General features: G+C 38.6%; 1 protein-coding gene across 1 annotated transcript; it reads left to right on the plus strand.

Moving 5' to 3' along the window:
• Nucleotides 1-49,225: 49,225 nt before the first annotated feature.
• CUNH1orf87 (chromosome unknown C1orf87 homolog) lies at nt 49,226-108,885 on the plus strand. Its single transcript, XM_021161116.3, has 12 exons — nt 49,226-49,285; nt 50,801-50,933; nt 65,062-65,296; nt 72,038-72,178; nt 72,789-73,052; nt 76,664-76,785; nt 78,844-79,009; nt 83,771-83,868; nt 93,991-94,055; nt 100,356-100,429; nt 103,799-104,003; nt 108,072-108,885. The coding sequence occupies exons 2-12, from the start codon at nt 50,827-50,829 to the stop codon at nt 108,230-108,232; spliced, it is 1,638 nt and encodes a 545-aa protein (XP_021016775.1). The 5' UTR covers nt 49,226-49,285; nt 50,801-50,826; the 3' UTR covers nt 108,233-108,885.
• Nucleotides 108,886-122,857: the final 13,972 nt, after the last annotated feature.

Consider the following 122,857-nt stretch of genomic DNA (forward strand, 5'->3'; position numbering starts at 1 on the left):
AGTGTTGTAGTGAAATGAAATTTAATTTTCCTTGTCATCCAGCAGTTAGTTGGCTGGAAGACATTGAGGTTTATGCTGGAGTTTTAATTCAGGGGTAAAGTATATAGTTGGTAAGCATGAGGCCAGAGTTCAGTCCTCAGAACCTAAACAAAATACACCAACATTAAAAATCCTATCTAACTCCAAAGCCTGTTCTTTATCATGGATCCTTGGTTTATAAATCAGTCCTACTGGTTCTAGATTGTGGTAGTGAAGGACTCCTCACCATCCAGCCCCGAAGGGTTAATCTGCATGCTTACTCCTGTCCCAGCATCCAGGAGAAGGTGCTGGGCCTTACCTAGCACACTGATGATGACACTCACTGTAAAACCCTTCCACCAGAGCATTTGATCTCCTGTCTGACTTCTTTCCTGAGGAATAAAAGTAGGAAAACAGGAATGATTTAGTCACAGTTGTTAGGCATTTATGGTATCAGTCAGAAAAGATGTTTACCTTAAATTAAGAATTAGAACTGCACATTCCGTGAAAGAACTTAGTTCAATCACTACAAAACCAGCAGCCATGAAGAGGCTTCTCGTTGCCACAGGAGACAAGATGCATATGTAGCCGCTAAATGACATGTTTCATCTGGCTTTTCAAGTTAGGGGCCACTCCAGAGTGGTATGATTTTGTCTGTTCGTATGGTTCTCATGAGAGACTGGGGCAGTCCAACAATTTGTATAGTTTCCAAAATATAAGAAATAGGCAGTGGTGTTAAAGGAACAGAACATGTAGGCAGCCTACAGATATTGATGAGTTCTGTTGGTTTTGGCACTATGTGGCTAGAAAGTCAAGTCAGGTAAATGGCAGAATCAGACAGTTTCACTTAACAAGCTTGCTTTTGCAATACTTTCTTTTATATATTACAGGAAAACAGTTTTTCTGTCTCCCAAATATAATCCATCTTAGTCCACCCCATCAGCCATTAATCTGATTGCTTTTTTGATGGACTTGTCCATCCTAGAACTTGGTTATAAACACAATACAGCATTACTTCTTGCATGACTTTCACTTCAGATAATGTTTTCAGGATTCATCATGGTAGACAATACCCAACTGGAATATCTTTGATGGCTCCTACTTAAATATGGTGAAGGGATCAAAAACTTGTGCCTTAATTACTTGCTTAATTAAGTAATTAATTGTGCTACAAAGAGGCTGGTCCCAATACTATACCACTTCATCAGGAAGCAGGTCCCTGGAACTGGGATGAGGCTGCTGCTGATTTGGGTAGTGCAGGAGGCAGATCCTAAAGAGCCTTTCAAGTCAATCCCTCCATCTTGGAATGTCTGCTCCATATCCACTTATGTGAATCAGTCTTCCATCTTCATTGAGTCTTTTTTTTCCCTTTGATTAGTCTTTTTTTAAATCTTTAAAATATTTTTATTAAACATTTTCTTCATTTACATTTAAAATGCTCTTCCCTTTCCTGGTTTCCTCTTCGAAAATCCCCCTATACCCTCCCCCTCCCCCTGTTCCCCAACCCACCCACTCTTGCTTTCTGGCCCTGGCATTCATTGAGTCTTTACTTCCACACCTCTCTTATTTCAGATTATCGGCATAGGTAGTATACTGTGGTTCTTATTATTCCATATAGAATAATTTTTCTCTCTTTGCAATAGATGGTTTGCTAACTAGCCATAGCCAATGATAAAACTCTAACTTATGCTGTGTATAATTTTGTGTGTGAAGAAGCTAGACCAGGATTTTCCTAAGCCATCCAGGCTGTCCTGAAACTTGCAAACTTCCAGCTTCAGTTTGTCTACTAATCAGATTACAAACCTCTGCCACCAAATCCAGATATATGTCCTACAGTTGACACTGAAATGTGAATCAACTCTATAATTTATTGGACATCTCTGGTGACTTCCAGTTGCAAGTCCACACCAATTCCAACTTGTAATGCATATTTGGAAAGTTGTTCCATCTGTAATCAAAGCCAAAGGCAGCTTGGTACCACTAACATGCCACAGACTTCCCAAGAAGTTACAAGAAAACATTTTCTAGACAAAACTGTGTCAGACACTCTGTGTCTTTGTGCCACTCCTATCTGTGACCCTAGATGTCTTGACTTGCACTGTGGTTCCATCTAGAGTACTATCTGTTTCCATAATGCTCACTGAACTATTTCTCTCCAAGAATATGTCACAGTGGCTTCTAGGGATGTTTCTTGTACAATGTCTACAAATTACAATTTCTATCATGGGAAACTACTCTCTTTTCTGACGGGTTTGATGTAATTATCTGTCTGTGGATTAAGAAATGGCATTTACCATGACACTGATATGTTATCATCTGTATTTCAGTTAATTGCAACAATAATTTTAGGAGTCTAATATATTCATTTAAATATATATATATATTATATACCAATATATATTCCAAGTATATGCATATTATTCCTAATATATTTCCTAAATCCTAATATATATAACAACATATTAATATATGTGTGTGCATATATATATATATATATATATATATATATATATATATATATACAATAATATAATATAAACTCCTCATCCTTACTACATAATGGATTCATAGGATAGAATTTGACACTTCACACCTGTGCTTTCCATTAAATTGTGCTGAAATTAAAACCAGCATAATTTCAACTGGAGCTGAGGGACTTCTTAGATTATTGCTATTATCAACAATGTCTACTTCTTAAAGCTGTAAGAGCGAATCTCTGTTTAGTTTTCAGCATTTAGAATTTCCCTAATTTTCTCTCACAGGATCCTTTTGAACTTTAAGCCAGCAATGATGTCTCAAATCTTTTTTTAAAATTTTTTTTATTTTTTATTTTTTTTTGGGGGGTGGTGGTTCAAGACAGGGTTTCTCTGCATAGCCCTTGCTGTCCTGGAACAAGAGCCAGGAAAGACTACATCTGCAAATATTCATGCAATTATATTGCACTCATTCAAGTAAGATAATATCTGGATTACATTAGCTTTATACTGCAAGTAGAGAAGCTCTATAATGTTTGAAACTGGAAACAGTCTGAAATATATACTGGCAATTTATGCTGTGAGTTAAACCGTAAGGGATACAGCCACTTCAATCGAGAAGAAGTAATGTTGCTCTCCAGAGAACCAATGGGTTTACCTCTCCACTCTCCACCATTCACACAACCTAGGAGATACGATGTGTGTCTCAGATTTTGATCATTGTCCCTGTGGGAGCCTGCAAAAGGCATCTATTGTTATTTGAAATAAACAGGTGGTCATATAATATTGCAGTGTTCAACATCATGTCCTAGCCTGGAACACTAGCCAGTAGGACCCCTTGGTCTATCCTAAGACTGCCTCATCATCTCTCATGGAAGAAGTTAAAGGAGAATTTACAGCTGCTGTAACAATTTTTCCTGAGGACCCAAGTTTGACTCTTAGTACCAATGTGAGGTAGGTAAAAACCACCTTTAACACAAGCCCCAAGGGACTTGATGCTTTCTCTGTCTGCTTCTACATCTGCAAATGTATATGTAACATGTACACATTCACATAAGCAAGAGATATTAAATCTTGATTGAAAAGTAAGACTTGAGAGTGTAGGGAAAACTTTTGGGGAAGAAGAGTGGATCAGTTGGGGGACAAAGTAGGACAACAGAAACGGAGTGGTTGATTAAAACACTCAAGTGTATAATATACACAGATGAAAATGTCATATTGAAATCATTATTTCATGTAATGAATATATGACAACAAAATAAATATTTATTCGATGAACTATTTCTAAAGGTGAATTTAGTACAGATTTTATGAAGCAAAATTGGTCACCATTTTAAAGTTATAAACATGTATACATTTTGCTAATTGAGGGACTTCATTATGATGTTTTTTACCTAATTCACTTTTATCTCATTCATCGTTCATTATATCTGGCTGTCCCCCCTTCCCCTACCACTGGTCCTTTATTTTCATTCTAATAGTTCCCAATTCTAAGGACTACTTTTTAAAATCATTTAGTTAGTTTTATTTTATGTTTATGATTGTTTTCCTTGCATGTATGTCTATGCATCATAGGAATGCTTAGTGCTTGTGGCCTGGAGTGGTGGCACACACCTTTAATCCCAGAATTTGAGAGGCAGAGGCAGGCAGATTTCTGAGTTCGAGGCCAGCCTGGTCTACAAAGTGAGTTCCAGGACAGCCAGGGCTATACAGAGAAACCCTGTTTCAGGAAGAAAAAAAAAAAAAAAGGAATGGTTAGTGCTTGCAAGACCAGAAGGGTCACCAGACACCCTTGAACTGGAGTTACTGCCAATGGTAAGTGGCTATGTGGATACTGGAAACCCAATCTACATCCTCGGGAAGAGCAACAAATGTTCTTAACTTAATCCATCATCTATCCAGCCCATCTAAAGGCCATTTTAAGAAAAGAATTGTATAGGTATATTCCTGAAGCAGGCTTGGCAGAAATGCATGGGTTTTGTTTCAAAGGACTCCCTCCTCAGATCCTGAAAGTACCCTATATAAATGAAGATCTAAAAACTAAAGCTGCTCAAATTTGAACATATTTCCTCTTAAATCTTAAATGAAACCATCAAGGAGTCTGTTGGTTTTATGCTCAGAAATGTAAAGAAAACAGCATCCTACAGTATAAAACAACTAGCAGTTGAGACACATGATTGAAAATTCCACTCCTTTGTAATAAGCTAGGAATTTTGAGCTTTGAAAGAAGACTTAGATTTAAAGAGCCCAATCTAAGTTACTTCACAAAAATGAATAATTTCTTTCTTCACTATGCTGTTGCTTAAGTTAGGGTTTCATTGTTGTGAAAAGACACCATATAAAGGGCAATTCTTATAAAGAAAACCATTTCTGGGTCCTTTCAGCAAGATCTTGCTAGTGTATGCAATGGTGTCAGCTTTTGGAGACTGATTATGGGATGGATCCCCGTGTATGGCAGTCTCTAGATGGTCCATCCTTTTGTCTCAGCTCCAAATTTTGTCTCTGTAAATCCTTCAATGGGTGTTTTGTTCCCAATTCTAAGAAAGGGCAAAGTGTCCACATTTTGGTCTTCGTTCTTCTTGAGTTTCATGTGTTTTGCAGGTCGTATCTTGTATCTTGGGTATTCTAAGTTTCTGGGCAATATTCACTTATCAGTGAGTTCATATCATGTGAGTTCTTTTGTGACTGAGTTACCTCACTCAGGTGATCCAGTTCCATCCATTTGCTTAGGAATTTCATAAATTCATTATTTTTAATAGCTGAGTAGTACTCCATTGTGTAAATGTATCACATTTTCTGTATCCATTCCTCTGTTGAGGGGCATATGGGTTCTTTCCAGCTTCTGGTTATTATAAATAAGGCAGAGTGGAGCATGTGTCCTTCTTACCAGTTGGAACATCTTCTGGATATATGCCCAGGGGAGATATTGCTGGATCCTCCAGTAGTACTATGTCCAATTTTCTGAGGAACCACCAGACTGATTTCCAGAGTGGTTGTACAAGCTTGCAATCCCACCAACAATGGAGGAGTGTTCCTCTTTCTCCACATCTTCGCCAGCATCTGCTGTCAACTGAGTTTTTGATCTTAGCCATTCTGACTGGTGTGAGGTGGAATCTCAGGGTTGTTTTGATTTGCATTTCCCTGATGATTAAGGATGCTGAACATTTTTTTTTTCAGGTGCTTCTCAGCCATTTGGAATTCCTCAGGTGAGAATTCTTTTTTTAGCTCTCATCCCCATTTTTTAGTGGGGTTATTTGATTTTCCAGGGTCCAGCTTATTGAGCTCTTTGTATATATTGGATATTAGTCCCTTATCTGAATTAGGATAGGTAAAGATCCTTTCCCAATCTGTTGGTGGCCTTTTTGACTTATTGACGGTGTCTTTTGCCTTACAGAAGCTTTGCAATTTTACGAGGTCCCATTTGTCTATTCTCGATCTTACAGCACAAACCATTGCTGTTCTATTCAGGAATTTTTCCTCTGTGCCTATATCTTCAAGGCTTTTCCCCACTTTCTCCTCTATAAGTTTCACTGTCTCTGGTTTTATGTGGAGATCCTTGATCCACTTAGATTTGACCAGATATAGCTGTCTCTTGTGAGGCTATGCCAAGGCCTAGCAAACACAGAAGTGTATGCTCACAGTCAGCTATTGGATGGATCACAGGGCCCCCAATGGAGGAGCTAGAGAAAGTACCCAAGGAGCTAAAGGGGTCTGCAACCCTATAGGTGGAACAACAATATGAACTAACCAGTACCCCACTCCCCCCAGAGCTCATGTTTCTAGCTGCATATGTATCAGAAGATGGCCTAGTTGGCCATCGTAGGAAAGAGAGGCCCATCGGTTTTGCAAACTTTATAAGCCTCAGTACAGGGGAACACCAGAACCAAGAAGTGGGAGGGGAAGAGGAGTGAGGGGGGAGGGAATTGGGGACTTTTGGGATAGCATTTGAAATGTAAATGAAAATACCTAATTAAAAAAAGAGAGAGCAAACAATGTAAAAAAAACCAAAAAACAAAAATAAACAAACAAACAAAAAGAAAACCATTTCATTGTTCCTGGCTTACAGTTTCAGAGTTTAGTGTACTATCATCAGGGTGAAAAGCATGGCAGTGTCCAAGCAGACATGGTACTGGAAGAGGTAAGAGTACTACAGTTTGATTTGCAGGCAGCAGAAGGTGATTGTGTGTCACACCAGGTATACTTTGAGCATAGGAAATCCAAAAGCCTGTCCCCGAAGTGACATATTTCCTCAAACAAGGCCATACTGACTCCAACAAGGCCACACATAATTGTGCTACTTCCTATTGGTCAGACATTCAAACCCATGAGTCAATGGGGCCATACCTATTTCAACAACCATAGCTCTTAATAAATTATTGGAGATAACTAGGGAAAGGGCCTGACATACAGTAGATACTGCTCATTGTTCAATCTTGCCATGGGGAAGACATTTCTGTTAGGAAGTCTGAAGAGATGCTGCCTCACAGCATCAGTCTGGGGTGTATCATTTGCATAGTGGTAGCTCTCATCTCTCACACATTTTACCTGAAGCAAACCAGCCAGGCCCTTTAATTGGGACTGCTCTATGTCATTTGCCATAGCTCAGCCAGATCTTTGAGGAAACTTTTCAAGGCTCCAACCAAGGATTTTGGGTGCTTTCATACAAAGGCTTCTGCCCATATACCATCTAAGAGATTCTCAGCGGCATATCTATGGCCTTCTATATAAACATCTTATTGTACAGTTTTGCAAACCATATTTTAAAGTACAGGCTGTCTTTTCTAAGCTTCTTTATGTTCTGATAATCATCTTCTCTATTCCAGTTATTAATATAGAGTTATATCCAAGTCCTTGGTGTAAACAATATAAACTATATGAATATAGCAATGTGCTGGGGAGACAGCCCAGTGAGTAAAGAACATGAATCTATACTTTCAATATTCCTATGGTGACAAGGGGAGAAAACCAGGAAAGGCCCAGAAAATTTGTAGCCAGTTAAATTGGCATATGGAGTGGCAAAAACAAAGAGACTCTGTCTCCCAGATGATGGGAAAAGGGCAAAGACAAACACCATCTGTTGTTCTTCAACTTTTACATGTATACAACCACAATAGCATGCATGCATGCATGCACATTCACGTATATACACATACTCATGAACACACACAAAAGAAGATATTTTTTAATAGTATCTTATTCTCAGGAGGGTGTAGTGCCTAATATTTAGTCTATACAGTTCAGTACTCCTTTGGATTAGCAAATAAATGATTAAGTGTGAAACACATAACGGAAAGAACTAGAGAATATGTATTATAAGTATAGAGTAATGAATCACAAATGAGAAATATTCATATATCATATGTAGAAGAGATTTTTATCTTGTAAGGGATAAAGTTCTTTGTGCCTATAGTTACTTAAGTAGAAACTCATGAATATTGGTCAGGGATTCTGCAGAGGAAATTCTGGCATTGGACTAAAGATACAATTTGATTTACCTTAATTTCTACTTCAATCACAAATAGACACTCCCTTGAACCCATCCTGTAGAATGTCAACTAGCCAATGACAATTGGACATTGTGGACAAGGAGCTGGTTCTAGTGTCACTGTCCTAGCCTTTGGTTGCTTAAACAAGTTAACTTTTCTGGACTATAGCTTCTGTACCTATAGATTGAAATTTACACAAACATATTGGACTGTTGTGGATTAATTTAGTAATAACTTTAAAGTACTGCTTTAAGTAGCCACTAACTGTGCACAAACACTAGGTTTCTCCTCCATTCACACTTCTCAAACTCTTGCTCTCATTAATAACACAGTGTTCAGCAACTAAGGCACTGTTAGAAGGAGGCCACTTGTGAGTCTGAACTCATGATTTCAAATCATGCCTATGGCTCTGATACCCTTCACAACTTTGAACAATTCACACAATATTCAACCTATTGTGCTTCCATTTAAAAGGAAGGACCTGAATTAAGAATTTACTTGATTTTTCTATGTCTTAAAAAATAGGTGTTTGTTTCATCCACCTTTTGGAAATACCTAAATACTCAGAGAAATATTATCTAGATAAACTTTCATAGGCTTGTCAGGTTTTCCGACTATTGTGTGCAGGATCTGAGCATGTGGCTGCCTCTGACTTGGTCTCATGAGAATTTTACTGTGTATTTTGGACTTTATGAAATGCAATAAGGCAAATGTAATTCATCTGCTATAATCAACCCACCTCATCAGCCATTCTTTTCAAGGGGAATATCTTCCATAATAACTTCATTTCTTCCTAGAATGAGAACAAAAAATGAACATAGTACAGCTATTAGGGTGATATTGCAATTTTTCAAAAGGGAATGATCCTAACATGAGCCTGGTTTCTTCCCTGCTGCTACACAGTAGGGTCCTCTGCTTCCTTCTTTGATCACTCCCTCTAAAGTCCTGAAACTCATTCTTCACTAACCATGAGCCTGAACCACAGGGGAGGACAGCTTATTTTAACCTCCTGCCTTGAAACTCTACAGTACATCGGTGTGTCTTCCTAAAATTTGATTAGCTCTTCCCATAAAAATCCTGATACTTATTGTTGTGTCTCCCATCCCCAACCCATGCTGCCCCTGAACAATTTTCAATACTAGTGATGTGAATGATGGAACTCAGCATTAAAATGGGGTGAGCTGCTCGATGAAGGTGAAGAGCAAGGCCGACTGAAAAGACTCCTTTGCCTCTAACTGGGAAATTAAATGATTTTCTACATTTGAGTTATAAAAGGAAGAAAAATTTCACTCAACTGTAAAGGCACAAGATTTGATTGATGGTGCTGTTATCCTTGGTTAGCTTTATAATGACTTCATTTGGGTGAGTTGATTTTAAGAAAAATTGGTTTCAGAAATCTGGCTCTGACTCTGAGACCTCAGTGAAGTCCATGCCTCCCACCCCACACATACTGTCCCTTCCTCAGCACTGTCAGCATTAATGGACATTGTTCAGGTTCTGATGAGTTTGATTCTACAACTGGAGATGTGCTGGTAGATACTGGCCGTTCTAAATTTGAAATGTACAAAATGTAGTTTTTAATGGGAAAATACGTGCTCCTGCCACACACTCTAACTCCAGAAACTCACAAGTTTGCTTCTCTCAGGCAGTTTCAGCACTGAGTTCCCATGGGGAGCACTAAATCTTGGAACCAAAAGGCAGGAAAAAATGGTGGAGTGCATGGAGTCATTGCAGAGAGATAGCTATAGTTTGGGCACCACCTTTCCAAAATGTCCTCTGGAGAAAATGAGAAAACATTAATGGAGTTTCAGAATCCAATACTACCTACCCTCCACTTGGAAGGGCATTTGTAAGCAAGGGGTCTTCCATATTTTTTGAGTATGTCAATTGAAGCAGTCATCAGTAGTTGTTTTATATCATGATGGGACCTAAGGTAAAACAGTTTGCATATGTTTCTCAAAATAACAAAATTGTCTTAGAGTTAAAATCTGAACTCAGCTAACAGTTCCCACCATTTCTATAGTGTTTCTCTGGGAGAGCAGAATGTCCAACCTGTTGTTCAGTCAGCTCCCATTTGTGAGTCTCTTTTCTCTAGTGATGAGGAATGTCCCAATGGTTGCTCTGGTCCAGTGATGCATTAAAGGAAGAAAATTATTTGCCTATCAGACATGAGAGAAATAGTCAACAATGACTCTCACAACAGAAGAAGCATGGTTAAAGAAATCTGTTCTTTAGGTCAGGCATGGTGATTCCACCAGAGGTTCTTTTATCCTTGAGAAGAGTTTTTGCTATCCTAGGTTTATTGTTATTACAGATGAATTTGCAGATTGCTCTTTCTAATTCGTTGAAGAATTGAGTTGGAATTTTGATGGGGATTGCATTGAATCTGTAGATTGCTTTTGGCAAGATAGCCATTTTTACAATGTTGATCCTGCCAATCCATGAGCATGGGAGATCTTTCCATCTTCTGAGATCTTCTTTAATTTCTTTCTTCAGAGACTTGAAGTTCTTATCATAGAGATCTTTCACATCCTTAGTTAGAGTCACGCCAAGATATTTTATATTATTTGTGACTATTGAGAAGGGTGTTGTTTCCCTAATTTCTTTCTCAGCCTGTTTATTCTTTGTGTAGAGAAAGGCCACTGACTTGTTTGAGTTAATTTTATATCCAGCTACTTCACTGAAGCTGTTTATCAGGTTTAGGAGTTCTCTGGTGGAATTTTTAGGGTCACTTATATATACTATCATATCATCTGCAAAAAGTGATATTTTGACTTCATCTTTTCCAATTTGTATCCCCTTGATCTCCTTTTGTTGTCTAATTGCTCTGGCTAGGACTTCAAGTACAATGTTGAATAGGTATGGGGAGAGTGGACAGCCTTGTCTAGTCCCTGATTTTAGTGGGATTGCTTCAAGCTTCTCACCATTTATTTTGATGTTGGCTACTGGTTTGCTGTAGATTGCTTTTATCATGTTTAGGTATGGGCCTTGAATTCCTGACCTTTCCAAGACTTTTATCATGAATGGGTGTTGGATCTTGTCGAATGCTTTTTCTGCATCTAACGAGATGATCATGTGGTTTTTGTCTTAAAGCTTTACTACAGAGCAATTGTGATAAAAACTGCATAGTACTGGTACAGTGACAGACAAGTAGACCAATGGAATAGAATTGAAGACCCAGAAATGAACCCACACACCTATGGTCACTTGATCTTTGACAAGGGAGCTAAAACCATCCAGTGGTAGAAAGACAGCATTTTCAACAAATGGTGCTGGCACAACTGGTTGTTATCATGTAGAAGAATGCAAATCGATTCATTCCTATCTCCTTGTACTAAGGTCAAATCTAAGTGGATCAAGGAACTTCACAAAAAACCGGAGACTCTGAAACTTATAGAGGAGAAAGTGGGGAAAAGCCTTGAAGATATGGGCACAGGGAAAAGATTCCTTAATAGAACAGCAATGGCTTGTGCTGTAAGATCGAGAATTGACAAATGGGACCTCATGAAACTGCAAAGCTTCTGCAAGGCAAAAGACACCGTCAATAAGACAAAAAGACAACCAACAGATTGGGAAAGGATCTTTACCTATCGTAAATCAGATAGGGGACTAATATCCAATATATATAAAGAACTCAAGAAGGTGGACTCCAGAAAATCAAATAACCCCGTTAAAAAATGGGGCTCAGAACTGAACAAAGAATTCTCACCTGAGGAATACCGAATGGCAGAGAAGCACCTGAAAAAAAAATGTTCAACATCCTTAATCATCAGGGAAATGCAAATCAAAACAACCCTGAGATTCCACCTCACACCAGTCAGAATGGCTAAGATCAAAAATTCAGGTGACAGCAGATGCTGGCAAGGATGTGGAGAAATAGGAACACTCCTCCATTTTTGGTGGGATTGCAAGCTTGTACAACCACTCTGGAAATCAGTCTGGCAGTTCCTTAGAAAATTGGACATAGTACTACCGGAAGATCCAGCAATACCTCTCCTGGGCATATATCCAGAAGATGTCCCAACCGGTAAGAAGGACACATGCTCCACTATGTTCATAGCAGCCTTATTTATAATAGCCAGAAGCTGGAAAGAACCCAGATGCCCCTCAACAGAGGAATGGATACAGAAAAGGTGGTACATTTACACAATGGAGTACCACTCAGCTCTTAAAAAGAATGAATTTATGAAATTCATAGCCAAATGGATGGACCTGGAGGGTATCATCCTGAGTGAGGTAACACAATCACAAAGGAACTCACACAATATGTACTCACTGATAAGTGGATATTAGCCCAAAACTTAGGATACCCAAGATATAAGATACAGTTTGCTAAACACATGAAACTCAAGAAGAATGAAGACTGAAGTGTAGACACTATGCCCCTCCTTAGAATTGGGAACAGAACACCCATGGAAGGAGTTACAGAGACAAAGTTTGGAGCTGTGACAAAAGGATGGACCATCTAGAGACTGCCACATCCAGAGATCCATCCCATGATTAGCATCCAAACGCTGACACCATTGCATTCACTACCAAGATTTTGCTGAAAGGACCCAGATATAGCTGTCTCTTGTGAGACTTATCCGGGGCCTGGCAAACACAGAAGTGGATGCTCACAGTCAGCTAGTGAATGGATCACAGGGCCCCCAATGGAGGAGCTGGAGAAAGTACCGAAGGAGCTGAAGGGATCCGCAGCCCTATGGGTCGAACAACATTATGAACTAACCAGTACCCCGGAGCTCTTGACTCTAGCTGCATATGTATCAAAAGATGGCCTAGTCGGCCATCACTGGAAAGAGAGGCCCATTGGACATGCAAACTTTATATGCCCCAGTACAGGGGAATGCCAGGGCCAAAAAAATGGGAAAGGGTGGGTAGGGAAGTAGGAGGGAGGGTATGGGGGACTTTTGGGATAGCATTGTAAATGTAATTGAGGAACAGATGTAATAAAAAAATAGTTTTATATGTAAAAAAAATTGGCAAAAAAAAAGAGTTGTTATAAATTAAAAAAAAAAAAAAAAGAAAGAAAAAAAAAGAAATCTGTTCTTCAGCCAGGATAGCAGAGCTGCATAGGGTCACTATGAGTCTACTTTGCTGTTGGCTGAGGCTACTCACAGTTTCCAGGATAGAGTTGGCACTTCTTGATTCTCCCACTGAGCCTTTCGTTGCTTTGTTGTTTCCACTCTGCATTCCTCTCTTGGTGGCTTAGTCTTCTACACACTGTCTACTAAGCCAGGAATTTCAGTACCTCACTCAGACTTGACTTCCTTCTCATCCTTGTTCTTTAGTCAACTGAGACATTACTTAAAATCCTACTCCATAGCCTTCTCTTCTGGAAAGCACACCCTCACTCAAGCTTATTGGGCTTCATTCTGTGTGCCCTAGAGGCCATGAGGTCCTTTCTTAGAGCATTACTGTAATTGGTGACTGAGTTTTCTTGCCTCACAGGTTTCGTGTTCACTAAGGACAGGGCTAAAATGAATTCATTTGTATCCTCTACATCTATCATTCTAACCAAAGTAAAATGGTTTGCACTTTATTTTGATTATGAAATGATTAAGAAAATGGCAAAAAAAATGGGATATGATTTTTGGTTTTGAGAAGTCATGAGGGGTTTTCCTAGAAGGGTTTTCCTATGTGTATAATTATATTCTTTGCATATTTATATTATTGTTTTGTTTTGTATCTACTTATGTTCAAACAATATTTAGTACTGAAACTTTTATGGCATATATCAAAACATTCTACAGACTTGGTATACATCAGCTTACAAAGAGCAATTAAAGGCTCCCCTCCCCCTATAGAACTTATCCAACTTGAAGGTTGTTCAAGTTTGCTTGCTGTTGTTGTGATACATACCATGACCAATGAATATTTGGGAAGGAAATAGTTTATTTCATATTTAAAGGGTCATAATCCATGGTCACAGGAAACCAAACAATAAACTCAAAGCAGGAACATAGAGGCAGGGACTGAATCAGAGTGTATGGAAGAATGCTACTTATTGGCTTGCTCCATGGCTTTCTCAGCCTGCTTTTGTATAGAACCCACAACAACTTGCTCAGGAGTGAAACCACCCACAGTGGGCTGGACCTTCTAACTTCAATCATTTAATCAAGAAAATGCCCTCAAAGACTTGCCCTCACAAATATTTTATTTTATTTTATTTTATTTTATTTTATTTTATTTTATTTTATTGGTTTTTTGAGACAAGATTTCTCTGTATAGCCCTGGCTGTCCTGGAACTCACTTTGTAGGCCAGGCTGACCTCAAACTCAGAAATCTGCCTGCCTCTGCCTCTCAAGTGCTGGGATTAAAGGAGTGCGCCACCACACCCAGCTTTGCCCTCACAAGACTTATGGAGACAATTCCTCAACTGAGGTTCCTTCCTCCCAGGTGACTCTATGTGTTGTCAAGTTGACAAAAACTAACCAGAACAGAGGAATAACTTTAATTATGCATATGATAGAAATCACTTTCAAGTAAGTATAATCCATATGAACAAAGTTGATGCTTATACTAATTTCAAAAAATTTTCTTTAATAATATATTCAGTGTAAGTACATCTTCCATCTAAATATAAATGCTGACTTTCTCAGATTTGAAATCTATAATACAAACATGAAATGCTGGTAGAATTAGAATCAAGTCACTTCTGATGTGCTTAAATAATGGTAACATAAAGTTTACAGGCAGCTTCCATAATCCCTAATCAACGTTCTCTAACACATTAGCAGTTGGTGTCTAGAGTCTGACATTTACTGTGAATGAGTGCCTGACAGTTTTTGTTGTAAGTTTCAACTGCTTCTGCCTAGCAGTTTGCTCTCTGCTGCCTTTTGGTAGAGAACTTTATTTTCACTGTTTCTCTAGAATTGGCACTCCAACATCAATGAGACTGAACGAGGGGTGTATCTACAGGTGGGAAGAAGCAAGGTAGTTCCTAAAAGTCTTCAGTTCCATTCCAAATTCTCAATCTTATTCTATATTGTAAAACTACAAGTTAGAGTGAACAAGCAAGCAACCAGAACTTTCCAGCAGGTAGTTTCTGGGCTTTGCTTTCATTTTTTAAAAAGGCATATGTTATAGTTGAAAGGTGTAAGCTTTTGTTGTCAGGTTGCTAAGGGCAACAAACACCTTGGGGTTGGGGCTTTTCACTTTCTTTGGTCCTGACAAGCTAATTTTGTTTATGGTGGCAAGGTAAAGTCACATATGACAAAAAGCAGTATATGCCATGCCTTCATTAAATAAATCAATAAACCAATATTTAATATTTGGTCTTTTCTACCATATTTTACTTCAATTTGCCCTTCAGAGTGTCAATACCAGTTTTCCAAAATACCCCAGAGCTTCTCCTCAGGGTTCAAGGATAAGGATTCTGTGACTGTAGAAAACTTCTTTTCAGATATACCTATCAGTATTCAAACCCATATAGGGAACTGTTTCTTTTCTTTGGGGCCTTAGGACCACTAAGGCATGAGCTGGCTATCCCATATGGACTAATAACATACAGTTTGTGGTATGCAAACCAATATAATGTATATTCAACTACAATACCACAGATAGGAGCATGAAATTTATCTTATACATTCCCAAAGGGTTAGTGAAAACCTTGAGAATAATTATGGATAAGAAAATGAGACTATTTGCATCTCTCCTCTCTCCTATCATAATACGTTTTTAAATTTTGTTTTGTTTTGCTTTTTTGTCTTTGTTTTGTTTGTTTGTTTGTTTGTTTGTTTTGTCTTCTGGATCTTCTGCATCTGGCTCCACTCCTGGTTTGGTGTGTCTGTTTGGTCAGAGTATCTGAACTTAAAATTACCCTCACTGTGGAGAAAAGCAATAATTATTTTCTAAATTTCAGTCTACTGACTGCATTTCTGCATAACTACTTCAGTCTTGCTCTTATTGTATATAAGCCACACAGTGCTGCTCTATACTTCAACCATATCGCACTAAGCAACAATTTAATGAAACACTCCTGAACTTACAAAAGATACACAAAGTGACAAGAGGATATGTTCGTCTTAGATTTTTTTTAAACCTACTTTTAATAAAGGTTCTCAAATTGTTACCCCCCTCATACAATCACTTCTAGCCCATGTCCAAAGGTAGGGGAGAAAAGGTGTTAAATAGGAAAAAGGATGTGAATCTGTTCAGAAGTAGTTCTTTGGGGTGATGCCAATCTCTGTCAGGAAACCAGGATACAAATCCAGTTCAGTAGTGTCAGGATACGAAATAGCTATCATCAGAGTTCGCACAATCCAACTGAAACAGCCTGGACTCCACAGAATCAGCATGAATCAGCAGGAGTGACCAGAACAAGCTGAGATTCCAGGAGAAGTTCTCTGCCATGTGAAGATGCTGGGCCAATGAAGCAGTGCAAGGCTAACTATGCCAGTGCCCCTTCCCTGTCTATTGAGTCCTATTTATACTCTCTCCACAACTCACCTGTCCTCCTCCAGGCTAAGCCTCTGCAAAGTGTGTTTGTATCAACAGCACACCAAATGAGTCTGTGTCACGTGACACAACCAAAAACTTCTACTTCAGGACATGGATAGAGACAACAAATATGTGGCCCTGGAAAATGTAAAATGTGTAAAATATGATCACCTGTTGGAGCACAGTTGACACTCTGTCCTTTTTACAAGTCGATGGCATGGCATGCATGTACCTATAATCCTAGCATAGCTAGATACTCTACATGGCCATGCACACCTATAATCCTAGCACAAAGGAGGTAGAGGCAGGAGGATGTGAAGCTCATGGTCATAGGCAGATATACATAGGACAGTGTGGGCTACATAAAACTGTTTTAAATTAATTATCTAACTAATTAAAATAAAACGTAATCTATTAAGAGCAATGTAAACAAAGTATGTATATCATGTAATAGGAAATCTATAGTCTCAACACTATTTTTCTAAAATTCAGAATATTTAACTCTGATTTTGTTTTTATGAAAAGTAGAAGGGATATCCTCAGTCAGATGAAAAGTACCTGCAAACACACCCCAGTTGGCAGAACTTAATGAGTAGTAAGAGACTGAATTATTTCTCCTAAGATGAGAACAATATCAAGGACATTAGTTTCTCCAACTCTCTTGAGCTTTCCTCCCAAGGTTGTATTGAGAACACAAGAGAACTTTAGAAACTGACAAGGTAATGATGGTTTTGTTATAAATATATTTATATATCAAAACTTACCTAGTTGTATACTTTAAAATAGTGAGGTATATTATGTCTAACATTCGTCAACAAAGCACAATTGCTCCGTATGCTTATGCAAAGCACTGTGTGATCCACAGTCCGATAATGCTTTATGTGGGGAAGTAACCTGCAAGTTGCCGAGTAGAGACAAGCCTGCTGTTCAGAGGTGTTTGAACATAGGCATAGACTCACAAGAGAGAACTATGTCAAGGTCCTTTCAGCAAAATCTTTCTGGCATATGCAATAGTGTCTGGGTTTGGTAGTTGTGATGGATCCCCAGGTGAGGCAGTCTCTGGATGGTCTTCCTTCCATTTCAGGTCAGAACTTTGTCTCTGTAACTCCTTCCATGGCTATTTTGTTTCCCATTCTCAGAAGGAGTGAAGTATCCACACTTTGGTCTTCCTTCTTCTTGAGTTTCATGTGTTTTACAAATTGTATCTTGGATATTCTAAGTTTCTGGGCTAATATCTGCTTATGAATGAGTGCATATCATATGTATTCTTTTGTGATTGGGTTACCTCACGCAGGATGATATCATCCAGATGCATCCATTTGCCTAAGAATTTTATGAATTCATTGTTTTTAATTGCTGAGTAGTACTCCATTGTCTAAATGTACCACATTTTCTGTATCCACTCCTCTGTTGAGGGACATCGTGGTTCTTTGCAGCTTCTGGCTATTATAAATAAGGCTGCTATGAATGTAGTGGAGCATGTGTCCTTATTACAAGTTGAAACATCTTTGCTGGATCTTCTGGTAGTACTATTTCCAATTTTCTGAGGAACCGCCAGACTTATTTCAAGCATTAAATAAAGATAGAATATTAAAAGCAGTAAGGGAAAAAGGTCAAGTAACTTATAAAGGCAGACCTATTAGAATTACCTCAGACTTCTCACCAGAGACTATGAAAGCGAGAAGATCCTGGACAGATGTTATACAGACACTAAGGGAACACAAATGCCAGTCCAGGCTACTATACCCAGCAATATTCTCAATTACCATAGATGGAAAAATCAAAGTATTTCACGACAAAACCAAATTCACACATTATTTTTCCATGAATCCAACCTTTTAAAGGATAATAAAGGGAAAACACCAATACAAGGATGGAAACTACGCCCTAGAAAAAGCAAGAAAGTAATCCTGCAACAAACCTAAAAGAAGACAGCCACAAGAACAGAATCCCAACTCTAACAACAAAAATAACAGGAGGCAACAATTACTTTTCCTTAATATCTATTAATATCAAAGGACTCAATTCCCCAATAAAAAGACATAGACTAACAGACTGGCTACATAAACAGGACCCAACTTTTTGCTGCTTACAGGAAACCCACCTCAGGAAAAAAGACAGACACTACCTCAGGGCAAAAGGCTAAAAAACAAATTTCCAAGCAAATGGTCCAAAGAAACATGCTGGATTAGTCATTCTAATATCGAATAAAATCGACTTCCAACCCAAAGTTATCAAAAAAGACAAGGAGGGGCACTTCATACTCATCAAAGGTAAAATCTTCCAAGATGAACTCTCAATTCTGAATATCTATGCTCTAAATGCAAGGGCATCCACATTCATTAAAGAAACTATAGTCAAGCTCAAAGCACATATTGCACCTCACACAATAATAGTGGGAGACTTCAACTCCCCACTCTCATCAATGGACAGATTCTGCAAACAGAAACTAAACAGAGACACATGAAAACTAACAGAAGTTATGAAAGAAATGGATTTAACAGATATCTACAGAACATTTTATCCTAAAACAAAGGGATATACCTTCTTCTCAGCACCTCATGGCAGGCACCGTCTCCAAAATCGACCACATAACTGGTCACAAAACAGGCTTCAATAAATACCAAAATATTGAAATTATTCCATGCATCCTGTCAGATCACAATGGACTAAGGCTGATCTTCAATAACAACATAAATATTAGAAAGCCAACATCCACATGGAAGCTGAAGAACACTCTATTCAATGATAACCTTGGTCAAGGAAGGAATAAAGAAAGAAATTAAAGACTTTATAGAGTTTAATGAAAATGAAGCCACAACATACCCAAATTTACGTGACACAATGAAAGCATTCCTAAGAGGAAAATGCAAAGCTCCAAATGCCTCCAAAAGAAAAAAAGAGAGAGAGATCATACACTAGCAGCTTGACAACACACCTAAAAGCACTAGAACAAAAGGAAGCAAATTCACCCAAGAGGAGTAGATGGTAGGAAATAATCAAACTTGGGGCTGAAATCAACCAAGTGAAAACAAGAAGAACTATTCAAAGAATCAACCAATCCAGGAGCTGGTTCTTTGAAAAAAATCAACAAGATAGATAAACCCTTAGCCAGACTCATTAGAGGATACAGGGATACGATCCTAATTAACAAAATCAGAAATGAAAAGGGAGACATAACAACAGAGCCTGAGGAAATTCAAAACACCATCTGATCCTACTACAAAAGGCTATACTCAACAAAACTGGAAAACCTGGATCAAGTGATTATATCTTTAACTGGAAGCTAGGTGGAAGCTGTGAAAGGGCATCCTGAAGGCTTTGTATTAATCTCTCAGTAACTGACATCAGTCTCAAATGTTCAATCAGGAAACCCTTAAACCTCTGGAATACTGTAATTTTGAAATAAACATAAAACTCAAATATTGAATAGATCAAGGAGTATCCTTCTTCTGCACTCTAAGTTAATTTGATTTAGAGCTGCGGGCAGTAACCTCCATTTTCATTGCTGCCTCATACATTCCTTTCTTGAAGACTTAAGTACTTTACTGGCTTGATTTCCCATGCTTCCTTGATGGAGATGCAGCTATGATATGATATCTAAATTCACTGCACTCTAATTTTAAGGCATTTCATTTCAGCATGCTGAGCCTCAGAGAAAGAACATGCTAGTTTCCACAGATAGTAACTGTTAAGCAGGGGTCCTAGCTTCACAAATCTGGTATTCTTATTTTTTGATGGGAAATTGAGAAAAACCTGTGATTAGACACATGAGTCCAGGATCTGCAATGACATACCCTCCTTCAAAGAACTTAACAATCATAAAGAATTAAAAACAAAGGAAAATGAGCTCCTTATGAGTTTGACACTAATGACTTTCTCAAAGTCAGTAATTATTATTAATATCTCTACTATAGAGATAAAGAAACTGGGAATAGGGACAGTCCTTGGTGCAGACTCATGACTAGTCAAGATGCTGAGAACAAGTGATGAGCTCTGCAATAAGAAGGAAACCTGTAACCTCTAAGATTCAGAGGATATTGCAGTAGATCGGACTAAAAAAAAAAAAAAAAGACCTCAATGACAAGCAGAGGGCTTCATTCAAAACGTGTTTTTCTTTTTCTTTTTCTTTTTGACATGGCATGGTCTAGACAACTATGAACACACTATATCTGCAGTAAACTACATAGGGCCTACACAGATTGAGCCAATAAATATTCATTGTTAGATTCTGGCCGGTATTATGAGGTCCTGTCCTGCACAACATATAGGAGTGAATGGGAGTTCGGAACTATCAGCGACAAGGGAGTCTATGTCTTTATTGATGCTACAGCTGAGGATTCACTCATGCTCTGACACATAGCTTTTCACCCATGCCCATGTAAATGGCCTTGGTTAAACTTAGCAGGTCTGAAGGCAAAATCAGAGCAAAACACCATGACAGTGAATGGGGACTTGCTGGAAAGAATACAGGCAGAATTCAGGGTGGGAGAAGGATAACAGAGAGTAAAGGAAAGAGAATAGACAGGATGGATTACAGGCATGTATACAGTTGTCAAAGAATAAACTTAAAGAATGAAAGATTGTCCCAGAGCTACAAGCCTTCTATAATTCAAAATAATCTTAGCTAGATATCATATGATACATGTGGTTCAATTAGTTTCTTCTTTTCTTTCCTCCACTTTTAACAGTGTAAAGAGGGCAGGGTGCATATTATTCTGTGGTTCAAACCCATCACAAACCCATACAAGGAGAACATAAGCTTATTCCTTCCAACTGTGATTTTTAATCGGGACTTTTACCCCAAATTTCATTGCCCTGATAGCTTCTTTGAGGAGCCACAAATATTTGTAGGTCTAGGGCACTAAGGTCCATGAGGAAAAAGGTTAGAAGGAAACAGTAGCAAATGTGAAATCACAGACTCAGCGGTAGATCACACATTGATGGTCAGTTGTGTTGAACTACTATGGAAGGCTGGTCATCCAGATTTGTATGTGAACTCTCCCAGTTTTCAGTTGTTGGTAATGTGTCAAATGTTATTTTAATTAATTTATCCTCTTATATATTATATCCTTACCACAGTTCCCCCTCCCTCATTTCCTTCCACCCCCCCCTCCTTGTCCATCCATTGAGCCTCCATTTCCCTTCAGAAAATGCAGGCCTCATTAGGATATCATCCAAACTTGTCATATTGAGTTACAATAATACTAGACACCTCCCCTCATATTAAAACTGGACAAGACAACCCAGTAGAAGTACAGGGTCCCCAAAGCAGAGAAGAGCATCAGAAATAGCTCCCAGTCCCTCTGTTAAGAATCTCATAAAAACATCAAGTTACTTAACTATAACATATATGCAGACTTCCAAGGCTATACCCATGTAGGCTCACTGACTGTATATTCAGGCTCTGTGAGCCACTATATGTCCAGATGTGCTGATTGTGTGGGTTTTCTTGCATTCCTGAGCCTTGTGGATTCTATAATCCTTCCTTCCCTTCCTCTGTATTATTGAGTTCTACTTAATGTTTGGCTATAGTTCTTTGCATCTGGTTCCATCAGTTGCTGCATGCAGCCCTTCTGATGGTGATTATGATAGGCTCATGTCTAGGAGTATTGTGGAATATTAGTAATTACCTCATTCACTTTTTTTTTTTTTGCCGGGTATGTTTGGTTTTTATACTAGGTCTCTGGATCATTTGGCTTCTGGTTTCCGGTCCTCCAGACAGTGTCAAGGGTAGGCTTCCTCTTATGGCATAGGTGTCAAACTGGAGCAGTCATTGATTGGCCACTCTAACAATTTTGTGCCACCTTTACCCCAGCACATGTTGCTGGCAGAACAAATTATAGGTCCAAGGTTTTATGGCTGGGTTAGTGTCCCAATCCCTCCATTGGAGGACTTTCCTGGTTATTGAAGATGGCTGGTTCGTGCTCCATGACTAGGAGTTTTTGCTCGGGTTACTATTGTAGGTTATATGGGTTTCAATTGTGCAATGTTTCCACGTTGCCCTAAAAAATCCTCCCCCAATTTCATTAGTTTCTCCCAGTATTTTCTTCTCTCCTGCAATCTTATCCCTCCAATTCCCAACGTACCCATCTGCATTCCACCTAAAAACAGTATTCAATTTTCCCTTCCCAGGGAGATCTTTTCATTCCTCCTTAAGTCCTCTTTGTTACTTCACCTCTCTGAGTCTGTGGACCATAGCACAATTGTCTTTTACTTTACAGCTGATATACATTTATAAATGAATACATACCATTTTGTCTTTCTGGATTTTTTTCTTTCTAGTCCCATCTGTATACCTCCAAGTTTTATGTCATTGCGCTCTCTCTCTCTCTCTCTCTCTCTCTCTCTCTCTCTCTCTCTCTCTCTCTCTCTCTCTCTGTGTGTGTGTGTGTGTGTGTGTGTGTGTGTCTCTCTCTCTCATTTTTAAATTTTATTTTATATTTTTCTTATTAATTTTACATCCTGCTCACTGCCCCCTCCCTGTCAACCTCTCCCACAATTCTTCCCTTATCCTCCCTCCCCTTCTCCTCTGAGCTGATGGAGGTGCTCCTAGATATCCCCCTACCCTGGCACTTCGAGACTGAGTGCTTCCCCTCCCACTGAGACCAGACGAGACAGCCCAGCTAGAAGAACATATCCCATATACAGGCAAAAGCTTTTGCATTAGCCACCATTCCAGTTGTCCAGGACCCACATGACGACCAAGCTAATCATCTACTACATATGTGTAGGGAGGCCTAGGTCCAGTCCATGTCCGTTGTTTGGTTGGTGGTTCAGAATCTGAGAATCCCAAGGGTCCAGTTTAGTGGAATCTGTCTTTGGTCTTCCTGTGAAGTTCCTATGCCCTTTGAGGACTTCAGTTCTTCTTTCTATTCTCTCATAAGGGTACCCACGCTCCAACCACAGTTTGCATGTGGGTGTCTGCATCTGTCTGAGTCAGGTGCTTGGTGAGTCTCTCAGAGAACAACATGCTCCTGTCTGCAAGCAAAGCAGAGCATCACTAATATGTCAGAGACTGGTGTTTGCTCATGGGATGGGTCTCCAGTTGGGATGGTTATTAGTTGCCTATTCCCTCAGTCCTCGAAGTCCTAGCCAGAGCAATTAGACAACAAAAGGAAGTCAAGGGGATACAAATTGGAAAGGAAGAAGTCAAAATATCACTATTTGCAGATGATATGATACTATATATACGTGATCCTAAAAATTCCACCAGAGAACTCCTAAACCTGATAAACAGCTTCAGTGCAGTAGCTAGATATAAAATTAACTCAAACAAATCAGTGGCCTTTCTCTACACAAAGGACAAACGGGCTGAGAAAGAAATTTGGGAAACAACACCCTTCACAATAGTCACAAATAATATAAAATACCTTGGTGTGACTCTAACTAAGGAAGTGAAAGATCTGTATGATAAGAACTTCAAGTCACTGAAGAAAGAAATCCATCTGCTTCTTACGACTATTTTATTTCCCCTTTCGAAGTGAGATTTGGGCATCCTTGCTTGTGCCTTCTTTCTTCTTTAGGTTCTTTGGGTCTGAGGAGCATAGCATGGTACCTGTACTTCCTAGTTAAAATCTAAATATGAGTGAATACATATTATGCATGTCCTTTGGGGACTGAGTTACCTTAGTCAGAATGATATTCTCAAGTTATATCCACTTGCCTCCAAAATTCATGAAGTCTTTGTTTTTAATAGCTAAAAAGTATTCCATTATGTAAATGTACCATATAATCTTTACCAATTCTTCAGTTGAGGGACACCTAGATTGTTTCCAGTTTCTGGCTATTATGAATAAATCTGCTATGAACATCAACAAAAAATACAAATCCTGGCCAGGCATGGTGGCATATGCCTTTAATCCCAGCACTTGAGAGTCAGAGGCAGGTGGATTTCTGAGTTCGAGGCCTGCCTGGTCTACAAAGTGAATTCCAGGACAGCCAGGGCTATACAGAGAAACCCTGTCTTGAAAAAACCAAAACAAACAAACAACAACAAAAAAAAAAACAAACAAACGAAAGAAATACAAATCCTTAGCCAAACTAACCCAAAGACAGAGAGACAGTATCCAAATAAACAAAATCAGAAATGAAAAGGAAGACATAACATCAGACACTGAAAAATTGAAAGAATCATTATGTTTTACTTCAGAAGCCTATACTCCACAAAATTGGAAAATATTAATGAAATGGATGATTTTCTAGACAGATACCACTTACAAAATTAAATAAATATCAGGTAAACTATTTAAACAGCCTTATTGCCCCTAAAGAAATAGAAGCAGTCATTAAAAGTCTCCCAACCAATAAAAGACTAGGGTCAAATTGTTTTAGTGCAGAATTTTACCAAAGTTTCAAATAAGACCTAATACCAATAAATTCTCAAACTACTCTACAAAATCAAAACAGAAAGAATACTGACAAACTCATACTATGATGCTGTTCAGTCACCCTGATACCTAAACTACACAAAGACTCAAAAAAGAAGAATTTCAGACTGATTTCTCTTAAGAACATTGATGTGAAAATACTCAATAAAATACTTGCAAACCGAATTTAGGAAAACATCTGAAGATAAGATCAAGTAGGCTTCATCCCAGAGATGCAGGAATGGTTCAACATATTAAAATACATCAACACAATCCACCATATTAACAAAACTGAAAGAAAAATCACATGATTATCTCACTAGACTCTGAAAAGGATAAACAACTCCAGTGAATTATCTTGATATAAAATTAAGTCAAACAAATCAGTGGCCTTTCTCTACACAAAGGATAAACAGGCCGAGAAAGAAATTAGGGAAACAACACCCTTCACAATAGTCACAAATAATGTAAAATATTTTGGTGTGACTCTATTTAAGCAAGTGAAAGATCTGTATGATAAAATTCTTCAAGTTTCTGAAGAAAGAAATTGAAAAAGATCTCAGAAGATGGAATGATCCATGTTCATGGATTGATAGGATTAAGATAGTAAAAATGGCTATCATACCAAAAGCAATCTACAGATTAAATGCAATCCCCTATTGCATATGCCAGCAAGATTTTGCTGACAGGACCCTGACATAGCTCCCTCTTGTGAGCCTATGCTAATGCCTTGCAAATACAGAAGTGGATGCTCACAGTCATCTATTGCATGGAACACAGGGCCCCTAATGAAGGAGCTAGAGATAGTACCCAAGGAGTTAAAGGGGTCTGCAACCCTATAGGAGGAACAACAATATGAACTAACCAGTACCCCCCAGAGCTGTGTCTCTAGTTGCGTATGTAGCATAGGATGGCCTAGTCAGCCATCAATGGGAGGAGAGGCCCTTGGTATTGCGAAGATCATATGCCTCAGTACAGGGGAATGCCAGGGCAAGGAAGCGCCAGTGGGTGGGTTGGGAAGCAGGGTGGGAGGAGGGTATAGAGGGCTTTGGAGATAGCATTTGAAATGTAAATGAAGAAAATAGCTAATAAAAAACATTTAAAAATCCAACTCAATTCTTCATAGAGTTAGAAATGAAAATTTGCAAATTCATCTGGAATAACAAAAAAATCTAGGATAACAAAAACTATTCTCAAGAATTGAAGAACCTCTGGTGGTATCACCATCCCTGGCCTCAAGCTGACAGAACAATTGTGATAAAAACCGTATGGTACTAGTTCAAAGACAGGCAGGTAGATCAATGGAATAGAATTGAAAACCCAGAAATGAACCCACACATCTTTGGTCACTTGATCTTTGACAAAGGAGCTAAAACCATCCAGTGGAAAGAAGACAGCCTTTCCAACAAATGGTGCTGGCACAACTGGTGGTTATCATGGAGAAGAATTCAAATTGATCCATTCTTATCTCCCTGTACAAAGCTCAAGTCTAAGTGGATCAAGGAACTCCACATAAAACCAGAGACACTGAAACTTATAGAGGATAAAGTGGGGAAGAACCCTGAAGATATGAGCACAGGGGGAAAATTCGTGAACAGAACACCAATGGCTTGTGCTGTAAGATCAAGAATGGTGTTCTGTTCAGGAAATTGTCTCCTGTGGCAATAAGCTCAAAACTATTCCCCACTTTCTCTATTAGGTTCAGTATTTCTCGTTTTATGTTGAAGTCTTTGATTGACTTGGAGTTTGTTTAGGATGATGACTATGGATCTATTTGCATTCTTATACATGATGACATCCAGCTAGACCAGCATCATTTGTTGAAAATGCCTTAGTTTTCTATTGAATAATTCTGGTTTCCTTATCAAAATAAGGTATCTGTACATGGGTAGATTTACATCTGAGTCTCTGATTGGATTTCATTGGTTTGCCTGTTTTTAATGCCAATATCATGCAGTTATTTACAGCTCTGTAGTAGAGCTTAAAATTATGGATGATGATAATGATGGAAATTCTTTTATTACATAAAAATTTTTAGCATTTTAGATATTTTTGCTTTTCAATATGACATTAAACATTGTTCTTTCAAGGTCTATAAATAATTGTGTGGGGAGTCTCTATCATGCAATTTAAACTTTTCTATTTTGTTTTTACATCTAGATGGAAAGTGAGGTAGCTATTTGCCATGGTTAAAGCAATCATTGACTGGTACAAATTGAGGTTCACTTCACGAGAGTGAGCCCATGCCTGACACTGCCTGGATAGCTACTGAACAAAGGCTAGATAGTCTAGAGACATAAGATAAAACCAAACATGGCTGGGAAAAATAAGAAGTCAATGTAATAATTCCTAGTGATGTTCTGCTATATTCATAGATTGGTGCCTAGCCCAATCACCATCAGAGTGGCTTTGTCCAGCAACTGATTGGAACAGACATTAGATGAAGGTTGTGGAAAGTGGGGGTTAGGGTTAGGGTTTTAGAGGAGTTAAAAGCACAGCAAGTTCCCAGACCACAGAATCAACTAACCAGAGCTCATAAGGGCTCACAGAGATCGAAGGGACAATCACTGAGCCAATATACGTCTGAGCTAGGTCAGAAGCATATATTCTACAGTAGATTTTGTTCTTGTGGAACTCTTAAGAGTGGAAATGAGTGTACCTCTGACTCTTTTGTCCACTCTTGGAACCCCTTTCTTCTTACTGGGTTGCCTTATCCAGCCTTGATATGAGGATTTGTGCCTAGTCTTACTGTAACTGGCTATGCTGTGTTCAGTTGATATTCCTGGTAGGCTTTTTTTGAACAGAAACGAAGGAGTAGTGGATCTGGGGGAGGAAGTAGAGATGATGGGAGAAATGAAATTGAGGGAAGGAAAATTGTGATTGGGATGTAATGTATGATAGAAGAATTAAAACAAACATGTAGTCAGTATAGAATGTAAGCTCAAGTTGAGAATCAGGCCCAGATTTTAATACTAATTTTGTCACTGTGCCTGCTGCTTAAGTCACTTGAGATCTCTGAGGCTGATCATAATCCAGACACTAAGGATCACAGTGAGAAGCAACCTGATAAGATAGTTAGGACAAAATTGTTAAAGGGATATAAGGTGCCTTGAAAAAAAAAATCATGGAACTTGATAGATATTCAGGCATCTGTGCTTACTGTGGTAATCAGCCAGGCTCATTAAGGTAGAATTTGTAACAGCAGCACAACCTACACCAGAAAAGGACTGAGCCCTTCAATGCTGGGGAGATCAACCAACTTTATGAATAAAAGAGCTTCAAAAACTTCTGCCAGCATTTAAGGCACACGCTATTATGAACTATTAGGCATTCTGCTTCACCATCATAGTCAGAACATGAAAAGCAAAGTCACATCTACAGGGAAGCTAGGCTGTCAGGAAGTAGAGTGGCAAAAAGGCAATGTCCCTTCCAAAGCTCTCTGCTTCGAGCTGTGAAATGAATAACTCGCATGTAAACAGAGTCATGATCTGTGTCATGGCTAAAGGCCAGAGTAGTGACTCCTGACTGGAGCATGTCGTTGCTTAGATGATCTTAGGACTCCCATTTAAAATTTTCTTGAATTTCTCTTGCATAACAATTAACTCAGTCCCCTCTTTCAAAGTTTGGGTAGAGCAACAGCACAACTTTGTATAAATCATCCGACAATGCTGACACACACCTTTAAAGCATATGATGCTGTGCTATGCTAAAGCCAAGCAAACCACTGAAGATTATTCTTCAAATTCAGGGATAGGGCAGAAATAGAGTGTAATGCTTTCCTTTCATTCACAAATCCCAGAATTTGCTCCCTAGAACCACTATACCACCAGAAATGACAGCGTACAGCAGATAAAGTTGAGAAGGTCAGAATTTCAAGATCTCAGCTACACACAAGCCTTGAACTGAGTATGTGACACATGAGACTGTCTCAAAGACAAGCCCACACACATGCAAGGGTGCACACACACACACACATACACACACACACACACACTGATAAAAACCTGGCCTAACTCCATAGATTGTAACAATGCTCCTTTATTATTGGCATGTTTTAGTATAGTTATTCAAGAAGTAGAAATCGGAAAGATAAAAGCAGAATCTCTACCTATCACTGGGGTGGAAATGGGGATTTTTCACTTGACTTTTAAAGACTCTAAACTATACTTGCTTCAAAATGAAAAATTTTAAAAAGAAAATCAGAGAAATGCTGAATGTTAATTAGGGAAGATACAAAGTTCAGCAAGACACTAGATCAGAAACCAAACCAAAGAGAGAGTCAAAACACAAGTCAGAGATACAAGAGGAAACCCACAGGCATCCAAAGACAGTGAAATGAAGCACATGTAAAATCACCCCTTACAGCCTAAACATATCTCGACTGGTTTCTACTCTATTGAGAACAAATATAACAGAGCCAAGCCAGGCCAATGATTACAGGAGAAGCAAGCACAGAGGAGCATGTAAAAAGAAAGAGATGGGGCACTATATAATGAATGGGGGAGAAGACAGAACAGCATCCAGGGAAACCATACCAAACATGGATCAGTCATTGCAATGTGTGTGGTTTTACATTTGTCCTGGGGCTTGCCCCGAGCAAGCTTGAATAGCATATTTAGCTTTCTTGCAGAGTAGAGATCATTTTCTTATTTATTCAATCTACAGAAAGGTTAATTATGCTTATGACTGTGGTTGGAAAACAATTCTTAGAAAATGCTTGGGTAACAACAGGTTGGCAGTGTATGGAAACCATCTGCTTCCCACAAATGTTAAGGTAAACTTTCAAACTTGTGGGGTTAGCAGTTACAGATTGTAGAGTAGTTTAGTGGAGTGCAAATACATGCTGTGTTGATGTCGACTTTCTGACTTTTGACATCAAGCCTAAAAGATGAACCATGTTATAAGAGTGGTCTCTGGGCATATCAAAACTTTAAGTCATCTTTGCTTGCACATATTAAGGGTAACAGAACAAGAACATTACACAAGGGAATAGAGTATTTATACTGAATGTCTTCTAAGTAAATTAAGCTGCTCTGGTTTGCTCTTACCCTGACCTACTAATGGGAACAGGATCATAGAGGGAGGATTTGTTTCTTATAAAAATATTCAGTTTATTCTACAAAAGAACATAAAATGCTGCTCCCCTGACCCCATGGTGTGAGCTGCTCTCAAGGGCTGCAATTGCCTTGGTACCAGCTGCTTCATCATAGATCTGTCCTCTCCTCCTCCCTGAACTGCAAGGATTCTTATCTCCCCACCTCCACTTGGGAGGGTGGAGAGAAATGGAAATGGCTAATGTTCTCCAGGCTTAGCAAATGCTGCAAGGGAAGCTAATCCATCATTTTAGGGTGCTTCTCAAGGAGACAAATTTCTGTGAAAATCACCAGCTGAAACTTAGAGGGAGCAGTTTAAGTATAGAGAAATTCAGAATTATGAATGTCAGTGAGGAGTGGACAGAAGTCATATTTGCTAATGAAAGTGAAAATAGAATTAGTCCCTTGTATTTCCAGCTTGCATAGCAACATCTTATTTTGCATAGACTCTGGATGCTTATGGCATGTACATACTGAAGAATGCCTGTTAAGATATCTGTGCTACATCAGCACAAACCCAGGAACTGAGTTTATTGGGGCAGTGAGGAAAGAAAAAAGACAGACAGAGGAACACAAAGACAAAACCTGGAGTTGGGTGCACTGGTCCCTCTGATGGAAAAACCACAGCACCCCAGGTGTTCAGCATGTTTATTATATAAGGGTTACTGTGTAGAGGTGAATGAGGAGGCAGGATTTAGGGTATACAGATGAACAAGGAAGCAGCGTTTATGATAAACAGCTGGATCAAGGAGAGCTATTTAGCTAGTCTTAGTAGGAGCAGTTTCTGCAGGAGAGAAGTTTTCAGGTTGTAAATATTTTGGGGAAGAAAGTAATGGTGTACATTTTCTTCACACATTATCAACATCCACACCTGGACCAGAAGGGAAGACTTTGACATTTCTGTCTGGGCGTAAGGCTAGGGTCCTTGTCATGGCCAAGGCAATGTCAGAAGCACACATACACTCCCTCTGGATGCATTTTACATCCACATTGGTTAAAGTTTTAGGTAATCCTAGATCTGTATGTGATTAACTCTTTCTACACAGCATCCTCATCATACCTGAGTAGTTTTGATTCTTGTAGTAAAGGCTGGACATATAGGAAAACAACCATGCTACTCATCTTAGTTTATATAGATGAAGATTATATAGGGATGGTTATAAATAATGGCTCAAAGAGGAAATTATATTCAAATTAGAATGTAATAGGTTAAAAGCCCAGAACACATAATCATAAATTTATTTGAGTAAAGACTACAGATAAGATTCTATATACACAAAATTGTGCCAGGCACTTAAACTCTTCAAATATTAAGTTCCTATAATTTAAAATTCAAAAGATCACTGGACTATGATTCACAGAGAATTTCTATAAAGGAGAGATGGCTATCAACCTAGAAGGCAACCTAGTATTCCTGTCTTTTGTCAAGTAGAATTTTGGTTATTCATTTTCACTGTGACCATGTGATCCTTCTTCCCAGTCTAAGAGGTTTTGCCTGACAAGTGTGCAAACCAAATATTTCTTCTGGCAGAATGGAGTTTGGACATGGATATGTGACTAATTTCTGGGAAGAGGCTAGTATATGTTGGAACCTTTGGAGAAAAGAGGCCTCTAGAGAAGTAGATATTTCACTCTTAATAGAGCTTCATTAGATAAACTTCCATCCCACAGTATTGTGTCAGCAAAATGCAATACCTAACATACCACAGTCATGTAAGCATTTCAAAGATGTGATGAACAATGTTCTCGGGAAGATGAAATCATTTAAAAATACCATAAGTTATCATAAATGTTATCTGACAAATTATGACCCACACCAGGTACATCAAGACCTAGAGGTAGATGACTCTTTTATAGTTGTCAGACATGAACTCTAAGAAACTGTGGTTATGATGCTTTAAACAAGCCAAGAGTAAAATAAATAAGGAATGTTATCAGAGTACTAGAACATGAAAAAAATTAAAAGGAATATCTACAACTCAATATGCAAAATCTACATTAAAAGTTTGAAATCTAACATCATGTACCATTGATCTCAACACTTGGGAAATTAAGCCAGCAGTCCTGCTCTCAATTCAAGGCCAAGGTTGTCTAACAGTGATTTCTAGGCAAAATGTTGAAACTAAATTTGATATGGGACAACATTCTGTACCTATAATACTTTCTGTTGACCTATTTCAAAGTTATACAAACTAGACACAAAAGAAAATATTTACATCTGCTTCTGGTCCATTGCACTCTTCTGATGGTGTCAAATGGTTTATATTAATAAATGCAAAAATAACTTCTTTTACACGACTAAATATTCTTTTTAGAATTATTTATTATTTATTTGTATACTCTTGCGTTCTTTCTATTTTACTGTTTATGTCAAGCAATATAAGACATTCATATTATATTCCACAAAATGTTTTTTTAAGATAACATCTTACAAGATAATATTCAAGTTTATCTACTTATGAATCTTCTACTCTCTTCAATTTTACTATGTTTTCCCCTCTTTTTCTTAGTTGAGGAAAGATTTATTTGACTCAGTTAAAAGTGGAAGAGGCATTACATGGACTATTGTTCTCTGTATTTGACCTTTTCTTGATTTCTCTCTCAATTTGTTGCAGAAAGAAGCTTCACTCACTTATCTGTAAATGGATGGATACATTTTTAGAAACAAGGTTCTAAAAATATGCTGTTTTTAGAAAAGTGGAAGTTGTAGGCTCTCCTCTAGGGTTGAGGAATTTGCCAACAGTAGTTGGCTAGATTTATAGTACCAGGCATGAACACCCTCGTACTGAGTAAAACTTAAGTCCAAGAGGGAGGAATGATTGTAAGAGCCAGAGGCCCCAGTCCTCTATTTAAAACTAGTGTGTTCTATATATGTCAGGGAAGCTAGAACCATGAAATCATAAAAATATGATTGCCTAAACAAAACTTGAACACTAACACTAATTACTATGAAAGTCTAGTTTAATGAGTTGTTGGCTATAAGAATACATCATGTATGCTTAGTCCTGCTGCAACTGGATCCCTGGGCTAGAGGTACCTGAGGGGAATTCCCTTTGTCTGAGGAGAAGTGGAAGGAGGAATGGGGAGGGATTTGTAAGAGTAGTACCAGGAGGAGAGGAGGGAATGGGCCTCAATCAGGATGTAAAATTAATTAATTAATTAACTAACTAATTAATGAAGCAAAAGAACACCTTATAGTGGCTTTCATCTCTTGCTTTTGCTCTTTTGTTGACTTCGTTCTTCTCTTCTATAAACCATCTTCTTAAAACCTACCATTCTGACTGTTCCATACCCCATTCCTCCTCCCCCATCTCCTCAAGGGTCTCCCCATGCCCCCTACCCCTACCCCACCTGACATCCCCACTCCCTGGGGCCTCAAGTCTCTTGAGGGTTAGGTGCATCTTCTCTGACTGAGTACAGACCCTGCAGTCCTCTACTGTATATGTGTTGAGGGCCTCATATCAGCTGGTACATGCTGCCTGGTTGGTGGCTCAGTGTCTGAGAGATCTTGGGGGGTTCAGGCTAGTTGAGACTGCTTATAGGGTTGCCATCCTTCTCAGCTGCTTCCAGTGTTTTACAAATTTAACCACCAAGGTCAGCAGCTTCTGACTATTGGTTGGGTGTAAATATCTCCATCTGACTATTTCAACTAGGGTGATAAAGTCTGGACTGTAAAAAAAGATTAAAAAATAAAATAAAAACTTACCATTCTGGCCAATATCCCTTCAGACCCCAAAGTCCCTCCTTTCTTGGTTCATTTAAATGCCACTGAATTTAGTGGTAAGTCTTTCATCCTGCACCTATCACAGAGTCATTTAATAAGACTGGAATGAAAGGATTACTGTTCCTGGTTGGGCCTGGCTATGCTCCTTATCATGACACATGAAGATACATGATATACCTTTGTAGCTCCATCAGAAACTATGACTTGTGTTCTAGGGAGAGGCAATTCTCAAGAGCAGACATTTTAGATAAAAGCATGATGGACACCTGAAATTTGATTATGGAATTCAGTATACTTTAGGTCAAGATTCATGGATTTCTACAGACAATTCACTGAATCTAGCGGTCAACTGGTCTAAATATTCCTATATTCTGTTCTTCATTTTCTTCAATATTAAATAAGGTACTCATTTGGCTCTTGTAACCAAATAGATGAGAACTTCCAAGATGCTTAGAACTGCTCTGTACGCACTGGAAAGTGTTAATTATACTAGCCCTCATCTCTAAGCTTTGAGAATCTAAAGACAAAGAAGCTATGGTTTACCCTTGGCCACATATTTTAACTCACCAACTTAGAGATTCTAATAAGCACAAGGGCCTAGAGTCCCAGTAACATCCTATAAACTCTGGGAATTATGCATGTGACTTATCAAGGATGACGTTGGGTCCTCAGAGAGATGAAGGCTCACTTTTCTTTGTGCTTAGGGACAATGGAATGATAATCAGAATATTTTGTACTGCATGGTGCTTTTGGTTTTCAAAATGTTTCCCATCAATTACATCATTTTACTTTTAAATATCCCTATGAGTCAGGGAAGACATTATCACCATTAGTTGTTGTTCTTATTATTGATTTTTTTTTCAAAAAGGTTCTCCTTGTTATGAGGAAATATAGTCATTCCCATTTTTAAACTGTTTCAATACATTTCTCAATAAATCCTGGTGGCTAGATTTCTCTGACAAAAGGGCTTTATCCAAATTAGAAATGACAATATTCTTTGACAAATGCACAGCAATATGGCTTAGGCAAAAAGCCACTTGAGCAAGAAAGCTGGAAAATAATTTTTTGCATGCAAACAAATGAATTACAAAAAAAATTCATTACAAAATCCTCACTTCCTAGTTCTAAACTTTTGCAGTAGTTAAAGTCACAAGGACGAAGGCTCTGTGAACTAGCTAACTCCACAAGTTAGCATCTGTTCTCATAGATCCTAGGCAGCTGCCAAATAAATATGCTTGTCAGTATAAACAGAGCCAATAGAGCGCACAGGCCTCATGGAATCTGGAAATCTGTGGCACTGCTCTGGCTGCATGAAAACAAGGTCTTATACAGATGGTCTCTGTGGGCCCAAAGGGAGAGAACTGGGTAAACTCTGAAGTCTCAGACTCTACCACTAGCTCACCACCATCTCCATTTAGAAAGTCACATGCCCTCACATGCCCAATAGCTCTGCAGAGTCAAAAGACAATGGATTCTAAGAGGAAGATGCATGGGAGTGAACTGTATGGAAATGCACAGTTAATTTTTCTACATTATTAGAATAGCTTGTATTAAAGATTTTTAAGTCATGCCAAATATGTAAAAAGACCTTATATATCACCTGGTACATAGCAGCACGTTTGTAATTATTATTAATGCAAAATAAACAATTATGTGTATATATCTTACAGATAAAAATGCATAGCTAATATACATAATTATAATATATGCATGCATATGTTAAGAGGATAGTTCTTAAAAATAAGTACAAGTATATAATATATAATGTGCCTCAAATATTATATACTGCATGTTATTTATGCTTCTTGAATAAATTTACCCTATTTAAAATGAGAAGCACTCTGTGAAGGGAAGAGATAGGATCATTCTCTCCTATCACACAGGTTAATTAAGGGTCATTTGTGTAACACCCAGTAATATAGCAGGTGTATTTTCTGGCCTGAGCATAATGAAAAGCAAAGGACTGATCCTTCATTGGGAAAGTACCTAGACAAGGCATTATGGTAACATGCAGGAGGCTCCATTCAACCTAGACTCAACCAACTTTTGCCAGGTTATGAAGTCAGAGGACCACATAAAGACAACAGATCTATTGAAGGTAAAAGACAAGCCTGGGCCAAATCTAGGGAACTGACTGCAGGGCACAAAATCCTCAGCTGCCAGGATAATGTAAGTAGCCCCCATGTGCTGAAGGTACGAATGGAACACAAGCAGCTCACAAGGTGTGGATAGAGCTTTCTCTGAAGCGTAGTCTTTTTCGAAGATGACCACTGTGCACAAGCCTAAAATAAGAGCAGAGCAGGCTTGGCCACTCACCAGCTTCAGAGGCAATGAGTGGTGAATGGGTCCAAATGAATAGATTCCACAGCCGAACACCGTTTTGTGGGAAGTCTGACTTCACCAGCTGGCAGCCCACTCAACAGTGGTATTTCTTGGCAGGTCACTAAATCCCCAGGTCTCTGTCGCAGCATTGATGTATTGGGGCAGTCATAAACCAACACAGTCTTTTTGTTTTCTTTTCTTCTTAATTTTTAATTGCCTAAAACATAGTTTCATCATGATACTTTCATAGATGGACATTATATCCTTTGTTCATACCCTTCTCATTACCCCTTCCCTCCCACCGGTATCCTTCCATTTCCCATGTGGTCTCTTTTCTTCTTTCATGTCATTTTTGTTTGTTTGTTTGTTTGTTTGTTTTGTTTTGTTTTGTTTTTCGAGACAGGTTTCTCTGTGTAGCCCTGACTGTCCTGGAACTCACTTTGTAGACCAGGCTGGTCTCGAACTCAGAAATCCACCTGCCTCTGCCTCCCTAGTACTGGGATTAAAGGCGTGGCCTCCATGCCTGCCCCTCCTTTTTTTTTAAATTTAGATTCTGCATATGAAAGAAAATATGATGTTTGCCTGTCTGTGTCAGGTTTTTTCTTTCTTTTTTTTTAATATTTTTATTACATATTTTACTCAATTACGTTTCCAATGCTATCCCAAAAGTCCCCCATAGCGCCCCCCCACTTCCCTATCCACCCATTCCCATTCTTTTGGCCCTGGCATTCCCCTATATTGGGGCATATAAAGTTTGCAAGTCCAATGGGCCTCTCTTTCCATTGATGGCTGACTAGGCCATCTTTCAATACATATGCAGCTAGAGACAAGAGCTCCGGGGTTCTAGTTAGTACATCATGTTGTTCCAACAATAGGGTTGCAGATCCCTTTAGCTCCTTGGGTACTTACTCTAGCTTCTCCATTGGGAGCCCTGTGATACATCCAATAGCTGACTGTGAACATCCACTCCTGTGTTTGCTAGGCCCCAGCATCGTCTCACAAGAGACAGCTATATTTGGGTCCTTTCAGCAAAATCTTGCTAGTGTATGCAATGGTGTCAGCGTTTAGAAGTTGATTATGGGATGGATCCCTGGGTACGGCAGTCTCTAAATGGTCCATCCTTTCATCACCACTACGAACTTTGTCTCTGTAACTCCTTCCCTGGGTGTTTTGTTCCCAATTCTGAGAAGGTGCACAGTGTCCACACTTTGGTCTTCATTCTTCTTGAGTTTCATGCGTTTAGCAAATTGTATCTTAAATCTTGGGTATCCTAAGTTTTGGGCTAATATCCACTTATCAGTGAATACATATTGTGTGAGTTCTTTTGTGATTGTGTTACTTCACTCAAGATGATGCCCTCCAGGTCCATCCATTTGGTTAGGAATTTCATAAATTCATTCTTTTTAATAGCTGAGTAGTACTCCATTGTGTAAATGTACCATAATTTCTGTATCCATTCCTCTGTTGAGGGACATCTGGGTTCTTTCCAGCTTCTGGCTATTATAAATAGGGCTGCTTTTCATTTAACGCAATGATCGCTAGTTTGATCCATTTGTGTGGAAATAAGGTGATTTCATTCTTTTTTTCATGGCTGAATAAAACTCTATTGTATACGTACTGCACATTTGTCTAGTCTTCTTTTCCAACAAGAACACGTGACTAAGGTTCTGAGGAAGTTTGCGTTGCTGACACCCTTTGCCATGTGATTTTAAGTGTTTATCATCAAGGCTGATCTTATCATCAGGCAATAACTATTTATGAAAGAAAATCCACTGCATAATGATACCCTGTGGAAATAGAAATTGGAGCTTACTTACAAAAATCAAGTAGCAAAACGATTTAGCTCTTGGTTTACTCCAGCCTGGGCTGTGCTTTGCATGTGAAATGAGCTCAGTTTTGAATGTGGCAGATTCTTCTTGTTTGGGTCGTGTTTCTAATCGAGGCACATATATTTTCCCTCGATTGCAGGAAAACAAATTGGCAGTGGCATATTGCTTTGATATTTCAACCATTTGCTAGATTTCCATCCCTCCAAAATATCTTAAACGGAAGCATGAAACATGCGTAAGCCAAACCAGAGAGCTCAGTATTTATGAGCCTATTTGAGCCTTATAAAGATTTGATCAGAAAATATGCCTATTGATACACAATAATGTTTTACAACTGCAGTTGTCTTGGTCTATAAAATGTATTACAGTTCTGAAGGGATTTCTACTTTGTCTGCAGACATTTCTGCTTTACTGCCACCAAGTGGTCTAGATTAGAATTGGCAGCATCCTTGCTGCTGGTTTAAGCAGAGGGTGTTTTTATTTTTTAATTGTAAGAAGCAAAACGCTATTCACAAAATCTGGCTATGCAGATGAGAAGAATTAAGAAGGAGAGCTAAGCTAATGTGAGGACACCAAGTACATTCTCATCCATTATGACTGCTGCTCTTTAAGAAAAGAATGTTTAAACTGAGATACTCCAGGAACGTGAGCACACAATGAGAATGTGTCTACTTGTAGGACGCAGAATGAAAAATCAAATCCATACCTTGAATTTTGACTTCAAGCTTCAAAAACTGAAACAAAAATTTTTGTTTATGCCACATGGTTTGTGGAACATTGCTAGGGCAGCCCTGTTAATATAATATAAACAAATGTTAAATGGTACATGAAATGTGTATTTGGAATTAAGCACCTGATATCTTATTAAAGAGTTTGTGACATGATGTTATCTGAATCTCCAATGCAAAGAGACAAAACCTGGAGGAAAATGAAAACTAAAAGCTCCATCTAGGTGTCTATATTCATTCATGGACATATATATTAATATTTATATGTAATATATCAAATATTCATACCTATATGTATACATAAGTAAATATACAAGAATACTGATATGCAGTAATATACACAATGCACTTAGACTGAATTTCAAATTCAGGTTCTGTACTTGTTTGTCACATCATGGAGAAAAACTGTCCCACTCTCATATCCTTTTCTACCCACTACATAGTCATAGTCCCCCAGCAGGGGAGAACAGTTAATGCTTATAAGGATATGATGGTTAGCATTGATTGTCCATATAAGAAAATCTACAGTCACATTACAGATAAACCTATGGGCATTTCTATGAGGGAGTTTCTAGTGTCAGCTATTTGAGGTGAGAGGCTAGACATCTGCACTGAATAACAAGGCAAAAACACCACTATGACCTGCATTCACATTTCTCTTTCCAGGCTGCTGATGAAATGGGGCCATCTGCCTCAACTCTTGTGGCCATGACACTATGTGTGTCATAGAAGATCCTATCCTCAAACTGATAGCTAAAATAAAAACTTTCTTCTTTCCTTAAGTTGCTTCAGTTTGGCATTTTTTTTCACAGTAAAAAGTAATATCCATATTGAACACATATCTGACCTTGTCTGGATGAGGGGACAATGGCACAATCTTAAAGAAAACACCCACCTTCAGTATTTTATTCTGCAAATTCTTGCTTCTCTGAGCTAAGAAGCTGTTCATTAAAGCCAAATCTCAAAGAAGTCTGTTCTTTAGACTTGACCATACCCCTGGCATGAACTCAGTTTTAGGAAAACCAGAATTGTGATCTTTAGTATTTATTGAGCAGGGATCAAGACATTGGTGGTATTAAAGAGCAAAGTCTAATCACCCAAGTGAATACAGAAATTATCTTAGGGAGTCTGATTGTCCTAGCAAGAATAATGGGTTGTTAAGTGGGTCTCCTGCCTGGAAGATGCCAAGGGCACTAAGCACCAAAGAAAAAGAAACACTGAGTCACATGTGCTGGGCACACAAATAGAAAAGGTCTGTTCTGCAGAAGCTGCATGAGTCCCCATAGAAACATTGGCCCTCAGCCAACACAGCAATACTCAGTGAGAGTCCTTTGATCAGTATTTGAAGTAGTACAACAAATGCTTCACACTTCTGCATGCTAGATCCTAGGTGCTAGGAATTCTAAATGGCCTGCAGTGCTCTGGACAGTCCATTAAAATGAAACTGAAATAAAAAGGACTCACCCAGACAACAGAGACAACTCTGCATCTTTATTTCCTTCTTTACCCAGTTTCTGAGGGCTTTCTTAGCAGAACCTTAATGAGAATTGATGCATCTGATAGTAAAGACATTTCATCTTATATATCCCAAAATATCCTGCTGTGTATTTGGCTCATTCTCACCAAGATATCACTGCTCTACTTTTGTAGATTTTATTTTTCTCTCTTGAGAATATCAAGAAAAACATCTTGAGGATAGTACTGTCTTGCCAGTCACAGATGAGCAGGCTATCAAGGAGAATATTAGTTACCTCTCAAGGATGCTGTTGTCCAGAGAGCTTAAAGTACATCTCTTTTGGGAGATGACCACAGAGCTGCCTTTCTTTTGACCTTCAGAGTGTGGAAGCCACACTAGGGTTCATGCCAATGTAGACGATCTCCCATCACTTCTCTGTTGAGTGACAATCACCTGCTGTCTAAGCAAGTGTTTCATGTGTTACTGTATTTCACGGACTCAGATATATTTTCCATATTTATTCCCCAGCAATATATAGAGTAGGGTGCCTGAGACCTAGATTTTAGATAAACAATATTTTCTTACTTTAGTTTTAGTCCCAGTCATATAAAGCAACTTTGTTCTTTTCCTTCTGCAACTTTTCTCCACCCACGGAGGAAAAATATAAACCCTCTTGTGAATTAATACCCTAAGTGTTACATGTCAGTTTAGTTCCGAAGGTATATGTAAATCTCAGGTTATAATCACACTCAGATCTCCTCTTCCGCTTCTTCTGAACTAGACAAGGTATATTTTCTTTGCATGTACTAGCAAAGTATGTATGTACTTCTTTGTATGTACATATACATATATACACGTGTGTGTGTGTGTGTGTGTGTGGTAAATAGGTGAAAAAAGGGAATGAGGAAGGCAGGCATAGAGCATGGGCATAGTTCATGGAACTCTGTTTCAACAGGGCTATGCACACCCCATCTTCTAAGCATGCACTCAATAACCAAACCCCTTTACCTGCCCGCATTCTACACACACACCCCTTTCTAACAGCTCACCTAATCACCTGTGCCCTACCCCCACTAGGCTATAAGTGCACTCATCTCTGAAAAATATAATAGGCTCTTTCTCCCCTACCAAAAATCAAACTTAGACAGTTTCTTCGCCAATACATTCCCAATGCATCCAAAGCCAACCAGCTTGAACTGATTTTAGGTAAATGTATAGTAAGACAAAACTGAGTCTTCATGTGAACTTTTAAGGGGACCCCTGCAGGAGTTTGCTCTGATGCTGCTTGTATTTAAATGCTAAATTTTGTACCTTAAGGTCTGGTTGCCCCCATTGAGGAGGTCCTCAAGCACACCAAGTGATGCTAAGTAACATTGCTCCCCAAATTAAGTGACCAATAAAACATTGAAGCCTATGATTAGACAATAAAAAGAGGTAGGCAAGTTTTCAGTTACCTGGCTTGGGTTGCAGGTAGAGAGAGGAGAAAGAAGAAAGGACAGAAAGAGAGAGGAGGAAGCTGCCATGATAGGAGATGGACCATGAACACATGGCTATGAGAAACAGCAAGTAACAAGGGACATATGGTTGGGATGTTAGTTAGACTATCTCCAAGATCTGTCTGATCTAGGCTTACAGTTTATAAATAAAATATGTGGACTGTGTGTCTTTTATATGGGCAAGCAAGAATTTATAATTCCATTTACAGATACCTCCCATTTACCATCTTATAGCTATGAATAATTGAGTATGCATATGATTATAATCAGATGCATTATGGGAAGGACATGTACTATATAAAATGATAATCTGATCTCCTCTATCATACAAACTCATCCTTTTGAATCTCATGAAAAGGAGTTAAAAATAATAATCAGGATCTTTGAAAATCTTCATTCAGATGGCCCAACTGTCAATCTTGACATTGTATATCTGACCTGTATTCTTTCTTTTCTTTTACATAAACTTTTCTTGCTACTTTTGAAAATATGTTTAAGTCCTTATATCAGTCCTTTAGATTGTGTCAAAAACACAAGCCCCTACTACCACTACTATCAGGGAGGGAAATAGAGAAGGATGGGAAGAGAGAGAAAGGGTTAAGCATGTAAAGAAGAAAGTCAAACATATGTAAAACACTTGGCACACACCAGATTCTCAGTTTTACATAACATGTTACACACAATGCTATTGTTATCAATGACAATTTAAGAAACTGACACTCAAGCTCACAATGCAGTTAGTTCATAAAATTAGATTCCTAGATCATCTTTTCTGACCCCCTAAGTCCCTCTTTTTTTATTTTCTCCTTCCATTTTGTCTGCCAATTGGTTAAAGCATGTCAACTCTGTTTTATCAACTAGAAAAATCAAAGAATTTTGAGGTAATATAGCAAACTATCAGACAGCAGAGGCTATGTACATATGAATGTGTGTCCACATTGTACACAAGGACTTTATTTTTCAAACACTGTATCATCTTGCAGCCTGCTGTGACAGGAAAGCTCATGGTTAGGTATGAATCTTGCAGCTGAATCCAAAGGAGATGTCAACTGTGTGTCAGCAAAGCCCACATCACATGCAATGCACATCAATTCACACCCCTCTAGAGATAATAACAGGAAGAATACAGACATAAGTAGGTAAGAAGCTTTAACTGACAAATACAAGTACCATCATAGAGGATATAAAATACACCCATACCATGATGCAAAATGACCATGTGTTACCTGTGTACTTTGTCTTCCCAGGGATGTCAAGACAATGATCATGCAGGGCTATACAGAGAAACTCTGTCTTGAAAAACCAAAAAAAAAAAAAAGAAAGAAAGAAAGAAAGAAAGAGAAAAGAAAAGAAAAGAAAAAGAAAAAGAAAAAGAAAAAGAAAAAGAAAAAGAAAAAGAAAAAGAAAAAGAAAAAGAAAAAGAAAAGAAAAGAAAAGAAAAGAAAAAGACAATTATCATACAAAGAGGAGTCAGTACCACTGCTGTCTTGTTCTCCCTGTAACTCTTTCCTTCAGTGTGGACAAGACTTCCTACTCTAAAGATGATTACTGTATTGGTTAGTATATAAAACTTTCCAAAGAGTATCTTTACTTGGTAAATATTGGTTTACAGTAACAAATGCTGTTCTATAAAAGAATGAAGGAGTAATGGCTGAAGTCCACTATTGGCAGGTTAGAATATTAAGTACAAATGTCCATGGGTGTGGCAGAGCCCCACCTGAACCCAAAGCTTCTGGCCTCAGAATCAGAGCTCAGACTTGTTCTGAGTTACAGTCATTTAGGCCTCTTGAGCCACCAGCTCCTTCTCCAGAGCCTCAGTTCCTCAGACTATCACCTGGAGAGGAAGGAGATTGTTCAACATGTGAAGGGGTAGAGGAGTGTGTTCAGTCTAAGTATGGATTCTGCATAAATATTTTATAACATAGAAGCAAGGAACTTTCCTGACAATCCATAGCAGAGGAAGGTGTCAGTTGTGTAGTTAATTCTTGGGATTTTTCTTGTTCCTTTTCCTCTGCCTCTATTATTGCTCTTTATAGTTTACAAACATAATGCTCTGAGGAGGAAGTATAAGCTATCTAGTTCAATGGAGTTGACACTGCGTCATAGTTGTACCACTTCCAGTTACCAAGAAAGTTATTCAACCTCCTGCCAGGTTCATCAGACTTATATTTCTGAACCATAGAACCCTGACTAAAGGTTCAAGCAACAATTTTATTTGACTCTGCATTATATATCTCTTTCTAATAAAAAATGTTGATTGGTTTTGATGGTCTTGGATCTATGCTGACCACATTAATTTTTACTCTAAAGGGTCAAACAAATGCTATATGACAAGGTCACATGGACACCTAGTATCTTGTGTAAAAATGTAAGTTATATAACTAGTTGTAGTTGTGTCTGCCTTTATTCACAGCAATCACACCTGGGAGGTTGTAGTTGTGTCTGCCTTTATTCACAGCAATCACACCTGGGAGGCAGAGATAGGCAAATCTATGTGAGTTCAAGCCTGGTCTAAATAGTGAGTTCCAAACCAGCCAGGACTACACAGTGAGAACCTGTCTCTAATAACAATAGTAATTTCTATTTGAAAAAATAGTTTAAAGAAGTTAGACTAGTTGGCCAAAGCTAGGTAGGTAAAACAAAACACAACAGAAACTTGTGAATTTGCAAAATGGATTGGTTGTTGGGAGTTTGATTAAGATGGGAGGGGGTTAAGCAAAAGTAGGAAAAGAGCGTGATCACAATGACGTCTTCTGCATGGATGAATGGACGAAATTGTTACAGAGAAAGTTTAATTATTTTTTTTTAAGAAAAGTAAAATGCTGCTGGGCAGGGGTAAATTACTAAAGCCGTAATTATGATGGGAAAAGCATTTTTATTAAAACTGCTGGTTCACTGAGTAGAGTGGGTCATTCAGTTCATGAGACATTGTGGCACATTTTCACACAGAATCAAATCTTAGCTAATCTTACAAGCCAGGAACTGAGGCACGAGGAAGCTTTGCTGTTTCTCAGCAAACAAAGTCCACAAAGGAATGCAGTCATCCCCTGGTAGCATGTAACTGCATGTGCCAGGAATTGACTAAGAAGAGAAATACTATACATAGACATAAGGGCTTAGGAGCCAAACAAAAAGGCCTCAATAAAGAACATCCAGGAGGCAATTTTAATGACAGCAACCTTGAACATGTACCAACAGTTTTCTTAGAGTCTTTAAACATCATGTCCTCATATTTATGTAATTAGTATTATCTAAGAAATCAGACCACAGAAAAGCAAAGGTAGTTTGTGTGAAGTAGTAACAGAACCATGCTAAGTGCAAATCAGTCTTCTGAGCTTGTTCAAGGTTGATTTGTGTGTCCCTGTATCTGTGAATACAAGCGCTAACCTAACCTTCAGTATCTCCCACTGTGACACTGTATAGAAAAAGGATAGTAACACAGGAGAAGAGGAAATCACAGGGCAATTAGAGCCTACTCCACTATCACCTGTGTCCTTGTAAAGAGCAAAAATGTGCACTCACACATATACAAAAGAAGAGCATCTTGTGATCCACAAGTTTATCTACAAGTCAAGAAAGAAATGCCAGAATGGTCAGTAGCTAGCTAAGTGGCATTTCATACTGAGAGAACCAGTCTTGCCAACATGGACTGCTGGCCTCCAGACTTGGGCAAGGACATATTCCTGTTACTGAATTTACTCATTTTGTGACACTTTGGTACTGCAGCACCCGAAGTTTGTCCATCTAGTTAGCATACTACAGTCGTCTTTTAGAGTTGAGAGAGCACTTAGAGGAGGAATAGGTTTGACTACTCTCTGTTCTGTTCTAAAACAAGCCTGCTGGGCTTTGTCCTATCAGCTGATGTCCCCTTAACAACATAGACAATTGTCTCCTTTAGAAAAGAAAGAGGGTGGAAGGTAGGATGGGGGAAGGAAGAGAAGAATCAAAGGATGGAGGGAAAGGGAAACAGGATAAAGAAAAGGGAAAGGGAGAAAGCAGGGAAAGAGTAAAGAAAGGAACTAAACAGTACAATCCACAATTTTTTTTGCAATATAACTTGGTATTGATGTACTCCCTGTTGGTCAGGGACTTCACTACAAAATGCCTCATTTTTATAGATCTATGATTAAGCTGTTCAAAGAGCTGGTTTTTTTCCTTCCTGTTTATACACTCATTCTACTTTGAGTTATATGGACCAAAGGAAAGCATTGAAACCCATTTTTCCCTTCCCTCCCCTGTTTTGATGGTAATGGAACATTCTGACATTTGGGAAGGGGGCACTCTTTCGTTTTCTTATTACAGCAATTCATCTTTCTTTGGGGGGGGGGAAGAGAGAGCTGCCTATTGGAAGGAGGCGTTTCTGTGGAATCTTTCTCTGGTGACTCGTAATCTAAAGCTGCTGAATCCAGGGAAGGTGGTTTTAACCTCGGTATTTAATCTTAGGGAGACATTTACTGCAGAGCCTCTTGTTTTGCCTTGTTTAATATAAACCACAGGGGAGGTGTTTCTTGGTTATGTCATTTCATAAAGCAGAGTGAGAGATGAAAATCCACAGTCCTGTTTCAGAATCGCTGTATCCCCTGCAATGCTGAAAGAGATCGAAGCCTCAAAAGACCGCCAACAGGAATGCTAATGATTAGAATGGCAATAGGAACGCACTAACACTCAGGATTATAATGACAACAACTAGACTCCACAAAGGAGTTGTGGGGAAAGGCTGACTATTCCTGGCATCAGGAACACCTGGACTTTCCTTACATTCCTGACTTCCCACCTACATTTCCACAAGCAAGGTGTCTTTGCTAAGCTCAGCTTCTTCTCTAAAACAGGAGAATAAATAGTCCTTGTAAAGTTGTTAGGACTGTTACATGGAGTGTTGATGGTAAAACTCTTAACAGTTTCTGGCACATAATAAATATTCACTGTGTTATTTTCATTGTTACAAGTAAATGCATAGTCGATTATCAGCCTATTACGTGTGTGAGGATGTTTCCAGGTGCCTGGGGTGCAGCCCCGAAACAGCCATTATTAGTTGTCTCCACTTAATGGACTAATTAAATGGCAGTTCATGGGCTCAGAAGTGGCAAAGGAGAAGTCCCCTTGGTTTTGGAAAACATATTATATTTCATCTAAAAACAATCAAGGTGGTTTCAGGGCTGAATAAATCCTCTGAAGGCCATTATTTGAAGTTGGCCATTGTTAAAGCTTCAGTCAAGCAAATGTCAAAGGACATAACTTACAGTTCCTTTAAGGTTCACCTGGAATTAGCAGAGTTTACATCCAATGGACTAACTGTGTCACACATCTACACTTTAAGAAGAATATGGACCTTCAGGAAAACCAATGGTGATTGTAGGGGTAAATATTAATGATGGTTCATCTAGAAATATTGTCAGTAAAAGGGCAATTGTTTACACCTGTGGCTGAAATCACTAAACCCCATCAGGTACAGCTGGATCCAGGCTCTGTGCTGCCCTCTGCTTTCTACGTGGAACATTTTCAGCTCTGCCTCTCTCTGTTAACCAACTTTCCACAGATATAACATGCACTGGGAATCTCAACACCTATCCCCACTGGTAGCTCCACCAGTGTCCAGCCTCTTTGCTTTCCATAGTCTGTTGATCATTAGTCTGATCAGTCCTCGGAAGATGTAGTGTTGGAGGAACAATGTAAGTGACAACCTCACAAAGATTACTTGGAATGGGAAAAAAAGCATCTCAGAGAAAGGGTAGGATGGAAAACTTATCCAGGAAGCTGGGAAATTATAGTGAGTGACTCTAATTCCAGTGGGTGCTCGACTCCTCAGAGGTTTGTGCAAACCAAAATTGCAGAGTGTGGAGAGAGAGAGAGAGAGAGAGAGAGAGAGAGAGAGAGAGAGAGAGAGAGAGAGAGAGAGAGATCTATCCTGAGAACAGAATCTGAAAACCATGGGTCTGGGGCTGATGATCTCTGAGGCATTAGTAGAGGGGAGACCCTTTCAGAGTTGGGCCTTTGGAAGGCTATGTGAAAACAGAGCTGCAGGTGGGAGAGGGAGTTGCCCTTTCCTCTTGCTCCCATGGCACTCTGTATCATGATGTGTGTCTGTGTCTCTTGCCACTCAGAGAGGGAGGCTCTGAATCAAGGCCATCCTTCTCTGCCTAGAACAAGCAACAGAGGCTGCAGCAAAACTGCAAACACAGCAAAGTCAGGGACTGAAGAGGGGTCCTTGGATGTTGGAGCTGGAACAATGATAATTCTGGAGTCAACTTAAAGTGTTACTACTCACATCGTAAACACAGTATAGAGAACCTAGAAATCTGAGTTGGATGGAAAAGTTATCTAGGAGGATGGATATACTGAGTTATACTGAGTAAAATTAAACTGCACTGGGTTCACTAGACATTAGAGCAGTTATTTTCAACCTATGGTTCAAGACCCCCTTGAGTTCAAGTGACCTTTTCACAGGAATCACATATCAGTTATCCTGCATGTGAGAAATTTACATTAGAATTTATAATAGTAGCAAAATTAGAGTAATGAAGTAGCAAAGGAATAATTCTATGGTTGGGGAGAGTGTCACCACAACATGAGGAGGTGTAATAAAGTTTTGATGCATTAGGAAAATTGAGAACCTCCACCCTAGAAACTTGTTCACCAAAAAAAGTATAGGATTTAAGCTGGAGTTGAGAGATCTGCATTGAGAATAGAATATGCAAACCATGGTCCTAGTGATCTGAAGAGATATTTGAGACAAGAGGAGAGGAGAGTCTGAGATAGCTGAGCTCTTTTACTTGCTTTCTGGGCTCTTGGTAATTTCTCAATATCTAAACTTTATTTCCTTTCCCTTTAAAACAAAAGTAAAACACTTAGCTGGCTGTTGTCAATAATAGATACTTCCCTAGTTCAAATAAGGCATCTGGCATATAGATGACATAGAAGGTTATTTTTAGAGTCCTATTAGTTTCTTTATTTTTATTTATTTTGTAACAGAATCTCATATAGCCCAGGCTGACCTGTAATAAGTGGTCAAGAATGACCTTTGATTCTGGTCCTGTCCTCTGAGGGCTTGGCCTATAGCCACTCACCATCACATCTGCTTCATGTGGAGTGGAGGATCAAGCCCAGGTCTTTATACTCGGGACTGAATCCAGATCTTCACGCATGCTAGGCAAGTACTCTATCAACTGAGTTACAACATCAATAAGTGGTGTATTCTTATTTAATGTCAGCAAAATTATGTTTTTGTTTGTTCTCCTTTTCTGCCAATCTACAGCAGGAAGCATTCCTGGAGCAAAGATGATGTTTACCAAAAGCCATGCATTTAGAAGTGTGGGTTAGCCTAAAGATTCCAGTTCCAGCAAGTTTTTTGTTGTTTTGTTTTGTTTTAGATATAGTCTTTATTTCAAATGTTATCCCCTTTCCAGTCCCTCCTCCGAAGTGTTCCCCTCCCTCTGCTTTTATGAGAGTGTTCCCCCACCCACCCACCCACCCACCCACCCACCCAGTTTTTAAAAGTAGAAGGAGGTCTTAATAGAAGAACAGGGCAGCCTACAGGTGAGCAAATTGACTTCTGGAATGGCAGAGGGATCCTTCAGCACAGAACTCAAAACACACAACTCCCTCCAGTCAGCAGCCAAGGCCTCTCTCCTCAGCCCTTAAGACCTTCTGCTAACAGTGGTGAGAGGAAATCTAGTTTCCGCCCAGCAACAACTTCTGCGTCCTTAGCGACAGGGTTGTAATGCCCCAACCGCGAGCTGGCTCTGTGATTGGCTGGATTCCTGAACTCCACACCCAACATTCTGGGTTGCTTTTTAGACTGAAGCAGTCGCAAGCTTCTGAACTCCCTGGGTAGGAAGTGCCACTTTGGCGGTAAGACTGCTTGCCCCTCTGATCGCTCCTGGGGATGGTCTCAAGGCTGATGCCCCACTGCGGGGCAAGTAGGACAAGATGGTCTCAAATGCTTGGTTGGCTTTCCACACCTATAGCTTCAAAGAGCCTGCGGTGGGCAGGATGAGATCTCTTCTGGGGTGTTAGTGCTGTCCACACTAAGTGAACTGAAATCATGGGAAGGTCCCTGATATCAGAACAGAACACTGGGAATACTTCTGCCTTCTCCTTCCTCCTCCAACCTGGAATTCCTTGGTGAGGCAGCATACCCTCTCCAGAGTTTAATTTCCCTTCTGTAAAGCCAGTGTTTAAACAAGAGTAAGTTCTAGAGGCCTCTCCAACTCTCTGAAAAGAAGGGGTCAGTCAGGTTCACCTAGAGTCCCTCCAGTTTAAACACCCAGGAGTTATCTCAAGCTGGTTTTCATTTGCAGAGTTGGTAGCTGTGAGTGCAGACTGGAGAGAATGTATCCCTTTTTCGATATACAAAGCTTCTTCAATCACTTTGTATTCTGCATTCACAGAAAGTCTCTGAGCATAACAGGAATCACTCTTGAATTCACAAATGGGGAAAAGGAGTATAAGAGCTGAGTACCCATTCTTCAAGTGTTCTACTAAAGCCTGACTTTCTGCTCTGGACTCAGGACAGTCCCATCCCAGGCCCTGAAGCCAGAAAGATGTAGTCTCCCAAGGACTCAGCATGCTTGCTTTGCAGTTCTTCTCAGATTTTGAGATCTAGCTACGCATACCAGTCCCCTCACTGGTAAAGCAAGAATGAACATGTTTATTAAGAGTATCTCCTGGCTGTGGAGATGGTTTAGCCTTTCAACATGAGAATCCTTCCTGGAACACACATTGGAGAAGCAGAAAGCTGATTGCAGCAAGTTTTTCTTTGAATTACACACACACACACACACACACACACACACACACACACACACACACACACTGAATGTAATTTTAAGGATGTAATAGGTAATTTTATTGGGAGTGTTAAATGAGTATAGGGTGACACCCTTTATACCCAATCTTCCTAGGCCCTGGGATTTAATAGTAGAGAAGCATATGTACAGTTGTACATAGAATAGTGGCTTCTACCACCCACTCCCTAGTAAGAATGTGAGACCTCTCCAAAAAGCATTTAGAATCAATTGCTTATGTCTAAACTGGATAAAGACTAGCTGTAACGAAGCAGCTGAATTATTTGGAAAAGATGGAGAGAAGCTATTTTAACTAGGATTTTCAGACTTGTAGTTTTGACTTCTCAAAGAACAAGGATGCTATACTCTTCACATAAGGATTTTATCTTCTGCTTTTAGGAAAAATCATGGGATGCCATGGTCATACTGTTCTTGATTTTTTTTCCAAATATCTTTAATTTAGTCACTATACTAAAGTAGTCTATCTAATCCCTCCAAAAGAATGGTGCCAGTAGGTCTTGGTGTTATTGTTGATGATAAATCTATAACTACTTGGACTGGTTTATTTTCCTTCTCGAAGGATCTGACAAGATTTGGAGAGGGACCATGTCTTCACCTTGGAAGACCTCGCAAAGTTCAGTGCCAATGCCGGAAATGATAGTGAAAATTGTTGGAAGTAAACACTTTCGTTACTTCGTAGAAAAGCCAGTGATGTAAGTTTCTTCTCTGAAAAATGACTGTGTTTCTTAGATGATAATGATTTTTTTAAACCAAGAACTTTTAAAAGTACCATCTTTAATAACTTAAGCCATTAAAATGTAAAAGTAGAAATAAAACAGTGTTGATAACTCCCTGAACAATTTTTCTGATACTTTCATCGTTATAATTCCCCAATTCTCTTTAATTACTTGGGCTGATTTTCCAAATAGATTGGTAATATGCACATTATGACACTTATAAATATTAATGGAGTATTGCTGCTTCTCCTAGTCAAGTTTGTAATCCACCAAATGCAGTAATTTGGTGGTGAGAGGAAGATAGGGAAGCAGACTATTAGTCAATTTGTTGTGAATTACAAGGGTGGGATTAATAACGAATCACAGCTTATAAGGCTTTCCCTTGTTCTTTTTACATTTGCTCCTTCTCTGAGCAAACTTCTCAGAGCTCAGCCACATGTGTTTTCTCTGTTCCATTAATGCCAGCATGTTTGAGGAAGGTCATTCAGACATCTTCAAAGTTAACTAGGTACTTGGCACAGAAGAACATGACAAGCTCTTTCCTCTAGATTTTTAGTTGTGATGAAAATAAAAGAATGCCAATTAGACCTATTTTCTTCCAGAAAGTTGGTAGCTAGTTGCCTTTTCCTCCAAAGATAATTTACTTGCTTCTTTCTGCTATTGTGTCATTGAATATAGTGTGGGAAGTAATGCTTATTAAAGTCAAGACAATCACCCAAAGCTTACTTAAAAACAAACATCTGGAGTCCAACGTAAGACAAACTGAAGCAGAGTCACTGAATGAAGGTCCTATGACCATTGTCATCCAAATGGATACGTAACACCAATTGCTTTTGCTGCTTCACTTCCAGCATTGTCACCCAGAGTAAATCCAACATGAAGGTTGTCATCAGTCCAGTGTGCATAGACTAGCAAGTGAGCAAAATCCATGATTTTGAGATCTTTGCAGAGCAGAGTGATGGGAGTTTTAGTCATAGACCTGTTTCTTCCTGATCAGTTGACATTGAAAAAAAATGTAGTGATATGCCTGGTCTTCTATTCTAATCTATAAAGCAGGAATTTAATGACACCTGTATAGTATGTTGACAGGATTAAAAGTATGCAGGCATTTTGCAGTGCCCAGGATATCTCATGTATCTAATAAGTGATTCCGCTATTGTTGAAGTATATCCTTTCAGGAATACAAAGTGTTTAATGAAAGCCATATACCATCCTATGACAAGGTTATCATTTCATTTATATTCTATGCCTAAGAAGCGGAGTATGTTCTATTTTATAGATGAAGAAACTATGATGAGATAAATGGCCATTTCAAGATCTTTACCAATCTTCTGTCACTGTATGAAAAGCAAGGATAATAAGCAATGGAGCATACTTCTACCAGGCATACACCACCACCACACCTCGCATTTCTCTTCAAAAAGCTAATTAGCTCCATCCCATTCAAAGCCTCTTGTTTTAAGAATGCCAAGTGTAGCTTGTTTCTAAAAGGAAACTGAGAACAAATCCTTGCTTAATTTAAATAGTAAGGGAGTAAATTGTTCATTAAGTAAATTGTGAAGTAAAAGCCACAGTTCTTGCTCACGAAACACTATAAAGTGGTATTATTTTATAGTGAGACAGGTTTTTCTGTGAACTTCCTGCTGTTGTTGCTTGACTGCCATAGGCAATTAACATGCTTTGTTAGAATCCTCTTCTGCAGGTGGAAAGTGAACAGTTGTCAACAGACTACTTGTTGCTGAGGTAAAGGAGATCAACAGCCATCATATCCCCTAAGTCTCCAAATAACTTAACTCAGGGCTGCTAAATCTGGAAAGGTTGTGTCTTTAAGTTGAACTAGTTAGTAAAAAATCTGCATAAGAAGTTTAACTAAATAACAAAGGGGGGTGTCATCAAAAGGAAAGCCTGAGTGAAAGACCGAAGCAAAAGAATAATGAAAAGAATTGGCAACACAGTTAGCTAAGATTTTCTATAGGACATTATTGAAGAGGAAATATTACCTCAAACTTGAAGATGTAGAACTGTGTATGAGCTTGTTACTCTGTCATTGTGCCAGAAACTACGGAATTTATTTCTTCACAGCTGTGGCTGCTAGAGATCTAACACTCAGGTAAGCATCTAGCAGAATCCCCTCTAGAGGTACCAGAAGAGGATTTCCATGTGCCCTGTGCACTCTTGCTTATCATTAGAGTTTTGGTACTATGTGACTTTTCCATGTTTGCACCTGTATTCAAATTCAAATGCCTCTTTTTATAAATAGCTAGTCAACTCAATTTTAGTCCCAGTATATAAATATATAAATATATTATAATATATTAAACTCTCTCTCTCTCTCTCTCTCTCTGTGTGTGTGTGTGTGTGTGTGTGTGTGTGTGTGTGTGTGTGTGTGTGTTTGTGTGTGTGTGTAAGGTGTAAGATTTGGGACTTAAACATAGTAATCTCATTGGTGACACAATTCACCCCATAACCACCACCCATCTGTGCCACAAATAAGGTAACTGAGGGAAGCTATTAAACATAAGATTGTAGCATATGTCACCATTCCTCTTTTCTACATCCATTATGGATGTAGAAAAGAGGAATGGTGACATATATATATACCCAAGACCTATTTAATATAATTACCTTTCTCAAAGAAACTTAATCTATGTGCTTTGAAGAATGAAGCAAATTTTCTGTGGTTTGTACTGTCATCATTTCCCTTTAAGATTCTTTCCAAGCCTTCCAAGTCAACTCTTTGCCTCTGCCTTTCTTGTCCCCTAGTAGACTGTATGAAGCCTTGCTTTTACAGTGTCATACATGAACAACCAACATTCATCCCACCTGAGGAGATCCCAAGCCCTCTCTGCAGATGGACTAAGCCAAAATTGCTTTTTAAATGGATTCCCTATTGGCTCCTACCCAATCTAGTGTGAGAATCCCCATTCTTCACCATGGCCTGAAGGATCCTTCTAAAATACAAATCTATTGTACCTGATAGCTCCCATAACATCCCTGAATGTTATGAGGTTTTATTGTGTTGAGACTTCCTATATCTCTGCCTCTCCCCTTAATTGTGAAGTCCTGTGAACAAAAATGTATCCTAGGCACAATGTACAAAGTCCTCTATATGTTGAAAGCTGAGTAAGTCAATTAGAGTAACACAGTTGCCAAGAAAAGTAAAGATCTAACAATGTTTCCTTGCTTTAAAGGACTTCAGGCCTGAGATTTCAAGCTTTCAAATAGCATGCAGATGTTACTCAGGATTCCTGAATAGTCTTTGATAGCTCTTTGAAAGGAAGATATGCCTTTATCTCATCTCCAAATAAGAGAGGGTAAAAATGGGGGATGACATCCAGCTGCTGGTGAACAACCCCTGGACAAATTGTAGCCAAACAATTTTAAGGACTAAACATGAAAGCAGTGATTTCCAAGGATCAGGGCATCTGACAAAAAGCAGATAAAAGTAAATTCAATTATATAGTCCTGCCTCTTACTGCTGGGACCATGAGCCCCAAATGAAAGGAATGAAAAGATGTGCTACTGTCAATTCTGATAAATCATCTTTCTCACAATGACCTGATACAAGGCATACTATTGAGGTAGGTGATATCCTGCTTTTTTCATTTTGCTTTTGCTAACAGCACAGTCCCACAGACCAGATACATCTGACCAAAGCAGGCATGTTTGTGCCCATGGTTCTAGAGGTTCAGGGTTGAGGGAGGTTGCATCTGATGATGGCTTTCCTCTTGGCAAAGGCCAGTAAAAATTCCTTTTGTTCTTTAGATACTGTGTTATCAGTAGGGCAGTATTAGACACTGGGTAGGCTGTCTGCAAAATTTTAAGGGGAAGGATTGTACACACTTATAACCATTTACCTTATTGTTATAAATCCATGTTTTCTCTGGTGTTTTCTCAAAGAACTCTCTTAGAGAACAAAATGTTGTCACTTTTAGTCCTCTGAAGTCATTCACAATAATACATTTTATATGTTTTTTTTCAAGCTGTTTAAAGTTTCAATAGATTTAGAAATTAGTGTATTATCTGAGATGCCATCACTATGCTCCCCACAGGTATAAGTGAGCACTTTCTGATAACTGAGCCTTGGGGATGCAGTAGAGCACACAGTGTATTAGTGGTAGAAGACACAGCCAGCAGTGACCACTCAGATGGGGACAGGAGAATGAGAAAAAGAGGAAAAGATTACAATGATACAAAAAGAATTCTTAAAAGGCCTTTCTGGACAGGCAACATTTGCCTGTGTCTCTGTGGAAACAGAGCAGGGTCATGCATAATAATGACCACAGCACATCAGACAGTAAGAGGACCTGAGCTGACCCTACCAGTGTTCCAGCAGCCATGGTCCTACTAGACTCCACTTTAGTGTAAAGATGTGTGAATACTCTTTCTGTTCTGAAGAAAAGGATGCAAATTTCCATAGGTCAAAGTTCAGATATCAGACAATTGGACTTCCTAGCAACTGCAACAAATGAGAAGGCCACTAAATTGAATTCACAGAGCAAAACAGCAACAACACAACACCAAAAAAATGTGTGAGATCAGAGAGGCCAACAGGCTCAGACTAGACTCTGTGAGCCATGGCGTGAACTCTTTCTGTAGCATGAGAATCTACTGAAAAATTGAGAGGAACAGAGAATATATCATATTTACACTTTCCAAAGCATGGTTCTGTCTGCTGATGAATAGATAAACTGGGAGTGACAGAGGAAAAGTTAGACCATTTCAGGTACTGTAAGTGTAATTAATCTAGGAAAGAGAAGTTATAGCTTATTGATAAACCCTGAATAAAGTTTGTTCTGAGATGTGTAGATGGGTTGGAATATTACAGGACTGAAATGAAAACCTGATGGTAGAATGGTTATCTAGAATGTGCCAGACTCATAGTTCAATTTTGAGTACTAGGGGAGAAGGAAATATCAAGGGAGAAAGGGAATATAGGAAGAATAACTATCACCCATAATTTTCTAAAATGCACAGTTGAGGGCTGATTTAGAGCCCTTGCTGTTTCGGCAGAGGACTCAGGTCCCCATATGGCAGTTTGCCATTATCTATAACTCCAGGAGATCTGGGACCCTCTGATGACTTTCAAGGGTTCTAGGCACACAGGTGGTACACATATATACATGCATGTCAAACACTCATGCACACAAATTAAAAATAGATAAACCTTTAAAAAAAAAAAACAACAACTGAACATTAGAGCAAATGCTGTTGTGTCTATTGACACAAGTTCAAAATGATGAATATGCTAAAATCATTCTGCCCTAAACCTTTTATACTGCATTTAGCTGCTTCTTTTCACCTACAGTGGCTATATTAGGTAAATTTCTCTTTGCTGTGATGAAACATGTAACAAGAAGCAGGTCAAGGACGAAAAGATTTACTTTGGGTCTCATTCAGAAGGTCTGCAGCAGAAGCATGAGGCAGCTGGTCACACTGCATCCACGGTGAGGAGGACAGAGCACTCTGGGTCTCAGTTTGCTTTCTCCTTACTCAGCCCATAACTCCAGTCCAGACAGCTTTGCTGGGTCTTCCCTCTCAGTTCATCCAATTTTGAAACTCTTATAGACATGCACAGCAGCTTGTCTCCTAGTTGATTCTAGATCCTGCCTAGTTGTCAGTATTAACTGTCTCTATGGGTTTTGTTGATTCCTTCTGTTTGGCTTTGTGCTTATCTGAAGGATTGTGAGAAGTACAATGATACCTAAAATACTGTTGTTGTTAATGCATGCACATAGTAGAAAGCACAAGCAGAAATCGTCAGCTTATGACATTCTGTGCAACAACAAGGAAAACGTGTACTCACTGATCCCAAATACTGGGACTATATGGTAAAAGTTGTCAATTTATCATTTAAAATTCTGTGTTTCAGAAAAAAAAAACTATAGAAAGAAAGCTTTAAACTCAAAAACTAAGCACTATTTGAAATGACTGTAACTCACTCCCTAGGGAAATATAACCCTTTAAGCATGCACAGAGCTTATTGCAAGAGAATAAGGTAAATATGAGCAATCCTATGAGCAATTTGACAACAGACCCAGACAGGCAATTCACAAAAGAAGAACTGGACAACTGATATGGGGAAATTTTAGACTGCATGATATTAGAAGAAATATATACATGTTTAAAATGAAAATGCTCAGAGTAGGTAAGGCTTAGAGAATATGAGGGTGTATTTAAAGTATGTGCTCATCAAAAACCTTAGACATGTATATATACCTCAGTATAATCAAAGCATGGAATCAGATTCTGTCTTAGGGTTTTTTTGTTTTTTTCTTGCTGGACTAAAGCACCAAACCCATAAACACTTGGGAAGTAAAAAGTTTATATCACCATATGCTTCTCAGGTCACATTTCATGTCTGAAAGAAGTCAGGGCAGGAACACAAGTATGGCAGGACACTGAAGGAAGAAGGTGATACAGAGGCCATGAAGGAGTGCTGCTTACTTGCTTGCTCCTTGTGGCTTGCTCAACCTTCTTTCTTATAGGCAAGACCACCAGTCCAGGTGTGGCACTGCTTTCCCTCACCAATCATCAATAAAAATTAAATGGACCACAGACCAACCTAGTGAGGGAGGGCATTTTCTCAGTTGTGACCCCTTCTTCCAAATGACTCTAGCTTGTAGCAATGTAACCACCACATATTCCTAGCACTAAATATATAATTATACATGTACTCCTTTCTTGGGAAGCTGCTGAAGTTGGCAGAGTGGCAAGTTCTAGTACTGGATAGCCAATTCCACTTTTGAACAACCTGTTGGCCATTGTGACAAAGCATATACCCCTGGGCTGGAAGGTGGTGGTTAGGCTCTACAAGGGTATCAATTTCTACAGAAACACATTAAAGAAGTTAACCTTTCTCTGAAAGCAGTTGGGCACCAACCCTTTGTAAGGCCTCTACCACTTCCAAGACTGGAGCAGAATTTATTGACTCAGTCTGAAAGGCTGGTCCACAAAACCAATCAAGGCCAAGCTGCCCAGGAATAATTCAATAGGATACCTCTACACTATGACAACAAATCTAGTGTGGCTGAAATCTACCAGAAAATTTGCTTACCTGGGGTATCAAACTCATGAGGTTAGGTGGAAATATCAGGCAGTGATAGCCACTCTGAAAAGAAATAGGGAAAAAGCCAAGATCCACTATTGGAAGAAGAAAAAGGAAGAGGAGGAAGAGGAGGAGGAGGAGGAGGGGGATGAGGAGGAGGAAGAGAAAGAAGAGGAAGAGGAGGAGGAGGAGGAAGAAGAAGAAGAAGAAGAAGAAGAAGAAGAAGAAGAAGAAGAAGAAGAAGAAGAAGAAGAAGAAGAAGAAGAAGAAGAAAGAAGAAGCAGAAGCAGCTCATTAGGCTTGAGGGGCAGGCAAAAAGAAATGTGGAAAAGATCAGCACACTCATGGAGTCCTGCATGACCAATGGATTCCTAATATGAATTCAATAAAGCCAGTGCTTCAGTCAATCAACCAATCAACCAACCAACCAATAACTATGGCCTAAGTGCTATATTTATGGTTCAATCCTGTTGGAATAGTCATTGCTGAATGCAACAGTTAATTTCATAGATTTTCACAAGTTGTAAGGCTGGATACCTGTAGGAAACAGATTTGCACATTTACCCTCCACAATAAGGAAGTTTTAGTTATAATGGGAATAGCTGCAGAGATAGGGAATCAGAGTAAGAGAACTTTGATGTGTAGCACAAGGATGATTGGTTAGCATCTGTAAAGCGGCTACCAGCATTAGGTCTGAAAAGATTACAAGATGAATGCTACTGAAACTAAATGGAGCCTTCTGTAGCACTAGCCACCATAATGAAGGAAGTGGCCTTTAGTACAGGGGTACAGGAAGACTGAGGCAACTTGCAGGGAGAGAACCATTCAAAGCTACCCATCCAAAGTCAGAGGTAGCTGCAAAAAGACTCTACCTGGCCAGTTGGTTAGGCAAGAGAATGTCATGTAAATATATTGAACAGAGTATGCAAATAAATAAAAAAGTTTGTGACAAAGTAAATTGTAATGGTATAGGATAGGTTAAACTCTTGCATATTGACAATGTGAAAAACTATTAAATATTTAAAGTACTACAGAAATTAAAGTATTGATATGTAAATTTTTCCACATTGTACTGTAAACCAGAGATTTAAAATAATCAGGATGTGATTTCATCTTTTAAAAAAAACTAAAGAGAACAAAAGTATCTGCAAGAATATGACAGGTTTGCAGGATGATATCATATATCCAGTTAAAAGCTTGGTAACCCAAGTTTATATTTGCATAGTATACTAGTAAATCCATTTTTTCTTTACATATCACTGATTTAGTCTAATTCAATCAGACAAATAATGGGCAATGGTTACTGTTCTCACTCCATAAAACCATGCGTAGCATCCAGGACAGTGGTTCTCAACCTTCAGAATGCTGTGATGCTTTAAAACAGTTCCTCATGTTGTGGTGACCCCCAATCACAAAATTATTTCATTTCTACTTCATAACTGTAATTTTGTTACTCTTAGGAATCATAATGTAAACAGCTGTTATGCATGATCTCTGATATGCAATCTCTGTGGGGGTCACAACCCACACATTGAGACCCACTGATCTAGGGTATGCTACAGAATGAACCTATATCCTTTCAGTGTAGTTAGAAGACCTCACTCAGACACAGTACCCTAATGTGAAGAGATAACTTCTAAAGAGGCTGTTCAGTTGAACATTCTACTTTAATTTTCAATAGCCAAATTTGAGAGAAAGCCAGTAGAAATGACACAAAATCTCCAGCCTCTAACAGTTATTTATTTCAAAGAGGCCAAAGGAAAAAAAAATTAACCTGGGAAAACCCTGTTGCAATGTTCAGGAATTTTCCATAAAATTAAGTAATTCTATTATTGAGAAGTTGATTTTATACTAATCACTTTTGCTTTTCAACTTAGCAATTCCTAGAGCTTGCATTTATTATGATTATCAAGTAACAAAGTATCAGAATACATTAGGTGTTTTCCCATCTGTGCACAGTTCCCTTTGCTGAAATCTAGCAAAACCTATGCACTTGAACTTTAGGATCCTGATTAGTTAAGCAAGCTCTAGAACTCATGAGACAAAGATATCTACTATAGACCCGGGTGATGAGGGAGGTATTTTTGATGGTGGAAAACCATAAGAAACATCACTAAAATGCCATTTGTCAGGGCCTCTGAACACTAGGCAAAGTGGCATGGTGTCTTTTCTTTCTGTACTGGGATTGAATGAACATAGGGCATATTTGGCAAGTGCTCACTAACAAAACCATTTCTCCTGCCTTTCTGGTTGTGATTTTGGTTGTTAGCCATTTATGTACAACATCTTGCTAGTTGTTTGTGATTGCCTTGACCTCCTTGGTACATGAATATGAACCTGTTTCGTGGGTTTTTCACAAGTTCATAGGTTTCCAAAGAATCAATTGTTCCATTTTTTCCTAGAATATTTTTTCTCTTTAATTAATTAATTTGTTTGTTGATTGTTTTGTTGTTGTTTTTGTATATTCTCTCTTAATAATATAGTCTTGATACAATGGCTATCTTGAATAGGTGTTTACTACCATCAGAATAAGGAGGTAATAATATATACTCAAAAGACAAACAGAAGTCAAGGTCTGTGGTACACAAGATACACAACTGTAAATAATAAATAGAGCTTTCGCGGGGCAGTGGTGGCGCACGCCTTTAATCCCAGCACTCGGGAGGCAGAGGCAGGCGGATTTCTTTTTTTTTTTTTTTTTTTTGGTTTTTGAGACAGGGTTTCTCTGTGTAGCCCTGGCTGTCCTGGCACTCACTTTGTAGACCAGGCTGGCCTCGAACTCAGAAATCCGCCTGCCTCTGCCTCCCGAGTGCTGGGATTAAAGGCGTGCGCCACCACGCCCGGCTGGCAGGCGGATTTCTGAGTTCGAGGCCAGCCTGGTCTACAGAGTGAGTTCCAGGACAGCCAGGGCTATACAGAGAAACCCTGTCTTGGAAAAAAAAAAATAAATAGAGCTTTCAGGAAAGCAGAGATATTGAGATGTCATTTATGATTTAAAAGAAAATCACATCAAAGAACAATCACTGGTTGAAATAGTTACTAATTTATATCTTCCACAATCACAGTCATTTGAGAAAGCTTCTATATTCTACAAAAAAACTATGGGTTGAGCACATAAATTTACAATTTTCATTAATGCCAGAACAGAGCTCAGTGTTATAAAGAGTTGAGCTTCTTTGTGATTGTAACATCTCTGTCTTTGGGAAAGTATAAACATAGGTTGAATGAGCACGTTGATGTTCTACAAAGACAATAGCTTAGGATATAGAATAGAAACCACTCTAGGTTAGGTTTGTTTTCACTAAAATTTGCATTCGTGTTTTAAAGACAAGATTTAAAACCCTATTGTTTAATTATGAATAGTTTGTAAATTATATGGTGTGAAATTGAGGCACACAGGCTTTGGAGACATATGAGTCTGGATTAAAGTGTGGTAATGTATACATTTGTGATGTCACTAGTGATGAAGCAGTGATTTGTTTATGTATAGATATAGGAGTAGAATTAACATCATTTTAACATCTTTCTGGAAACTAAATCTCTTTTGTAATATCCCCATAGCTCAAAAACAAACAAACAAACAAAAAACAAGAAAACAAAAAAAGCACAATGTTAGAAACCCTCACAGATTTTCATAATAACATTTTCAACATATTTTATCACAGACTTTGTCCTTCAGATATCATGATATTTCATTTACAATGATATTTCAGGTGTATTCCCTCCCGAATTGCGATGTTATGTTTAACATCTTTCTAAAAAATAAGAAGAGAGGGAAGACCCTGATAGTGCTGATGATTTCTTATGACTTTCAATAAGAACATTTTACAAAAATGAAAATTAGATCCAAAGTCCCTGTGCTATCACAGTCCCGGGAGTCTACTCTAGAGGATAGTTGGCACATGGTTGGGAATTGGAGCCATTGATTGGCTGCCAAGGCTGGCAGACATTTTGGATGGCATCTGGTGACCTTTTGCTGATCCCCCTGGGTACTCTATTTGAGATTTTATGTAATCCAAATGAAATGTGTGATCTGTTGAGGTAGAGTTATATAGGAGGGTCATCAGGGACCCTGTATCACTAAGGCAAAGAATACTGCCACTCATCCTGTAGTGTTTCTGTTTAGCCCCAGTACTCTGAGCTTCATCAGCAGGGAGCCCTAAAGGCCTGGTTGCCTCCAGTGTGGGAAAGGGAACAGTTGGGCAGCTTGCCCTCATTTTTGATCACTCAGCAGCACTGTAATCATCTCTAATTACTCTAGCCAGGGATGCTACTGAATTCTTCATAGTAACCCTAGGATCAGAAGCTGGGGCCAGAAGTACATGTGAGGAAGCTAACTGCCAGGTTTCCAACACACTCCTCTTGCTGTGTTTTCTCCTTTCTTTTAAAATGGCAAATTTCTATTTTCAGTAAAGTAGGTAGCTAACACACCGCCTAGAAGAAAGAACTGTGAGTTTGTGAACAACACAACAAGAAATGTGTGTTGAAGAGATGTTTGTGCTAAGCAGAGACACATGTCGTTTCTCAGCTGGAGAGTCTATTTCATGCTAATTTTTAAAGTGCTATGTATTTTTTTTTAAAGACAGTTTTTACTTGAAACAGACCTAACAGGTTATTTTTGGTTTCACATCTACTGTGGTTGTTCTAAAAGATAGGCAGATACACTGAAGAATTTCTTGGGCATTTCTGCCCTGAGTCTACCAAGAGAAGGATTTTATAGGGAAGTAAAGCAAAGATGATATAGGTTCTTTGCCTCCACCCAGGAGGGTTATCTCTCCTCCATGGCCTCCAAAGTCTATACTTCCTGCTATGATGGTCTGTTACTTTGTTTTTGAATCCTTGTTCAATCCCAAGTTTCTATATTCACCCTATAACCCCACTGACTACAGGATATAAATCTGGGCATTCTAGAAGAGTATTTAAATCAGTGTCCACCACTGAAAAGCCATGTAGTCACTTTAAAATCTCTGAATCTCAGTGTCTTCATCTGGAAATGAGAATATGACTTTTTTGAGATTGATTTAGGGGCTAAATTAATTAAGCGATTAAAAGAGATAGTTGGCATCATGAAAGGAAACAGTTTCCTTTGTTTTACCAATTATCACAGACCATAGTTATGTCTCTCTCCTCTGAACACCACGTAGTGTTCACTATTTCTTTGCACTGATCCCTAGACATGGATGTGTGGGGCACATATAGCTATAAGATTTGTGCCAATTTCTTTAGACATTTTAGAAGACTATATTTGCACTGACAAAAGCATATCTCTTGTGTCTATCTTTCACTGGGTTGTCACAAACATTATACGGTCATGCAACAAATGCTCAGTTCAAGAAAGAGGAAGGTCCCAGAACCCCAAAGCCCTACACACTCCCATCTACATTCTATATTAACCCCCAGAGATAACTATTATTCTGACTTCAAAATCAAGATTAGAAAAATTTTAAACATCATAGTTTATGATATTTTAATAGAAATTTAAGTATGTTGAATACAAAAGACTCAATTTTTTTTCTCAGTATAAGATATATTTGTCAAATATGCATTCTCTTTTTCTAGCATTCTGCCTTTCACTATTGTCTTTGGAATTCACAAATCTGGCAAAGGGATAGCTCCAGGTGAACATTACTGTCTCCTTTCTCTGCATCTCCATGAGGAATACTGAGTGTTCTCAGAGGAGAGCATCCTGGTCCCAAACTGGAGTCACAAAAGTCTGTGTTCTCCATCTTAACATGCTAGCAAACTGTCCTCATTTTCCATTTAGACACCAGGTCTCTCACTCTTCATAGCACATAATTCAAATAATTTCTCCTTAATTCAGACTTTCCATTGCATACTTTCCCAATGAGACCAATCAAGTAACTGTCTTATTAACAGAGGAAAAATTAAGAGATTAGAAGTTATTAACCTGTTGTCACCAAACACATAAATGGGAGTGCATGTGTCCCTGATTGCATTTTTCCTGCACTGGGCCTCTCTGATCAAATCTCTTATTGTATCTGGTCCACTGTGCTTCTTTAGTACCATTTTCTCCACATCAGCGTTGCAATGTATGGAAATCCTGGCCATCTCTAAACACAACAGTAGGAGAGAGCTGTCTGAAAACCCAGGTTATTTGCCACACCCCTCAACTCAGGCAGCTCCACTTCTTCACTCTGTTCTTCCCACCTCCTCTCTCTGGCTCCTCATCTCTGTCTTGCCTTCCTTCGTTTTATTCTAGTGTTACTTTCACTAGTTCATTGGAACCAGCTGTCTGAACCCTTGCTCAGGATCTAACAGTGCTCATATGGCTAAACCATAGACCCATTGAAGAACACACTGGCATTTGAGACTGTTGTCTGGGCTTCTTTCTAGAACATCTTTAGTTTTGCTGCTAAGTGAATACTCCTGGGTTCTCCCCTGACTTCCCAGAAATGTCTTTCTACTCACTTTTTAGGAAGCATCTCCTTTCGTTTACACAGATGTTAATCTGAGTTCTATTGAGTTCTATCTAAACTTTTTTTAATTACATGATGCTGTTACAAAAAAAAAAAAAAAAAAAACACGATGACCATAAAACTACACATAAATTCAAAGAACTGCTAATAGCTTAATTTGTATCAGATCAACAAATACTGGAGCATTTGACATAACATTTAGAGAAAAAGTCTTGGAGTCAAACAACTGAGGAAAGACAGAATAGGCCTGTGACTGGCAAAAGACTGACTTTTGTCTATTTCTAGGTACAAAAGCTCATTTGAGTTATAAATGAGCAATGTACTCATGGTTAGTGTTCAATTTTGACTGTGTTCACTTCTTGTAGTGAGTGGTCTAGAGCAGATAATCAGATTATTAGGAAGCGGGAATAGGGGAATAGAAAAAAATAGTCTGAGAAGACAGTGGCATGGTGCTCTCGGGTACATGATGCTTAGACAGACAGCCATGTTTACCACTACTTCTCACAGGGCTGTTACTGCTGTTCACGCTTCCCGACTCACACCTTCTGCTCCTCATGCCAGCGTTGTGTATGATGATGCGTGTTCCTTATGACTGACAAGGTGCAAACTCTCTTCACAGTAAGCAGAATGAGAAGTTGAAGACAGAACCTCAAACCTCACTCCAGAAACCCAGGAATGATCATTCAAGACAGGTGAGCAGAGACCTGCCAGGACCCACTGACTCTTCTGAGCAACAAATAACTGCTAACCCAGCTGAGAAGGAAGAAAGCAAGCACCCAAGAAGCAGCCTGAAACCCGAAAGCAATCAAAAGTTCTTAACCAGAGTACTCAGTAACAGATTCCTGGATGGCAGGGTGAGTAACAAGAAATAGCCAAGCTTTTCTTGGTAACTCATTAGAAAGGTACAGAGGAAAACATAATTTCTTGCATACATATACAAACAGAAATAATTACTTTTTCATAGACTAGAAATTATAAATGCTTCTTTTTCAACTTGAAAATAAATTTTGAGGGGATTCTGTGTCTACAACAATTTGTCTACAACAAATTGAGTTGGTCAACATAACTGTGGCAAACTCACTGATACTCAGCAATGGATACAGTAATGAGCATCACTAGCCAAAGGTCTGAGGTTTGTGTTATGTTATGTGATAAATGCCATGATCAAAAGCCACTTAGGGAGGGAGAAGGGGCTTATTTTATCAGACAGCTTATAGTCCATCATGAAGGTAAATCATAGTATAGAAAGGCAAGAACCTTGAGTCCTGAACTGGAGCAATGACAATTGAGGGATGGTGCTTATTGATTTGCTCTTTGTGGCTTGCCCAGCCTGGTCTCTTATATAACTCAGGACCACCTGACCAAGGTAGCACCATTCCAAATGAGCAGGGTGTTTTTAATCACTAATTAATCAACAAAATGCCTCACAGACTTGACTAAAAGCCAGTCTGAGGAGGGCATCTTCCAAATTGAAGTTTCCTCTTCTCAAATGATCCTATCTTTTGCCTAGTTGACAAGAATCTAACCAGAACACCATGTGAGGTCTCAGTCTGTTGCAGAAGGAATGTCTGTCTGCTTTCACATTACAAGAAGAAAAGACTATTAATTTTCAAAATCTCATGCACCTCTGTTTAAATATCAGAAAACTGTGGGCCCCAAACTGTTTTGTTGGAAATACATATCCCAAGACTCTACTAGTAACCATCTGAACAAGCCATAAAAACTATCTTGAGAAGGATAAATTTAAATGGTTAGTAATTTAAAATTAAAAGGCAAGTATAGCACCAATTGAAAACTGGGTCCAAATCAAGACCAAACTAATGATTCATTGATAACAAAGTGCCATTTCCAAAAATTACTGAAATTTCAATTAAATGGATACATAGAGTGGGCGTTTTGCAATGCTGCCAAGCATTAAGTGACAGCCAGATATTTTAGTAGAATACTGATTAAAGTCTGCATAAAACTCAAAGAGAAATATTTTTAGCTTATAATTTTAATAGCCCTTTAAAAACTCATCAAGATGCCAGCTAGATTTTTTTTTCCATAGGAGGAAGTGAATGGCTATGGATTCTAACCTTCTGTGCCTAAGAACCAGACCAAAGACTGTGTATGTGGAATACTTGACAGCCCACCAGAATATTTCAGAATGCATTCTGAGTGTTCTAACTGAATACTGAAGTCCTTTTATGAAAGTAACATGACCAGTAAAATAGTGGGACAACTAAGGCTAAAACTCAGGCCTTCTGGCCTCCATTTAGTATTTTCTATTGGCTTTCTCATGGTGAATTCTTGAAGTATGGTCTCTTTAGGGCAGGAAAGAATAAACTAGCAAGATTAAAATAGTATGAACACCTACAAGTCTCTGAGTTTCCCTCTAATTTTTATGCTAGCATTGATGTATCTCCTCTATTTTGTCACTCTCAAGAATGACTTTAGTAAAAATAACACAGTTAAAAAAAATCCTCTTTGTTATGACCAGGTACTTCATATACATACTATTTTCATTTTATGTGTTGTATTACCAGATGCACATGCCAGTGTTGTTCTCTACTGTGATAGATGACAACTTGAGATTCCAAGTTAAAGTGACACATAAGGGTGTTCATAGGATTCCTGACCCGATTTTACCACTGTTTCCCCTGCTGTTTTCTGCCTCTTCTTCCTCCTCTTGCTCCTCCTCCTTCCTCCTGCTCCATACCCTCCTGGCCCTTCTCCTCTTCCTCCTCCTTGTCCTTCTTTTACTTTTCCTCCTCAATCCCTCCTGTTCTTCCTTCTTCTCTTCTTCTACCCAAGATCCAATATACCCCAAGCTTCAAACTCTGTGTAGTTGAGAACTACCTCCAGCCTCTTATAATCTTTTCTTTTCCTCTTGAATACTAGGATTGCAGGCATGTGCCATCATGCCTGGTTTATGTGGTGGTGAGGATGGAACCCAGGGCTTGTGCGTGCTAGATAAGCACTGTGCTAATTGAGCTACACAGTAAGCCTTCCGTTTTCTTTAAATTTTAATTGATTTCCCTAATCATAAAATATTACACAATTGCTAGAAAACAGCATAATATAAATAATTAAAAACAAAAACATAAAATAGAAAAACAGTGGCATTCTACCCTCTATATGTTGATACAGAGTGAGAGTAATTATGTATGATTTTTTTCTCCCCTCTTCAATTCATTTCATGTTAAGGGTTCTTCCATCAGCATGAAAAACATTCTTCCTACACTAAGTTTAGCAATTCTTCACTCACATTTAAAGCTAACAGTTATCATTTGCTATGTGTGGAGTACTAGTCTAATACTTTTACATGTGCTAACTAATTTTTACCACAAATCGCCTAGTGATGCAAGGTACACTTAGGAACAATTATATCTTTAGTTCATGGATAAGGAAGCAGAGTCAAGGACAGTTGCCTTGCCAGTATCATAGTGCTGAGAAGTATCAACCTGATTATTCTAGCTCAGATTCTAGGCACTGCTGTTTTCAGATTGAGTCTGCTCCTTTGTTTTGGTAAAAATCAAGGCCCTTGTAGCCCATAAGCTAACTCCATAATATTCATACATTCATCCACCTATAGTCAGCTCCTCACTGGTGATATGAATATTGCAATTACCATGACTACCATAAAAAAGTTGCTGTGTCAGAAGTTCAGTTCATGTATTTCCCTGATGTGGAGTCTTTGCTGGCTCTGTCACACCAAAGGGAAATGACTTTCTTCTCCCCACCTAGAATTCATCATGGGCTTTTGAGAGGCTCAGTGTGGGACACCAGCTACCAAATACAGGAAGGCCTCCTGGGAGGTGTGGGGACTGACTAATTGGTTCTGTCTGCCAGGCAGGCATGTAATGCTGGCTTGCCAGATGGCAGCCACAGTTGCCTGGTGCAGAAACCCTCATTACCACCTTGACTAAGTGGTAAATGGAATCCTGCTGTAGTTATAGAAACACACCAATCAAAATGACTTCTAGATCTTTATCACTCACACACAGATAAAAATAAGCCTGGGATGTGGCCCACAATCTGGACAGATTAATTTGCTCCAAAAGAGAAGTTACTGATAAAGGCTGAGACATCATGAAGTGGGGCAAGCAAGCATCAAATAGTAGATGGTATTCAAGGGATATCTTTAATAGGGGGGTAAGGCTTAACAGGTTATAAGAACACAACATTTTATATCTTTGAGAATAGTAATACATCTGAAAATGAGCTGGACAAGCTTTAAAGGAATTGTCTAAGGTCTCCTAAGATGAGGAATGAGCTATTTATTCATATTCTTTTTCTTCCCCTGGATAAACCTTTGAAAATGTGATATGATATACATATCTATATCTATATATCTATATATTTATATCTATATTTGTATCTCTATATCTATATCTATATCTATATGTAGTTTCTCAGAAACATTAGTGCTGATTTCTTTGATAATTTTTTAAAAGAATGTGTGACTAACATCAAAGATAGTGACACAATTTTAAAATATAAATTAAAGTGTGCTTATAGCATCTGGCAGCATGAAAATAAAAGTGTGAGTGATTTCACTTTAATAGCTATCACAGCCAATTGGTAACAGTGTTCTTCAAAGACTTTTTGCATAGATAGCATCTAGCTATGCATTAGAACCCCATGAATTTTGCCTCCAATACAGAGATGAATAGACAGATACAAGGGGCTTTCCCACTTTGGATGTATATTTTCAGCTCAATTCCACATGTTCAAAGTAGAGTCTTTGCTTTTGCTCATCTTCAAGTGACCTCATCAAGCCTGGTCTCAATTCCACTCTTCTAATTCCACCAGTAAAAAACCAAGGTAGGCTTTCTTCCTCTCACTCCATAACTCTCATGTTCAGCCAGTCACTGAGTCCCTTACTTTAGTCCTTTTCTCTGTGTCTTTTGTTTGTTTGTTTCTTTCTTCTGTTTTTAATCTATTAGAGTTCTAATCTGTTTTATAGGACATATTTTAATCTTTATACCAGTGGATTTTCTGTTTTATAAACGCCCCTCTTTGTACTGGCTGCTATTATAATAAATCTTGTCACATAATATCTAGAACTTGATTGTTTATAGCAATTACCATGTGTACTCATATCTACAGGTGTGAACTTGGTCAGTCTTTGTTGATCCCAGGTGGATTTGGCTAGGCTGTCTCTAAATGGTAAATTTGTTTCAGGCATTATTTCTCTTATTTTTGTCTTTATTGTGTTTTTTCTTATTGTAATATATATTTTTCTTATGGCATATTATATACTTATGAAATAGTATTTATAAAGAATTGATGTGTATCCTTAAATACTATGCATTTGTGTATCTATACACACACACATACACACACACAGACACACAAATAACAGACAGGTAGGTAAATTAACAAAATAGAAGACTCAAGCATAAGTGCATGTAACTATGGCTACTTTATACTTGACATAGATGCCAAAAAAAAACCACACACACACACTGGAGAAGAGGTGCATCCTCGATAAATGGTGCTGGGAAACTTGAACATCCGGATGCAGAAGAATGAAATTAGACCCATATTTTTAATATGTAAGATTTATTTGGCTCCCAACATTTCTAATATTGCCTGGAAAATAATAACTGTGCATAGAATTATTATGCTTTATTTTTAACAATTCTTACAAACCATATTACAAAACTAGCATTGACTAAAGTACTGCATCCAAAAGCAGGATTTTATATTATTTTCAGATAGAGCACAGACTATAGCAAGTCCTTTCCCAAAGACTAGATTCCTCTCTCTCTCTCTCTCTCTCTCTCTCTCTCTCTCTCTCTCTCTCTCTCTCTCTCTCTCTCTCTCTCTCCTCCATTGGCATGCTCTCTCCTCCATTGGCATATTTTCTATTCACTTTCCTTTTCCTGTCATCTTTCTTCCCTTCCCGTCCCTACCATGTTGTTAGCCAATCAAAATCTAACATCTTTTTCAAGCCTAGACATAGGTGACATTGCCTAACGACCTGGCATGATTCTTCCATGTTAGGTGAATCTATGCACTGCTCTAGTAGGACTTTTTGTACCCTATCTTGTCCTACTGTCATGGTTTATTGTTGTATCTCTCACTGTTTGCAAATTATGAGAGCAATGGAAGATTCATTTCTGTTCTTCCTAGGGCCTCTTAGAATGCCTGGCAGAGAGTTATGGAAACCCTATCCATCCATACATCCATATACCCATACACCCAACCATATATCCATACATCCATACATACATGTGCATGTGTGTGTGTATTTGTGTTTGTTTTCTGCAAAACTCTGCTTTCCATCTATGAGATGGAGCTAAAACTACAGGGTTACCGTAGGAGGAAAATTGATTTTTATATATCCCCATATGGTGCCTTGTTCAGAGTATGTAACATAACCAAATCTTCTTTATATACACATTCTATAACTGATATTCTTGCCGACACTGGAGAGCCTCTTAATTTTTCCTTAAAATATTTCATGACTACAAATATGTTGTTATCATACTGATAGTTATTTGCCACAGCTATCATTTGACTGAAGAGAATAAGTTACCACAGTCCTTTTGATAGTATCTTTACTGAGACTAATACTAATCACAGATCTGGATTTTTACTCAAGATTTCACTGAAATTGGATATGAAACCAAACTGTAAAGTGATGAATGTGAACATCTTGGAAAGAATGGTTGTGTTTTTGTTTTTGGTTTTTTTTTTTTCAAGAGAAAAAATATGTTGTCCCATTCAGAGCATGTGCAAAAATACCAACTTCACCCAAAAGCCTGAAATGGAATGGAAGCAAAAGGCACAAATTTTGTGAAGCTTCTTGAAATCATTGGGGAAAGACAGTACAAACAGCTTAGCACTGGTTACATTGAAGATTTCCCCTGCAAATTGGGACAGAAGGATTGTTTCTGGGCATGTGAATCCTGGTACTAGCTAGTCAAGAATTTAAAATATGAAATTTACGTAAAGGAAGTATCTCATTAGTTTGTGGAACATGTTTTAGAAGCATATCATCTACAGTTGCCAGAATCAATTTTTCGCAGCCATCAAGGCCCTGCAGACTAGCATAATGAACCATCATAAAATACAGAAAAAGTTTCAAATACCAATACTTCACCATATTCTATGGAAATGAGATTAGATTTTAACCTTGACCCTAACTCCTCTCTTATTTTGTTATAAACTTTAATAGCACTTTTGTAGAGTAAAACTTTAAATTTATTTTCTTCTTGCCCAAGCTCATAATTGCCTTTACCACCCTTTACTGAACTTGTTAATAAAAACATCGTACAGTGACTCCCATTTTTGGTAAGATTCCACATTTGTCTACAAACACCTTATGTTCTACCTATTTTCCTATGTGCATCTGTCAAAACACCTTCCTTGCACAGATGAAACAGTATCTAATTGTTCCCATTTTGTTCCACATGTGTTAATTGTCTAATGCTGAAATGGTGTGGAGTAAGTGTTCTTCACTGGAAATTCAGTTACTCCATGGCATCATGGCCCAAATTTCCCTGAAAAAGGCCACTTGGCTCACTCATATTCTCCTTGTTTGTTTTATTTTCCCTTCTATCATTCTGCTCTTTGCTTTCATTTGTCTTTCTTTCTTTAAGACTTCCTATGAGGCAAATGTCCACTGCAGCTCTGTACCAACAGGAGACCAATCACTATCCTATATGCATAGTCTCCCCAGAAGAAAGTCTGTAGGCTGGTGCTTGGAACATACAGCAAAGGACAGCTCTGGCCAAGCAGAGGTGTGTATGCTGAATTATTGCCTTGTTTTCTATAGATGTGTGTATGGTGAACACTAGTCACTGACTGTATTTTCATATGAAATACTGGTTAGAATATCAGAGGATGGACTGACAGATGTCATACTCCTTTTATTCTGCAGATTCACAGGAATCTTCCTTGGGGACTTTTCAGGCAAGCCTACAGATCTCAACTTTCTTTACTCCAAATTTCCTAGAAGGGCCCCTAGCATTCCAGTTCGCCTAATCTCAATTCAGTCTTTATCTTTTGTTACACTCTCAGCACCAAACTCCATAATCTGACAAGCCCATAAGATTTATTATTCTAGATGCTTGTTCAAGATGAAATGAAGTTTCATTGATTGTGAGAGACAGTTGATGGGCATTAAAGAACATAAATGTCCTCTAAGGAGAGTTGTCTCCTTCCCTCCTAAGGAAGAGATCCAAGGTCCCATAAACTAATCAGACTATTCGGAATGAATACTTTTCCTCAGGTGGCACCATCTTGTCCTGCCCTAGGTCAGGCCCAGCATTGACACCTGTGCCAGTAGTTTTTGCTTTTACATGTCTTCGCTCAGAGCTCTTCTCACATTTCTATTCCTTGTTGGGTTAGGAAATTGTCCAAAGGCTAAGTGTAACGACAAGAGAAGATTCTTTTCTAACCACATTAGTCAGAAGAGAACTCAACTCACGCCCATTGAGCTCCAATTTGTTGGACAAACTTCAGAAAGAGCTGAAGACTCTGGATCCCATCTCCTCAGGCTTTCTCCATCAGTCACAGCTGAGCCGCCTCTTCCTAAGGCATAAAGTCCCTCTGCCATTGCTAACAGTCAAGCTCCTCTGCCAAAGATTTTCTAGAAGGTGTTCTCCGGAAATGGTATGGCTATTATGTGATTTTAAATGTGGGTTCTTTTTTATGTCTCTTCCTTTAATCCATCAGGGTAATACAATTAAAGAAGTTAATTTCTCCCTTGACCAAGGCCTTTCCTGTGGACCTCTAAGCTTATGCATATTCATGAATGGAAAAGTTTTCATGAGAAAAAATTAGAAGAGAAAATAAGGTTAGGGCTCTCAGATATGCTCAATTTCTCTTTAAAGAACTTTCTTGTCTCAACTTTCACTACCTGTTCTAAACATGTGAAGCCTGATACTGATTCAAATCAGTGGGTCTTTTTGAGTCCCGTGGTGAGCAGGCATAGTCTCTGAGCCTCAAGGTAAGAGTGGAGAGCTTAACTAAGATAAACTTGTTGCGACATTTTCTTAGAAGTCAGAGGTGTCTTTACATTTTAATTTTTTTTGCTACCATTTTGGAAACTGAGGCCCAGGTTATCAAGGAAATTGGTTGCAGAAACCAAGGGATTAATGGGAGACACGGAGCTAAGACATGAGTTCACTTATGGAAAAGCCAGAGTGGCTTTGTATACAGCCTATATGACTGATTGTTCTCAATGTCCCTGGTACCTCAATGACCTCATCTAGGAAACCAAGTCAAAACCAGCATCACAAATGAAAATTATTGATGTTGTATCTAGCTCTCAGTAGATGCTCAAATAAATGCTCTCTCTTCTAAGCTTTCATAATTAAACTTGCTCTATCTTCATGATAATTATTTAGCAGTATGTGGCCAATACATGACACAAACTGCATGAAACTTCAATAAAATTTTATAGCCCAAGACCTACCTTATATGAAATTCTGCCTAACTTCTTTCCAAAGCTGTCCCCCTGGTTCTCTGGAGGTTTTTATCCAGAGCTACTGGATGGCCTCTATTTTAGCAATGGAAATCAGTGAGCATCCTTCAATCTCTTACTACACTGGAAAACAATCTTGGCTTTTTTTCACCTAATCTAATAAATTCTCTTCTCTAGAGTATGAGTTCATTTAAACTTATAAGCACATATTATATGTAATAACAATTTCTGAGGTGTAGGGGGGAGAGGCTAGAGAAAATGTCTTCCCCCATTAGCAACCCCATATTCTCAATGGTTAAAAAACTGTCATTTATTGATATTTTGGCATCTGAAGGCACCTATGTAGCTGAAGATGACCTCAAGTTTCTAATTCTTCTGCCTCTCCCTTTCAAGGGCCATGAAACTAGGCATGTGCTATCTTGTTCTATTTCATGTGGGGAATCAAACGCAAGAACTATGGTTGAGCAGGCACTTTACTAATTGGGCAACATTCCTAATCCCTGCTAGCTGCTAAGTTTTTAAATTCACATTATATTTGTAGGCACTAATGCTGTCTAAGCTACAGGGCCCATCCTGATGAAACAGCTGCTCAAGAATCCTTTTGCAGGTGATACTGGATAGGTAAACTGTAGACTTCCAAGGCCTTTATACAGGATGTTTAATCCTTAACCCAAAATAATTCTCTTCTTTTCTGTTCATAGCACATCATATATATATATATATATGAAAGAGGTAAACAAATCAAACAGTTAGTGGTGATGGATCACAAAGAACAGACAACAATAACTCTTTGGTGTACATAGAATTTTAATATTTATAAAAGATTAAAGCAAGTTTGTATACTAATGAGATAATTATGCCTATGTAATTATTTATTTTTAGATTTATTTATCTTGTGTGTATGAGTGTTTTGCCTTCATGTATATATGCATGTATGCCATGCCTCATGCCCATGAAGGCTAGAAGAAAGCAGAGATGCCACAGAACTAGAGTTCCAGGTGGTTGTAAACTAACATAAGGATGCTGAGAACCAAACTTGAGTCTTCTGCAAGAGCAATAAGTACTGTTAACCACCGAGTCATCTCTCCAGACCCTTATTTATTCTTGAATAAATACAATATAATATCTTATTAATAAATAGTATATCTAATTAATCTTAAAATAAATTATATTATAACCCCCTTCTTTTCCCTACTTCAAATCCCTGACCTTCACCTCCTACTCAAATGGAGAACCTGTTTTGCTTTGATGATGATCATTACTACATATATATAAAATTCATAAGTACAAATGCTGAACCGGTTTTTGTTGCTTGTGTGTATATGATTAATTTTAACTTTATACACTTTGCACTGAATAACCAATTAATCACCACATTGCTAGAAAAGGGTAATATTTTTATATTTTTATTACTTTTATTTTTTTACAGTCTAGTCGTTACTCACCTCCAAGTCTGCCTTCCCACATTTCCTCATCCCATTCTTCCTCCTCGTCCTCCTCCTCCTTCTCCTCCTTCTATGTTTCCAAGAGGATGCCCCCACAACCCCTGCTCCACCAGATCTCCCCACTCCCTGGGGCCTCAAGTTTCTGGAGAGTTAAGCACATCTTTTCCCGCTGAGGCCAGAGCAGGATTACTCTGTCTATATATATCAGGAGCCTTGGACCAGCTCACTTATGCTGCCGGATTGGGTCCATGTTAGTTGAGACTGCTGGTCTTCCTATAGGGTAGCCCTCCTCATCCTCAGCTTCTTACACCCTTTCCCTAATTTAACCACAGGGAGCCCATAATTCAGTCCAATGGTTTGGTGTAAGTATCTATATCTGTCTCAGTCAGCTGTCTGTTGGGCTTCTCAGAGGACAGTCATGCTAGGCTCCTGTCTATAAGCACACTAGTAATAGTATCAGGCCTTAGAGCCTCCCCTTGAGACATATCCCAAGTTGGGCTGCTCATTGAACCTTCTTTCTCTCAGTCTTTTCTCCATTTTTGTCCTTGCAGTTCTTTTAGACAGGAACAATTCTGGGTCAGAGTTTCTAACTATGGGATGTCAACTCCATCTCTTCACTTGATGCCCTATCTTTCTACAGGTGGTGAACTCTACAAATTCCTTCTCCCCCACTGTTGGGCATTTCATCTAAGATCCCTCTTTTTGAGTCCTGAGAGACTCTCGCCTACCAGGTCTCTGATACATTCTGGAGGGATCCCCTGACCTCCTACTCCCTGAGGTTGCATATTTCCATTTATTTTGCTGGCCCTCAAAGATTCTCTCCTATTCCCCTCCCCCAATACCTGATCATGATCCCATTTTCCTTCCCCCTCTTCTCTCCCACCCAAGTCCCTCCCTCCCTCTGCCTCTTGTGATTGCTTTTGTCTCCCTCCCATCCTCACTTGGGCCCCTCAGCTTGTTAAACTTCTTGAGTTCTGTGGAATGTATCCTGGGTATTCTCTACTTTTTTGGCTAGTATCTACTTATTAGTGAGTACATACCATGCATGTCATTTTGGGTCTGGATTACTTCCCTCAGGAAGATATTTTCTAGTTCCATCAATTTGCCTGTAAAACTCATGATGTTCTCCTTCTTAATAGCTGAATAGTATTCCATTGTGTACTATTTTGCCATTTATCCAGATAAGATCATTTAGCTAAAACTACCAATAATTACGGGCCTGCATTTTTTTAAAGAGGATTTTTTGAAAATTATCAATAATAAACATTTTCCAAGTACATTTGACTCCAGTGGGCCTCTTTCCCTTTGATATAAATTAAATGAAGCTGTTCTATTTTATATTTAACTTTCAGGTGAATTATGGAGAGATACTCTGCTTTTTGAAAGAAGCAACTAAAGATAATTTACAGCAAAATGGAACAGCTGAATATAGTAACTCAAGGAAAACTCCAAGTCCAAGCTACCATAAACAAAGGTATTCTATTCCCCTTTATAGTCATATGGTTCCTGCATACTATATGGCTAGGTCATACCACTGTGGTGAACTGATGTGCTGTTGGTGGCTAGTGTTGGAGGTTCAAAGTTTAAGATGAAAGTATCAGCATGCTTGGGTTTGAGTTTTCAGATGTCACTTCCTTCCTTGTCCTTACATAATAGAAAGGAGAGAGAGAGAGAGAGAGAGAGAGAGAGAGAGAGAGAGAGAGAGAGAGAGAGAGACTGTAACTTCTTCTATAACTCCTTACATGAGGGCTGCATTCTCATAATCTGAGACTCCTGAGTTTGAGTTTGGTAAACAAATACTCAAACACACTAGACTTCTAGAGCTTTTAGGGCAGTAGAGACTTTCACTAGCAGTACTTGTTTACAAACACTAGGCTTGTGTGTATAGTGTCCCCACCTTTTTCCCCCTCTTTGCCTTCCTTTCCCTTACCCCATCTCTCTCATTTCGCTCTGTCTCTCTCTGTCTCTCTCTTTCTTTAAACATAAATGTCCCTGTATCAAACAGTAGAGTTGATTCTATTTCTAGAAATTTTGGCTAGTCCCATCAGAGTTGCCAAATGTACCATAAAAATCAGAGTTTAACCTTTGGGTTCTTAGTCTTATTAATAAATTTATGAATGATAGAATAGTTTAATATGCAGCAGCCAACCTTTATTTACTAAAGATTATGAAATTGTGGCCCTGGGAATTTTTCAACCATCTAGACCTCATAAATACTAAATGTGAGGCCTCTTCTGGCCCCTATACCTTATTTCATTTCCTTGTCTCATGGTCCTGAACTCTCTTCCTTCCTGACAGGCATTACATTTGGAATTATTTATTTAGCATTTAAGGTTAGTAATGGTGTCTGTCCTAGCCAAATTAGTATCTCATTTAGTCCTATAATAGTAACTGGCTGGTTTGAGGAGCTCAATAAAAATCTATTGAATTAAATAACATCTATAGTTATCTAAGGATGTCCCATGATGGGAGTTGCAGGGACACCTAAGAATCTGTTTAACAGAAGCACATAAAGAGATCATTTTTAGTGCATTGTAGAAGACAATTGCTTTCTTCAGACCAGACTGTGTTGTAGAAACACAGGACTGAGCCTGCAGCTCAGGAGGAAGCTCTCTTTATCATCTTCTGTTTGGGGCAGTTCTGTGACTTGAAGGCTGCATATCTCATCTCCTAAAGTGAGCAAGTTGAAGTACACTCTTATAACAGACTCTCCAGAAATCCTGCCATTTACACTCACATACTGTCCAGTATATAGATGTTATAGCTTCTTTCTGAGGAAGTAAAACTTCCCTTCATAAAATGTAAGCCAGTTTGAACTTCACAGAAAAGGGTATGATTCAAATGGATCAGGGGAACACTTGAATTTGGAGGTAACAGGTTCATGAAACAAATCAGAATAATATTTTAGTACCCCATTTTCATTCATCTGTTATTTAAAGAAGAAAAAGTCAAACACGACTGTCTCATTACTTACATATTTGCATGTAAGACTCTAAGTAAACACTATTTCCAAATCACTCAGTCCTCCTGACATAAAAAGAAAGGTTAGAGAATATGTAATATCCCTGCCCAACACAGGCAAATCAATCCCCATATAAATCCACTCACACTACATGGGAGCATCTGTTGGGCTTTGTTTGTGGCAATGAATGATTTGGGAATTTAATTTCCTATTAGTAATCAACTGAATTTAAAAACAGCAAGACTAAGTAAGCCAAGACTTCTTTTACAACTTGTTGCTATTTTCCTCTCAAGAAAAAAAAAATGATGGAAGAGTGATTAGGTTTTTATGTCTGTGAAATAACCCAGTAGGTTTGTGCCTCCTGAGAAGAAATTATAGATATCACTATAATGGAAAAGAGGAGTGCAAATCTATGAGCTTTGTTGCACATGCAGCTATCACCCAGATTACTAAAATTAAGGTGGATGGATAGCTTCGGTACATAGCTGAACTGAGAAACACAACATAAAAGCCTGCAGAACGTTTTAGCAGGTTGTTCTTTTCATAGTGTTTATTTGATTGTCTAATCAGCATTCCACCTCAAGATTCCAGCTTACTGTCTGAAGAGAACAAGAGCCTGCTAGAGATTTTGAAGATGGCACTAAGACCATGCCAAGGCAAATTCAGCATAGACTGCCTCAACCTGAGCTTTCGAAAAGAAGATCACTCATTCTCTGGCTGCCTGCCCCTGCCCAAGGTAACCAAAATTATATGTCAGATTTGACAAGAGTCAACAGGCTACTTACTTTCAAATATTGAGTCTATATTAACAATAAGGCACAGCTATGTTCTATGTTCTCCCTAACAACTCTCTCTCTCTCTCTCTCTTTCTCTCTCTCTCTCTCTCTCTCCCCCCCCGTGTGTGTGTGTGTGTGTGTGTGTGTGTGTGTATAATTGAGAAGAGAAAACAAAATAGAGAAAAGATTTTTGAAACATGCAGAAACGGTTTAGCAATTACTTACATTTGGGTTATGTTTAATGTTAATAATAGAAAATATAATAATATCCAAATAATATTTTACAATGCAAAGAAGTACTTTTTCAAGGCCAAATTCATTTCTCACATCCTCTCTGAGCTTCTACTTGGGGTCAGCATGTGGCATCTCAAGCCTTTGGAACACCATATTTTAGGGCTGATGTAATTTATTGCAGATAGAGCTTAGCATGCTGATTTGAGATAGTAATTACCAGTGCAGATGTGTTTCATGGAAGAGGACCCAGAACAATATTAATTCATGAATCTTCTGTAGCCAAATAAACTGATGTCTCAAAGCTACACAGGACAGAGGTGGAATGGTGATTGCTGTTATTACTATAACTGCATTGATAATACCACAGCCTCACACTGCTTAAATATGACTAGGTGCTGAGCACTGGACTAAATGCTTCACTGACATGATCTCCTAGAACAACAACAAAATTAACTCCTTACACAAAATCATGAAATGTAGGTAGGTAGGTAGGCATCGGTACTGCCTTTTCCTAAGTGAAATACATTCTGAATTTTGAAGAGGACAAATGAACTGATTCCTGGGCCACAAGTAGAAAAAGCAGAGTTATTTCAAAGTAGAAAAGGTTGGAAATTGACACCAGATGGAATGCACTTAGGAGAGGATATCCAGAAGATTTTACTGAGAACAATATCCAAAAAAAAAAAAATAGAAATTAGAGGATTAGGGAAGGTTGGGAATTATAGGAGAAAGGTCCTATCAGAGACATCACAGCATACCTTTATTCTGGGCATTCAGGGTCTAAAACTTAGGAAGTCAGATTAGCTTTTTAATTTTTAATTTTAAATTTTATTTAGTAAGAAAGCAAATATGCAGTACCAGATAAATAGGTTCAAACAAAAGCGGCCTTACTCTGGTGCTACATGTTTGTAGCCAACATGAAAAGCTAGGCTTATGCTAATGTCTTTGTGTGCATGTATCTGTGTACATGTGTACTGTACATGCAAACATGTTTCAGTAAAACGAGAATACTGCAGGCAAGTTATGACTTGCCTTTCCTGTGTTCATAAAGAATAGATTAAGAAGCAGTAGGTCTTTGTTTGATTATAAACCATTTAATGCCACTGGTGAAGCCTTGTGTTTTCAGATGTTATGCAAAAACTACAACATAAATAGCTTGAAAATTAAAATATATTCACTTAATCTCTTTTGGTCTCAGATTTTTATCTGGAAAACCTGGGTACCAAATAGTCACCTCCTTTGACTATTATGAGATCAAGTATATGAAGTTATTTGTGTATAGTCCGGTACACAAGGCCTTAAATATACCTTAACAAACACACACACACACACACACACACACACACCAGTTTTTTGAGATCTCAGTCTTGAGGTCACATGATACAACATTAAACACTGGCTATAGTGGAACCCTTAAATGTTCTTGTCTACAGCTGCCCTTGAAAGCTTAACTTTGTGGTTCAGATCCAAGGAAATAGGGTGTATTTTCCTTAGAGCTGGTATGACTTTCATGGGCCATCTGGCATCTCTTAAGACAGCTGGAACTCACTCAAAGTATAATACAGTTCAGGGAGGCATGTTAAATAGAATTCTGCTTCCTCAAAATGTGAAGCAAATTAAGGCCCAAGGGATATTTGAAACAGGAAGCAAAGGGTATAACCACACCACAACTTCCTTGCTCCTGGATCCAAGGTTGAGAGCAGATTTTAAAGGCTAGAACTAGAAGCATTGATATTTTGGACCTATAAATCTTAACATTCTTAAATTGTGAAAGAGAAAGTCATGAATTTTATTGGTAGTCTATGACAGCTCTCTATAGCTCCCTGGCATGAAAACAAAAATAAGGATATAGTGAACATGAGAACACCCAAAGAGCTTCAAAGTGTTTGCAGGGCACCTGTGGCTTCTAAGAAAAATAAATATCAAAAATAACCTACAGATCTTGTCACTCAGATCAACTGGGATTTGATGAATCACAAAAATTATAGAAACATTTAGTATAAGTCATCTTCATCTATGGACTCATCCATCCTGTTGTCTTGCACATCTTCAGTATAAGGATGATTTGACAGGACTGTAAATGCAAGGTGGATCCACTACAGAACAGAGGAGAGTGAGGTAGTAACCAGGTAGTAGAAGGCATTCATTGTGGAGAATTTAGACAAGAGAAGCCAATGAAAGAGATTAAAAATTATCAAAGGAGAGGTTGGAGTGTTCAAGAAAGCAATGAAAGAAAGTTTGGAAGAGAAGGACATGGCCATCCATGCTGCACAAAGGTCTCATTTAAAAAGGACTAAATCTGGTAAGTGGAAATCCATAGAGTTTTCTTTAACTGGTGATGATGGTTGAGTCAAACGGTAGTGTAAAACACAATACAGGAGGAAACTATATTATTGCTAAGTTATAGTTTATTGATTTTTAAAGTTTATTTACTCCTTATTGAAAACATTTCATAATTTAAAGAAGAAAATTAAACATTTCTTACTAAGGATCATTAATGTGGATATTTATGCTTTGGAGGATTTTAATGGTAATCCAGAGTAACTTTGTCATAATAAACTTTTCTGGTAGATATTTCTAATGCTCCTTATGACTGTCAGTCAGTTTTTAGCAGCCATCAATCAGTCTGTGTCTAGGCACCATGATGTACTCTTTCTAATCTGCTATTCATTTTAGCCTTCAGCAAAACTGGATATTGACAGAGTGATCTATTTTTAGAAAAGAATTTCAGTATAGGTGTTCAAAAACATATCAGTACGTGCTAATCATGAAGTGAATTAGTTTTTATTAAATAAGGATGGCAGAATGTGCAATCAATTTCCATATCTCCTTGCTTTTTTGCTACCCCCGCCCCTACACATATTCTGTGTTCATCCATTCTTTACTTTGATCCTTTATTTTCCAAGACTGCTAAACAAAAGTGGTAAGAAAATAAATGAATAAAGTACTATCCCAGCCATAAGAAAGGTCAGAAAGCAGTGAGATCGCTCCCCTCCCAGGAAAAGGCATAAAATTACTGCCAAACGGTTAACACCATAATACTCATGGTTCTAAACAGCTCTGGACCCCTTTTTTTCACCTATTATTCATATCTTCTTTTCCTCTGCCCACCATTCTCCTTAACTCTTTATGCTTTTGGTTAACTCTGTTCTTTTTTATGTTTTAGAAGAATATTTTATTTTGCTTCTACAAGTCTCTCTGACTTAATTTCTTTACACCTAGAGAGTAAGAGGCTTGTTTAAAAACCTCATAAAGACAAGGAATCATGGACTTTTTGCCTGCTTTCTTGCTTTACTATGTGCTGAGGATGAACACAAGACTTTGCCTAAGCTAAGGACGTGTTACACTTAGCTAAACCCTGTTGCTGTTTTAAAAGGTAGATTCTGTTACTGTTTAGCTATGATAATACTAACAGACCCCTAGACAACTGCTATTGGAAAGAAGATATTATACCCTATAAGGCTTCCCAAGTTCAGAACAAAATGGGAAGTGTGGTTAAGAGTCTGTTACTGTTTCTTGTGGAATGAATAAGCAAAGCATGGTAAGAACGCTCAAGAATAACTAGTTTGAATAATTCCCTTGAATTCTGGAACTTTGGAGGCTGTCCCTGGTTTCCCGGAGCTGTATCCCAGGATGATAGTTCAGAGGAGTAGTGAAGTCCGAAGGCACTTATAAAGACATTTCTCTAATTTGTTTGCTCACATTCAACTGAGTCTTTTACTCTCCCTGGTAATTAGCTAACCTAAGAAAGTCAAGATAGTGATTGTAGTGGGTATCGTTAAGTGTGAGTTTAATAGAACTGACAGTCTGGGAGGTGGGCTTCCTGCCAGGTCTGTGAGGATTATTTTGGCTATGTAAATTGATGAGGAAAGATCCTCCCTAACTGGAGGTGATAACTGTCCTGGTCTGGGGACTCAAGACTAGAAAATAGAGAAAACAAGCTAAGCACTACCATGCCTTTCTTGATCTTTGCTTGTTGACTATGGAGGCAATATGACCAGCTGCTGCATGCTCTCCCTAGCCTGGTGCCACTATTATTTGATGAGCTGAACCTTTAACTTTGAGTAAGTTTAAATGCATTATCCCTTAAATTACTCTTGTCAGGGTAATTTCTTATATCAACAAAACAAAAATGTACCACTAACCACGAATGTAACACACTTGTTTTTTACAAGTCAAAGTAAATGATACAAAATGTTTTACAATTTAGCAACAGTAAGAAGGGAAGATGGATCCATCCTCAGCCTTAACTATGCATGGGTTGGCAAAAAAAGTAAGTAATAGACAGTCTAGTGGCTTCTGAATAACAAACTACACTTGTCTCTCAACTTAATACATCTGTTACCTATAAGCACTGAGCTGGAAGTCTTACACAATATACTCCTGAGCAGTAATTCTTTCTTAAAACCATGTAGCCTATAATAATGGGAAAAAATTGAAACACCAATTCCATTTCACCCAACCTTCAAATTCTGTCTTATTTCTAGATCATATCTATATGTAGCAAGCATGGACTGTATGTAACCATGACCCTGCTGGAAACATTGCTCCACCACCAAGAACTGGGTTACCGAGGTGAAATAAGGTAAGTTGATTTTTGATGTTTGTGCCCCACCAAAATGAAAATATGATGAAGTCTTAAGTCAATATGTTGATTCTAGGAGCTGAGGCATTAAGGGGTCCCTAAATTTCAATGAAGTTTGACCTTCCTCAGAGAAATAGTAACTTCCCAAGAAAATAAGACAATGACGCGTTCTTCTGTTCTCTGCCCTACAAAGACATAGCAAGAAGGTATTCCATCTACAAGTCAGAATTAATCAAAACCATGAGAAAAAAAAACAGTGTCAAATGTTAGAAATTTTGGCTACTATGCTATGCTATTTGTGAAACTATAACAACTTTTTATGCTCATTGTCATAGGATGCCAAGTTCAGAAATCTGCCTTTAGAGAAGAATTTTCATGTGGGAACCAATCAATTTCAATCACTTGACCCCTGGGTTAAAGAATTACTGTTTATTAAAACCAAAGGGGGCTGGTAAAATGACTCAGTTGGTAAATGCCTTTACTGCCAAATCTGATGACCTAAATTCAGCCCCTGGATCCAACATGGTAGAATGAGAGAGCCAGCTCTCACAAGTTATCATCTGACCTCCACATAAAGGCACACACAGTTCCACACAATAAATAGATATAATTTCTTAAATAATGAATACAAAAAATTCTCAAAAGTCATTGAAACAGAAAACATGAAATTTCTCTAAGCCCTTAGGAACTATCACTACTGATATGTCCACATAAACAGCTAAATAATAGGACCAAACAGATGAAATAGTGTTGTAGAGGTTGAGGATCAAACATCATCATCAAACAATGATTATTAAGAAAGGAAAGCAATAAGATTGACTTACCTTGACACATAAGAAAGTGGAAATCTAACAGGCCAGAATCTCATGAGCAAATAAGATAGAGTTAGAGGTTAGGAAGAACAAGGAGGATATAATGCACCCTGCCAAAATTACCGGACATAAATCCCCACACACACACTCTGGAAATTAAAGAGTTACCTTCAAGGCTTCTTACAGGTACTGGCTGATGGATAAATTTAGGAAACTGCTCATAGCACTGGAAAGAAAAAGATAGAAAACCTTCTTCGAGCTCACCCAATCAGTGTGGGCTATTTTAATTACTTTATCCAGAATTCTAATTCTCCATTTTCCCCCTTTTCCTGCTTTCCCTTTTCTTGCTCTATAAAACTTCCAACTTCTTTTTAAAATGTTCCATATAAATAAATATTCTACACTGAGTGTAATGTCCCCCAAGTCACCTCAATTTTTAATAAATAAAATAACATTTATTTAGCATGCTATGTTTCTTGCCATATTGTAATGAACAATAAAGTACAGTACCATAGGACAAGCAGATCCTTTATTTAGCTCAGTTCTGTATCCCATATATCGAAAGCAATAGAATTTATAATGATTACTATTTGTATACATGACCTGAGTTAGGAGAGAAATTATCTCAAAATATTTCCAGTCCTCAGCTCATGGTCAAACTGAAAGATGCCTTTCCAAAACATCTCAATAAAATCAGGTTATTGTATTAAGCACTTACATAGCACCTAATCATTTTATTTCTAGCACTATTTAGAATATTGGCTTTGTTTGTGTGGTTTCTTAATTGATGTCTATACAATGATCCCCCTACAACAAGAAGCATAGCTGTTTTCCTCAAAAGGAATGATCACAGCTTCTAACTTACAAAGTAAGTACACAGTGCATTTTTGTTGAGATTGTTGATTTTTTTTATTTATCAAACCTATGCCAAAAGCCAACAACGTGCCATCGCCCCAGACATTTGGAGTACAGCTATGATTAAAACAAAGCCCCTTGCTCATACAGGTATATTTTTGTCAAGATGAAAATTAGTGTTGAAATATATGGCATGTATCAAGGTTCCAAGGGCAACAAGAGAAAGTAAAGTAGTCGGTGAAGGTTATGTGAAGAGCGGTGATAAGTGAGACTAAGAGACTAACTAGTACATGGATTTCTACAGCCCACTTTTGGAAATGAGCATTTCCTTAGGGATTGTTAAGCTATAAATATAGAAAGATGAGTTGGGAGCAAAATAGAAAACAACTGGGGGATTCCCAAAGAGGCTCTGGTCCAAATGAAGAAAAATTATGCATCAAAGATCACATTATATGTAGGACATAGTTAAGAATCCACTGATTAACAACTAACTCACAACCAATATTGCAGGGATCTAGAATATGAATGGAAATTGCTATCTTTGTCCTTAGAATATTCTAGGACATCAACACTATGAGAATCACAGAAAAATGTGTTTATAAGAGATAAACCTATTTCATTTCTAAACAGTCATTGGCTAAAGCTTCTTCTATGAATTAAACCCATTCCATTATAGGCTTTGTATGCAAACCTATATCCTTAAGAGATTAAAGATGCAATTTAGACACACATTTTAGGAGCTGAATGCTTGAATCATTATCTTAGTACATATTGTCCATTAATCTGTGTTCAATTGGAAAGCCATTTGGAATGTGGCTGTCTGCTAATTAGCAGGATTCTAGTGCTGAGCTGCCTCCTGATTAAATGTCCTTTAGAATCAATAAAACATCAGGAGGGATTGTGGTGATGTGGGATTAGCCCCATCTAGCCAAATAAAATGAGTTGTGTTCCCTTCTTAAACTAGCATGTTCCAAGAGCTGACAAGAGGGGTAATTTTGCCAACCCTGCAACAAAATTGTTTTTTTCTTTTAATACATTTTTTAAACTCTGAGATTTCTTTTTTATTTTTCCATTTTCCTAACAATTAGCAGAGACATTAGTGAATGACTGCCAGGATAAGGCGATTGTGAGGAAGACTTGATTATGATTTCTAATCTCCACTCTGAATCACCCTTATGTAAAATGAGCTCAGGTTGTATTGGGTGGAAATTATTATCCCTGTTTTTGGCCAGGGAAATGGAAGTCAGAATTCACATTTAATGTGAATTCTCTGTGACTTTGTAATAAATGGTAATTAAGGAGGACAGAGAAAGAACAGGAGGCAATCTAATACTCTAAAATTATATTGGCAAAATTAAATGCTTCAAACCAGTTTAGAACACACGTGCACACGCCAAATTGTGTTGGGGGAGGAGATAAATAATAAAGCTGCTATGGAGGCTTCCTGAATAGAGTAGAGCAATTGACATAGCCACAAGTAGGACTTACCATACACATCTGGCCCATTATAGAAAATGGAGTTAGGTTGGAAAGGACTGTTTTTGCCAATCCTGGGGACAAAGGCAACAGTTTAGGAGACAAAGGAAACATGAGGTGTCTTATTTGGCATTTGCTGTTAAAAGGGATTAGAAAAGGGGTTAAGTAAAGAACTATTAGAGATGTGCTGTCGTCTGTCTTTTGGCTCAGTGTTAGATAGCCTACCCAGCTTTCCATTCCACATTCTAAAAATGATGAGAATGCTAATAACATTGTTACTATTTATAGAGAACATTTATAGAACTTAAACAATTCCAAGCAACATTTCAAGTGCTATTAAATATTAACTCTTTTAATTCCTGTGACAGCTAGTAATTAAAGGTAGTTACTATTCTATTTTTCAGGTGAGGAAACTGAGGCAGCATGGGGAGACCAAAACCTATAAGCACCTAATAAATAAATTCATCAGTAAGGCTGAGTGAATGCAGCTCTGAAATAAAAAAAGGAGAGTTGGGCTAAGCAAGGTGGAAAGTGGAAAGCCTGAGCCTAGTGTTTGTATCTGGCAGTGTCATCCCCTAAAGCTAAGTTGTGTCAGTTAGCACAGGGACAGTTGGTTGTTGGATATACTAAGGAAAGTATGGACTATGATGTGTGATACCAATATGAAGTATCTTGTATCCAAAGGTATGGTGATGGTATCACATATACCGCTCAGAAAGAAGAGTCTCAAGTGCCAAGGATACACAGAAATTGTCATCTGTCCCTTGTCTGTAGGCCTAAGGAAGCAGTGAACAGAACCATGAAAATCAGGAGACTATATCTGTTTGGTTATACTACATGTGGACAAACTCTCATTTTATGATGCACATACATGAAAAATTCAACATATAAAGTCAACTTTAAAAGAATATTATTCACTTACCTAAATGATAATTTAAAATGCTAAAATAAAAAAAAATGCAGAAGGAATTGAATGGGGAAAGGAAGTGCAACCCTCCATAGTATTTAAAAAACATTTCTGCTCTAAAAACTAGAAAAGTTTAAGAAATTATTGTGTTTTTTCAAAGATGCAAAAACCATGAATTCTGTTGATATGAATCAGAAAGTAATAAGCATAGTAAGACAAACTAATGATAAAAATGTAGCTGAGACCCCAGAGAAGGGAGATGCTAGGAGTGAAGGGGTGAGGTAGGAGTGGGTAGGTGGGTAGGGGAACACCCTCTTAGAGGTAAAGTGGAGTGGGGTGGGAGGCTCGTGGAGGGGGCACCAGGAAGGGGGACAGCATTTGAAATGTAGATAAATAAAATAATTTTTAAAAAGAATTAAAGACTATTTGATAGAATCATGGAGAACATGAGGAAGTAGGGGTAATTTCAAAGAAAGCACACCTCTCAAGGAGAATTAGCCTCCAAACAATGACATCATTGCATACACTAGCAAGCATTTGCTGAAAGGACCCTGATATAGCTGTCTCTTGTGAGACTAGGCCGGGGCCTAGCAAACACATAAGTGGATGCTCACAGTCAGCTATTGGATGAATCACAGGGCCCCCAATGGAGGAGCTAGAGAAAGTATTCAGGGAGCTAAAGAGATCTGTAACCCTGTAGGTGCAGCAACATTATGAACTAACCAGTACCCCGGAGCTCTTGACTCTAGCTACATATGTATCAAAAGATGGCCTAGTCGGCCATCACTGGAAAGAGAGGCCAATTGGACACACAAACTTTATATACCCCAGTACAGGGGAATGCCAGGGCCAAAAAGTGGGAATGGGTGGGTAGGGAAGTCGGGGGGAGGGTATGGGGGACTTTTGGGATAGCATTGGAAATGTAATTGAGGAAAATATGTAATAAAAAAATATTAGAAAAGTCACTATGAATCAATTTTAAAAAGGAACATATAATTATGTTCTAATATGAAAAATATAATATGCAATGTTAAACTTGGGGATCTTCTGCAGAAGTGACCCTAAAGTAGCTTTAGAAAAAAAGACATAGAATATTAGATATGTAACTAGAACAGAGGTTCAACCTAAAGTGACTTGTGGGACATTAGGAACAAAATAAGGAAAAGAAAACAAAATTAAACTACACTAAACTAAAACCAAAGTCCTGATTATGATAGCTCACTTTCTGATGATAGAACAAAACACTCTGAATTTCTGTGCTGTAATTTTTTACCTGTATGTAGCTGAATGCATTAGAGACTGAAAAATCCAAAATCGGGTGGCCTGAGCAGCATGGTCTTTGGTGAGGGTCTCACAGTCTATGTCACAACATCATAGAAGTCATTATGACAGAAATGTGTTCGAGAAGGAGAGATTGCATGATAGGACAAACAGAAAAAAGCCACTGAGTTGGAAGAGTAGTGTTGCTATTTTTATAACAACTAATTGTCAAGGGATTTACCAGGAAACTTTGAGAACTGTATTAATCTCTTCCAAGGGTAATAGTCTTGATGCCTACTAACTTTCCTTTAAGCTTCGACTCTCATAAATTTGACTAGCTCAACATTGCCATGCTGTAGAGTGAAAGTCAATTCCATAAACTTTTAGGTGACCCGCACAAGCCATACTGAAGTGAAAGCACCAACTAAAGAAACTTTGTAGTCCCATGGAAACAAATTGAAAGAACTCATTATGAGTTAGGTCAAATTGTGAAAAAATGTCCCCATGTGTTTGTATATTGCAATGGGAATTTGTATTATAGAGACAACAAAATTCGACAAGACCTTATGAAAAACAAAATGGAAGGGAAAATTAAATGTAAATGAATAAAAATCAGACTGGTCACAGACTTCTGCAACATAAATGTTAGCTGAAACTGAAACAATGATCATAATTTCAAAGTGGAAACAGTGAAATGAAGTTGTAAGACCTGCCCATCTTGTGGATCTGGAGTAAGAAAACAGGGTATGACTCTTGAATGGGTATCATTAATCTGTGTCTTGGGCTAAGTAGCTTACATGTCCTTTATAATGGTGGTCACTATGAGAGAAAATAATGAATAACAGGTGTGGTTGAACCCAATAACCACTACTCAAATTGACCCCAGCCAACAGCGGCTGTGACACTCCTCACTACCTATCCCAATATTCAGGATTCCTGAATAAAAGTCACACACATACACACACATACACACACACACACACACACACACACACACACACACACACACACACACACATATGCCTTAAACAGCTCAATGACTGGGCCACTTCCTAACCTCCACATAACTGATCCAGCCTCCTCCAATATCCCTGAGTCATTACTTACTAAAATATGCATTCTATCCTAGGTCCAGACATGGAACCCTCTTAGGCCATGATCCCCTGCTACCTACATGACATCTATGCTCTTTGCCCTCTGCACCTCCCAGGAGTGATGTTTCCTCTCCTTCTCCCAGCAGAGTGGCTCTCTCTCTCTTCCTGCTCCTTCTTGTTCCCTTGCCCAGAATCCCTTGCCTAAAAGTTTCTCCTCTGTCTCCCTGGCCAGTCATTGGTTTCTGCTAACTTTATTTACAAATCAAGCCCAACTAGAGGCAGGATCCCTCAGTCTTACTGCAGGGACACTGACTGCAAACAGGTTTTTGGGAAACCTAGTTAGCAAGATAATACAAGCATCAACAAATAGGTACCAAGAACACTCTCTGGAATCAATGTTAAAATGATAAACACAGTTGAAATTGAAAACTGAAACTACTTGTTGCTGCTGCTATTGTTGCTGCTATTGTTGTTTGAGAAAGATTCCCACCTAGTTCAGGCTGGTCTGGAATTTTCCATGTATCTGCAGATGACCTTGAAGTCCCAATCCTTTATCTCTACCCCAAATCAATATACCCCCTAGAGGTCAAATTCCTGACTTCATGCCTGCTAAACACAAATTCTACCACTTACCTCTCTCCAACCCTGGAATTGAAACATGAAATGAAATTCTCCTGAATCTAGAATCAAGATCATAGTATTTGTTCTAAGTCCTATCCTTTCTAGCTGGAAGATGAGGGCTTGGTACAATACTTTTGTTATTACTAGTGCCTATTATAACCATGGGAACCAATTCTTAAGTTGAGTGGCTCTTTGAAAGTCTAGAAATGTAAGAGATAGAAATTGAAAATATTTAGTAGAATAGTTTTAAGAAGTGTATTGGTTACACAAGTCTTATATGTCTGTTCAGTCAAATAACATCCAAGTTGAATATTTAGGACTACTTACCACTTTTTCCTCCCCTTGCTTGCAGAATATGATCAAGAAAATGTTGAAAACATTCCAGGAGTGTTTTATCTGGGGTCTTGTCTCTTGTGTTTTTTTTCTCTTTATGTATTTATTATTCATCTCTCTCTCTCTCTCTCTCTCTCTCTCTCTCTCTCTCTCTCTCTCTCTCTCTCTCTCCTCTCTCTCTCTCTCTCTCTCTCTGTGTGTGTGTGTGTGTACACATGTGCATGTACACTTTCATGCACTTATGCTTGCACCTGTAGACATCAGAGGATAACTTTTCAGAATCCCACTGAGGGTTGTAGGATCAAATTCAGATTATTGAGCTTATATAACAAGGTGCTTTATTGACTGAACCATCTCTCTGGCCCTTCTCTTTTTCTTGGTATCCGAGAGAACATGGTCTGACATTGCCTGACAGATCCTCAAAACAAAGAGAGTACAGTCTGTGACTGTCAATAGATCGAGGTTCTTGCTTGTTTTGCTTTATTTTCAAAGACTAGAAGATGGTCTAGGCATATTTCTGCACTTCCTAAGTTTCTTAAAATAAAGAAATTTTAAAATATGGAGCCAGTACAGTCAGTTTCTAGACCTGAGCTGGTGCTTATATGATTTTTACCACTCCCCATGAGAGCTTTCTGTCCTCCATCTTTTCTTTACTATCTGCAGTCACCAGATTTTCTGGTTGCAGCATTACATATCATGGCTTATTTCTTCCTCACACGAAGCTCTAGAGAGCACATGTTCAAAGCTCCTATCAGAATACACATGTTGATCAAAGAATTTTTCTGACATATGACCCATGTACAGGAAAAGGCCCATGAGGTATAAACAAAGCAAACTGGGTTCATATTTAAAATGTCACTTCTATTTAAAGATAATGAAATCATATGACATTCGAACTCCTTGAGAAAACCTAAGACACATGTTTGCCAACTTCCTCTCCACTTCAGTCTGCCTTCTGCTGGATGAGAAATCAACAAAACTCTCCATTTGCAGTTAGGTTGCTTGCAGCAGAATCTGTTTTTCACCAACATGAGAGAATGTAAATTTCCTTTCTTCCTCATTTTCCCTATTCTTTGAGAAGTTTGTACAATGTATCTTGATCATAGTCACTTCATTCCCTAACTCCTCCTAGATACATTCGCACATCCCCCCACACACAACTGTTTGCTCGCTTTCCCTATATCAAGTCTTGTGTTTTCTATATAGTATTGAATGTGTAGCCTTAACTGGAGCTTGCACAAACCTCCAGGGACCTCTCTCAGTCTTCTGAAGCTACCAACAGCCACATAGTTAGGAGGTGGGATTTCATGCCTCTTCCTATCTCCAAGCTAGGATCTTACCGGATTAAATATGAGCAGATCTTGTGCATTCTTTCTCAACTGCCATGAATTTATATGTGCAACTGTTCTATTGTATCTACAAAATGGTTTTCTTTTAGTGAACCACTATCTCTGGCTCTTACTATCTTTCTAACTACTCTTCCACAATGATGACTGATTCTTGGAAGAAGGGACTGTAATACAGATGTATTGTTTAGAGCTTTATGTTTAACAGTTTCTTACTCTATACACGTTGACCAATTGTGAGTCTCTGTATTAGTAACATGAGACAACTCATAATATTGGGGAAAAAGAAAAAATCAAGAAGGACCAGAAACAAATTTAATAACAGAGTTTGAAATAGGAACAGAGAGTAGAACAGAAGTGAGAAGAAGGAATGAAGAAAATCATAGAGAGGTGGGGTCACATCCTTGGCTAAGCAGCATATGGATGTGTGACTATAGTCCTAACCACACTATATCCAAAAGGAAACCAGGCATCTATTACTGACAGAGAAGAGCATATTTACTTAACATATAAATGGCTGTTAGGCAAGCAAATGTAAGTGATTTTTCACTACCAAAGCTCTGCTGGATTAGTTCAAGCTTTAGATATCAGATTTCAGTTAAAATATACCCAATACAATTACTTCTAGGGCAATTCATTAACTATTATCTAAGTACATCACATGTAACTATCCCCCTTCTATGTTTGTTCCGTGTTGTAATTATTTCCACACTTAGGACAGGAAAAAGGGACGTTTTTAATAACTACTTATCAAGAAGATCTCATGACTGATTTAACTTATAACTAAGAGGTAAATGCATAAAATTTTGAAGTGCAGAATGGTGCTAACACGACAGGTCATTCTTATAAGTTGTGAATAAACGTATTCATTTTCCTATATTAGTAGTAATGCAAAAACTGGCTAGTTTTTACTGACATCAGAATTGTCACTGATTTGATGGCTAGAGGCACCTCTGTCCTTAGCCAGATTTTCTCAGAGTTCCCTGGTATCTGAATGCCTTGACCTTGCCAACAGACTCCAGTCTCCAGTAATTTATTTGTTTGTTTGGGGATGCTAGATTTCTTACCTTGGGTCCATGATTGTGTGTCTGTTTGTTTTTAAGGCAGGAAATCACTGTAAAACTTAGACTGGCCTCAACCTCTTGATCCTCTTGGTTTAGTCACCAACCATTCCCCTGATATCCTGATACTGATGGCCTAGGCCTCCATACTCAGCTTTGGCTGTAACTCTGAGGGCATCTAACTCCCTGCACCAAAGTCCTTTCTAGCAGATATACCTAGAGCATCTCTGCTTCCTCCACTGATAGCAAAACTCCTTTTAGTAGTACAACCAAACAGCAAAACTCAGCTTTGACTTTCATACTTCCAATGCAGTGGGAGCTTCATTCTCATCACTCAGGTCTCTATTTCTTACGCAGGTGGAAGAACTTTGTTAAGTGGCTGAACAGAGCTTCTGCTGATTTGTTATGTGACATGCCAGCAGGTGAGTGCTGTGCTTTGTGCCTCAGCAAACTTACCTGGGTTTTAGCTTTCTTTCTTTCTTTTTTTAATATAACATTCTTTTATATATATATATATAAATATAAAATGTATATGAGTACACTGTAGCTGTCTTCAGACACAACAGAAGAGGGCATCACATCCCATTACATATGGTTGTGAGCCACCATGTGGTTGCTGGGAATTGAACTCAGGACCTCTGGAAGAGCAGTCAGTGCTCTTAACCGCTGAGCCATCTCTTCAGCCACTGGGCTTTATCTTGTTCTTCCCAAAAATATTCAGTGAAAAATACGATAGGACTGAAATTTTCACTTAAAAATTATTCTTTTATGTTAGTTGGATGATGAGGGCCATCAATCTCAAAGCTCCATATTTTCACTTTTTGTAGTAACTCTTTGACATGAACCTAGAACACTTGCATAGGAAATTGGAATTATTTACTTAAATTTCAGACGCATTTTCTTTGATCTAGCATTTTCAGGTTAGTATTATTTAGCTAATAAATCATCAAATATAATATAAGTATATAGATATCAAATATATGTGTATATGGATATATGTTTAGTGCAGCAACTGTTATAAACATTGTAAATTTGGAAGCAGTAAAAAAAGACTTTGGGACTATTCATTTAAATTATTGTACAATCAGTTGATTAAACTGTGGAATTATAAAACAAAATGACTGGGCTAATATAAAATGATTTTTCTGCCATACTAGTAAGTAAGATTATAAACATGAATATGGCAAAATATTTAACAATTGTCAAATTTAAAGATGACAGGTGAAAATATGCATTTATAATAATATCCACTAACTATTGTGAATATGTGCAAGGTACTAAGTAGGCATGGTTGGGTAGACTGGATGATGACTATATATGCCTATATACATGTGGAGAAAAACATCTTACAAGGTATTTTATACATAGAAATACATATAGGGTATTAGTCATATATGAATCAGAGGCTGAAAAAGTTGAAAAATATGTGAAGAATGTGTTCATGTTCTTGACCTCTCTAACAAATTTTCACAATCTTGTGACTTACAGCAGCATAGAATGCTTCAGTCATAGTTCTGAAATCTGGAACTATTAAATCTGAGTATCATTGAAAGCCATAGTCCCTCTGAAGCCTTTAAACAAGTGTCTTTGTTTGCCTCTTCCAGGTTTTAGCAACCATAAGCCCCCCCTTAGCCCATTATATATGATTTCATTCTCTGCCCATACCTCCATTTGCTCTTCTTCTGTCTCCTCTATATCTCTGTACTCAAATACCTTCTCCTTCCCCTTGTAAAGACCTTGTCTAAACTTGATTACATCTGTAAAGGTTGTGTCCCAAATAAGGCAATCTCACAGGTGCCAGTGGTAGAAAGTGAACATATTTCTTGGGAGAAATGGACACAACTCAATACTTTACTTTGACAGAATCCAGAGTTAGGGTATAAGAAGCATTTTCCATTCTTAGGGCTACAGAAAGCATACCATAGATTGGCATACCATGTCAAACATCTAGAAGGCAGTGTTTTTGCACACATGGTCAAGTATCTCTAAGGAAAACTCAAGGAGCTGGAGAAATCATTCCCCAGGACATGCAGTGAAACTGCACATTAAAGTGTCACATAATTGTAAAGATTACTGTTCTTGTTTTGCAAACAAAACACCATGTTATAGTGCTGAGACCATTAAACTGGAGTCATGAGCCTGTGGATTCACACATGATTCCTGTTGAGAATGATGTGTGAGATCACTATATATCACAACTATATCATAGCTGTAGTTGTGAGAAGAACTTTAGTTTAATAGTTCTAATTCCAGCTCTGAGACTGTAGTTAATCTATGCTTCTAACAATATCCTAGATAAAGCTATATATCTAATATAGATATTGAGACATGGATAAAAATTAAGAATCATTAACTGTACTAGTCAAAATTATCCAAGAAACATACAGGAAGGGCTGAAGAGATGTCTTAGCAGTTAGGAAAGCCTGCTGCTCTTACAGGGGACCACAGTTTGGTTTCTATCACCAATGTAGTGCAACTCATACCCTCTGTCCCATATTGCCAACTGTGAGATCTTACACACACACACACACACACACACACACACACACACAATATCCTTTCAAGGCAAAAGGAATTAAATAGTAAATATTTTCTCTCTTATCAGAGGCTCATAATCAATATGATATCCAGCTTTGAGTCAAGAAAGATGGTGGTTAAGATACTGGTAGAGGTGTAGATTAACTAGAACAATCTCAGAGCTGGAACTGAAGATCAATCCTACCAAACCATGGCACACTGGAATGGTAGCAGAGTGGTCCTAGAAAGAAAAATGTAATTTCTATGCCCAAAAGTGAAAAAGGAAGGGGGAGAATCACCAGGGAAAGAGTTAGGGCTGGAAGCTAAACAGACAGAAGTTAGCATCAATGCTAAGGCTCATCCAGGAGGTCTTGGCACTCATAGCACTTGTTTCCCCTCCATTTGCCCTGTGCAATAGCTCTCTCTTCATTGTGACTTCTTTGGATGAACTCCTCAGTGACTCCTGTGTGGTTCTCAGCCCTGAATTTGGGTTTGGCTATGTTGGAAACACATATCATACCTGACATTGGAATGTGTCTGTTTCCTGACTTCATGTCTAAAATGTACATTGCATGAGAAGAAAGAGCTTGTCTTGTTCACTCTTATCATGTCCTTCCCTCAACAGTGGAGCTTCTAGGAAGCACGTGACTAGTATGTCCTCGCTGAATGAATGAATCAGAAACAGATGTGTAGCCTCCTGATGTTAAGAAGACAGCTGAAATTTTTATTGTAGTAGGTCATATAGGGTCAAATAGAGTTAATTTCCATCTTGTAGCGTTATTATTTAGGTTATGTGAAAAACACCTGCCATTGATCAGCATTTGAAGTGTGTTAGTTTGATGATCACACAAACTTCATTCATTAGGATCCATGAGTCCAGGAGTTTTTATCTCAGTCAAATGCTTTCAACCTTGTTTCATTTTAAAATCAACTAGAGGATACTTTAAAAAAGTATTATTCTGGGTTCTGCTCAGCTGAAATCAGGATTTAATTGGTCTGGTGAGACACTTGAGCACTGATCATTTTTAGAGCTCCCCAAGTTGAGCTTATGTCCAACCAGCACAAATGAGCGTGGATTTCAATAATCAGTGGGAGCAAACAGGAGAAGAGATGGCTGTATGAATATCACAGTTCCTTGGCAGCCTTATAAGTCTTTGTCCTTCCCACTCTTGGAAACTTCTAGAAGCCAGTGGGGTCTATCTCCCCCAGTGCAAGTCTTCCAGTGGCTGACTAGACAGATGGTTCTCATTTATCCTTCCTGCTGTGTTAGGGAGAAGAAAAAGAAAAAAAAAAGATCTCCAGCACAGGTCTTTCAAATGATGTTTACACATGCAAGCAATTACCTCTGTATATACCATCAGCTATGACAAAGGAAAAGGGTAAACTTAATAGAAACCAAGTACATGTTTCATATATTCTCCTAAGGGAACCCTGACAACCACAAGGAATTGCTAGACAGAAACACAGAAATCAAGTAGAGTCTTCATATATTCTCCAATGAGAACACTGAAAAGCTCATATACAATAAGGAAGAGATAGACAGAGACCAATCTAGGTTCTAGGTCTTATTCTAAAAAGTCCCAGGCATTAACTGGCACCCAGAAAACTGCCTGGCATGTTGTATGATAAATCCTCTCCTGTGGTGAAATGATGTTTGCCTAAGGTTGAATACCCTCCTTTGTTGAATATTTTACATACATGATATGTACTTCATGATATTATGGCAACTTTCTGGAATTTCACAAAAGAAATAACTGAACCAAAAGTTCACAGTTGGTAAAAGAAACCCACAGGATTAGTGTTTAGATCTGTCTGATACTCAACATCCCCACCTTTTTTCCATTCACAGCTGCTAGAGTCCTTTTTTAGCTGTCCATCTCTGTGATTTAAAGTAATCGGAAGCATTTTCAATAAAGAACAAATTCTTTTTTTTTTTTCACAAACTTAGTGCAGTGAGCAGATCTCAGTACAAGTAGGTGTTCATGGGTTCCCATGGCAACTCAAATTTTTAACAGATCTATTCAGATTTGCCTTGAAGGGATTGCCATCATGATCTTTAGTGAGCATCAGTTGAGGTTTATTCAATGGCATCCGGGTAGGTATGAGAGATAAAGGAATGAAGAAACACATTCTTCTTAGAGGATTGGGGAAAAATGGGAAAAGGAACCACACACTTTATTTTCTAAATGTCACATAAAAGTGCATAGCCATTCATCTGAGCAAGTACTGAGGACCATTCTCATGCTGGAGGCCAAGACACCAGGTAAACATGAAATTGCATTGTCTTCTCCATCAAAAAAAGATGAAGAAGAAGAAGAAGAAGGAGGAGGAGGAGGAGGAGGAGGAGGAGGAGGAGGAGGAGGAGGAGGAGGAGGAGGAGGAGGAGGAGGAGGAGGAGGAGAGAAGAAGAAGAAGAAGAAGAAGAAGAAGAAGAAGAAGAAGAAGAAGAAGAAGAAGAAGAAGAAGAAGAAGAAGAAGAAGAAGAAGAAGAAGAAGAAGAAGAAGAAGAAGAAGAAGAAGAAGAAGAAGAAGAAGAAGAAGAAGAAGAAGAAGAAGAAGAAGAAGAAGAAGAAGAAGAAACGACGACCTAGGTAGATGGTCCAGTTGATAAAGCGATTGTTACATAAACATGAGCACCTGAGTTTGGTTCACAACACCTATGCTTAAAAAAAAAAAAAAAAAAAAAAAAAAGAATAAGAAGCCAGGCAAAGCAGGGAACCATATGGCTGTAACCACAGGGCTAGGAATGCAGAGACAAGGACTCTGGAGTTTTCTGCTTGCTGGGCACTCAGTCTAGCCAACTAGTGAACTCTAGATTCTGGGGCAGACCCTGTCTCAAGAATACAAGATACAGAGTAACTGAGGAAGATGTCTCTGGTCTTCACACACAAATATACTTGAGTTCATAGTGCATTATCACATGTGGACACACACAAATACCTACATATGTGTACTATGCATATCCAAACACAAACATACAAAAAGTAATTGAAGAAGATAATTCATAATGATCCAGGGAGGCAATGCTAATAGACTATTACAAAGGGGCTCTAACCTGAAATTTAGGTAACACTCTTAACTTTTTAACACTTTTTTTTTTTGTGACAGAGTTTCTCTGTGTAGCCGTGGCTGTCCTGGAACTCACTCTGTAGACCAGGCTGGTCTTGAACTCAGAAATTCGCCTGCCTCTGCCTCCCATGTGCTGGGATTAAAGGCATGCACTTGCTATGTTCTAGGTAATTCCATTTCATCCTAACCGTCACCTAAGTTGCCCTCCTTCTGTCAGTAGAAAACCCCTGAGGCAGGAAGAAATGGAGTAGAATGCTCATAGTCATGGATCTCATAACAAAAGTAGGCAGGATTTAAATCCAAGGTATCTAGGCCTAGACCTGATATTGTCACCCACTATGTTATGTTTCACTGCCTCCTTCCAACTTTGTATAAATATTTTGGTTCATTTTTACTGAAATTAATGAGACCCAACTGAGAAATCATGTATTTTCATTAATGATATATTTACATTTCTCTTGGCATATGATAGTGACAGGGATTTAGAGTCATTAGGGTACTCCCTAGACCTTTGTGGACTGCATTTAAAGCAAGTCAGTTTTATCCATGAAGGTAGCAGCCTGTAGCCTGGGAATTGCAGGTGATCACACCCTTAACTGAAAAGGGGGTACAGTGCTTGCATTCTGGGAGACAGAGTCACCAGAGTCACAGGGTTCACCTCGCTAAACTGCATGGACCTTTCTGGTTCAGAGTCTTCCACAGGTTGTACTTTGGCTCATTTTTATGCGTACCATCACCATGCCTTTATCCAGGTGACTTCTGCTTATTGTTCTGTTCATTAACTTGCTTCATTTCCTGCGAGAATAATCCCTTCCAACCATGCCCACTGCTCCTTAATAAGCTCAAATATTTTCCTATCTTCATATGTTTCTTTTCTGTATGTATGTATGTATGCATGTATGTATGTATGTATGGTAATGGTATATAAAGAATCCATTGAGCAACTGTTTACCACCCCCTCCCTCATTCTGAGATCCACAAGGTAAGAACCTGGCCTTCTGTCCACCAAGTGTCCCGATTGCCTAACATATGCCACTTACCCAGCAGAGCCAGAATGTGGCCTTTGTCTTGGGTGTATGTGTATGCCACATGAGTGTGCCAAGTTTAACCCTTCTCTCTGTCTTTTTCTTGTTTAGAAATGAGTAAAAAGGAAACCAAAGGGGACTTGGTTGACATCCCTGAAAGACCCCAAAGAAAAACTGAACATGTGGTATGCAGCTGGGCATGTGGTGCACCTGGGAGGGCCTTGAGGAACCCTGATTCTCACATCTTTCTGGCCTAGGCCCTCCCCTGTGGTTTCTTTATTTTTCACCCTACACCTTATTTTCTGACTGTCTTTAGGACCTGCCTCAAACAGAAAAGGGAGACCTATTAACTCCTAGAATATGGGTTAACGCCTAACCTAGTTAGCATGAGGAAGCCTCTTGCCTGTGCTCAGTGATGCATTTGCCACATTCCCAAATCAATTGTCTTTTTAGTACCTGTACAGCAGAGTGTCCAAATCATGTGGCCACCAACTGTCATTAGACGAAAGTGTGGCTAGAAGAACATTTTGATTTCTTAACGCTGGCTTCCATAACCTGAGGGCAACCTTTCCCTAAAGGATTGCCTTTTAAAATGTAACAAGTTCTCTGATTCTCAAAAGAAAGAAAGGAAGAGAGAGTGTGGGGGGAGAAGAAAATAAATACACACCAAATGATTAAAACTCCCCCTTAATATTCTCAGCATTTAGCCAGGAGATATTGAAAAACTGAAAGGTAGTATGATTTTTCTATTGTTGTTTTGACATGTCTGGATTAGAACATAATTCATCTTAAAATGATATGAGGTCTCTTCATGCACTTCACACATGGAAGTATTTTAGAAAACAGTATCCATTTTGGCAAGCATCTTGCCACGCGAAAACAACCACAAATGCTTTCCTCCTTGAGTGTTAAGTCTGTTGTGAATAAGAGTTTTTAAAATGCATTTTGCTCTTTTATTTTGCTTCCTGTAGAACTTTTTAAAAAATTTCTGTAATAATTAACTCTTCTCAAATCCTTGTACAAACAATCTTCATTGCCCCACTTTTTAATAAGGAGATGAAGCAGAGGTTTGATAAGACAACTTTCTATAATCCAAGAGAAATAATCAATCCATATGTTCATTCATTCATTCATTCATTCATTCAATAAGCATGTGCTGAGAATCTCTGTCAGCCACTAACAAGACCTTAGAGATTTTTCAATAACTATCTCATATGACCTTGATAATATATCAATAACTACCTCTAGGGCACAAGATAATTAGACAAATACAGTAGTCAGTGAAAAGTGCCTTGATAGACAAATGGCTGAGAAAGAACAAATTCTTGCCCATTCTTGGCTATATGGACAGGCAGTACAGGAAGTAGGATATGAGATGGATCTTGAAAATTGTATAGGAGCCCAATCCTTCCAGGCATGAGCATCAAAAAGGGTTTATACAACTGAGAGAGTGATATTATAAAGAGATAAAGACAAAGAGCATCTTCGGTTGTCTAGCTTTATGTGCCTGGAGAGAAGACTGAAAGGGATAATCTGGAGAAATAAGTGTGATGGTTTGTATATCCTTGGACCAGGGAGTGGTACCATCTGAAGGTGTGGCCTTGTTAGAATAGGTGTGACCTGGTTGGAATGGGTGTGTCACTGTGGATGTGGGTATAAGATCCTCACCCTAGTTGCCTGGAAGTCAGTCTTCCACTAGCAGCCTTTGGATGAAGACATAGAACTCTCAGCTCCTCCTGCGCCATGCCTGCCTGGATACTGCCATGCTCCCACCTTGATGATAATGGACTGAACCTCTGAACCTGTAAGCCAGCCCCAATTAAATGTTGTTTTTTATAAGACTTGCCTTGGTCATGGTGTCTGTTCACAGCAGTAAAACCCTAACTAAGACAATAAGCAAAAAGAGCATTAACATCCCCTGAACAAGCAAGGAATTTAGACTTCTTCTGGTACAGAAAAGTAATATAGAGTATGTTAGTTACTTGTTCCTTTACTAAGCTTAATTTGGGTTCAAAGTCTCCAATTTCCCATCTTTAATTATCACAGAGACAGGAAGAATCCAAAGAAATTTAAAAAATAATGATTTTTAATGAAAATACCCATGCTTGCAAGTGCATCAAGTAAGATTTTTCTAAAGCTTTCACCTTTTCTGAAGTTGTCCAAAGCTCTAAAAAACTAAATAAATAAAAACCAAATAAAACATAAGAATCATCCCTGGTTTTCCATATAAAAAATTTCTCCTTGTTCCAAAATTAATTTTATCAAAGAGGAATTATTTTATATTCATCCCGAAAATCTACCAGTTGCTTGTCAACCATGTCAGAGCAATTTCACAGTGTTCTAGTATTTCAAGCAAAAAATTCTTCACATTCCCGGGAGCAACCTCATCCGTGTCTGTTACCCAGCTCATAGACAAGCTTCTTGTTACAGCTGCTCTTCTGCAGGAAGTTGGGGTGTTCACCACTTACACATGAAAAGTTTGACATATCAAAAAAGACTGCAAAGTTTCAGATATTTGAAATGTGGGGGAAGGGAATGCTCGTGGTACACATCATTTCATGGTAAGTGATGAACATTTTAGATTGCAAAGAACAGAACCAACTCTACTAGCTTAGTTATCTGGAGAAATTGGAAATTTTACTGTGTTAATTATGGACAGAAATGGAACATGAACTAAGCCAGAGTTAAACATGGGCCAGCTTTCCCATCTTTACTATGAGACATGTTCCCTTCACCCTCTCTGCTGGACAATAGGTATATTACTTTTGCTTTGGATGCCCAGTCCCAAATCACGTAAGTTGTTGCTTCTTCTTATAACCAGAAAAGAAAGAAGGCAAATTGCCCAAAAGATCAGAGCAGCACTGATCAGGACATAGATATTTATCCCTTCTACACATGAAAGGTGTCAGGATGCCTTACTTGACATCTCTGGGTCTAACTTGTCTATTTCATTGCAAAGGACCTTTCTTTTCCAGAGTAGGCATGGAATTAGAATACTGAAGTAAACTAAGCATCATTTCTATGCCCTGCTTATAATTTTGGGTCTAGTGTAAGGTCTGCCCAGTCTTATAAGTCTCTTGTTCTTTCTAAGCTTCCATTTCCTTTGTTAAATAACAATCAGAGAGACCCTTAGGTATTCTTTAAACTGTGCTCACAGGCCAAAAGTGGCACTATTATTGGGCTACTCATTCTTTCACCAAATCCACTGAAGAGGTCATGGCTTTTCACCTAATACTACTCCCTATAGATTCCTCTAGCACTCACAGAGTAGGACATCAGAATGCCACCCAGGTCCCAAGTCCTTTGCATGTATATACAAAACAGAAATTGAGATAAAAGTGATGTCATCACTCTTCTCAAAATAAACTTGCAATGTTTTCATTGAGTTAAAACTTGACAGGTAGAGCTACCAAATATGTAAGATTCCTCCTTGTTTTCCAAAGCCAGACTTTGTAATAAATCTTTCTGATGTGTGGCCTCAACTTTGGCCAAGAGTTTGGAGAAGCTCTGTGTAGTGAATGTGTGCCAGTAAGATGCTTATGTTATTTTGGTAGAAAATTCCAGAAGAAAATCTGCAGACAAAAAACCCTACCACTATGACTTCAGCTCCAGAAGACCCTGTGACCTTCTTTAAGAACAGGCCAGTCTCTCAGCCTGTTGAGCATCTGGCTGTGAAGAAGAATGGACAATCTGAGTTATGGATAGACAGGTTCAGAAAGCTGGAAAATGCCCTTTACCTGTGTGACCTGAGCAACACAGGTAAAGTATGAATTCCAAAAACCACCAACCCAGTTTTCTTTTTGTTCTAACTTAGTCTTGGCTTTTTTGTTCTAACCAAGCCAGGCTTGGTTTCATCCCATGGGCAAACAGTTCATTTTATCTATGAAATGGGTGTCTACAAAAATCAGAACACACCAAGATAACTCAAAGCAGAATTCCCTACAAGGTGACTGATAATGTCATTGTGTTTCCTATCCCTACCTCTACTCTTCCACCAGTTGAACACATGCTTCATTCTTTTAATTCCTATAACTCCCTTCTGTCCCCAAGATAAACTCCAAGCTACTTAGCAAGTCAAATTTGGTATCTGCTCACCTAAACTGCCCCTTCTAACAGTTTTCATTTTTAGCATTTTTTTTCACACAGTCATAATGAGTAATGGATCACTTGCTTTTCCTCAGGCACACCTTACTTTCCCATTTGTTTAAGTCTTCTGTCTTCCTTGTCTCCTTCTCCTCAATATTATTTGTACTGTAATCAAATCACTGTTCTCTGGGCTTTGAGGCAGATCTAGGTCAGACTTCCTCTGGTCTTGCCAGCATCCTTAATATCTATCATCATATTTGATACCATGAATTTTTTACTTGAAGGTTCATTGTTATCTTAGTAGTATTAGAGCAAATAAATGATTTCAAGTGTCTGAATACACTAATACAACATGCATGGGGACAAGTGCTCTTAGATTATGCTATGTGAGTATTTAGAGAAAGAAGAGTCCTTTTGTTAGATCAGCAAAGGCTTTATTAATATTAAAATAATTCCTAATGTTTGAGTGCTGGCATGTCCTACAAAGGCACCCATGTGAAAAGGGTAAGGTCTTTATTTCCTTTGTGTTCTTTTTCTTCTGTTTTGAATTTTAATACAATTTTAGTCCTCATGAAATACAATAGAGTAATACCTAAGATTTTGAATAAATATGGAAAAGGAATGAAAGGAAATTTAGAAAGACCTGAAATTATTAATTTAAGCTATCTGAATAATAAGATATTCACTAAAACAGTATTAATGACTCCAGAGCTGGGTTAGAGGCTAGACCAGGAAGAAATCCAGAAAGACTGAGCTTCTGCCCTCAAGGATAGACTTCTAGGTGAACCACAGAATAGCAGTAGTTAACAGCATTACAGAGGAAGGGTAAAGAGGTGATATGTAATAAAGTTTTATGATCGAAGGAAGAATTGAAAATTAAGTAGTCCAAAGGAAACACATAAGGTGCTTAGTTACTATTAAATATGAGAAAGGAGTTCTAATGGACCATGTCTTTAAAAAAATCTAGAAAGAATGAATTCTGGATAATTTTATTAAAAGAAATGGTAAATATTTGAGATGATATTAAATTATACAGAGTTTATTTTTATTGGAATATCACATGGTACTACATAAAATGTATCAATTAAAATTTGTAATATAAAACAAAACAAATATGAGAGAAGGCTTAGCGTGTAATGAGCTGAAGTACCAGAGACTGTATTGGGAGACAGAGCTGGAACTGAAGCATCATATGAAGAATGCTTTGGTGGCTTCATCAAGCCATTCTAAGTTGAAGCCATCTTCTCCAAATGTTAGGAATTGAGCTGACTCGTGACAGGGAAAAGGATAAACAGGACAGGCACAGAAGTATACATTTGCTCATTAGACACATGGTGGAGTTGAGCCTTAACTGTGATCCTGGGAGTTAGGATAAGGCATCCTTCTCTACCAAAATCCACAAAATACGTTCAAGCAGGAAGGTCATCATGAAAGCTGAGATAAATCATTTAGGGAAGATTTCTATGGTGAAGAAGAGAGATTAAAAGGTTATTGAAGTAACCCTGAGCCTCTATATACTAAGTGAAAGGAAAACCATTCCCAAATAACATGTTAAGTCATCATAATGTATCCTGGATCTTAAACCTAGTTGCTAAGAAACCCCAAAGATTTGGACCTTTCTAATAGGAATAAAACAGTCTGAGAAAACATGTAGTTTTTGTTGAATTTGGGGACAGATTCTGATGGCTTTGACATGCCTTTTTTTCATGCCCCCTTCACTGTTTATGCCTGTTTTCTCCGTTTCTATGAAGTTTGCTAGTTGCTCAACAGCCAAAGAATATATCAGCCAGATCTGGGAACATCTACAACTGTCTAATGGGAAAGAGGATTAGCTAAGGTCACGCTGTTTGTTCATTAGCCACAGTATTTCACAGACCATGAAGGCCTTTTCTAGATGTAGAGCTGACAACACCTGCTCTGCCCACAGATGACTCACTGTTCTTTATTATGTGCAAGGAGCTAAGTAGGCCAGTGCATTCCCTATCCAGGCTCCAGCAGACTATCCATCATCAAATCAGTGTTTCTGGGAACTTACTGGGCTTATTCTCTAATGGGGATTGTGAAGAAAATAGCCTCAAAGAGAAGGAACAAGGAATGACAAGTATTCTAAAGAAAGAAAGTGTCTGAAACGAATGGCTGAGTAAATGATATACTAAGAATTCACCCAATGAGCCAAAGTCTAAACAGAAAATATAAAGTCCAAAGGGGCAGAATGCCTTAAAAGACACGGGCTTAAACATTGTATTCTTTTCATTTCTAAATTCTCACATTGGCAAGACTGTCGGCTTAGGACCCTTCTTTGCAGAGGAAGAACTCAAGCTCAAAATGATGAGGTTCGCAGGAATTAGATCCATAATTCAAACCTAGATCTCCTAGACTCACTACATCTGCTACTAGAAGGAGAATGAGGTTTTTGCTTACTTTAGGTCAGAAGATATTGACTCTACTCCAGGGTCTTTATCAGTTGGTTTTTCATACTATTAAAGCTGTTCAGAATGATCTTCTGAAGAATAGTGCCTCTCACAATGACCTGCATCTTCCTTAATCAATTAGCAATCCAGACAATCCCCAAAGAAAGGCTTAAGGGCCAGCATGATCTGGATAATTCCTAACTCTGACTCTTCCAAGGAGATCTTAGGTTGTCTCTAGGTGGAAGTTAACTAATAAGGACACATGGGATGTAAATTACATCTTTTAAAAATGTCGGGACACTCTTTTGGCTGTTTATGACATAGATCTTCACAGTTCAAAGAACGAAATTAGCAGACTCTATGACTCACATTTAATCTCTTACCCTCATTTTATAATATGATAGAGTAGTTAACTTTGCAGTTAACTATTTAATTTAAATACTTTAAGCAAGTGATTGAACAACTCTAGAACTCAGTTTCTCCCTATGTGAAGTGGGTAATGACAAGAACAAAATGAATCAATATTATACAATGCTTGGGATGGAGTGTGAGGCATAGGCTATATTTGTAGGTAAATATTTGTTATTGTAAAGATTGTTTTATTTCAGTTAATCTTTTGCATAACTTACCTTCTCCATGGGTTGGAGAACTTCTATAGGCAAGAGATTGTTCCTCTGTGTTCCCAAGTGCAGCATCTAACATGTCTAAGCTCAAATTTCAGGCTTATAGAGCAGTTAGTGATCATTAGTGATGCTGCAATCTACACTTATAGTCCAGCTATTTTAACACCTAACCTCCATGTAGAAAGCATGCTGACATTGTTATCATCAAGACAGATGACATACGGTTGACAAAATGCTTGCTGTGGATCCACAGATCTATCACACAGGTTAGTTGAAGACAGTCACAGAAAATGTGTGTGAAGAAGTAACAGTTTAACTCTCACATGTTTGGGAATATTCATGGATACTTTGATAAGAAAATCCTGAATATTTAGGAACATGTTTAGCAAGCACACCATTTCTGTGAAAAAATTGCCTTTAAATTTAAGTATGTTTACAAAGAATAAACTTAATTCATGTTTTAAAACAAATGAGTGGTGTTATTAAGTCTATCTGCTTTGTTCTACACCAATGTCATCATCTTTGGTATGTAAGCCATATCTTAGTCTAAATATCTTAGTAAATATTAAGAATCTTAAAGTCATAAAACATTAGTGATTAACATATACCTACAAGTCATTCAAGTTAGCATATATCTTTTCTTTTGTCTCCCTTCTTTTTAAAAAAAAAAAGAATAATAAAAAAACTTTATCTACTCATTGTCACAGGAGTGCTGGAGCGGGAACGAGCCAGGCGGCTCATTCACAACTATAACCTCATTTACTGCTTGTCTCTGAGTCCCCGGAGAATCAACCAGGCCTTGCAAAGATACCGTTCTGGAGAAAACATAATCTTGGAGCCAGCACTTCAGTACTTAAAGGAGCTGTAAGAACAAGCACACACCAGGAGAGCAGCTGTCTCTCTCATTTCCCCTTTATGGGGACCTGTGCTTCTCCTCAGTTTGAGGTCTGGGCAGAGATGTTGTCAGAGCTGAGATGTTCTAGCCAGTTTTGACCAGGACTTGGCTGTGGTAAAGAACAGTTCACAGTGATCAGAGAGATGTAGCTTCTGACATAAGACTCTAAACATTCAAAGTGCTATTCTGTCCTTTTAGTGCTTATTATCAATGTGTCTGATGTTTATTTTCTACCTTTCTAACAAACTGTTTTTGAAAAAAAAAATGTGTTCATGTGTCTAAATGCATTTGTAATGTTAATAACTCTCCAGAATGTCTGGGTTTAGTTTTAAGACAAGGTATACACATATAGTCCAGACAGGCCTTCCGCTCATAATCTTACTGCCTCAGAATATTAAGGGCTTTAATACATAATTTCCTATGTAGGTAATAGGTCACATACTAGCCTCTATTCTAGGAATGATTTTGACTATATGAAAAATAAAAGGCATGCTGAGCATACCCTTAAATCCCAGCACTCAGGAGGCAGAGGCAGGTGGACCTCTGTGTTCAAGGCCAGCCTGATCTACTGAGTGAGTTCTAGGACAGCCAGGGATATACAGAGAAAACCTGTCCCAAACAAAACAAAACAACAAAACAAAACAAAACAAAACAAAACAAAACAAAAAACTGAAATAAAAGTTTTGACACTGTCTTAACAGTTAGCAGAACAATAATTTAAAGTTTGAGGTTTTTTTATGTAAGTTTAGCAACTCTTCCAGGGCAAAACTAGCCAATGTGAGCAGTTTCTCCAGAGATATTTCCCAGAGTCCCCAAGAGAAGTTTCAAGGGAGGATAACTGGAATTACACTTTGGAAGTCCTCTGCTCTCTCCAGGCAGGAAAATTTGGTAGTTTTCACCAACCATGTAGTTCTGTCTTTAACATGTTCTCTGTCTCTCCAGCTCTTGTTTTCCAAGCAGCACAGAGATAGCCATAAGTTCAACTGAAGAACCTGGTCCTCAAGCGTCAGAGATAAGATGTTACCAGGACCAGTACTAATGAAACTTAAACTGGATGCTGAGCTTGAATGGTATGAGAGATAAGATGAATGAGGTCATGCCAGGCAACAATCAAAGAAAACTTCTGAGTATATCATACTGTCCATTTTATAGTGTGATATGTCATGACAACATCTCATAAACAAACATTCAAGAACAAAAACAAAACCACCTAGATCCACAAAAATAAACTTAAATTTTAACTAACTTAACTTGTAGAACTACTAAACTTCCCAGACATGACTTTCCCCTTCTGACAATGAACCAAGAAAATGAAGGTTTCAGGGTTCATGGTTCAATACAACTACCAAGTACCAGGAACTTGGCACTATTCCCCCAACTTTGACATCTCGGTAAGATATTTCACAGATGAGCAAACAGGCTCAGAAAATAGAGAGTAAGAAAACTATGAAAGTGCTAGTTATTTGTCAGTGGGAGGTAACTTTGTGTGGAACCATGATCATCTATACCCTTTATCTCTGGGCAGGTGGACTAGAGGGGCTGCTGGGGCAGAGGGAACGATAAACCTAATTTGAGATTAATGAACTCAGTCATAATCTTCACCAGCAAGGATTCTGCCATGTTTAGGCTTTTCTCTCCAATGTCCAATCGAGTTCTTGATCCAGGGGTCTTAGTTACCACCAGATGTGATCGGGCAGGGCTTATTTATAGACACTGCGTTGTCACAGGTGCTCTCAGAGCTTTGTGTCTGTAACCAGTGTTTCCATTTGTTTTAGCTGAACGGATATTTCTTTAGGGAGGAGAACCATGGCCAGATCATAACCTGCTTTCTACACTCACCATCCATATTACACCAAGAATAGAAAAGGAACAGGCTCTAAGACAGCTAAAATCCATTCACTATTCAGGAGATTTGGCAGGGGCTTCATCTCCCTGAACTTCAGTTTCTTTATCTATAAGAAGGAAGTAATTGGACTTCTTTGTAAGAGTGTGATAAACGCTGGAAGCGATGCCAGTTTTACAACTCTTTGCATGCAGGAGACATAAAGTCTCAGGAAACCTAAAACAAAACAAAACAACAACAAAACAAACAAAAAAACAAACCGGAGAATCAGGCCATTACCACATGGAAACAAGTTTTGAGATATATTTTGTTCTTCTAGGTCCAAGTAACAATTTCTTTTGAATCATTCACAGCTTTACCCCAAGATTGTGTGTGTGTGTGTGTGTGTGTGTGTGTGTGTGTGTGTGTGTGTGTATGTGTGTGTGTGTGTATGTATGTATTTGTTTGTATGTATGTGTGTATGTTTGTCTGTGTATATGAGTATGTATGTGTGTATATGCATGTGTGTGTTCGTGGTGTGCATGTTTTTCTGTGTGTATATGCATGTGTGTGTTTGTGGTGTGCATGTTTGTGTGTTTGTGTGAGTGCACGTATGTGTGTCTATATGTGTAGTGTGTATGTGTGTATATACTTGTACATGTGTGTATGTGTGTCTTTGTGTTACTTGTTTTGAAATAAAGGGAGAAAAAAGTGGGAGAGTATGGGGAAAGATGGATCAGTGAGGAATTACAGAAAGAATTGTGGCAAATATGATCAAAATATGTTGTATAAAATTCTCAAAGAATTAATAAAGTGTACATTATTTTTAAAAGAACAATAAAACAGTTTTTATTTATAACTATGATGGTATCATAGAGATTACTTTGAGGGATTTATGCCTTACAGGAGAGGTATTGGGCTCAAATTCCAAATGACAAGGGGAAATGGGAACTTATAACCAATGGTCAACAAAGCAGGGGGTGAATACATGGACAATCACAAAGAGGCCTCAGAAGTGGGGCTGAAGGTTCTAAATTAGGGTCAGGCTTCACAAAGTCAGACTACATGGTCACAGGATGGTTAGAATTTAGGCAAGGGGGGAATCTTGGTTTGGAGGTTGTCTTTATGCTTGTCTGTCTGCTTATATATATATCATGAGAGTATACTCATTACTTTTGTATGAGTAAAAATTAAGGAAATAAATTTAAATCCATAGAGAAGATTATTTATTAAGGTAACAATGTGACAGTAGAGGTTATAGGAGGTCTGCTATGAAGCTAACAAATTGACATAAATAGTAATATGCTATGATGTCATTACACTTCAAAATGTCATTGTGGCATTTGTTGTTTTTTATTATTTTCAGATAGTGGCTTATTGAATACTCACTATGTGCCACTGTGGAATTCTAATAAAGATAGAGAAATAAAGACCAGTGTCTGTTGATTGATAAGCTTCCTGGAGTAGGACCTTCCTAAGTGGGTGAGAGTATGCAGTAAGCTTTTTAGAGATGATGCAGTGGTGTGTTTGTGTGTGTGTGTGTGTGTGTGTGTGTGTGTGTGTGTGTGTGTGTGAGAGAGAGAGAGAGAGAGAGAGAGAGAGAGAGAGAGAGAGAGAGAGAGAGAGAGAGCATGCCCTAACTTTCCAAGGATCACAAACTTTAAAGATGGAGAGTATAAAGGATAGAGGCATTTTCTCAGCTGGATCAGACTCTCTCATACCATATAGCCTTGAGAAATTCACTTTTTACTAGAGCAACACAATTCCATTCATATTGAAGGAGATATTGCATCAATAGCTTAGCAGTGTATCTTGAATGCCACAGAGAAATACCACAGAGGAAACAAGTATCCTCTATTTTTATTCAATTCTTCCCTTCACAACAGGCCTAATTATTAGGGTTTTTTTTCCAGATATTGAAACTAGCATTTGGATCATTTTCACAGTGCTTTCCTGGTCAGCAGAAACTGCCTTTTACATTATCCTTCCACCTGTAATTGCTTCTCTTACTTTACAAAATAGGTTGGCATTACTATGCCCATTCTACTGTTGAGAAAACTGAAGCTCAGGGTACTACTGAAATCACTTTGGTTCTAACAGGCCTAGTGAGAGTGACTGAGCCAGGAGTGAAAAACTGTTGTGTAAATTCCAAGTCCAGCAATGCTATGTAGGCCACACTGGCAGCAAACAACTAGTACAACACCCCTGTATGAATGGCCTGATTGTCCAGCAAGACTGGCAGCAAATCCAAGCATAGCCTCTTCTACTTTGTCATCACCAAATGCCCAGATCCTTCACCATGTGGGTCACTGGTGAACACCTACTGAATGGAGCCCACACATGAACATTAGCAAACCCCAGCTGCTTTCTCTCAGCTCCATACCCCTCTGAGCCAGTAACAAAGCATTCTCAGCCACCTGGGGGTGGTATGTTCACAGACACAAAAGCATAACTAAAGTGATAAAATAGTCCAGAGTTTGCTAAGTGTTTTCTAACTTGAAGAATTTCCCAAGATCATTAAGAGGAACAATAAGGATGGGGGTGATACTCTAATTGGGATCAGAAACTGGAGAGCTTTGGTGCCATCTAGGGAACTGTGAAGTTCTGGAAACAAGTGTGTGCCTTTCTTTTCTCCCTCTTCTCTCTGTCTTTATGAGCCTTTCAGATACAGTTCCAATGCTCCTTAGCAACAAAGGCGGGCTTCCCAGAGCTGGGTGACTCAGGAATGCCAGCCCTTTCCCTCATTAGCATTGAGGGGCCTCATCTGCCTGCGCAGTTGGCCAGAAACCATGCAAAAGGCAAAGTGGTTTGGGGAGGGCCCAGCATTTACCACGGCTTGTTGGAAAGTGGGAAACTGCCTCAAAAGTTTCCAAACAAAAGGCATCAATATTATTTGTGGAGCCATCAGGCTGCCTGGGACACAATATGGCTCTGGCTTGGCCACATGCTCCCGCCCCAGGTTCTGAGCAAAGATTCCAGGCCTTCCCACATCACATCTTGGCCTTGGATCTTTACACAGTGCCTTGTTTCCCTCCCCCCTTCTGTTTTGTTGCTCTTCAGACTCAGTTTTTCCAAAATGGACAATGGGTAGACTCCAACTGGTAGTGGGGTTGCCCAGAGGAGGGCAGTTGACAAAGGGTAAATGGTCAGATGGTAGGACAATCACTAGCAGATGGTGCTTCTGAGGATAGAGTCCAGGAAAATTCATAGGCAGATTGAGCTCTGACAAAGGCCAAGGGAGATTTATCTTGTAAAGAGCAATTGGCACTTGGTACCAATCCCTAAAGCCCACACACTACTATCCCACACAGTTTTCTGTTCTTGCAAAGGGAGATTTAGACTGAGAATCTGTCTCATCAGAATTCCAAAGTTCTGGTTAGTTAGCCAATCCCCAGAAGATTATAACTGAAGCTCATTTTCTGCTTTCAAGGAGCCAGCTCTAAGCAAAGATTCCTTGGGCTTAGACAACTTCTGAGACTCTTCACTATGTGTCCTCTCAGACAAGTCCAATTTGTTCTTCCAAAATCCATCTATCTTTTCCCTGTGGACATTGAGAACATAGATTGATGACTCTGTTACCCTGTGCCTGGCCTTTATTGGCAGAAAAGAAGGGATAGGAGGAAGGGAAATGGGAATCTTGCTTCTCTCCTACAGTATTGACTCAAGTTCAGGAGGGAGGGTCAAAATGCAAAGGGAGCTAGAGAAAGTCATATATAAATCAATGCATTAGGTTACCAGGGCTTCTATTATATTTTTTTTTAAAAATTGAGAATTTCATATATGAATACTGTTTATATTCTTTCTATCACTCTCTCCTTCCCCTACAAATCTTCTCATGCCCCTCAATCCCTTTCTAATTATTGGCCTCTACTGCTATATAAGCCTTCATATAAACTTGCATACATACATACATTCATGCATACATACATACATGTGCATTCACACACACACCCCAACTACAAACTGATTCAATTTAGTATTGCTTCTATTACATGTGCTTAGGGCTGACAATTTGAGATTGGATAACTTGCCTGGTCTGGCCTCAGTGAGAGAAGATGCACCTAACCCTCAAAAAACTTGAGGCCCCAGGGATTGGGGAGGCCTAGAGGGGTAGGATGTGGGGTAGGGTAGGATAATCCTTTTGGAGACAGGTGGGAAGAGGAATAAGATGAGGAATTGTTCAAGGGCAGACTAGGAGGAGGATAATGACTAGACTGTTAAAAAAAGATTAAAGATAAGTGTGTGTGTGTGTGTGTGTGTGTGTGTGTGTGTGTGTGTGTGTGAGAGAGAGAGAGAGAGAGAGAGAGAGAGAGAGAGAGAGAGAGAGAGAGAGAGAGAGAGAGAAGTTACTCTCTCTCAGCAGTCACTGGCTGCTTGTAGTTCTTTAAACTTTCATCCATGCTGACTGGTGTGGTCATTATGCAGGTCTTATTTAAGCAATTATACTATTTGTTGAGATCATTTTTTGGTGCAATTTCTCCACCATGTCTAGAAGATATTGTCCTTTATTAAAGATTTTTTGTTCATTAATTGCTCAGATGACCTGTCTATTAAAGAAAATTGGGCACTGAAATCACCTACAAATAATGGGTTGATATTAATCATGCTCCTCACAATTCTGTTTCAAATTTTTGGCTTCTATTTTATATATATATATACACATACATATGCATTTGCGCACACACACACATACACACACACCTCATTTTAAATCCAGCACTATGATTTTACAAAATTAGGTCCACTAGAATTTGGTGCATATACCGTTAGAAAGTACCATCTTGTTGGGGTGGTTCTGATGCTAAGGCTCTGTTGCCCGGTTGGTTCTTGTTCTATCAGTAAAGAAGACATGGGATAATTGCTGGGTGGAAGAAATAGGCAGGATCTCCAGGTCTGCACAGGCAAGAGGCAGATGCAGGAGAGATAGGAGGAAAAGTTTGCCATGCTTCAGAGAGAGAAAAGCCAAGCATCTATGTGAGATCTCAGGTGAAGTGTCCATAGGCCACTTCTACAGGTGGGCAGTTAGGAGTGTTTGTCTAGCTGGGATTTTCTGTAGCTGAGCAACTAAAGTTGAGGGTGTATGGAGATGTGCTAAGAGTATTGAGAAGAACAAATTTCTCCAGGTGAGAGATAAGTAGCACCCAGAAATTGTGCCAAAAAGGCAAGTTGAAATTGAACAACTGTGTGTGTCTGTGTTCTTCATCTGAAGATCCAATATTCTCTGGGCAGGGGCTGGTAGTATAGTCTGTTCCCAGTGGAGTAGCAAAAGCTATACGCAGCAACATCTTTTTGGTTAACTATTCTCCTGATTAGGATAAAGTAGGTTCCCACCTTCTCTGATTAGTTTTCTTTTGAAGTGTATGTTGACAGATATTAAGATAGTGATGCCTGCTTGTATATTGGTTCCATTTGATTGGAATACTTTTGTCCATGTTATTTTCTATGGCCATGTATGTATTTTAAATTAAGATGTATTTCTCACACAAAGCAGATATATGTATTTTTTCTTCATCCATTTAGTCAGCCCATGTCTTTCTTTTTATTGAAGATTAAGATCCATTCAACAGGAGAAAAATCATTCCTGCTACTGGGCACTTAAACAAATACCCATGAGCAATGAAATCAAGGATCTTGGAAGAAAACCTGTAACTACTGTCTTGTTAAAACAGCATAATCTCTAAGTATATTTTACATACTTATCCTTAGACCCAGTGAAAAATATAATTAGTCTTTGGCTCTCATAAAAGGAATTTCTCTTTACAGCAAACAATGACCATTGAAGAAAACTGCAATCAATCAAAATGCATAGTTATGATTATATCTCCAGCATGACTGCCCCACTTAAGGCTCAGCGATTATTGGGGAAGAGCAGGCAAAATCACTGTAATAGCTAGAAGATCAGGGACTTTTCTGTGAGACTGTGTCTCCTCGGAATGTCTGATCTCCATCCATAAGTTTTTCCCAACATGTCTGCCTAAATAAAACAGGGACAACAAGAGGAGACATATTTATGTGAATACCAAGAGGCTTCAACAGGATACAAAGAACTATAAGCAAGTAAGGCATACTGCAAGGGGGAAAATATTCTTCCTCAGGGTATAGCACACCAATTTTCTATCCAATACCAATTGTTGGAAAACAAAAAAAATCACCAAAATATATAAACAAGTAACTTCAAGCAGACTGAAGATGTTGCATTTGTTTATTTAGAAGCATAGTTTTATTTAGGAATTTAGGAGTTTCTCTCTCTCTCTCTCTCTCTCTCTCTCTCTCTCTCTCTCTCTCTCTCTCTCTCTCTCTCTGTCGTGTGTGTGTGTGTGTGTGTGTGTGTGAGAGAGAGAGAGAGAGAGGAGAGAGAAATATAGATAAAAAGGAGACTATGAATTTGAAAAAGAGCAAGGAAACGGGGATATGGAAGGGTTTGGAGGGAGGAAAATAAGGAGGAACTGTAATTATATTCTAATCTCACAAAATAAAAATATTAAAAAGATTTGTCTTTGATATTTTTGTGTATGTGTGTCTATGCCTGTGTCATATGTACTGCATTTACATGTTTGTAGAGATGAAAGAGAGCCTCAGATCCTATGAAGCTACAAGTGGCCATGAGCTGTCCAATGTGCCTCTGGAGGGGCAATTAGCCATCTTCCTAATCTTTGCTAGGTCTTCTTTAGCTAAATACTTCAATTTGGGAGGTTTAAGGGGAAGTGGAATGCTTCATAGACTGGAGGCTAGAATTTCCAAGCTGAGACATGGAGGCTAGAAGTCCTAGAAAGCTAGAATTGAAGTCTGGCAAGGCTAGTTCTGTCTGAAGCCTAGAAGGCTTTGCTTTATGTCACTTTATAGCTTTGCCTAGTTTGGTAATATTTCTTGGCAGGCCTTGGATTTTAGGAGCATAATATTGGTCTCTGACTTAATTTTCCCATGATATTTTCCTTGCTTGCATGTCCATCTCTGTGTACAAGTACCCCTTTTTTGAAGCACATGTCACATTAAATAAATGTGTAGAGGTTAGGACTCTATCTGGTCTTTTATTCTGCACTTGATTCCAATTATAGCAAGAACATAATTGATTGTGTTGGTGAGATAAGCCCCTTTTTAGACTTATTCTGGGAAAAGCAGGCACAATTGAAGGAAAGGATGTCACCAATGGAATGGATCAGTGGGTGTTTCCTGAAGGAGAAAGCACTTATACTCAGCAGAACCACTGAGTTGGATTTTTCCAGGTAAGTGAAGAAAGATAACCTTTGCCCCCCAAAGAAAAACATGCATAAAAAGACCAAATAGTATGAGTGAATTTGTGGTTATTGGAGGAAAGTCTACAAACTCAAATTTACTAAACCAGCACTGTTACAAACAACAAGTTATAAACACTCATCCTTATATCCACAGATAAGTGTAGCCATCAGATATCATCAAGAAAACTTCTCTTTGTAACAGGCTGAGACCACTATGACCAAAACCAAACAAAATAAATTTGAACTCAGTCTCAATGGACATATCTCGAAAACAATTACACACCTACATCTTAGGGAACATTGGAGAAGAGGAGGTAGAAAGATAGTAAAGCCAGGGTACCAGGGAGTTTTGTAAGAGATGGTGTGTCCTAGTAACATCAGAGATTATACACATAAATGCTCACCAATATGAGTAAGTATGAGCTGAACAAGGAGGACACCAACAAGCATGACAGAGTTGATAGGGAAAAAGTCATGTGGTCTCAACTCCACATCAATAACTATGGGCAACTGAGGAAGGCTGGAAACAGGACCTCCCCAGGGAAGAGCACACTAACTTTTTGTCCAGTGACAAATGGTCAGCCATGAAAACCTATATATAAGTAATATTGTGTAGGCTGATGAGGTTATATTTAGGAATATATCAGTATATACATATATACATGCAATAACAATTAGTTTAAAAAGAGGCCATGGATTTGAAGAACAGAGAAGGGTGTATGGGAGAGTTTGCAGGGAGACAAAATGCTATAATTACATTAGTCTCACTAACAAAGCATATATGCTGTCCTTTCTGATGTCTGTCAAGACACACTGTCCACTTTCACTGACATACAAACACTCTCTGTAGCATATCCTCCTCTGTGTCTGAGGAATGAACTAGAGAATCCATATTCCATCATGAGTACTATGCTCCAGAGACTACTGACACAGGGTTGGGGTTGGATAATCTTAGACATTTATGAACTTGGAAATGGAAATTCCCTTTTGTGAGAAGAATGTGACCTTGCTGATGTTGGTGAGCAGTCCCACGGGACCTTCTGATGCTCTATCCACAAAAGATAAGAATTCTGGGTCCCTCTTGGCAATATTATCAAAATAGATATTATTTAAAGTTTGTTTCCTTCCCATGGGGGATGATACTTTTTTTCCCCATTGATCAGATGTGACCTATGAGTCATGACTTTCTCCTCAGGAAGATAAATATGAACTCCATTCTGCTTAACTAAATCTCATACTATCATCAGTAAGTAAGGAATTCTCAGTTAAATCCCAACAATTCTTATTTCCTAAGAATTGGGCAAGGCCCTGTAGGAAATCCTATTCAAGGTGAAGTTCCAGTTCTCCTAGTCTTCCAAGTTCCATACTGTATACATTGATTCATTTGCTGTAAAGTTTCTAGGTCCACAATCAGGCTGTGACCTGGGCAATACTAAATAAACACTGTTGCAGAAACAAAAGTAAGTTTCATAAACTCAGTACAATCTAAACAGCTAAAGTTACTACCAAGTGTAGCTTCATTCTGCCTGGGTCATCTTGTATAAATCAGCACTTCACTGGGTTCCTCTGTTTCTGCTTTATCTATCAGTGTTAGTCCATATTCACTTCCAGGCACAGAAATACATAGCCGCTTCCTAAAGGGATTACATCTGTTTGTAGATGTTATTCATGCCATCTTCCTTGCAACACCTTTTCCTCTCCTTGGTTAAAAAGTTGAACTCCTTTTCATCTTGCAATATCTATACTACATCTCTTATCTTTATAAAACTTTCTATAACCCCATCACTAGCCTCCATTTTTACCCTCCTATGTGTAAAGCATGGTACAAACCAGTCTAGTGTTTTGTTCATTTTAATTTCCCATCAGGGATGGCCTTGGTGAACATCTGCCCTTTACTCAGCATGGAACTCCACCCTTATTTCTATATCTAAGAAAAAAGAAGAAAATTACAGAAAACCAGATAAAGAGACTCTGCTCTTTAAGTACTAGACATATTGTGGGGTGTGGGTGGGGTGGGGGTGGGATAGAAGAAGTCATGGGGAGACAAGTTTTGATTGAACATAAAGAAAACCACATTAACAGTCAGAACAGTTGCATGAATGAACTTGGCTGCAAATATGATTGGTAGCTTGATTCCCTAGGAAGCAGTGGTCCGAAGAACTGTCTGTATACAAAAGATAGGTGGTGGTTTCTAAACAGTAGACATTATGGATTACAGACAATTTGTTTATGAAGAATCTGAATGACTGTCAAGTTCTGACCACCTTAGCACCACAGCAGAAAAGAGAAGAGGAACTTTGAACGTTGATGCTCTATTACAGTCACCTTCATACTTGACAACACAGCAAAAACCAGGTGTTTTAAGGAGTAGAAGTTCTCATGTAGCTGGAGGCTGACTATTTCTCAGTTAAATCCCAACATTGCCCAGTGCACAGCAGGAGCTCCCTGAGCCTAGGGTATCACATTGTACTCTGAAAGCCAGAGATTTAGGATAGTGTACCTCATGTACCCTGAAAGATCTGTTTGTAACCAATCAGTGTGGTAAGCTGAGTAGTATCTACTGAATGTTTGAAGTGTGCCCATGACCTTGGAACAATAAATAAAAATGGGCCAAAGTAGGTAGGACACAAGGATAATGATGGCCATTTGCAGGTGAGGATAATGAGGCTCAGAGAAGTTCTGTGTCATTGCTAAAAGCACCAGAAAAATAAGAAACAGAGATGATCCTCAGATTCCTTCTCTACAACTCCTTTTATTTTATTTTTCACTTCTACACAGTTTTTTATTGTCATCCTCATTAAACTTGATAGCTTTATTGTACCCTATTATCTAGTTTATCAGGTTTTGCCTGATATAATAATATAATATAATAGAATAATATCAGGCAAAACCTGCCTGGCAGGATGCAAGGAATGTTCGTCTCCTACCACATTCAGCTTCTGAGATTTGTTACCTGTTACCTCATGCCAGGGCTCACTGAATCTAAGGGTAAGAGAAGGACACTCAAGATTGGATACATGTTATGGGCCTAGAATTTCTAGTTTATAAAAGGCATGGTTAGGCTCTAAAAAGCAGACTTATCATGAATTATGTACAGGGGTTCCCAGCTGTGGAACATGTGGTTACTCCCATCCGGAGCTGCTCTGGAGTGATTAGTAATGTCTTAAAAGTACCTTCCTTCTGAAGCATCTACCTCTTCTGTCAGGGGATAAAAAAGAGCTCAGCCTGTATATTTCACATTTTACTATTTAATAACTATTGGCATGTTGCCTACAATATAGCAGGCATCAGTGAAAATTTGAATAGGTTTCCAAAGTTCTGTGCAGACCTCTTTTGAAATGTTCTTTCCCTCATCTTGATTTTCTTGTGTTTTGCAAATTGTATCTTGGGTATTCTATGTTTCTGGGCTAATATCCACTTATCAGTGAGTGCATATCAAGTGACTTCTTTTGTGATTGGGTTACCTCACTCAGGATGATATCCTCCAGGTCCATCCATTTGCCCAAGAATTTCATAAATTCATTCTTTTTAATAGCTGAGTAGTACTCCATTGTGCAAATGTACCACATTTTCTGTATCCATTCCCCTGTTGAGGGGCATCTGGATTCTTTCCAGCTTCTGGCTATTATAAATAAGGCTGCTATGAACATAGTGGAGCATATGTCCTTATTACCAGTTGGAACATCTTCTGGATATATGCCTAGGAGAGGTATTGTTGGATCCAATATGTGGATACTTCATTCCTCCTTAGAATAGGGAACAAAATACCCATGGAAGGAGTTACAGAGACAAAGTTTGGAGCTAAGACGAAATGATGAACCATCCAGAGACCTGGGGATCCATCCCATAATCAGTCACCAAATGCAGACACTATTGCATATGCCAGCAAGATTTTGCTGAAAGGACCCTGATATAGCTGTCCCTTGTGAGGCTAGGCCAATGTCTGCAAATACAGAAGTAGATGCTCACAGTCACGTATTGGATGGAACACGGGGCCCCCAATGGAGGAGCTAGAGAAAGTACCCAAGGAACTGAAGGGATCTGCAACCCTATAGGTAGAGCAACATTATGAACTAACCAGTACCCTCCAGAGCTTGTGTCTCTAGCTGCATATATAACAGAAGATGACCTAGTCGGCCATCATTGGGAAGAGAGTCCCCTTGGACTTGCAAACTTTATATGCCTCAGTACAGGGGAACGCCAGGGCCAAGAAGTGGGAGTTGTTGGGTAGGAGAGCAGGGCGGCAGTGACGGGGAGTGTATAGGGGACTTTCGGGATAGCCTTTGAAATGTAAATAAAGAAAATATCTAATAAAAAAATTGAAGAAAAGAAAAAAGAAAAGAAAAGAAGAGAAAAGAAAAGAAAAGAAATGCTCTTTCCCAAACACCACTGATTACATTGGACATTTAACCACTACTTATCCTTATCTAGAGTTAGCCTGTTGGTAACTTTGCCCTCTGGTACTTAGAGAGTAAAAATTTTTGCGTCCACTCTTACCCCCTAGCCAAGACCACGATATCCCTCAATATTTTTCAGATTCCCAATGAGGCATTAGTAACTACTCCTATCAAAATATATTAGCCATTTTTTTTAAATCTAAGGCCATCACAACTGCTACAGACAACACACCTTATGGATGCTTTAGAAGAAAGCATTTGTCACTGTTCTTCATCTATCTGTTCCTCCATTCACTCATTAGTTTAGAAAATACAATTTGTGTCATGCTGGAATCCTTGCATATAGCAATAATTAAGACAGAGCGTACAGGCTTCACTGCAATTGGATGTTGACCCTGTTCGGTGCAACAGAATGTTATGTTAATAACATGTGAAAGAATGCCAGGAAGATCAACTAGAGCACAGTAACAGGAGCATGGCTGCTGTCAGAGAATGTTTCCTAGAGAATGACCACACCAAGGTGAAGCAATGGGAAGCAAATGGCCAGAGTGCATCAGATGAGGCCCATGGATAACAGAGGGCAACATAAGTAAGAGAAGTATAATTTCTGAGTGAGAGATTTGTTCTCTACTCTGGAAATGCAATTGCTTGCAAACACAAATGATGACTCAGGCAAAAGATAAGGCTACAAAGCCAGGGGAAGTAGGGCCAGATCCAACAAACTGAATATCCTTTAAGATGTCAGCCCTATCAACAGCACAGGGCTATCATGTAGTAGACTAGGGTTTTGATTTCCACTTGTGGTAACAAGTCAGAAAACAAAGAGGAGGGAAAGTCCATTTCTTACAATTTGCACAATCTAGAGATATCAATGTCATTGAATTTTATATTCTTCTTCAAGAAAGTCACCTTTAAGCAACTAACAGATATTAGGCATGGAAATTAACACACATAGCAGCCAATGCTAAACAGGTCTTCTAATGGTAACTGTGTTTTGCAATGTTCATGTTCAGTAATAACTCAGTCACAAAGAGCAGTGTCTTTCATAGGAAGGGCATGAAGGATAATACCATCAGGAAAAATAGCTTCAAGGGAATGGTTGTCATACACTGAGTAAATAATTTATGTGTTTGGACCATTTTTA

This window comes from Mus caroli, unplaced genomic scaffold (assembly GCF_978045245.1).
Source record: "Mus caroli unplaced genomic scaffold, Mus_caroli_1 scaffold_6, whole genome shotgun sequence".
Taxonomy (NCBI): Eukaryota; Metazoa; Chordata; class Mammalia; order Rodentia; family Muridae; genus Mus; species Mus caroli.

Coding starts and splice junctions, on each gene's coding strand:
- CUNH1orf87 (XM_021161116.3), top strand. CDS start 50,827: ATGTCTTCACCTTGGAAGACCTCGCAAAGTTCAGTGCCAATGCCGGAA. Junction 79,010..83,770: donor GCTGCCTGCCCCTGCCCAAG/GTAACCAAAATT, acceptor TCTTATTTCTAG/ATCATATCTATATGTAGCAA. Junction 94,056..100,355: donor GTTATGTGACATGCCAGCAG/GTGAGTGCTGTG, acceptor TTTCTTGTTTAG/AAATGAGTAAAAAGGAAACC.